Genomic DNA, 108,849 nt, shown 5'->3' with positions numbered 1-108,849 from the left:
CCAGATAGCTCGCTAACAACTGTCTTTATTTTAAAGAAGACGCATCTTTGGCTCGGAATCAATACCACATTCCTTACAGTAAGATCAAAATCTTTGGATTCAAGTAAACTTTTTTTTCAGTGTGGTTGATCTTCACTCCAATTCACACAATTCACAATTCTGCTTGTTTAAGTAGAGCCAACAATTAACTTCGTCACCCAAAACAATTTTTTATACCCACCACCATAGAATGGTGACGGGGGGTAAATAAGTTTGTCATTCCGTTTGTAACACATCGAAATATCGATTTCTGACTATATAAAGTATATATATATTCTTGATCAGGGAGAAATTCTAAGACGATATAACGATGTCCGTCGGTCTGTCTGTCTGTCTGTAGTAATCACGCTATAGTCTTCAATAATGAAGCAATCGTGCTGAAATTTTGCACAAACTCGTCTTTTCTCTGCAGGCAGGTCAAGTTCGAAGATGGGCTATATCGGTCCAGGTTTTGATATACTCCCCATATAAACCGACCTCCCGATTTGGGGTCTTGGGCTTATAGAAATCGAAGTTTTTATCCAATTTGCCTGAAATTTAAAATCTAGAGGTATTTTATGACCATAAAAAGGTGTGTCCATGTTTTGGTATAGCCCCCATATAGACCGATCTCCCGATTTTACTTCTTGGGCTTATAGAAACCGCAGTTTTTATTCAATTTACCTGAAATTAGAAATCTAGAACTATTATAGGACCACAAATACGTGTGCCAAAAATTGTGAGTAGCGGTCCATATTTTGGTATAGCCCCCATATAGACCGATCTCCCGATTTTACTTCTTGGGCTTATAGAAACCGCAGTTTTTATTCAATTTGTCTGAAATTGGAAATCTAGCGGTATTGTAGGACCACAAATACGTGTGCCAAAAATTGTGAGTATAGGTCCATATTTTGGTATGGTCCCCATATAAAACGACCTCCCGATTTGAGGTCTTGGGCTTATAGAAACCGTAGTTTTTATCCAATTTGTCTGAAATTGGAAATCTAGAGGTATTTTAGGACCATAAAGAGGTGTGCCGAAAATGGTGAGTATCGGTCCATATTTTGGTATAGCGCCCATATAGACCGATTTCCCGATTTTACTTCTTGGGCTTCTAGAATCCGAAGTTTTTTTCCTATTTGCCTGAAATTGGAAATCTAGAGGTATTTTCGGGTCATAAAGAGGTGTGCCGAAAACGGTGAGTACCGGTCCATATTTTGGTATAGCCCCCATAAGAACGATCTCCCGATTTAACTCCTTGGGTTTCTACAAACCGTAGTTTTTATATGATTTGCCTGAAATTGTAAATATTCTGGTATTTTAGGCTCACAAAAACGTGTATCGGATTAAGTTTTTATTGCCTCCATATAGTCCGACTTCACTTCTTGAGGGTGTAGAAGGAGCAATGATCATGAAAATTGCTTGAAACTCTATTTAAAATTTCAGATTTTACTTCTACAGATTTAAGATTTCAAATCAAGACGTTATTTTATAATTATACCCTTCACCACTACTGTGGTACAGGGTATAATAAGTTTGTGCATTTGTATGTAACGCCAAGAAGGAAAAGTCTGAGACCCATCGTTTAGTATACCGATCGCCTTAGAATTAAATTCTGAGTCGATTTAGCGATGTCCGTCTGTCTGTCTGTTTGTCTGTCCGTCTGTCTGTCTGTCTGTCTGTCTGTCTGTCTATTGATGTATTTTTGTGTGCAAAGTACAGCTCGCAGTTTTAGTCCGATTGTCCTAAAATTTGGTATGGGGTCCTGTTTCGGCTCAAAGAGGATCCCTATTGATTTTGGAAAAAATCGGTTCAGATTTAGATATAGCTGCCATATATATTTTTCACCGATCTGGTCATAATTGGCGTGTATATCAACCGATCTTCCTCAAATTCCGTACATCCGAATATTTTATGAGTCTCGAAAAACTTGCAAAATATCATCCAAATCGGTTCAGATTTAGATATAGCTCCAATATATAGCTTTCGCCCGATTTACACTCCTTTGTCCACAGAGGCCAATTTTTTGCTCCGATTTAGTTGAAATTTTGCACAGGGAGTAGAATTAGCATTATAGCTATGCGTGTCAAATTTGGTGGAAATCGGTTCAGATTTAGATATAGCTCCCATATATAGCTTTCGCCCGATTTACACTCATATGACCACAGAGGCCAATCTTTTACTCCGATTTAATTGAAATTTTGCACAGGGAGTAGAATGAGCATTGTAGCTATGCGTGCCAAATTTGGTTGAAATCGGTTCAGATTTAGATATAGCTCCCATATATATGTTTTTCTGATTTCGACAAAAATGGTCAAAATACCAACATTTTCCTTGTAAAATCGCCACTGCTTAGTTGAATAGTTGAAAAAATTACTCTAATTTTCTTAAACTTCTAATACATATATATCGAGCGATAAATCATAAATAAACTTTTGAGAAGTTTCCTTAAGATTGCTTCAGATTTAAATGTTTCCCATATTTTTTTACTAGCATTGTGTTCCACCCTAGTCCATTAGCCGACTTAAATTTTGAGTCTATAGATTTTGTAAAAGTCTATCAAATTCTGTCAAAATCGAGTGATATTTAAATGTATGTATTTGTTCGTTAAATAGTAAGCCGATTCATGATTAAATTATAGACCAAACTGACGATATTTGACAGTGAAACAAAACGTTAGTCAGTTGTTTAAAGCAGTGTTGCCAAAAATATGACAGCTAAAAAATCACCCTTTATGTATATGTTAATCCCATACGAGGAGGTATTTTCCAAAAAAAAAAACTTGATTGTGGGTATTTAAGATTGGTCACGGTCGAAATTTCAACCGTATATATTCCTTACCTTTCTCTCTAATATATTCGCCCATAGTAAAAACGAATATTTTTAGACCAAATTAATACTGAAGGTTCATTCACTTAACTGTTTTGCATGAAATTAAAATTCAATATTAATTTTATTACTTCCGATGATGGATTAGGATTAAAAATATACTACTTAAATTCGTAAGGGTATGAAAAAGCAATCCCAAAACCCAATCCCTGCAATTCATTCTTTGTTCACTCTATGCCCCAATTTGTTGTTATTCAATTTATAATTAAGATTTTCATTGAAAAATAACATATTCATAGAATCTTTGAAATAAAACTATGGAAAACTATAAAAACCATCAGAGTTGAGAGAAGGTCGCTAGGCCACAGAGAAATTCATTACCTCACCTTTCGGTTCTCTCCATTCTCCAGTTAAATGGGAAATCTATAGCAGCTACTTTCATCTCTCTGGATTATATTAAGGAGCCAGAAGAGTTTAACAAGAATGTTGAGATATTTGTTAAGACAATACACGTGTATATTCATAGTGAGAACGAATGAGAGGGAGCGAAGTAGAGAGATGTATTCAAGCAAATTCTTTAGAGTAGAAACCAAACCTATTTCTATTATAGACTAGAAGACGCATTAATTTAAGCCACTGTATTCAATGTTAGTATGTGTGTATGTCTACCTCTTGTATAACTGTATATCTGTACCTCCAATATATTTTTAAGAGTTTATATGTATGTACGTAGGCATATTTAAGTTTGAGAGTCAGAGTATATAGTTGTGAGTGTATAGTTAAAGGAAAACCAAAAATTACTATCTTTACATTACCATCTAATACTCAACTATGTCTAAGTGTTTGTGTGTATAGGCTTTTATAAGATTTGCTTGTTTACATAAATACCGATTTTCTTACATTTTATTTACTTTACTTAAATGTGTATTAATGCGGGGTTAAAACCAAAACTGAAATGATTTACTTAGCAATCAGTGTGACCTGATCTAAAAACGTTTTGCAACTAAATCAACATTAAAATAAATTCCAAAAATTTTAATATATTAAAATGTCCGAAAATAAAGCTATTTTATCTTTATATCATATTATCTTAAAAAAAAAATAATTTTATATTTAAATAAATTATATTCAATCCCAAAAAAGGATCCCCAAATTGTGATCCGGAAGTAGTGCAAACTTGGATCACTTCCAATGAATTTTACATGGACTTGTCATAGGACGGATTTACTCCATTTTTGGATTCTTTGCATTGCTTTAGAAGTTATGCTTTGGAAGTTCATTTGGATAAAGAAATTTTAAAAACTAAAACATGTATATACGGCCGTAAGTTCGGCCAGGACGAAGCTTATGTACCCTCCACCATGGATTGCGTAGAAACTTCTACTGAAGACTGTCATCCACAATCGAATTACTTGGGTTGTGGTAACACTTGCCGATGGCAAGGTATCTTAAAACTTCCTAACACCGTAATATATACCACATAGTCCATACGTGGTATATATTAAACTAAAAAAAAGCCGATTAAATACGCATATAATTAAGTTTAAAGTTTCTATAGAAATAAAATTTTGACAAAATAAAATTTAACAAAATTTTATGTAGAAATAAAAATTTGACAAAATTTTCTGTAGAAATAAAATTTTGACAAAATTTTTTATAGAAATAAAATTTTGACAAAATTTTCTATAGAAATAAAATTTTGACAAAATTTTCTATAGAAATAAAATTTTGACAACATTTTCTGTAGAAATAAAATTTTGACAACATTTTCTGTAGAAATATCATTTTGACAATGTTTTCTATAAAAATAAAATTTTGGTAGATTATTTTTGGCTCGAGTGGCAACCATGATTATGAACCGATATGGACCAATTTTTGTGTGATTGGGGATCGGCTATATATAACTATAGACCGATATGGACCAATTTTGGCATGGTGTTATTATACTAACACCACGTTGCAAATTTCAACAGGATCGGATGAATTTTGCTCCTCTAAGAGGCTCCGGAGGTCAGATCTGGGGATCGGCTTATATGGAGGCTATATATAATAATGGACCGATATTGACCAATTTTGGCATGGTTGTTAGAGAACATATAACAACACCATTTACCAAATTTCAGCCGGATCGGATGAAATTTGCTTCTCTTAGAGGCTCCGCAAGCCAAATCAGGGGATCGGCTTATATGGAGGCTATATATAATTATGGACCGATATAGACCAATTTTGGCATGGTTGTTAGAGAACATATAACAACACCATGTACCAAATTTCAGCCGGATCGGATGAAATTTGCTTCTCTTAGAGGCTCCGCAAGCCAAATCAGGGGATCGGTTTATATGGGGGCTATATATAATTATGGACCGATGTGGACCAATTTTTGCGTGGTTGTTAGGGACCATACACTAACACCATGTACCAAATTTCAGCCGGATCGGATGAAATTTGGTTCTCTTAGAGGCACCGCAAGCCAAGTCGGGGGATCGGTTTATATGGGGGCTATATGTAATTATGGACCGATATGGACCAATTTTTGCGTTGTTGTTAGAGACCATATACTAACACCATGTACCAAATTTCAGCCGGATCGGATGAAATTTGCTTCTCTTAGAGCAATCGCAAGCCAAATTTGGGGGTCCGTTTATATGGGGGCTACACGTAAAAGTGGACCGATATGGCCCATTTGCAATACCATCCGACCTACATCAATAACAACTACTAGTGCCAAGTTTCAAATCGATAGTTTGTTTCGTTCGGAAGTTAGCGTGATTTCAACAGACGGAACGATATGCTCAGATCGACTCAGAATTGCACCACGACCCAGAATATATATATATACTTTATGGGGTCTTAGAGCAATATTTCGATGTTTTACAAACGGAATGACAAAGTTAATATACCCCCATCTTATGGTGGAGGGTATAAAAACAATTTGTTTTCCAATTTCACTTATTATTTTTTTCAGTAGTTTTGTTACCTTTAATTTTCTTATTACCTAATTTTTACAAATTAAAAAAACTTCTTCGCTTTCACCGGGGGTTGAACCTGGGTCCGTTGGAACCATAACAAAACGCCTTAGCACACTCAGCCACAAACGCTATTGAAAACGATGCATCAAAACGTCTATTCAAATGTTTGTGATGTGAACCTAATATGACACCACGGCATGACATTCTAACTACTTCCTGAGATGTTCTTTATTATTATGAATGAAAAAATAAAGAACTCTTGTTCACAGCTCACCAACGGCAATTTTTTTTATTAAATATTTTTCTAAAAAAAATATTTTTTTAATATTATACATCGTTTTTATTTTGTTTTTTCTCAAAAGAACTTCCATGGAAGTTAAAAATTCAAACGGCACAGGTTCAAATCCCAGTGGGGATATTTTTTTAATTATTTTGTACTTTTTAGTGATTTTTCTATTCTTTATTGCGAAAGTTAAAACTTAAATTTTCACTTAAAACGGCCTAATTCCCTACTTTCTAAGACTTATTCAAAAGGACTACATCGGAAGTGAAAAAAAACCGATAGGAGATCCTGGGATGATCTTTAAAAGAATTGTTTGTGGACCTGCCCAAAAGGACTGCAAGTCCAAGGAAGTGGAAAACACTTGATGGAGGATTCCGGGATGCACTTTAAAAGAAATGTTTGTGGAACAACTTCCATTTTTTTTTTTGCTGGAATATTATTGTTTTATACGTTTTTGAAGAATAAAACAATATCATATAATAATTCAACTTTTTAATAATTTAAGCTACGTAACCTGGCCCACTTTAATACACATTTAAAACTAATTAAACTATGTTATGCTGTAGACAATCTCCACCACATCACTTGTACATTTACTGTAATTAAAAAGTTTTGTTTCAAACACACAAAATATCCAATGAAAACTCATTAGATAATGATTGTGTCTGTCTGTTAGTCTGTTACTTACTAAATATTTAAGAATGAAATTAGTTAAGAAAGAATTCATGGAAAAGAATATCAACAATATACAATATCTTCTAAAGATATTTCTATAAGAATAACAACAGCAACCATCAACTATAACTATTAAGTATAAATGTTATATATATGTAACTCGACAACAAAATTATATTGCTACCATTGATGAAAATGGAGATATATTCCCTTTTTTTGGAAAACTTTTGTAAATATAGCAACCTTTAACCAGTTATTGTAAGCAATAGGATAAAATGGAATATCGGTGATTGTTGAACTTATAGTTGATTGCGTGAAAATGATTTACATCTGACTTAAATAAATACCCTAAGGGAAGTTGCGGTATTTATTTAAGTCACGACTGTAACCAATGCTCTAGATTATCATAATTTAAAAAAAAAATTAAAAAAGTTATGAGCGCCCATTTTGACTTCGTATAGCACTAATGCAAAATTAAATAAAATTAAAATTAAATTAGACATAATAAGCGTTTGCAATACTGTTTAGTTAAAATTTTCTAAAAATAATCTAAATTTTCTAAAATAAACCAAATTTTTCTTCCCGTGTGAGTGTTGCCGGATTTTACGTTTAGTTCAAAGAGCCTCTTTTTCCGAGTCCGCACGGCATTCCACATTGTAGTGAACCCACTTAGAGAAACTTTGAACCACTGACATTTCTCAGTGTTTCTAAGAGGTGACAACCAGCAACTGAAAACTTTTTGGGGTTTCGCCGAAAATGGGATTGAACCCATAGCCCTTTGTATGCAAGACGGATATGAAACCATTGCACCACGGTGGCTCCCCGTGTCTAGACATGTATCGGTTCTGGGCCTGATATATTTCCCATAGGGTATTTCCAAAGGTTCTTTAAGTCATATTTCAATCTGTCATTTTTAACACATTTAGTTTAGATGGTCAATTCATTTCCGAAAATAATTTATCTCCTCTCAGTAAAGCTGGAGACATATAAGAAAACTTCAAAGCTTCTCGAAGTGGTTGCATATCAGAAAACTTCACATATCAGAAAACTTCAAAGCTTCTCGAATACATAATTTGGCAAGTCACACACACACACCCAAAAAAATACTTTCTTCCGGAATGACATTTTTGACAAAGCATTTTGTTCAAGCGTAAAAACAAACTTAGTTTGTCTCTTCTTTCAGTGCACCTCATCTTCGCTTTTTGTCGTTAATTGACATTCTGTTTGTCGATCTATTCTGCTGTCGTTTGTTATCGACTAAGTTCCGCATTCCTCGTGACGTTTTTCGTCGTCAATACCTCGTCCCCGTGTTGAGTTTTCCAACCACGGCTTTGGTGATAAATTTTTTAAGAACTTTTTTAGTTCGAGAAAAAAATAAAAAATAATGGAAACTCGGGTGGCAGTGACTAATGCTCTACCATTTGAAAAAAAAATCTTTGAAAAGCTAAAAATGGATCCGTTAAATAACGGATTTTGTAACAATTCTAAAGATAATAAATTAAGTCCACCTAAAAAACAGAAATATTGAGAATATTTTTTTTATTTTTTTGAAAAATATGTAAACTTACATTATTTCTGTTTCCAAACATTTTATTTAGGAAAGAGACCGACTAAAGTGATTTGTTTTCTTTAAATAAAGTTTCTTTACATCGGCCTGTGTTTGCCCAACACTGTAGTCTGTAAATAGATAATTACGTGCTGATTACAATATGAGCTAAATAGCCCAGTGGATAATGTGTTTGCTTACAAATTTTACAGTCCGCGGTAGATTCTCCCTCTGGACGAAAGGAAATATCCAAAAAATTTTCGAATTCGATTTTTTTTTGTAGAAAATGTGCTGAGAACTAAAAACACCATGTGGATGTGAGAAAAATATGGGGAGGTTATGCAAATAGCCAGAATTGATTTCACATTTCACATTATTGAATTGATTTCACATCCTGTATAACATAAAAGCCAACGTTTTCCAATCAAACTTCCGTACAGCAGAGAGGATTTTGACAATTTTTTTTTTGTCTAAAGGCAATTAATTAGGATCACCTAAAAAGAAGAAATCTTGCGAAATTTTTTGGAAAACAAAATTACAATATTTCTGTTTCCATAAGATTTTTTTTGGGTAAACCGTTTGTAAAAACGAGACCGACTTAAGTCATTTGTTTTCTTCAACTAAAGTTTCTTTTCATGGGTTTGTGTGTGCCCAACACTGTGGTCTATAAATAGATAATTGTGTGTTGAGTACAATATGTGCTAGTTAGCCCAGTGGATAGTGTGTTAGCTTACAAATTGTAGGGTCCGTGGTTAGATTCTCCATCTGGAAAAATTTAAAAAAATCGAAATTTTTCTTCTAAATTATTTGTATGGCAGAAAAGTGCTGAGAACTAAAAACACCATGTGGATGTGAGAAAAAATATGCGGGAATATGCAACTAGCCAGAAGAAAAAAAATTATGTTAGTCTTTATTGAATTGATTATACATCGTGAAATATGTAAAATTACATTATTTCTGTTTCCATTCCATTTAGAAAGAGACCGAATAAAGTATTTACAAAGAGACCGAATAAAGAATGTTTCTAAATATTATTTACATCGGCTTGTGTATGCCCAACACTGTACTTTATAAATAGATAACTGTGAGGTGATGACACTGTTGCTCCTATTTTGATTTTGGAATTCACTCTTCAGTTGTCAAAATGCCGTCCAAGCAAGAAGAGCAGCGTATCAAAATTTTGCTCGCGCATCGCGAAAATCCGAGCTACTCGTACGCAAAGCTGGCAAAATCGCTAAAAGTTGCCAAATCAACCGTTACAAATGTAATTAAAGTGTTTGGGGAACGTTTGTCGACAGCCAGGATCGGGGGGAAATCGAAAACCGGAAGCCGCTGAGACGACAAAGAGAGTTGCCGGTAGTTTCAAGCGAAACCCTAACCTCTCTCTCCGAGATGCCGCAAATAAGCTGGGTGTATCGTCTACAACCGAGCATCGAGCCAAAAAAAGGGCCGGAATATCGACTTACAAGAAGGTAGTGACTCCAAATCGCGATGATAAACAAAATACGACGGCCAAAGCGCGATCCCGAAGGCTGTACACGACGATGCTGACGAAGTTTGACTGCGTGGTAATGGACGACGAAACCTACGTCAAAGCCGACTACAAACAGCTTCCGGGACAGGAGTTTTATACGGCAAAAGGAAGGGGAAAGGTAGCAGATATTTTCAAGCACATAAAACTGTCAAAGTTCGCAAAGAAATATCTGGTTTGGCAAGCCATCTGTACCTGTGGCTTGAAGATCAGCATTTTCATAGCTTCCGGGACTGTCAACCAAGAAATTTACGTGAAAGAGTGTTTGAATAAACGTCTGCTGCCTTTCCTGAAGAAACATGGTTGTTCCGTACTGTTTTGGCGGGATTTGGCATCTTGCCATTACGGTAAAAAGGCCATGGAGTGGTACGCCGCCAACAATGTGCAGGTGGTTCCCAAGGACGCCAGAGCTCCGCCCAATTGAGAAATACTGGGCTATTGTCAAGCGGAACCTAAAGAAGTCCAAAAAAACTGCTAAGGGCGAGCAGCAGTTCAAGGCAAACTGGCTTTCTGCGGCGAAGAAGGTGGACAAGGTGGCTGTACAAAATCAGATGGTAGGTGTCAAGCGTGAGGCCCGGCAATTCGGATTTGGAAAAGCGAAAGCCTAACTGAATATTTTCCTGAATTTTATACTAATTGAACTTGAAAAAGAAATTTAATTTGATTTTTGAAATAAACGATTTCACCGATTTACACGCGTTTTCCCTTGACCAAATTTTGACCGTATCACCCTTTACTGTACAAAAGTCAAGGTTTTCCAATCAAACTTCCTTGCAGCAAAAAGCAAATGATAAACGATGCTTGTTTAAAATTTCGTTTATGAGGAAAGAATTACTTATTTGGGTGAAGGTTTAATATCATAACATTTTTATTTTTATTTTAAAAAGTTTTTAGATTTAACTTTTTTGGGGCTCAGTATTTTTTTTTAAGTACGATTTGCATTTTATTTTAATTTATTTTAATTTAATTTATTTTAATTTATTTAAAATAGTTCCATACTATTGCCTAACACGAGTTCTATTTTTAGACTACTTTTATATTCATTTATAGTTTAATTATATTTACAATTAATTATAAAAATAATTGTAAGTTTTGACTGCTAAGGTCTAATGACTACCTAAACAATAACCGGGAACTTTTAATGAGCTTATAATAATCTTAAATTTCGTCAATGGTAGCAATATCTAATTTAGACTCTTAGAAAAACTTCTTAGATTTAAAAACAAGTTAGAAGAATCCCATTTTCCTCTTATCCAAATTCAATCAAGAAGCCAAGAACTATTAATTAATTTCATAAAAGACCACCCACACAGTCAAAGAGATATCATCGGAAAGATTTTCTTTGAAAGTCTTTGACTGTTGGAAAGTTAGCAACTCAGCAAACAGTTCTTGTCATTAGGAAATTAATTATTTTGATTTATGTTTTTTTTTTGCTTTTTATACAAACGTAAGAAAATCTATAAATACACACATGTGTGGGTGTATATATCTCGGATTACTTTAATTCATCTCTTATCATAGGTTTGAATGTATCTATGTGTGTATGTGTAATTCTCAAGAATTATTCACATTCAATTGACTGTATGTAAAATGAAGTACCATATCACCTCCTCGCATAGCAACTACCACCACCACCACCACAACCAGTAACCCAATTTTATTGGATTTCCATTTCTTTTGAAATGGAAAACTATTTATCTCTAAGATTATCTTTAGTTTTAGTTTTCTCTTCCTATTAAATAAGATTGATTTATTTATGGCATTAATATAAAACAAAAAGGAAACTGTTGCAATAATATTGTTATCATTTCTATATTTTACACAAAAGACAAAAAACAAAAACAAACCAAGAAAAGCGAAAAAATTTAGTATAAGTTATACAAATGTTCTAGTTTTTAAATGTTGACAACAAATTATTGTTTATATTAGAATTTACTGATGAAAATGTAAAAAACACAACAGAAAGTGAAAAAATTATTAAAAAAAATGAAAATAAAATCGATTGTAAAATAAAAAGAGCTGTTTTACTTTTTGGAGGGAAATATTTTTCACAGCAAATAAGTCTGCTTTTGGTGGGAAAGTAGACAAGTGTGGTTTGCAAAAACTGCCAAAAAAAGGATAAACATTTTTGGAAAAGTAAGGATAAATCAATTCTTCAATTTTTTAATGCGTCAGAAAAATACGTTTCCTCTAAACCTGTAAAATAGGCCTTCATGGCGATGACTGATATTTATTCGCAGCATTATTTCCCTGAATATAAATTTTCATTTCGTCAGAGTATTCACAAATACCACTGTAAAAGATTTATTTTATTTTTTATACCCACCACCATGGAATGGTGATGGGGGTATAATAAGTTTGTCATTCCGTTTGTAACACATCGAAATATTGATTTCCTCGTCTTTTATCTGCAGGCAGATGGGCAATATAGTCCCCATATAAACCGATATAGTCCCCATATAAACCGACCTCCCTATTTGGGGTTTTGGGCTTATAGAAACCTTAGTTTTTATGGAATTTCCCTGAAATTTTAAAACTAGATATATTTTAGAACCATAAAAAGGTGTGCCTCAAAATGGTGTCTATCGGTCTATGTTTTGGTATAGCCCCCATATAGACCGATCTCCCGATTTTACTTCTTGGGCTTCTAGAATCCGCAGTTTTTATCTAATTTGCCTGAAATTAGAAATCTAGAGGTATTTGAAGATCATAAAGAGGTGTGCCAAAAATCGTGAGTATCGGTCCATGGTTTGGTATAGCCCCCATATAGACCGATCTCCCGATTTTAATTATTGGGCTTCTAGAATCCGCAGTTTTTATCCAATTTGCCTGAAATTGGAAATCTAGAGGTATTTTAGGACCATAAAGAGGTGTACCGAAAAAGGTGATTATCGGTCCATGTTTTAGTATAGCCCCCATAGAGACCGATCTCCCGATTTTACTTCTTGGGCTTCTTGAATCCGCAGTTTTTATCAAATTTGCCTGAAATTGGAAATCTAGAGGTAAATTAGAACCACAAATACGTGTACCGAAAATGGCGTGTTTCGGTCCATGTTTTGGTATAGCCCCCATATAGGCCGATCTCGCGATTTTACTTTTTAGGCTTCTAGAATCCGTAGTTGTTATCCAATTTGCCTGACATTGGAAATCTAGAGTTATGTTAGGACCATAAAGAGGTGTGCCAATAATGGTGAGTATCGGTCCATGTTTTGGTATAGCCCCCATATAGACCGATCTTCCGATTTTACTTCTTGGGCTTCTAGAATACGCAGTATGTATCCAATTTGACTGAAATTGGAAATCTAGAGGTATTTTAGGACCATAAATGGGTGTACCGAAAAAGGTGATTATCGGTCCATGTTTTAGTATAGCCCCCATATAGACCGATCTCCCGATTTTACTTCTTGGGCTTCTAGAAACCGTAGTTTTATCCAATTTTCCTGAAATTTGAAATCTAGAGGTATTTTAGGACCATGTGCCGAAAATGGTGATTATCGGTCCATGTTTTGGTATAGCCCCCATATAGGCCGATCTCCCGATTTTACTCTTTAGGCTTCTAGAATCCGTAGTTGTTATCCAATTTGCCTGAAATTGGAAATCTAGAGTTATGTTAGGACCATAAGGAGGTGTGCCGAGAAAGGTGATTATCGGTCCATGTTTTAGTATCGATTTTACTTCTTGAGTTTCTAGAATTTGTAGTTTTTATCCGATTTGCCTAAAATTGTAAATCAAGAGGTATTTTAGGACCACAAATACGTATACCGAAAATGGCGTGTATCGGTCCATGTTTTGATATAGCCCCCAGATAGACCGATCTCCCGCTTTTACTTCTTGTGCTTCTAGAAACCATAGATTTTATCTAATTTGCATGAAATTGAAAATCTGGATGTTTTTTAGGACTATAAATAGGTGTGCTGAATATATTGTGTATCGGTACGGGTTTTATATAGGCCCCTTATAAACCGGCCCTCCGATTTGGGGTCTAGATTCTGGAACCTCCATATAGACCAATTTCACTCTTTAGGATATAGAAGGCGCATGGATCATGAAAATTGCTTGAAACTGAATGAAAAATTTCCAGATTGTACTTCTCGTAATCATTTAAATAATGGGAAGTAAACATCTACAGATTTTAGATTAAGGTGTTGTTTAATCATTATCTTGCACACTTATACGAGATGATTATGATTCCTCTAAAACTCAAACAAAACTAGTTCTTATAAATCCAGAATCTGATCTACACGCAAAAAAATAATTCTTTCCTCCCAAACGAAATTTTAGACAAACAAAGTTCGTTTCTCATTTGCTTTTCGGAAAAGGAAGTCTATTTGGAAGAAAAGTATATACTTTTTGTGATAAACGTTTATTCTTTTCCAGGATGTAAAAACAATTTCATAAGGACCAACTCCAAAAAAAAACATTGTTTTCTTTCTAATTGCATTTTCCCTCACATCTTTCTCATATCCACGAGCTTTTTTAGTTCTTAACACCTTTTCCTGTAATACCAACAATGTAGAAGAAATTATACGATTTTATAAATTTTTAAAATTTGTTTACCTTTCGCCTGGACGGAGAATCGATCCGCGGATCATGCACTTTGTAAGCCAACACACTAACACTGAGCTATGTACGTGTTGTGGTCATCAATAGATAAATATCCATATAAGTTATATTGATATAGCATAGCTTGCGGCGCCCACGAACCGAATAAACAAAGTTTATTAAACAGAAACAAACATTTAGTTTGGCACCGTGGAGCAGTGGTTGCTACGTCCGACTTGCATGCCAAGGGTCGTGGGTTCGATCCCTGCTTCGACCAAAGTTTTTTTTTTGTTTTTTTTTACATATATTCCAGATATGTCCGGAAGATTCTGAAAAAATGTTCAACATTACATTGTAGTATATTAAATTTTGAACTGTAGAATGTGTCTTATTAAAGACCTAAAGTCAGAAAAGAACAGTGTTTGATATAAACGAAATGGATTGTGTTGTTGTTTCAAAAATAACTGTTTTTATTGAAAAAAATAAAAATTTTGTAACAAACGAATTTTTTTTGGTGATAAAAGTTTAAAATTTTCGAAGCAATTCAAAAAACTCTAACAAAAGAAAAACGTTTTCGGTACACGTTTTCCAAACGTTCTTTTTCTTTGCGTGTAGTCCTCATAGGTAGAATTTTTAAATGTATCTTCGGGAAGCGTACTGCTTGATGTATCTTCGGGAAGCGTACTGCTTGGTTGCTACGTCCGACTTGCATGCCAAGGGTCGTGGGTTCGATCCCTGCTTCGACCAAAGTTTTTTTTTTTTTTACATATATTCCAGATATGGTCGGAAGATTCCGAAAAAAATTTCAACATTACATTCTACTATATTAAATTTTTACTACGAACTGTAAATAAATGTAAATGTGTCTTATTAAAAACCTAAAGTCAGAAAAGAACAGTGTTTGATATAAACGAAATGGACTGTGTTGTTGGTTCAAAAATAACTTTTTTTATTAAAAAAATAAACATTTTGTAACAAACGATTTTTTTTGGTGATAAAAGTGTATACTTTTCGAAGCAATTCAAAAAAACTCTAACAAAAGAAAAACGTTTTCGGTACACATTAAATTAAAAACGACCGATACGTATTTAGTATATAATTCAGTTTGACAAAATGTTCTATAAAAATTAAATTTTAACATTATTTTCTATAGAAATAAAATTTTGGTAGATTATTTGGTAGATTTCGAGTGGCAACCATGATTATGAACCGATATGGACCAATTTTTGTGTGATTGGGTATCGGCTATATATAACTATAGACCGATTTGGACCAATTTTGGAATAGTTGTTAGCGGCCATGTATTAACACCACGTTCCAAATTTGAACCGGATCGGATGTTAGAGACCATTGTTAACACCATGTTCCAAATTGCAACCGTATCGGATGAAATTGGTTTCGCTTAGAGACTCCGCAAGCCAAATCTGGGGATCGGTTTATATGGGGGCTATATATAATTACAAAACCTATGTGGACCAATTTTTGCAAGGATGTCAGAGACCATATACTAACAACACGTTCCAGATTTGAACCGGATCGGATGAATTTTCCTCCTCCAAGAGGCTCCGGAGGTCAAATCTGGAGAATGGTTTATATGGGGGTTGTATATAATTATGGACCGATATGGACCAATTCTGGCACGGTTGTTAGAGACAACACCATGTTCCAAATTTCAACCGGATCGGATGAAATTTGCTTCTATTAGAGGCTCCGCAAGCCAAATCTGGGGATCGGTTTATATGGGGGTTATACTCGTCTATAATTATGAACCGATGTGGACCAAATTTTGCATGGTTGTCAGAGACCATATACCAACATCATACACCAAGTTTCAGCCGGATCGGATGAAATTTGCTTCTCTTTGAGGCTCCGCAAGCCAAATCTGGGGATCGGTTTATGGGTTGTATATATAATTATGGACCGACGTGGACCAATTTTTGCATAGTTTTTAGATACCATATACCAAAACCATGTACCAAATTTCAGCCGGATCGGATGAAATTTGCTCCTCTAAGAGGAGTGGAGGGTATAAAAATTGACCAAAAATAGCCCATCACAAAGAATTAAAAACTTAAATATTACATTGGTCATGAAAATATTATATTTGATTCATGGTGGTGGGTATTTAAGATTCGGCCCGTTTTTAATTCATAGAAAAATTCCCTGCATAAATCCGGCATACTTGTGACATTATCTTTCGGAATGTTTTCTTCACTACTAGGTTAGGTTATGGAGGATGACACGAATCCGAGCTAAGCGGACTTGTGTCCCCTTAGACCATAGTTGGTCCATTGCGCTTCCTCAAACTTCTTTCCGTCTTCCTCTTCGTGTCTGTCTCACTCCGGCCGGAATGAGTCCATCCTATGACAATGCGTCCTTCGGATGCCCCTATGTCCTCCACCCCGATGCCTTGATGAAAGCGAAAATACTCCTCAGGCTGCATTCTCGCAAGTCGGTCATAGTCTGAAAGAAATAAGAGCCCACTATCTTGTTTCTTCTCAAAGATAGTTCTGGACACTGGCACAGAAAGTCAAATGAATCTTCCGTAGCCTCGGGGTCCAGACACCACCTACAGATATCATCATTCGTTAGACCGATCCTTACCATATCTTTTCCCAGAGTGTTGTGTCAATTTATGATACCTATTATCGGCCTCACCTCCTCTCTTTGCAGTGACATCAGGATTTCAGAGTTCCTAATTTTATTATTCGACCTCATGTTTGTATTGCCCGGGGCCTGACTATCGATGAAAATGTTGATATCGCATCTAAATAACGGCCTCATCGATAGAAGTTCTGCAGCTTTTGCAATATCAAATATCTCCGCTTGAAAAATGCTGCATCCATCGTCCATCCTAAAGGATTCCTTAAGCTCCAACTCCTTGCAGTATATTCCGCTGCCTGTACCCTAGGCCAGTTTCGGGCCATCAGTATATATGTTGAGATTACCGAAGTGTATCTTATTTTCGTCCCAGTCCTTTCTGCTCGGGATAATTGAGTCCTGGTTATTCTCATACATATGCTGTGTCACCGTCCTATTTATTCTGTCCAATCTCAGTATATGATTGTGGTGGTTTGTGATTCTGCTGGTCTTATCACAGCTGTACAAAGCCAGTTGCAAAAAGAGACGGTTTCATTCCCCAACGTTCTCCAACCAGCTTCTGACATGCGTATAATGCAACATAGGTCTTCTTCATACGATCCGCCATATTCTCGAGCCAATTCAATTCTGAGTCCAGGACAATCCCCAGGTAATGTGCTGAGAGCTTGAGAGTGTCAATTTTGTCCCCTGGAAATCCGGATCTTTGTATCCATCCAGTCTCATTTTCCTGTTAAAAAGCACTAAACCCGTTTTCCTAGGATTTACTCCTAATCCACCACCACTGGCCCATTCCGATAGAGATTTCAGTGACTCACTCATCACGTCCGAGATCGAAACCATTATGACAATGTCATCCGTATACGCCGCCACTTTTATACCCCTATTACTCAGGACGCTAAGAATCTCATCCACTATCACTAGCCAGAGCACAGGTCATATTACCCCTCCCTGAGGAAGTCCTCTCGTCGTAGTCGCATGTCGCTTGGAATCTGTCAATTCCGCTTTGACGCTCCTATGGCGTAGCATTCCCTCAATCCAGTCCGTTACGATCTCGCTCACACCATTCCTCTCTAGTGCAAGTAATACTTTCTCGATCTTTGTGTAATTGAAGGCGGCTTCAATATCCAGAAATGCCGCCAATGTGTATTCTCCGCACGCTATGGATTTCTCAAAGTAATGCACTACATACTGTAGTAAAGATTCCACAGATTTACCCTTTAAATAAGCATGTTGGCAGTTTGATAGCTTCGTATCCAATTTATTCCTTAAATGGTTATCCAAGACTCTCTCTAATGTCTTCAACAAGAAGGACGTTAGGCTGATAGGTCTGAAGTCCTTGTTATCATTTCACTATTACACGTACCCAAGAAATTGCCAGGATAACAATTTTTATTGAAGATTGTTTTGGCCATATAAACACATTCATTACGAAAATTACTATAATTAACATATAATTAAACAATTATATGTTTATTCTTGTGAAAAGATTATTCCCCCAACAGTCATAAATGGTCAAAACAATTGTGAACATGCCTTACAAACTTGAACAATAGAAGACAAAAACAATTTGCTGTTGAAAAAAAAAAGCAAAAACACGTTCCGCTCCCATTCCACGGTGGAGGGTATGAAATGTAATTTCAATTCGATTCATATAGACATGGATACATATTTTATGGAATGAAGACAACTTCCAGTAGACCATTCATTGCCTTTCAAATTTTTATAAGTTAACAAGGCAAACTAAAATAAATAAAACCCATAAAAAAATAAAAACACCACTTTAAATTCTGTAATATAATTCCCATATTTATATATAGAACAAAACTTATTCTCTATTTTCCTACAGTCATTTGTTCTTTTTCCAATATATCATTATGGGATCATATAAATACATTGACTTTTTTGTATGTGTACATGATTAATTATGTCTATTATATATACTTTATAATGTATATTTTCACATAATTATTATTATTATATAAATAAAATAAAAAATACAAATGGAAAATAGTTAAGAACACTGAATATTGTAAAATGTGAAAGTATGTGTTGATAAATTGATTGGTGGTTTAAATTATAAAAAAAATCACTTGTTTCTTTCTTGCATTACTATGGTTCAAATAGGACTTGTCCTTCAGTTTTATATTGGAAATTATGGAAACATTATTTAGAATTACTTAGATTTTAATTTAAAAAAATTAATTGACTTTAAGAATCCACTGTATAGGTAAACACGGATCCTTTACATTTTTAATTTCTTCTTATTTGTATGTTTTCCTTCCTTATCACTGTGTACCAGTTTGGTAAGTATCGCGAAAACGTTTCTGTATCAATTGGTAGGCATTGTAGACTCTGAAAATATAGAGAAGAAATGGGAGGGATTAATTATAAATTAAAAAATAAATAAAAAAAAATTAAATATATTAATTTTTAGTTTAGCGCCTAAATGCATGCTTCAGTTTTAATCTACTAGTAAGCGAAGCTACATTAACGGAATCTCATTAAATACTGTAGTAACGACCTCTAAACTACGTATTTACACTAAGTTTAAAATGTCACAGCGACGAACAGATTGAACTTGAAATACATATTTCAACCGGTTTTTTAAGAATAAAAAACAAAGAACCTAAGTATAAAACAAGTATATATGGCCGTAAGTTCGGCCTGGCCGAAGTTTATGTACCCTCCACTATGGATTGCGTAGAATCTTCTTCTAAACACTGCCATCCACAATCGAAGTACTCAAGTTGCGGTAACGCTTGCCGATGGCAATGTATCTTAAAACCTCCTAACACCGTGGTGCAATGGTTAGCATGCCCGCCTTGTATACACAAGGTCGTGGGTTCGATTCCTGCTTCGACCGAACACCAAAAAGTTTTTCAGCGGTGGATTATCCCACCTCAGTAATGCTGGTGACATCTCTGAGGGTTTCAAAGCTTCTCTAAGTGGTTTCACTGTAATGTGAAACGCCGTTCGGACTCGACTATAAAAAGGAGGTCCCTTGTCCTTGAGCTTAACATGGAATCGGGCAGCACTCAGTGATAAGAGAGAAGTTCACCAATGTGGTATCACAATGGACTGAATAGTCTAAGTGAGCCTGATACATCGGGCTGCCACCTAACCTAACCTAACCTAACCGTTTTCTAAATTGTAAGTAAGTCCATAGTGGTATATATTAAATCAAAAAAGACCGATTAAATACGTATATAATTCAGTTTGACAAAATTTTCTATAGAAATAAAATTTTAACAAAATTTTCTATAGAAATAAAATTTTAACAAAATTTTCTATATAAATATAGTTATGACAAAATTTTCTACAGAAATTAAATTTTTACAACATTTTCTATAGAAATAAAATTTTAACAAAATTTTCTATAGAAATAAAAATTGTACAAAATTTTCTATAGAGATAAAATTTTGGTAGATTATTTTTGGTTCGAGTGACAACCATGATTATGAACCGATATGGACCAATTTTTGTGTGATTGGAGATCGGCTATTTATAACTATAGACCGATATGGACCGATTTTGGTATGGTTGAGGCCATATACTAACACCACGTTCCAAATTTGAACCGTACCGGATGAATTTTGCTCCTCCAAGAGGCTCCGGAGGTCAAATATGGGGGCTATATATAGTTATGGACCGATATGGACCAATTCTGGCACGGTTGTTAGAGACCATATACTAACACCATGTTCCAAATTTCAACGGGATCGGATGAAATTTGCTTCTCTTAGAGCCTCCGCAAGCCAAATCTGGGGATCGATTTATATGGAGGCTATATATAATTATGAACCAATGTGTACCAATTTATGCATGGTTGTTAGAGACCATATACCAACATCATGTACCAAATTTCAGCCGGATCGGATGAAATTTGCTTCTCTTTGAGGCTCCGCAAGCCAAATCTGAGGGTCCGTTTATATGGGGGCTATATATAATTATAGACCGATGTGGACCAGTCAGCTCCATTTGAAATCTCAAACCAAAAAACTTTCTTTTTTGATTGAGTTCCAAATGTATACTAACAGCCTGTTTCTGTATGTCGAACGGTCGCTATCGAAGGACTGAAATGCATGGAAACAGCTGATTTTTTGTTATAAATGCAGCTGTTTTTCTTTAAATCAGTCGATCGATAGAGCTCGTTCGACATACCGAAACAGGCTGTAATTTCTTTATTGAATAAAAACTTACATCTAGAATATTGAAAATCTTAACCTAGAATGGGTGGTTCATTGTGATCGTTTATCTTATCTTTACAAGTGGAAAGAGAAAGAAAATGCTAGCGATTATTGATAGGACGTATTTGTGCCACATGCAATAGTTTTGATTAGAATCCCTCAGAGATCCCACCCTGAAGGAAGACTGGGGTCTAGTGTCTCAAAGACACCACTTTTGTCAACTATTATGGTGACATAGTCAACAAATTGTCTACACTTGGTAGACATTTTTGACAGCTGTAAAAAAATAATATGAGCAAAAGAAATTTAAAAAGACTAGTGAAAAAACAATCGTATATAAATATCGCAAAAAAAAACTTCGGAGAGGACAGTGAGCCTGTGCAGAGTTCGGAGGACATTTTATTGCGTCTTTGATGGATAGGACGAACAGAAATTAGAATTTTCGAGTTAAAATAGTGGTTAATCGAAACAGCATCAACCAGAAATTGGCCAGAGGAACTACTGGTTAATTTAAAGAAGGAAAACCTAGATATTTGCGGCAACGTATTATATTATATAAGCAACGTATTATATTATATATTGTTAATTTTTCTATTTTCAGTCGTTATATCTAGTTGTGCAGAATTGTCAGATAAATGTCACAAAATAAGAAAGCTGGAAGCGATGACAACTTGATCTATTTATTGAACTAGCTATAGGACCCATGTGTGATTTGATTTTATTGTATGTTAATCTTTTGCAAATACACAACATAAAAAATATAAATTAAATCAAAAAAGGAAACTTACTTTTACAAAAAAAAAAACAAAAGTGTTGACTAAAGTAACGATAAAGTACTACTGACTCATTAGTTCCAATGTCTCCATATGGTCCCATAAGTACCATCTAGTCAGTAGTTCTATTGTCAGTAGTGGATTTTCAATGACAAGCATATGTTAAATGTCTATAGAAAAATATATTGTGTGGGGTATACTTTGTCAGTAGTACTGGTGACATAGACAATAGTGATTCACTACAGTTTCACTATTAACATTTCCTACAGGGTCACTACAGTTTCACTATTAACATTTCCTACAGGGCATGTGCAAAGCATATTTGTTTTGAGCACTCAGCCCATTCGCAATATTAAAAGAGTACTATTAAGGGGATCTTCTTGATTCTGAAACATAGATTATACGTCCATCTCGTATTAGCACATTGAAAAAACATGACCGGTTCTAAAGATTTTCTCTTTACACAAATATTTTTTGGTATTGATTCCGTGCCAAAGAAGCGGAAAATTGAAGTAAGGAAAATCTTTACTCAGGCACGGCACTTGTGTAGGGACTCACGATAAGATACACTAACTTTTAAATGCTCATGTACGACTCAGGACTAAGAAGAATTGTCCTGAATAACAAGTATGTTCAAACCATGGCAGAGTAAAAGTTTGAAAATAGCAAAACCGTCAGAAAATGTTTCATCCGCTTTTTCTCGGCATCATTTAAAAAACTAAAAGTGCGAAACGCTGTCCAGACTCTTTTATCATTTTGCTAAACATGCAATAAGATAAGGGAAAGGTTCATAATCCACTATATCAAAGCAGCCGCGAAAGCAAAGCTTGTCGGCAATACAGTGCGCGTGGGTGCAATTTCACTCACGCGAAGGTGAAGATTTGTACTCACATCTCCGGTAGGAACTCACTCAAAGAGCTGTACTATAGCAGCCTCACGCACAGACGTGTTTTAAAGTCTCATACACTACTTAGGACAATTCTCGTGACCAACACCAGTTCTTGGTAGTCCTGAATCACGAACACTTTCAAACCATGGGAGAGTAAAAATAATGTCAGCTAAATAAATTCGTATGCATTTTTGGAAAAAAAACTTGTAAACATTATTTTTCTAAATTTATCCAATAATGATTGTATCTGCATTTAATCGAAAAACGTTTGCGGAAATAGCAAGTTTTGGTAAAGTAACCCGATCTACCTACTATAGAAAATTTTCTTAGCATACTTTCAGGCGGTACTCGTGTCCACATACTCGTAGTGTAAACTCGGTTATTTGAGAAGATACCGAATAAAAGGAATTAGTTGTTATAAATTGACAAAAATGTGACACACAAATTCAAAAATGTGGCAAATGCGCCACTAAAGTGACACCACCGTATACTAGTTCCATATTCAAAAAAATGGGCGCAATTAGCATTATGCGTGAGCCTGATTTTGTAGAAATTTTCTTAACACACATTTGCGAGCAAATTTTATATTTTATACATGTTCACGCACGGCTTTTTTTGCCAGAAATATCAATGAACATCGACCACCAATTGTGTCGCCGTTGGATCTCACATAAAATTGCCGCAGTAGTACGGATTTGGTGCCAATGATCTTTAAATTTCTCGGAATTATAAAACTCGACTGATTAGCAAGTTTAGCAATTATCATACAATTTCAATGTCCATAAGATTGGAGAAATCCGTAGGTAATCCTGATATTGAGTTCACGATAACGAAAAAAAACTAATCGGGCAGCGCACGTTTCGAATTAAAGAAGGTCACCCCCCTGCGGTAAAAAAGTAAACGAAAGCCAGACATAACCGAAATTCATACTACCTAGGCTAACCTAGCCCAAAATATTTCATATTGATCTAAAATTTCTAAATAGGTTTCATTATTCATAAAACTTACTTTTCTTTAGCTGCCTTAAATGATTTTTTGCGGGGCTTTTTATTGATGGCATCTTGATTTTCGGCGGGTAGAGGTAAATCATTTGGAGATATCATTGTTAAATTATCTGTTAATTAAAAACGTGATGCATATCAATAACGAACAATAATTTATTTTATTTTTTTATTATTTCACACCCTACCTGGATGGCAGAAGAAAGCTATTGAATGACGTCCGCGGGCACGTAAATGCTCTTGTTCGGGTACAACAACACGATGTGGCTAAAAGTGCAAAACCAAAAAATAAGCAACTCTTTCTTCTTGGTTTTTTTTTTGTCATCCAAGCAAACTTACCAAAGCTGGATATTTACTTTGTGTCCATATGGATAGAATCTCCCCACAATTAACTAATATTGCTCCTGGTAAATGTCCTACTCTATGCCATTTATCACTACCCGGTAATTGCACCTCCAGACCACCTTCTGAGTCTTGTGAGAGTAATGTGAATGTACCATAATCGGTATGGGCGCCACAACGTATGACCGCTCCATTGGGCAATTGCCTTTCTGTAGTCTCTGTATTTTTTGTACTATCGCCATCCAATTCATTGTATTCATCACGTGGATTATATTCAGGGCGGAAGTCTGGTTGATTCGAGACACAACGTTGATAACTGTATTTACAACGACCTTTGACAAAACTATTTTTACTCCCCTCATCATCTTCCACTATGGGTGGATAGTAGAGAAGACGTAATGTGGTCTCATTATCATGATCTCCCGATAGCATATGTGAATGTTTTTCTAGGAAAAATGTTTGTGGTATATCCAGTGAAATGGCCAAGGCTTGCAAAACGAAACGGGCCAAAGCTTTGAAGTCTTCTGCCAACACCGATATATGATCGGCAAAACCGGGTAATGGTTCTTCGGGGAGATTCTTGGCATTCAGTGTGCAGATGTTGAAAGCATGGCGGAGTTCTGGAGTTTTTCCATCGAATTTTTCTACACCGGGACTTACATAACCATGATTGTCATCGCCAGAGCGTATGTAATGTTCTTTAATATCGGTGGGTAAATCGACAAAATCATCTAAATGGTCCCAGGCAGTTTTTAACTGTATGCAAGAGAGAGAGAGAGAGAGAGAAATTGATTAAATTTTGCAAATATGGGTTTGGGGTGACAATGACTAACCTTTTCATCGCAAATACCATGGTTGACCAATAGAGCCAGTCCTTTTTCTGTGAGTGCTTTGTGTAACTGATGACCAACACGAGTGACCACCGATTTTACTGGACATTCTTCGATACCTGTAATAGACAAAAAACAAATGAAAAACAAATCAATTAAAGCGCGACAAGTAATGCAATATGGAGACAGGGCCAAAAATAATCTACCAACATTTTACCAAAAAGCTACCAAACGAAAAAAATCTTATTTTGTCAAAATTTTGTTTCTATAGAAAATTTCGTCAAAATTTTATTTCTATAAAAATTTCGCCATAATTTTATCTCTATAGAAAATTTTGTCAAAATTTTATTTCGATAGAAAATTTTATTTCTATAGAAATTTTTGCCAACATTTTATTTCTATAGAAATTTTTGCCAAAATTTTATTTCTATAGAAAATTTTGTTAAAATTTTATTTCTATAGAAAATTTTGTCAAAATTTTATTTTTATATGGAAAATTTCGTCAACATTTTATTTTGTCAAAATTTTTTTCTATAGAAAATTTTGTCAAACATTTAGTTTTATAGAAAATTTTGTGAAATTTTTATTTTTATAGAAAATTTGTCAAAATTTTATTTTTATAGAAAATTTTGTCAAAATTTTATTTTTATAGAAAATTTTGTCAAAATTTTATTTCTATAAAAATTTCGCCATAATTTTATCTCTATAGAAAATTTTGTCAAAATTTTATTTCGATAGAAAATTTTGTCTACATTTTATTTCTATAGAAATTTTTGCCAACATTTTATTTCTATAGAAATTTTTGCCAAAATTTTATTTCTATAGAAAATTTTGTTAAAATTTTATTTCTATAGAAAATTTTGTTAAAATTTTATTTTTATATGGAAAATTTCGTCAACATTTTATTTTGTCAAAATTTTTTTCTATAGAAAATTTTGTCAAACATTTAGTTTTATAGAAAATTTTGTGAAAATTTTATTTTTATAGAAAATTTGTCAAAATTTTATTTTTATAGAAAATTTTGTCAAAATTTTATTTTTATAGAAAATTTTGTCAAAATTTTATTTTTAAAGAAAATTTTGTCAAAATTTTATTTTTATAGAAAATTTTGTCAAAATTTTATTTTTATAGAAAATTTTGTCAAAATTTTATTTCTATAGAAACTTTTGTCAAAATTTTATATTTATAGAAAATTTATTTCTACTAAAAAATATGTATTTCTATACAAAATTTTGCCAACAATTTTATTTCTATAGAAACTTTTGTTAAAATTTTATTTCCATAAAAATTTTTTCAAAATTGTCTTTCTATAAAATTTTGTCAAAATTTTATTTTTTTGAAAATTTTGTCAAAATTTTATTTCTATAGAAAACTTCGTCACAATTTTATTTCTATATAAAATTTTGTCAAAATTTTATTCTTATACAAAATTTTAACTAATTTTGCCAAAATTTTATTTTTATAGAAAATTTTATAAAAATTTTAGTTTTATAGAAAATATTATAAAAATTTTATTTTTATAGAAAATTTTGTCAAAATTTTAGTTTTCTAGAAAATTTTGTGAAAATTTTATTTCTGTAGAAAATTTTGTGAAAATTTTATTTCTATAGAAAATTTTGTCAAAATTTTATTTCTATAGAAAATTTTGTCAAAATTGTATTTCTATACAAAATTTTTCCAAAAATTTCACTTCTATAGAAATTTTATTTTTATAGAAGATTTTTTCAAAATTTTATTTCTATAGAAACTTTTGTCAAAATTGTATTTCTATAGAAAATTTTGCCAAAAATTGTATTTCTATAGAAAATTTTGTCAAAATTTTATTTCTACAGAAAATTTTATTTCTATAGAAAATTTTGCCAAAATTTTAGTTTCATAGAAAATTTTGTGAAAATTTAATTTTTATCGAAAATTTTGTCACAATTTCAGTTTTATAGAAAATTTTGTGAAAATTTTATTTCTATAGAAAATTTTGTGAAAATTTTATTATTATAGAAAATTTTTTCAACATTTTTTTCTATAGATAATTTTGTCAAAATTTTATTTCTATAGAAAATTTCGTCAAAATGTTATTTTTATAGAAAATTTTGTCAACATTTAATTTTTATAGAAAATTTTGTCAAAATTTTAGTTTTATAGAAAATTTTGTTAAAATTTTATTTCTATAAACAATTTTTTCAAAATTTTCTTTCTATAAAATTTTGTCAAAATTTTATTTCTATAGAAAATTTCGTCAAAACTTTATTTCTATAGAAAAGTTTGTCAAAATTTTATTTTTATACAAAATTTTGTCAAAATTTTAACTATTTTTATAGAAAATTTTGTCAAAATTTTATTTTTATAGAAAATTTTGTCAAAATTTTATTTTTATAGAAAATGTTGTCAAAATTTTATTTCTTTAGAAAATTTTGTCAAAATTTTAGTTTTAAAGAAAATTTTGTAAAAATTTTATTTTTATCGAAAATTTTGTCAAAATTTTAGTTTTATAGAAAATTTTGTGAACATTTTATTTCTATAGAAAATTTTGTGAAAATTTTATTTCTATACAAAATTTTGTCAAAATTTTATTTCAATAGAAAATTTTGTCAAAATTGTATTTTTATAGAAAATTTTGTCAAAATTGTATTTCTATACAAAATTTTTCCAAAAATTTTACTTCTATAGAAATTTTTTTAAAATTTTATTTCTATAGAACATTTTGTCAAAATTTTATTTTTATAGAAAATTTTGTAAAAAATTTATTTCTATAGAAAAATTTGTCAAAATGTTATTTCTATACAAAATGTTGGCTACATTTTATTTCTATAGAGAATTATTACCTCTTGGTTGGAGGGGAATTTTTTGCAAAATCTTCCAAAACATCATGAATTCTACCAATCTACCAAACAATAAAAAATCTACCATTTTTGGTAGAATTCTACTATTAGTGGCAACCGTGAAAGGATTGTATTATACAATGAAAAATCCCATAAGTTCCATCATCATTTATAGAGAAAAACTTTTCAGTTCAAAAACCAATGTAATTAAATATCTTGTTTTTAACGAATGTAGACAACAACAAAAAAAACATAATTAAATTATAATAACTCAATATTGTGATTTATACATTTTTTCATAGGAAATGGAAAAAACAATGTACGTTGCAAAAATGCAAACAACAACACCTCGACAATTAAAACCATTTTTGCGGTTGAGATCTGTGGCAGTAGTTTCTCAGTTTTTTTTTTTCACAATGGCTCATAACGATTGTCAATTGCAATACATGCACTTCTAGTTTGAAATTCATTCATAAAAAAAACATGTCCGATTGCAATGCGTTCTCTAGAGGTTAAGAGTAAACGAGTGAGTAACAACGAGAACACCAAAGCAAAAATAACAAAAGTAAAAAAAGCTACAACCCCACAACATGCTTGGAAACATGACCACTATGAGCCAGTTGTATAATAATAACAATAATAATAATATCATCATTGAAATGTTTTTAAATACTGCTACTACTTCTACTACACAGAAAAACAAAAATACATTTTGGTAGAAAAATTATTACAAGCTTTTATATGACAAAAAAAAAAATAAATAAATAAATAAATGGCCAGATCAATAATGAAAGCTACAGTGAACAAGTATTACCATGATATGAAAAGATTGTGGAACCTGAATTTTAGGACACTCAATATACACAATATTAAGGACAAATTTCCTTAAAAAATAGAAATTATAATTAAAAGAAGATTTTAATCTTTTACAAACAAAACAAACTTTCATTAAATTTAGGGCACAAATTTTTGAAACCTGCGTCGTATGTCATTGAAGTAAGGCACATTTTCCTTGAAGTAAAGAAAACCATTTTTTGATTGAAAGCAATAATCTTTAAATTAATCGAAATATTAAATCTTTGGATCAAGGATAAATTTTGGGGTTTATTTTCATAATGCAAAGGACCCCAAAACTAAAATGAAGTTGGAGTCATACGAATACTCATGGCTGCCACTCGTGCCAAAAATAATCTACCAAAATTTGCGGAAAATTTTTACCACTAATCTACCAAACAAAATTATTTCTATAGAAAATGTCCAAATTTTATTTGCAAAGAAAATTTTTGCATAATTTTATTTCTGTGGAAAATGTTTGCAAAATTTTATTTCTGTGGAAAATTTTTCCATAAGTAAAATTAAAATAAAGAAAAACATTTTTGATTTAATGAAATCGTCTTTAAAATAATTGAAATATTGAATCTTTAGATTTAAGATAAAATATCTTGAAGGAGTTTGTATATTTGTTTTTTTTTTTTTTTTTTTTTTGAATTAAGAAAATATTTTTGAAGTATCTAATATAATTTGAATTTTTATACTGGCATTTGTTTTGTCAACATTTTAGTGTTATAGAAAATTTTGTCAAAATTTTATTTTTATAGAAAATTTTGTCAAAATTTTATTTTTATAGAAAATTTGTCAAAATTTTAATTTGGTTAAAATGTTATTTTTATAGAAAATTTTGTCAAAATTTTATTTTTATAGAAAATTTTGTCAACAATTTAGTGTTATAGAAAATTTTGTCAAAATTTTATTTTTATAGAAAATTTTGTTAAAATTTTAGTTTTATAGAAAATTTTGCCAAAATTTTATTGTTGTAGAACATTTTATCAAAATTTTATTTTTATAGAAAATTTTTTTAAAATTTTATTTTTATAGAACTTTTTTTTCAAAATTTTATTTTTATAGAAAATTTTGTCAACCTTTTTAGTGTTATAGAAAATTTTGTCAAAATTTTATTATTATGGAAAATTTTATTTTTATAGAAAATTCTGTCAAAATTTTATTTTTATAGAAAATTTTGTCAAAATTTTATTTTTATAAAAAATTCTGTCAAAATTTTATTTTTATAGAATATTTTGTCAAAATTTAGTTTTTATAGAAAATTTTGTCAAAATTATATTTTTATAGAAAATTTTGTCAAAATTTTATTTTTATAGAAAATTTTATTTTTATAGAAAATTCTGTCAAAATTTTATTTTTATAAAAAATTTTGACAACATTTTAGTGTTATAGAAAATTTTGTCAAAATTTAGTTTTTATAGAAAATTTTGTCAAAATTTTATTTTTATAGAAAATTTTGTTTTTATAGAAAATTCTGTCAAAATTTTATTTTTATAGAAAATTTTGTCAAAATTTTATTTTTATAAAAAATTCTGTCAAAATTTTATTTTTATAAAAAATTCTGTCAAAATTTTATTTTTATAGAATATTTTGTCATCATTTTATTTTTTAGAAAATGTTGTCAAAAATTTATTTTTAAAGAAAATTTTTTCAACATTTTGGTGTTATAGAAAATTTTGTCAACATTTTATTTTTAAAGAAAATTTTGTCAAAATTGTATTTTTATAGAAAATTTTATTTTTATAGAAAATTTTTTGAAAATTTTATTTTTATAGAAAATCTGTCAAAATTTTATTTTCATAGAAAATTCAATGAAAATTTTATTTTTAAAGAAAATTTGTCAATTTTTTTTTAAATTTTTTTTATATAAAATTTTGTCAAAACTTTATTTTTATAGAAAATTTTGTCCAAATTTTATTTTTATAGAAAATTTTGTCCACATTTTATTGTTGTAGAAAATTTTGTCAAAATTTTATTTTTATAGAAAATTTTGTCAAAATTTTATTTTTATAGAAAATTTTTTCAAAACTTTATTTTTACAGAAAATTTTGTCAAAATTTTATTTTTAGAGAACATTTTTGTCAACATTTTATTTTTATAGGAAATTTTGTCAACTTTTTAGTGTTATAGAAAATTTTGTCAAAATTTTATTTTTAGAAAATTTTGTCAAAAATTTATTTTTAAAGAAAATTTTGTCAAAACTCTATTTTTATAGAAAATTTTGTCAAAATTGTATTTTTATAGAAAACTTTTTCAAAATTTTATTTTTATAGAAAATTTTGTCAAAAATTCATTTTTATAGAAATTTTTGACAAAATTTTAATTTTATAGAAAATTTTGTCACAATTTTATTTTTATGGGAAAATTTTTCAAAATTTTATTTTTATAGAAAATTTTGTCAAATATAATTTTTATAGAAAATTTTGTCGAAATAATATTTTTATAGAAAATTTTATCAAGATTAAATTTTTATAGAAAATTTTGTCAAAATTATATTTTTATAAAAAATTTTGTCAATATTAAATTTTTATAGAATTTTTTTTTCAAAATTTTATTTTTATAGAAAATGTTGCCAAAATTTTATTTTTATAGAAAATTTTGTCAAAATTTTATTTTTATAGAAAATTTTGTCAAAATTGTATTTTTATAGAAAATTTTGTCAAAATGTTATTTTGATAGAAAATTTTGTGAAAATTTTATTTTTATAGAAAATCTACCAAAACATGAAGAATTCTACCAATCTACCAAACAGTAACAAATCTACCTTTTTTGGTAGAATTCTATCAACTGTGCCAACCGTGGACTGGTATCCTAATTTTAATTTTATTTATCCTAGATTGAAAGCTAGATGGGTCCCTAAAAATGTCTTTATTTTAAAGAAGCCGCTTCTTTGACTCGAAATCAATACCAAAATCCTTAAGGGAAGGTCAAAATCTTTGGGCCCAAGTAAGCCTTTTTGAGTGCACTTTGGACTTGAAAGCGAATCGCAATCCAATCCAAAATCAAAATCAGGAAAAATGTTGGGTTTCCTTTAAAATATTACGGTTTATTTCATAATAAAGGAAGCCACAGTGGTGCAACGGTTAGCATGTCCGCCTTGCATACACAAGTCCGTGGGTTCGATTCCTGCTTCGACTGAATACCAAAAAGTTTTTCAGCGGTGGATTATCTCACCTCAGTAATGCTGGTGACATTTCTGAGGGTTTCAAAGCTTCTCAAAGTTGCTGCACTGCAATTTGGAACGCAGTTCGGACTCGGCTATAAAAAGGAGGTCCCTTGTCATTGAGCTTAACATGGAATCGGGCAGCACTCAGAGATATGAGAGAAGTTCACCAATGTGGTATCACAATAGACTGAATAGTCTAAGTGAGCGTGATACATCGGGCTGCCATGACATGAACATTTGGTGTTGTTATAATTTTTTGGGGTCATGCTTCATTTTGGTTTTGAAGCTCATTTTTATAGTACAACACTATCTGAAGTAAAGTTGGGGATCGGCCTATATAGAAACTTCAACAATTGAACGACATAATTCATAATCCCTGAAATATATTTATTGATACAATAAAACTCTGTTCTTCAAATGTTTCACAAATCAAAGCTCAAAAAAGTGGATGGAATAATGGACCGAAACAATGTATCTATAATAAACGCATATTATAAATTTAAGACATAACAAATTGCTACTTTCAGATCCTAAAAAAAGTTAAATAGTGGCATCTACTAATGTCCTTAATATAAAGAAACCATTAAACGATCTAAGTCCTAAGCTTTCGATCATCTAATAGTTTTACATTTTTTTCTATTCGCTAAATATTTGTTTAGTGTACCATACACTAGTTTATCTTTTGTAAGCATGAATATAATAAAAAATTTATAATATTACAAATGATATTCGCACGTACAAGGGGAACAAAGTAAAACTCGTGGAATTAACAAAATTTCAAAAAAAAAAAAACAATATTTGTTCACCAAGTAATTACCCGATGGCAGGCAACAATTTTAATGAACTTTAAATTGAAAATAAAAATTAACTCAAATGCATTATTATGCAATTTTAGTTAGAAATCTAATAAAGGAATATATTTTTCATTATTTATGAATGTCAACAACAACAACAACGACAAAATAAAACACATTACCAAGTTGAATAAAAATTGCTTGCATCTACTAAATAAAACTACTTGGCATGTTTATTCTATTTTTTTTATACATTTGATGGAACAGGGGATTAGAGAGTAAATGAGGAAAGCTAAAATATTACGGTCGATTACAGCAGTTAATATAGACTTTACTTGTGGCATTAGAGGTAAACAAAACAAAAAGTATTTGCTAAAATAAAGATATAAAATCTAGATTATATAAAATTAATATTAGGAGCTCCAATTTTTTTAAGACATATCACGCAGAAAAGGAATATGATCACCCCAAACATGTTTCAAGAGCAAAATGTTATTTTTGGACTGTGAACATGGAACATTGTTGTCGCAAAATGTTTATTTTCTCGGTAAACATATACATGGTTGCCGAAATCAGACACATAATTTTCTAGAAAATAACAAAAACATGTTCCATCTTTATCGTCCAAAAATAACATTTTGCTCTTAAAATATGTTTGGGGTGATCATATTGCTTCTCCGGGTGTATTAAAGAATTTATTCATAAGTGAATAAATTTACAATATTCACATCAAAAAAAAAGCATGCCCGTATTAAGAACCGAGCATTTGGTATTGATTCCGAGCCAAAGAAGCGGAGAATTGAAGTGAGGATACCTTTAAGACACAATTCTAGGAAACAAATATTAATTTATTGGTTTTTGTACCCTCCACCATAGGATGGGGGTATATTAACTTTGTCATTCCGTTTGTAACACATCGAAATATTGCTCTAAGACCCGATAAAGTATATATATTCTGGGTCGTGGTGAAATTCTGAGTCGATCTGAGCATGTCCGTCCGTCTGTTGAAATCACGCTAACTTCCGAACGAAACAAGCTATCGACTTGAAACTTGGCACAAGTAGTTGTTATTGATGTAGGTCGGATGGTATTGCAAAATGGGCCATATCGGCCCACTTTTACGTGTAGCGCCCATATAAACGGACCCCCAAATTTGGCTTGCGATTGCTCTAAGAGAAGCAAATTTCATCCGATCCGGCTGAAATTTGGTACATGGTGTAAGTATATGGTCCCTTACAACCATGCAAAAATTGGTACATATCGGTCCACTTTTACGTATAGCCCCCATATAAACGGACCCCCAAATTTGGCTTGGGATTGCTCTAAGAGAAGCAAATTTCATCCGATCCGGCTGAAATTTGGTACATGGTGTTAGTATATGGTCTCTAACAACCATGCAAAAATTGGTTCATATCGGTCCATTATTACATATAGCCCCCATATAAACCGATCCCCCGATTTGGCTTACGGAGCCTCTAAGAGAACCACATTTCATCCGATCCGGCTGAAATTTGGTACATGGTGTTAGTATATGGCCTGAAACGCCCATGCAAAAATTGGTCCATATCGGTCCATTATTACATATAGCCCCCATATAAACCGATCCCCCGATTTGGCTTACGGAGCCTCTAAGAGAAGAAAATTTCATCCGATCCGGTTGAAATTTGGTACATGGTGTTGGTATATGTTCTCTAATGACCATGCAAAAATTGGTCCACATCGGCCCACAATTATATATAGCCCCCATATAAACCGATCCCCAGATTTGACTTTTTTTTTTATTATTAGTATTCATTCATATAATAATTATATACAATGTATTTCTATGCCTCAGCGCCACTCGGGCATAGTTGAGGCTAGCTGGCATTTTACTACACTCTTATGATATGTAACTACAATTTTACCAAGCCTCTTAGATGAGCAAAAGTTATCCGATCCGATTTAAATTTGGTACGTGGTGTTAGTATATTGTCTCTAACAACCATGCCAAAATTGGTCCATATCGGTCTATAGTTATATATAGCCGATCCCCAATCACACAAAAATTGGTCCATATCGGTTCATAATCATGGTTGCCACTCGAGCCAAAAATAATCTACTAAAATTTTATTTCTATAGAAAATTTTGTCAAAATTTTATTTCGATAGACAATTTTGTCAAAATTTTATTTCTATAGAAAATTTTGTCAAAATTTTATTTCTATAGAAAGCTTTTTCCAAATTTGATTTCTATAGAATTTTTTTTTTCAAAATTTTACTTCTATAGAAAATGTTGTCAAAATTTTATTTTTATAGAAACTTTAAACTTAATTATATACGTATTTAATCTGTGGTATATATTACGGTGTTAGGAAGTTTTAAGATACCTTGCCATCGGCAAGTGTTACCGCAACCCAAGTAATTCGATTGTGGATGACAGTCTTCAGTAGAAGTTTCTACGCGATCCATGGTGGAAGGTAAATAAGCTTCGGCCTGGCCGAAGCTTATGTACCTTATATACTTGTTCTATTTATTTCTTCATGTGCTATCAAAGTCCTTTAAAAACGTGTTACCGACAACTTAAATTTTTAAATTCAGACTCGAATTCAAGTAGATATTATTCTGGGTTTAAAGTAAAAATGTCTTTAAAATAAATTGTTCAAAAAATCTCTTATAACTGAACGCTTTTTTGCTTTGTTGTGAAGATATAAAAAATCAACAAACTTAAAGACGATTTCCTTAGTTTTAAAGAATTTTTCAAAATCATTAGAGTCAAGTTGACTTTAATTAAATTAAATTTACTCTCATGTTAAGATACCCATTTTTAAGGCGAATAACTATAAGGACAAAACGACTTCAATGAAAAGTTTATTGACTTTTGGACAAAGAAAAAAAAAACTTTATATCAAAGAAATGCGTCTTCTATGCTTAGCAAAATTCGCATTCGTTTTTTAATGACATGAAATCTTTGGCCTCACGACAATAGTTTTTCTAATGTTATTTTAAAACTTTAATAAGTTTTTCAAGCTACTAAAGATACTTATAATCTCCCCTTCAAACATCAGCAATTAACTTCAAAAGTGTAGTACACTATTATTCAATGTCATTTTAATTGTCATAACAAAGCCAAAGCACCTTAAGAATTCAAAGAGAAATGCAAAGCAGGGTTGCCAATATTGGAGATTTCCCTCCAAGTTGGCGACATTTTTTCGTGGATGGGGACACATTTTTCGATTTAGCGACTTGGGGATTTTGTGGGCTATTTTTTGAAATTTGGGGATTTTTGTGGGAGTTTTTCGAAATCTGTTCAGTATAATATATTAGATTAGAATAATATTTTACATAAAATACTGTTATTCTGCATTCTTAAAAAATGGTTTAAAGAAGTACGGTGAATCCTAAAAATATAAAAAAAAACTTTTTATATCTTTGCTACACGGCACATATATGGTACAAATGAACCATTTGGAGAAACAAATGCAGGCTATTTTTTAGGGGGGTTCAAGCGCTAATTTGGATTTTACTCTGCTTTGCTAAGACATTTATATACCAGATATGAATACTATGGTTCATAGGCCCATTTGTAATAACGCCTTCAAAGCAGGCCTATTACCTTTTTTTTCATAAAAAATTTTCCAACATTTATTGGGGATTTTCCCAAAGAATTTCAATATACATTTTTTTGAGGACAAAAGTTAGGTTAGGTGGTAGACTGATATTTTAGGCTCACTTAAACTATTCATTGTTATACCACATTGGGGACAAAAGTCAGTAAAATGTTGGCAACATTGGATGCCAATACCAAATAAACAATAGAAACAAGAGAGAGAGAGTGTGAGTGTGAGTGAGAAAAATTACCAATTTAAAAGTTTCGCTAGTGGAGCATAACTAACTCAATAATTCAGTACCAGCAAGTAGACCACATCCAAGAAAATGACATGAATAGCCGCCACTGTTTAGCTAAGTGACTGACTGGTAATGGGTTAGCATAGCAACAAAACAATTAAAATTCACTAACGTATAGACAGTGCGCTCACATTTATACATTTACAAGTCATGTTTTTGATCAAATAGAAATATTTAGTGCCCTGGTAAGTTCAATTTTTTTAGTCTATAGTCTTTTCTTTTTGGGATGTACATACTAACAATGCTGGTTATGAATAGATAAATATCTATCTGAAAATCCAAATTATAGCACAAACTTTAACTTAAAAATTATTTTAAATGGAGGTTGCAACATATACACAATAAATCGTATATTTTAAGCTCTTTTTATACCCTCCACCATAGGATGGGGGTATATTAACTTTGTCATTCCGTTTGTAACACATCGAAATATTGCTCTAAGACCCCATGAAGTATATATATTCGACGTCGTGGTGAAATTTTGAGTCGATCTATGCATGTCCGTCCGTCTGTTGAAATCACGCTAACTTCGGAACGAAACAAGCTATCGACTTGAAACTTGGCACAAGTAGTTGTTATTGATATAGGTCGGATGGTATTGCAAATGGGCTACAACGGTACACTTTTACGTATAGCCCCCATATAAACGGACCCCCAGATTTGGCTTGCGGAGCCTCTAAGCGAAGCAAATTTCATCCGATCCGGCTGAAATTTGGTACATGGTGTAAGTATATGGTCTCTAACAACTATGTAAAAATTGGTCCACATCGGTCCATAATTATATATAGCCCCCATGTAAACCAATCCCCCGATTTGGACAAGGAAAACAACTTTATATCAGAGAATGCGTCTTGTATGCTCTCCAACTAAGAGATACTTTTCTATAGTAATAAAATTTTGCGGAAATTTCTATAGAAATAAAATTTTGGAAAAATTTGCAATAGAAATAAAGTTTTGAGGAAACTTGCTATAGAATTAGGAAAAATATTCTATAGAAATAAAATTTTAGTTATTGTTATTTATTTGGAAAAAAATTTTTAGAAACAGAATTTAGACAAAATTTTCAATAGAAATTATTATTATTTTTTTTTTTTTTTTGGTAGATTTGTGGTAAATTTTTCTTAAAATTTTGGTAAATTATTTTTGACAAGTGTGTCTATCACCGTTTTTAATTTTTTCCAAATTATCTTAATTAAAAAATAAATTATAAATACAAACACGTCTATTGTCACTGCCAGACAATCTGATGCGAGTGCAATGAGTTAGCAACCTTTCAAAATACACAGCATGTCAAACTAGAAAAAAAATTCTGTAGATGGAAAAGTTAATGATCATTAAGATCACTGCATAATTGCTAATAATGAAGTTATTATTCGAAGAATGACTTTTACTCGTATTCACTTCCACAGATAAGATAGCCAATTTTTTCAAGAAAATAAAATCAAAATGGGCATAACAAAGAGGCCAAGATTATCTGGGAGATAATTTAAGATAACAACAAAGGAGAATTGGCTACCTTAGACATACTACTTAGATATCAGCCTAATAAAGGGATTTTTTGGTTTACTTTTGTTTTCTAGAAATTGTTTCGAATGCATGATTTTGTTTTCTTTTCTAGAAAACCGGTCACATGTTTTGTTATTCAAAATTTTTGATGACAAAAATATTTGAGTTTGTTTATATATCTTGTTTATTTGGATAATTTTTAAGATAAACAAATCATATTTTGACAGATTCACGTGCATGCCTTTTAGGGTTTGTTTTTTTTTATGTAAATTTTCCCAGTATTTTAAGCAATAAAATATGTGATATCACTTGAATTCCACCCTATTGTTCTACCCTTTATTATATACATAACAATAAATTGGCGAAATTGAAAATAAAGAGTCATATAATTTAGTCTACAGTCCATTTTTTTTATATGGAAGTGTTTATAAACAATTTTGTTTTTCATTGATAAATTAATTGTCTTTTTACTGCTATTTAACTGAAATGTTTTATTACCAATGGAATGTACTACAAGTACATATTTATTATAAATATGATTATAGATTCGAAGAATTCCGTTTTATAGGACATTAACACGCAATATGGATATTTATTGTAGCCAATTTTTTGAAGGCCTTATATTGGGTAAAAAAAATCGAATTGAACAGTAGCCTCATTGGCGACCATATATATTAGGGTGGTCCATGAATAGTACGTTTTTATTACGGTTCTGCGTGGACCGGTTATATAAGACTTCTTACAGATCTATATACTAATATTTTCTTAAATGTCCCCCCGTCTAGTACCCTTCGAACCTCATTTAATTCAAATAAATTTGAGATTCTTGAGAGAAAATTCGTTTACTATGAAGAAAAAATTAAATAATAGCGCAAAAATTTTATAAAAAAACTTACGTTATATTTTACTGTATATTCATTACTTTTAAAGTACTTCCAAAAATGCTCTTCTAGAGATGGACTTAATTTTCAAGAAGGTGGTTGGTTCATTTGAAGTGATATATAAAAATTCTTTAATTTTCACAGTTTTCGCAATAAATTTAAAATTTTTCATTTTTACTGTGTATGAAACACAATTAGGATAAATAAAATAATAAAAATTTCAACAACAAAAATATTTGAAAAGTGTACCCATTCATTTCTCATCAGATGTAAAATTTACTATAAAATATGTGCAAGTATTGTTCAAAACGTTTTTACTTAGAAATAGAAAAAGAAAAAGTTAAGAAAAATTTTAGTTTTTTAAGTTTATCCTTTTTTTGTAACGAAATCGAAAATACAGAAATAGCATCACATCTGAAGAACTGATGCAAAATCAAAGAGGCGGATGCTTAAAAACTTGACTTCCGCCGTATGACAAGCCAATGTAAAATGCATCACTTCAATTTTTCCGCCATTCCCAGATCCAAAAAGAACATTTTCATTCCTTTTTTGGCTAATTACTACTGCGTGAGAAGGCTGTCATGATGGCAAATGTTCGATGGGAGAATTGTAAGGGTTGTAACGACACCAAGCAAATATGGCCCCATTTAAACTTAAACCGCACACTAGATATGTTAGTGTTCTCGAGACGCCAGATATCACTCCTGATATCTGCTATAACGGGTCGCTGCCTGATAGGCGATTTTGCAAAAACTATTGGTGCGAAGTATAATGACTATTGTATGAGCTGTCATGATGCGGAGGAAAAGGAATCAATAAAACACCTCTTGTGTGAGTGTCCTGCATTTTGTGTAAGGCGTAAGCAAATTTTAGGGGCATATAGCTTCAGATTACTGGCGGACCTGGAAAACGTTAACTTAAGCAGTCTGCTAATGTTTTTGGAACAATCTGGTTGGTTCAACAGAAGAAAATAATCGAGAAGGTCCAACGGTTAAAACTAGAAGTGTCCATATGTAATAGGTACTTTTAGTTAATGTGGTATCACAATGGACTGAATAGTCTAAGTGAGCCTGAATCTTAATCGGGCTGCCACTTTAACCTAACCTAACCTAACCTAATTAGGGAATTGAAGATTGTTGCGCAACTAATCTACCTATTGGTCTACTTCGATTGAATCCTATTTTCTCCCTGTAATGTTGATGGTATTGAGTGCCTCTATTTGCCTTTCCTTGGGACTGCGGACCTAAAAGAAAGCTACGAGTGTGCTCCGATTATTACATAACCTTACGGTCTGATGAGAGTATCGGAACAGCTTTACCATGGAGAATATAGAATAAATTAATATTATTGTCAGTAATTTAAGTCGGTCTCTTGCCGTGAAAGTTCCCCCCAATGATACTCAAACTGCATTAAAACCCGTTTCATTTGAAACTAAATCCCACCACACTTCCTCCACTATGCTTTTTATTCACCTCAATTCGTTATAGAAAATAAAATACTATTATTGACCTTGACTTGAATCGGTTTCTTGATGTGAATCTTATTCCATTAATTTTCAAACTGCTCCCAGCATTAAAAGCCATTTGATTTGATGCCAAATTTCAGCACACTCCCCCTACTATGCTTTTTATTCTTCTCAATCAGTTATATAAAATAAAACTATATTATTGTCAGGGATTTAACTCTCAGTCTCTAGCCGTGAATGTTCTTCTAATGATTCTAAAACTGTTTCCAGCATTCATTTTATCCCACCACACTCCGCTTCCTATGCTTTGTGTTCCTCTCAATCAGCTATATAAAATCGAATCCTTTATTGTCAGTGATTTAACTCAAACTCTGGCTGTGAAAGGTCCCCCAATGATTCTCAAACTGTTCTTACAATTAAAAGCCATTTCATTTGATCTTAAATCCCACCACACTCCCCCTTTAGTTATTTAAAATAAAAAAATACTATTGTCAGTGTTTCCTGCTATGAATATTATCTAATGTTTTTCAAACTGCTCTCAATATTGAAAGACGTTTTAGTTGATCCTAAATCGCACCACACTCCCTCAACTATGTTTTTTAATGCTCGCACTCAGTTATATAGAATATATTAATATTACTGTCAGTGATTTAGCTCAGTCTATTGATGCGAAATGTCCCCAATGATTCTAAAACTGTCTCCAGCATTTTAAAGCAATTTTATTTGATCCCAAATCCCACCACACTCCGCCTCCTATATTTTTTATTCTTCTCAATCAGTTATATAAAATAAAATTCTATTATTGTCAATGATTTAACTCAGTTTCTTGATGAGAAAGTTCCCCCGATGATACTCAAACTGTTCCCAGTATTAAATGCCTTTTTATTTGATCCCAAATCCCACCACACTTCCCTTCTATCCTTTATATTCCTCTCAACGAGTTATATAAAATAAAATACTATTGTCAGTGATTTAACTCCGTTTCCTGCTATGAATATTACGCCAATGATTTTCAAACTGTTCTCAGTATTGAAAGACATTTCAGTTGATCCTAACTCGCACCACACTCCCTCAACTATGTTTTTTGTTGCTCGCACTCAGTTATATAGAATATATTAATATTACTGTCAGTGATTTAGCTCAGTCTATTGATGCGAAATGTCCCCAATGATTCTAAAACTGTTCCCAGCATTTTAAAGCCATTTCATTTGATCCCAAATTCCACCACACTCCGCCTCCTATGCTTTTTATTCTTCTCAATTAGTTATATAAAATAAAATTCTATTATTGTCAATGGGAGCCACCGTGTTGCAATGGTTAGCATGCCCGCCTTGCATACACAAGGTCGTGGGTTCGATTCCTGCTACGACCGAACACCAAAAAGTTTTTCAGCGGTGGATTATCCCACCTCAGTAATGCTGGTGACATTTCTGAGGGTTTCAAAGCTTCTCTAAGTGGTTTCACTGCAATGTGGAATGCCGTTCGGACTCGGCTATAAAAAGGAGGTCCCTTGTCATTGAGTTTAACATGGAATCGGGCAGCACTCAGTGAAGTTCACCACTGTGGTATCACAATGGACTGAATAGAATAGCCTGATACATCGGGCTGCCACATAACCTAACCTAACCTAACCTATTATTGTCAATGATTTAACTCAGTTTCTTGATGAGAAAGTTCCCCCGATGATACTCAAACTGTTCCCAGCATTAAAAGCCTTTTTATTTGATGCTAATCTGACCACACTCCTCCTACTATGCTTTATATTCCTCTCAATCAGTTATATAAAATAGAATCAGTGATTTAACTCCGTTTCCTGCTATGAATATTACGCCAATGATTTTCAAACTGTTCTCAGTATTGAATGACGTTTCAGTTGATCCTAAATCGCACCAAACTCCCTCAACTATGTTTTTTTTTTTTGCTCGCATTCAATTATATAGAATATATTAATATTACTGTCAGTGATTTAACTCAGTTTCTTTATGAGAAATTTCTCCCAATGATACTCAAACTGTTCCCAGCATTAAAAGTCTTTTTATTTGATCCTAAATATCACCTCATTGCCCCAGCTATGCTTTATATTCCTCTCAATCAGTTATATAATATAGAATCCTGTTTTTGTCAGTGATTTAACACATTGTTTTGCTGTGAATGTTCTTTCAATGATTCACAAACTGTTGCCAGCATTAAAAGCCATTTCATTTAATCCCAAGTTCCACCACCATACTGCCTTTCCTATGACTTTTATTCTTCTCATTCAGCTATACATAATATATTCATTATTACTCATTATTGTCGGTGATTTAACTAAGACTTTTGGTGTCAATGTTATCCAAATGATTTTCAAACTGGTTCTAGCATTGAAAGCCGTTTCATTTGAATCAAAATTCACCACACTCTCCCTCAAATACTTTTTCCTCGCAGAATGTTATATGAAATACTTTCATATTATTGTCAATGATATCTCTCAATGGCTCTCAAACTGTTCACAGCATTAAAAGACATTTGAATTGAACCCAAATCCCACCACCATGTTTTTATTCCTCTCATTTATATATGTAAAATACGTACTTTTTATTGTCTGTGATTTAATTCGGTCTCTTGCTGTGAATGATCTAAAAAAATGTCTTAAATGAAAACATAACAACGTACTACAGAAATTCAAAGTAAGGGCGTTTTCGCAAAAATATGTTGCCTTGGTGTTACACTACTTTTTCCCTAATTGACATTTCGCCCATATGATAGTGTAATTCTAAAGTTATTGTTAATTGTGAGGTATAAAGGATCCAAAATCTATGACAGTGTCCTTGATATGTTGCAATCAATTTCGAGAATGTTGCACCTTTTTTCCCAATTGAAATCAAATACTACAATACCAGCATCGAAATCAAATACTACAATACCAGCATTATTATTACAATTTTCTCATCTATATTTTTTATTAAAAATAAAAATATTAAGCCTATCTTCGGAAAATTTCGTTTCGATTAATATGAAATTAAATGAAGTGAAAATATAACCCGAAAAAATCTTCCGCTAAATCACAACATGCATCCAAAAAAACTTCTGTGGACTATTTCTCATTTTCAAATTTTTCAGGAGAGCTGAATTAATTCCAATAATATTGTATTTTCATTTAAGAAAATGTTAAATTTCAATATTAATATTTCTTTATGCTCTATCTGCTGATATTTTCAAAACAAATAACTTATTGATTTCTGCGATTTTTTTTTTAGAAAATATGAAATGTGTTATGTCAAATGAATTATTCGCGCACGACTTAAAATCGGAGTTTGCAATTTACACGTTTGACAAAAGAACATGTTTCGACATATGTCGATATAAAATGTTTTTTTCTAATGTTTATTGCATTTTTTTAATTTCATAATTTTTTACAAATGTGCAATATATAGTTTTTTTCGAATGCAAATAACAAAAAAAATTGACTTATATTCATAGAAAGACACTGACTAGATCAAAAGATGCGCTTTCAAATTATGATAAAATATATATTTACTCTCGGTGTGCATTGTTTTTATCAAAATTCCACTGGTATATAACAGTAAGACTTCCTGCATTTCGCGCAAAAATATTAAACCAGTTGTCAATGGAAAATTAGTCATTTTTTCATGCGATTCTTGGGAAACCTCTCGGCTCGGTGGTCACATTTGTTATTAAATAAAATGACTTAAAACTATAAATAAAACTGTTAAATTCCTTAAAAGGCCCACAATCTCATTGAAATACTAGGGAATTGTAATTCATTTTAATGTGGGGCTTTTTTTGTCTTTTTTGACTACAAACCAGCGAAAAACGGCAAAGCAAGTGGAACACGATACGAGCACATGCTCACTCATAAGCGGGCTGTTGCTGACGACGACGAATCTTCAATTCAGGGCGAAACCAAAAAATATATAAAAAAAAACACTTAAAAAATTATCAATGAAATAATATTAGTCATCGACACATTACAGGGGGGAAGGCGAAGAGAAGAGCCGGAATTCACCATAGACACAAGCTAAGCAGACGTCATAAAACCCACCCGCTTCGAGACAAGGCATGGAGGAGAAACAGAGCTTCTTGCTAATATTTAAACGGCGATAAAAAAAATAATTTTTAAAAAAAAAAAGCGATCACTTAAAAATTCAGAATTAGGTGCCATATAGAAGAGAATGTTTAGATAGTTAATCGCAGTAGACATGCATTTGAAATTGGCTACAAGTGTAACATACAGCTGCTAGGCGTTGTTGTTTTCCTCTTCCTCTTCAAAGCGTCTCTGAAACTATACGTCTTTTGTTTATTGATACTATTATATGACAAAATGCATTAGAATAATACACAAAAAAAATGTAAATAGTATAGTATTTCATAGTAAATATTATTGGAAACGCCAAAATGACGTTTCATCGCGATTCATCAACAACAATCCGTCTATTATGGGATTAAAGTCTATTTTACAGTGCGCAGCAAAACAATGTAAGTGAGAATTTAATCTGCCATCATATACGATGTCTGAGTACTAAGGAACTAAGTACCGATAATTAAGTACGGGTATTTACTTCTTGAAAAATGTATGCGTAATTTGATAAAAATAAATAATAATGGTATTATTATAGTATTGTGAACCCGCAACAAAAAAAAACGCTTTTATATATTGATATGGGGAGTAATACGTCATCCCACATGGGGCAAAATGTCTTCCGATTTTAGAAAAACTTGGCGGGTACTTTGTGCCAATACATACGCAAAACGTAATACGTACTTTTGGAAATTTTTCTATAGAAATAAAATTTTGATAACATTTTTTATAGAAATAACATTTTGACAAAATTTGCTTTAGAAATAAACTATTGACAAAATTGTGTATGGAAATAAAATTTTGACAAAATTTTGTAGAGAAATTAAATTTTTGACAAAATTTTCTATAGGAATAAAATTTTTACCACATTTTCTATAGAAATAAAATGTTGGCAACATTTTCTAAAAAATAGAATTTTGAGAAAAATTTTGACAAAATTTTCTATAGAAATAAAAATTTGACAAAATTTTCTATAAAACAAAATTTTGACAATGTGTTCTATAGACAAAAAATTTGATAAAATTTTCTATAGGAATAAATGTTGACAAAACTTTCTATAGAAATAAAATTATAACAAAATATTCTATAGAAATAAAATGTTGACAAAATTTTCTATAGAAATAAAATTTTTAACAAAATTTTCTATACAAATAAAATTTTGACAAAATTGTTTATGGAAATTAAATTTTGACAAAATTTTCCATAAAAATTACATTTTGACAAAATATTCTATAGAAATAAAATTTTGACAAAATTTTCTTTAGAAATAAAATTTTGACAAAATTTTCTATAGAAATAAAATTTTGACAAAATTTTCTATAGAAATAAAATTTTGACAAAATTTTCTATAGAAATAAAATTTTGACAAAATTTTCTATAGAAATAAAATTTGGACAAAATTTTCTATAGAAATAAAATGTTGACAAAATTTTCTATAGAAATAAAATTTTGACGAAATTTTCTATAGAAACTTAGAAAATTTTGTCAAAACTTTATTTAGAAATACAATTTTGTCAAAAATTGCATAGAAATATAATTTTGATAACATTGTCTATGGAAATAAAATTTTTGCAAAATTTTCTATAGGAATAACATTTTGACAAAAGTTTCTATAGAAATAAAATTTTGACAAAATATTCTATAGAAATAAAATTTTGACAAAATTTGTATAGAAATAAAATTTTGACAAAATTTTCTATAGAAATAAAATTTTGACGAAATTTTCTATAGAAATAAAATTTTTACAAAATTTTCTATAGAAATAAAATTTTGACAAAATTTTCTATAGAAATAAAATTTTGACCAAATTTTCTATAGACATAAAATGTTGACAACATTTTCTATAAAAATAACATTTTGCAAAAAAAAATCTATAGAAAGAAAATTTTGAAAAAAAAAAAATCAATAAAAATAAAATTTTGACAAAATTTTCTATAGAAATAAAAATTTGACAAAATTTTCTATAGAAATAAAATTTTTAACAAAATTGTCTATACAAATAAAATTTTGACAAAATTTTTTATAGAAATTAAATTTTGACAAAATTTTCTATAGAAATTAAATTTTGACAAAATTTTTCATAGAAATAAAATGTTGAAAAAATTGTCTATAGGAATTAAATTTTGACAAAATTTTCCATAGAAATAAAATTTTGAAAAAATTTTCTATAGAAATAAAATTTTGACTAAATTTTCTATAGAAATAAAAGTTTTATAAAATATTCTATAGTAAAAAAATGTTAAATAAAATTTTGACAAAATTGTGTATAGAAATACAATTTTGACATTTTCTATAGAAATAATTTTTTGACAAAATTTTCTTTAGAAAGAAAATTTTAACCAAATTCTCTATAGATATAAAATTTCGCCAAAATTTCCTATTGACATAAAATTTTGACAAAATTTTCTATAGAAACAAAATGTTAACAAAATTTTCTATGAAATAAAATTTTGACAAAATTTTCTATAGAAATAAAATTTTGACAAAATTTTCTATGGAAATAAAATTTCAACACAATTTTCTATAGAAATAACATTTTGACAAAATTTTCTATAGAAATAAAATTTTGACAAACTTTTCTATAGCAATAAAATGTTGACAAAATTTTCTATAGAAATAACATTTTGCAAAATATATTTTGTGTCTGGGGGTCTTTTGATAAAATTTTTTCCAAATTTTGGTAGATTATTTATGACTCGAGTGGCAACCGTCATTAAAGTTATAGGAAAATTTGAGTCATTTTACAAGTTTTCAACTTAACAGTTTTACAAGGAAAATGTGGGTATTTTGGCCATATTTTCCCATACAGGGAGAACATGTTTGAGTCGATTTAGACCAAATTTGACATACGTTGCCAAAATAATACATGTACTCCCTGTTTAAAATTTTCTGAGTGAAATCTTGTCTTCCGTTATCATATGAATCCAAATCGGGCGAAAGATATATATGGGAGCTATATGTAAATCTAAACCGATTTTGATGAAATTTGGCATGCGTAGCTAATCTGTGCCAAATTTAAAGTAAATCGGAGTGAAATTTTGATCTTCGGTGGATATATAAATTTAAATCGGGCGAAGACATATATCTAAATCTGAACCGATTGCAACCGAATTCCGCACGCTTTACGACAACATCAGATGTACTTTAAAGCAAATCTGGCTTCTGGGTACTTATATACATATGGGGCGAAAGATATATATGGGAGCTATATCTAAATCTGAACCAATCGACTCAAGGACCGGCCAAGAACATTATTGCTCAGGGTCGGCCCTGTAAGTGTGCAGAGCAGCCTTTCGCTTTAGAACTGTGTAGGAACTTCATCTCCTTTCTTCAAGAAAAGTGTCTTTCCTTACCGCTTCCTTACGAAACCAAAGCAGCCGCCCCAACTAACATAACAAAATAAACTGATAAGAAAAAAAAAAAAACAAACTGGTCAAACAAATCAACAAATCCAGAATAATACTCTAAAAAATCTTTATCAATATTTAAAATCTAAATTTGTTATATATTTAGACCACCATTAAGGCGAATTAACGCCTGGAGGGTTATCACTCAGGTCAATATACAGTCAGCTAAGAATAGCAAAATCTAAATAATTTTTGTTTACATTCAAAATGAATTTCGCTTACCGTGCACAAGCATTTCGCATCTGTCATTTACAATTAATGGTGACTTTTTTACTGACAAGCGGTTGTAAACAAGTACATACGTATTAACAAACGATTTAATAACTACAAATTAATCCATAAATTTGTTATTAAATATTGTCGCCTGTAAACGAGTGTATGCCGCACGTAAACGAGTCCATGTGGAAATTATGGACAAAATGTATCATTTTTTTTTGTAATCAAGAAAATCTATGTGTATGAGTTGTATGGGTAGCCATAGAGACACTCATAATAATTTATGACTGAACATGTTTCGGTTGACTAAATTCAGAAAAAAAGGTTTGCCATATTTTTCGTATTCTGTTTTGATTATCTAGGGTTATATTATATATTGGGAGCCACCGTGATGCAATGGTTAGCATGCCCGCCTTGCATACACAAGGTCGTGGGTTCGATTCCTGCTACGACCGAACACCAAACAGTTTTTCAGCGGTGGATTATCCCACCTCAGTAATGCTGGTGACATTTCTGAGGGTTTCAAAGCTTCTCTAAGTGGTTTCACTGCAATGTGGAACGCCGTTCGGACTCGGCTATAAAAAGGAGGTCCCTTGTCATTGAGCTTAACATGGAATCGGGCAGCACTCAGTGATAAGAGAGAAGTTCACCACTGTGGTATCACAATGGACTGAATAGTCTAAGTGAGCCTGATACATCGGGCTGCCACATAACCTAACCTAACCTAACCTAGGGTTATATTGAAATTTTGATTATCGTTATAGGAACTCCCCTTATATATTGAGGTAAAGTAAGGTTGTTTTTTAAGATGGCGACCCCTAATAGTTATCTATGCCTCACCCAATTTTGAAAACATTTTGTCAAAACTTTATTTCTAAAGAAAATTTTGTCTAAAATTTGTTTCTATGGAAAATTTTGTCAAAATTTCATGTCTATAGAAAATTTTGTCACAATTTTATTTCTATAGAAAATTTTGTCAAACTTTTATTTCTATAGAAAATTTTGTCAAAATTTTATTTCTATACAAAAATTTGTCACAATTTTATTTCTGTAGAAAATTTTGTCAAAATTTTATTTCTATACAAAATTTTGTCAAAATTTAATGTCTACAGAAAATTTTGTCAAAATTTAATTTCTATAGAAAATTTTGTCAAAATTTTATTTCTATAGAAACTTTTGTCAAAATTTTATTTCTATAGAAAATTTTGTTAAAATTGTATTTCTATAGAAAATTTTGTTAAAATTGTATTTCTGTAGTAAATTTGTCAAAATTTTATTTCTATAAAAAATTTTTTCAAATCTTTATTTCTATCAATCAAAATGTAATGTCTACAGAAATTTTTTTCAAAATTTAATTTCTATAGAAAATTTTGTCAAAATTTTATTTCTATAGAAAATTTTGTCAAAATTTTAATTTGTATGGAAAATTTAGTCAAAATTTTATTTCTATAGAAAATTTTGTCAAAATTTTATTTCTATAAAAAATTTTGTCAATTTTTTTTCTATGGAAAATTTTGTCAATTTTTTTCTATGGAAAATTTTGTCAAAATTTTTTTTCTGTAGAAAATTTTGTCAAGATTTTATTTCTATAGAAAATTTTGTCAAAATTGAATTTCTATAGTAAATTTTGTCAGAATTTTATTTCTATAGAAAATTTTGTCAAAATTTTATTTCTATAGAAAATTTTGTTAAATTTATAGAAAATTTTGTCAAAATTTAATTTTTTAATTTTTTTTTTAATTTCTACAGAAAATTTTGTCAACATTTTATTTCTATAAAAAATTTTGTCAAAATTTAATTTCTATAGAAAATTTTTTCAAAATGTTATGTCTATAGAAACTCAAAATTTTATTTCTATAGAAAAGTTTGTTAAAATTGTATTTCTATAGAAAATTTTGTTAAAATTGTATTTCTGTAGTAAATTTGTCAAAATTTTATTTCTATAAAAAATTTTTTCAAATCTTTATTTCTATCAATCAAAATGTAATGTCTACAGAAATTTTTTTCAAAATTTAATTTCTATAGAAAATTTTATTTCTATAGAAAATTTTGTCAAAATTTTATTTCTATAGAAAATTTGGTCAAAATTTTATTCCTATAGAAAATTTTGTCAAAATTGAATTTCTATAGTAAATTTTGTCACAAATTTATTTCTATAGAAAATTTTGTCAAAATTTTATTTCTATAGAAAATTTTGTTAAATTTGTATTCCTATAGAAAATTTTGTCAAAATTTAATTTTTTAATTTTTTTTAATTTCTACAGAAAATTTTGTCAACATTTTATTTCTTTCTTAAAATTGTATTTTTATAGAAAATTTTGTCAAATCTTTATATCTATGGAAAATGTTGTCAAAATTTTATTTCTATAGAAAATTTTGTCAAAATTTTATTTCTATAGAAAATTTTGTCAAAATTTTATTTCTATAGAAAATTTTGTCAAAATTTTATTTCTATAGAAAATTTTGTCAAAATTTTATTTCTATAGAAAATTTGGTCATAATTTAATTTTTTTAAAACTTTTTTTAATTTCTACAGAAAATTTTGTCAAAATTTTATTTCTGTAGAAAATTCTCTTAAAATTGTATTTCTATAGAAAATTTTGTCAAATCTTTATTTCTATGGAAAATTTAGTCAAAATTTTTTTTTCTATAGAAAATTTTGTCAAATTTTTATTTCTATAAAAAATTTTGTCAAAATTTTATTTTTATAGAAAATTATTTCAAAATTTTATTTCTAGAGAGTCTAAAGCATCTTATGCAGGTTTAAATATATCTATCGTCATTAGTACTGGGAACAGTTTGAGAATCCTTAGCAATGAATCAGAATCAATTCGTAAACTAAGAAGAATATGAATTTTAAATGTCGTATTCTCATTTATACCCACAAAGAAAATTTCATTTAAATTGAGTCAAAAATGTTTTTATTAAGACAATGAAAATATTCATTTATAGTATGAAATGTTTCATAATTTGATATAAAATTATTTCAATAACGAACATTTTTTTTTTATTTACGAAATTGTTTCATAGACCCAATTTTAATTTCAATGTTTCATTATTTAATGGAAAAATTATGGGGGTTGCCTTTTATAACTAAAAATTTGATGAAAAAATATTTTATTTTGTGTATCAATCTAACCTAAAACTATTCTATATAAATCGTCCTTTGGTGATTCGATTTCAAACAACTACTTTCAATCTGGCAACTCTGTGTGTTCGTATACTTGTGTGCGTGTTTGTGAATCTTCTTAAGTAGTTGAGGTCAATAGCAATTTGCGTACAGTTGTTATCGTTTTCACAATTCAATTTCATGTATTGCTCCAGTTCTTTCCATATATGACTATAGCTCTAGACTCTATGATGGTCCTCTCAACACGACTTGCTTCTCTCTCTCAGCAATGGCCTTTAGCCATGGCATAAACAGTTCAGTTATTGACTCAACTTAGGGGCAATACATACAATCTCCAAGCCATAGTAATTGAACACATAATCATATCTCATGAAGCTATAGGCTATTATGCCAACTGGATGCTAGGCCATGGATTGGAGCGGAATTGTCTCGGCCTGATATATGTATGCGAGTGTGTGTGTGTGTGTGCGTATATTGTTCCGATTCATTTTGTAGGAAATTAGCAATTCTCGAATAATTTTCAATTACACAAAACAAAAATTAAATTTGTCAATCACTTCACATAACATTGATGGAGATAATGATGCTGATAATGATTCGGTTTTTTTGTTGTTGTTGTCGATATCAATGTGGTTTAATGCTGTTGTCGATATTCTGATGTGTAGTACACCATCAATTCTTGTCATATTTGGACCGGTGATACGTGTTTTTCGATTTTTATTTAGCTAATGATCGCTAATTATTTTTTCCGTTCAATCAAATGAATAATTGAAAGTACCTATTTGTTTATTATGATAGTAGATGTATGATACATACATATGTGTGTGTATTAAATTGAATATATTCGTAAATAAAGATGTTTTCTTTTTCCCAACGATTTCAAAATATTTATAAGAGCGATTACGCAAATATCACAGAAAATAATTAGGAATTTAAGGTAGAATAAATCATGAAAACAATAATTGTAGAAAATACTTAATGTTCACGAAATTTCTATTTATTTCACATAGAAATGAAATTTTGACAAAACTCCCTTAGCAAAGAAATTTTGACAAAATTTTCTATAGCAAAGAAATTCTTGACAAAACTTCCTATAGCAAATAAATTTTGACAAAATTTCTTACAGCATAAAAATGTTGACAAAATTGCATATAGAAAAGAAATTTTGACAAAATTTTCTTTACCAAAGAACTTTTAACAAAATTTAATATAGGTAAGAAATTTTGAGAACATTTCCTATAGCAAAGGAATTTTGAGAAAATTTCCTATAGCAAAGAAATTTTGACAAAATTTCCTATAGCAACGAAATTTTGACAAAATTGCCTGTAGGAAAGAAATTTTGACAAAATTTCCTATAGCAAAGCAATCTTGACAAAACTTCATATAGCAAATAAAATTTGACAAAATTTCCTACAGCATAGAAATGTTGACAAAATTGCCTATAGAAACGAAATTTTGACAAAATTTTCTTTACCAAAGAAATTTTAACAAAATTTGCTATAGGTAAGAAATTTTGAGAAAATTTCCTATAGCAAAGAAATTTTGAGAAAATTTCCTATAGCAAAGAAATTTTGGGAAAATTTTCTATAACAACGAAATTTTGACAAAATTGTCTATATGAAAGAATTTTTGACAAAATTTCCTATAGCAAAGAAATTTTGACAAAACTTCTTATAGAAAAGAAATTTTAACCAAATTAACTATAGCAACGAAATTTTGACAAAATTTCCTATAGCAACGAAATTTTGACAAAGTTTTCTATAGCAAAGAAATTTTGACAATATTTTCTACAGCAAAGAAATCTTACCACAGTTCCTATAGTAAAAAAAAAAACAAATTTGACAAAATTTCCTTTAGCAAAGAAAATTTAGATAAAATTTCCCATAGCAAAAAAAAATAACAAAATTTCCTATAGCAAAGAAATTTCGAGGAAATTTTGTATAGCAAAGAAATTTTGACAAAATTTCATATAGCAACGAAATTTTGACAAAATTGTCTGTAGGAAAGACATTTAGACTAAATTTCCTATAGCAAAGCAATTCTTGACAAAACTTCATATAGCAAATAAAATTTGACAAAATTTCCTACAGCATAGAAATGTTGACCAAATTGCCTATAGAAAAGAAATTTTGACAAAATTTTCTTTACCAAAGAAATTTTAACAAAATTTACTATAGGTAAGAAATTTTGAGAAAATTTCCTATAGCAAAGAAATTTTGAGAAAAATTCCTATAGCAAAGAAATTTTGGGAAAATTTTCTATAACAACGAAATTTTGACAAAATTGTCTATATGAAAGAATTTTTTACAAAATTTCCTATAGCAAAGAAATTTTGACAAAACTTCTTATAGAAAAGAAATTTTAACCAAATTAACTATAACACGAAATTTTGACAAAATTTCCTATAGCAACGAAATTTTGACAAAGTTTTCTATAGCAACGAAATTTTGACAATATTTTCTACAGCAAAGAAATCTTACCACAGTTACTATAGTAAAAAAAAAACAAATTTGACAAAATTTCCTTTAGCAAAGAAAATTTAGATAAAATTTCCCATAGCAAAAAAAAAAAATAACAAAATTTCCTTAGCAAAAACTTTTGACAAAATTTCCTATAGCAAAGAAATTTTGACACTATTTCCGATAGCAAAGAAATTTTGAGGAAATTTTCTATAGCAAAGAAATTTTGACAAAATTTCATATAGCAACGAAATTTTGACAAAATTGTCTGTAGGAAAGAAATTTAGATAAAATTTCCTATAGCAAAGCAATTCTTGACAAAACTTCATATAGCAAATAAAATTTGACAAAATTTCCTACAGCATAGAAATGTTGACAAAATTGCCTATAGAAAAGAAATGTTGACAAAATTTTCTTTACCAAAGAAATTTTAACAAAATTTACTATAGGTAAGAAATTTTGAGAAAATTTCCTATAGCAAAGAAATTTTGAGAAAATTTCCTATAGCAAAGAAATTTTGGGAAAATTTTCTATAACAACGAAATTTTGACAAAATTGTCTATATGAAAGAATTTTTGACAAAATTTCCTATAGCAAAGAAATTTTGACAAAACTTCTTATAGAAAAGAAATTTTAACCAAATTAACTATAGCAACGAAATTTTGACAAAATTTCCTATAGCAACGAAATTTTGACAAAGTTTTCTATAGCAAAGAAATTTTGACAATATTTTCTACAGCAAAGAAATCTTACCACAGTTCCTATAGTAAAAAAAAAACAAATTTGACAAAATTTCCTTTAGCAAAGAAAATTTAGATAAAATTTCCCATAGCAAAAAAAAATAACAAAATTTCCTATAGCAAAAAAATTTTGAGGAAATTTTGTATAGCAAAGAAATTTTGACAAAATTTCATATAGCAACGAAATTTTGACAAAATTGTCTGTAGGAAAGACATTTAGACTAAATTTCCTATAGCAAAGCAATTCTTGACAAAACTTCATATAGCAAATAAAATTTGACAAAATTTCCTACAGCATAGAAATGTTGACCAAATTGCCTATAGAAAAGAAATTTTGACAAAATTTTCTTTACCAAAGAAATTTTAACAAAATTTACTATAGGTAAGAAATTTTGAGAAAATTTCCTATAGCAAAGAAATTTTGAGAAAAATTCCTATAGCAAAGAAATTTTGGGAAAATTTTCTATAACAACGAAATTTTGACAAAATTGTCTACATGAAAGAATTTTTTACAAAATTTCCTATAGCAAAGAAATTTTGACAAAACTTCTTATAGAAAAGAAATTTTAACCAAATTAACTATAACACGAAATTTTGACAAAATTTCCTATAGCAACGAAATTTTGACAAAGTTTTCTATAGCAACGAAATTTTGACAATATTTTCTACAGCAAAGAAATCTTACCACAGTTACTATAGTAAAAAAAAAACAAATTTGACAAAATTTCCTTTAGCAAAGAAAATTTAGATAAAATTTCCCATAGCAAAAAAAAAAAATAACAAAATTTCCTTAGCAAAAACTTTTGACAAAATTTCCTATAGCAAAGAAATTTTGACACTATTTCCGATAGCAAAGAAATTTTGAGGAAATTTTCTATAGCAAAGAAATTTTGACAAAATTTCATATAGCAACGAAATTTTGACAAAATTGTCTGTAGGAAAGAAATTTAGATAAAATTTCCTATAGCAAAGCAATTCTTGACAAAACTTCATATAGCAAATAAAATTTGACAAAATTTCCTACAGCATAGAAATGTTGACAAAATTGCCTATAGAAAAGAAATGTTGACAAAATTTTCTTTACCAAAGAAATTTTAACAAAATTTACTATAGGTAAGAAATTTTGAGAAAATTTCCTATAGCAAAGAAATTTTGAAAAAATTTCCTATAGCAAAGAAATTTTGAGAAAATTGTCGATAGGAAAGAATTTTTGACAAAATTTCCTATAGCAAAGAAATTTTGACAAAATTTCTTATAGCAAGGAAATTTTGACAAAATTTCTTATAGCAAAGAAATTCTTGACAAAACTTCATATAGCAAATAAATTTTGACAAAATTTCCTACAGCATAGAAATGTTGACAAAATTGCCTATAGAAAAGAAATTTTGACAAAATTTTCTTTACCAAAGAAATGTTAACAAAATTTACTATAGGTAAGAAATTTTGAGAAAATTTCCTATAGCAAAATTTTGAGAAAATTTCCTATAGCAAAGAAATTTTGGGAAAATTTTCTATAACAACGAAATTTTGACAAGTTTGTCGATAGGAAAGAATTTTTGACAAAATTTCCTATAACAAAGAAATGTTGACAAAACTTCTTATAGAAAAGAAATTTTAACCAAATTTACTATAGCAACGAAATTTTGACAAAATTTCCTATAGCAACGAAATTTTGACAATATTTTCTACAGCAAAGAAATCTTACCAAAGTTCCTATAGTAAAAAAAAAACAAATTTGACAAAATTTCCTTTAGCAAAGAAAATTTAGATAAAATTTCCTATAGCAAAAAAAAAATAACAAAATTTCCTATAGCAAAAACTTTTGACAAAATTTCCTATAGCAAAGAAATTTTGACACTATTTCCGATAGCAAAGAAATTTTGAGGAAATTTTCTATAGGAAAGAAATTTTAAGAAAATTTCCTACAGAATTTTTTGACAAACTTTCCCATAGCGAAGAAATTTTGACAAAATTTCCTACAGCAAAGAAATGTGGATAAAATTTCCTATAGCAAAAAATATTTTAACAAAATTTCCTACAGCAAAGAAATTTGAACAAAACTTCATACAACAAAGAAATTTTGACAACATTTTCTACAGCAAAGAAATGTTACCAAAGTTCCTATAGTAACAAAATTGACAAAATTTTGATAAAATTGCCTATAGCAAAGAAAATTTTACAACATTCCCTATAGCAAAGAAATGTTTGCAAAATTTCCTATAGAAAAGAAGTTTTAACCAAATTTACTATAGCAAAGAAATTTTTTACAAAATTACTTATAAGAAACAAATTTTGTCAAAATTTCCTATAGCAAAGAAATTTTGATAAAAATTTCTATAGCAAAGAAAATGTATCAAAATTTCCTATAGCAAAAAAAAATTGACAAAATTAACTATAACAAAGAAATTTTTACAAAATTTCTTATAGCAAAGCAATTTTGACAAAATATCCTATAGCAAAGAAATTTTGACAAAATTTCCTATAGCAAAGAAATTTTGTCGAAATTCCCTATAGAAAAAAAAATTTTGACAAAATTACCCATAAGAGAGAAATTTTGTCAAAATTTTCTATAGCAAAGAAATTTTAACACAATTTCCTATAACAAAGAAATTTTTACAAAATTTCCTATAGGAAAGAAATTTTGAAAAAATTTCCTATAAAAAAGAAATTTTGTCAAAATTTCCTATAGGAAAGAAATTTTGATAAAATTTCCTATAGCAAAAACATTTTTTTTACAAAATTTCCTATAGCAAGGAAATTTTGGCGAAAATTTCTATAGAAATAAAATTTTGACAAAATTTCCTGTAGAAATAAAATTTTGACAAAATTTCCTACAGAAATGAAATTTTTACAAACGTTCCCCCATTTTATTTTTTATGCCTTTTTTTGTTGAAGCTCCTACATGTTCCTTTTGAGCCACAGATTATATTCTGGGGATAAGGTTTATCGACTAATGTTTTGTTTAACATCTAAGCTTAACTAAATGAGACTAGAAAATGAATTCTTTGAATTTAAAAATGAGTTTTATTTTGATTTTCAACTGTCTTCCTTTAGTCATAAAATTTTTCTGCGGCAGAGTATATGGACTTCAACCCAGATGAACTTCAGAGCCGTTCTTATTTGTTGATTATTCACTTTTTTTTTGCCATACACCAAGATCTTAATTGACAACAGTATGTGCATGAGCACAAGACCACATTTGTTTCAATATTAATTCAAGTCAATATTTTACTATTTTTCAATTTGTTTAAGTAAATGTTTGATGTGTTTGTAGACGAGCCTTTTGAACGACTCGAAGTAGTTCTACATCTATAGGTAAGAAATTTTGAGAAAATTTCCTATAGCAAAGAAATTTTGAGAAAATTTCCTATAGCAAAGAAATTTTGGGAAAATTTTCTATAACAACGAAATTTTGACAAAATTGTCTATATGAAAGAATTTTTGACAAAATTTCCTATAGCAAAGAAATTTTGACAAAACTTCTTATAGAAAAGAAATTTTAACCAAATTAACTATAGCAACGAAATTTTGACAAAATTTCCTATAGCAACGAAATTTTGACAAAGTTTTCTATAGCAAAGAAATTTTGACAATATTTTCTACAGCAAAGAAATCTTACCACAGTTCCTATAGTAAAAAAAAAAACAAATTTGACAAAATTTCCTTTAGCAAAGAAAATTTAGATAAAATTTCCCATAGCAAAAAAAAATAACAAAATTTCCTATAGCAAAGAAATTTTGAGGAAATTTTGTATAGCAAAGAAATTTTGACAAAATTTCATATAGCAACGAAATTTTGACAAAATTGTCTGTAGGAAAGACATTTAGACTAAATTTCCTATAGCAAAGCAATTCTTGACAAAACTTCATATAGCAAATAAAATTTGACAAAATTTCCTACAGCATAGAAATGTTGACCAAATTGCCTATAGAAAAGAAATTTTGACAAAATTTTCTTTACCAAAGAAATTTTAACAAAATTTACTATAGGTAAGAAATTTTGAGAAAATTTCCTATAGCAAAGAAATTTTGAGAAAAATTCCTATAGCAAAGAAATTTTGGGAAAATTTTCTATAACAACGAAATTTTGACAAAATTGTCTATATGAAAGAATTTTTTACAAAATTTCCTATAGCAAAGAAATTTTGACAAAACTTCTTATAGAAAAGAAATTTTAACCAAATTAACTATAACACGAAATTTTGACAAAATTTCCTATAGCAACGAAATTTTGACAAAGTTTTCTATAGCAACGAAATTTTGACAATATTTTCTACAGCAAAGAAATCTTACCACAGTTACTATAGTAAAAAAAAAACAAATTTGACAAAATTTCCTTTAGCAAAGAAAATTTAGATAAAATTTCCCATAGCAAAAAAAAAAAATAACAAAATTTCCTTAGCAAAAACTTTTGACAAAATTTCCTATAGCAAAGAAATTTTGACACTATTTCCGATAGCAAAGAAATTTTGAGGAAATTTTCTATAGCAAAGAAATTTTGACAAAATTTCATATAGCAACGAAATTTTGACAAAATTGTCTGTAGGAAAGAAATTTAGATAAAATTTCCTATAGCAAAGCAATTCTTGACAAAACTTCATATAGCAAATAAAATTTGACAAAATTTCCTACAGCATAGAAATGTTGACAAAATTGCCTATAGAAAAGAAATGTTGACAAAATTTTCTTTACCAAAGAAATTTTAACAAAATTTACTATAGGTAAGAAATTTTGAGAAAATTTCCTATAGCAAAGAAATTTTGAAAAAATTTCCTATAGCAAAGAAATTTTGAGAAAATTGTCGATAGGAAAGAATTTTTGACAAAATTTCCTATAGCAAAGAAATTTTGACAAAATTTCTTATAGCAAGGAAATTTTGACAAAATTTCTTATAGCAAAGAAATTCTTGACAAAACTTCATATAGCAAATAAATTTTGACAAAATTTCCTACAGCATAGAAATGTTGACAAAATTGCCTATAGAAAAGAAATTTTGACAAAATTTTCTTTACCAAAGAAATGTTAACAAAATTTACTATAGGTAAGAAATTTTGAGAAAATTTCCTATAGCAAAATTTTGAGAAAATTTCCTATAGCAAAGAAATTTTGGGAAAATTTTCTATAACAACGAAATTTTGACAAGTTTGTCGATAGGAAAGAATTTTTGACAAAATTTCCTATAACAAAGAAATGTTGACAAAACTTCTTATAGAAAAGAAATTTTAACCAAATTTACTATAGCAACGAAATTTTGACAAAATTTCCTATAGCAACGAAATTTTGACAATATTTTCTACAGCAAAGAAATCTTACCAAAGTTCCTATAGTAAAAAAAAAACAAATTTGACAAAATTTCCTTTAGCAAAGAAAATTTAGATAAAATTTCCTATAGCAAAAAAAAAATAACAAAATTTCCTATAGCAAAAACTTTTGACAAAATTTCCTATAGCAAAGAAATTTTGACACTATTTCCGATAGCAAAGAAATTTTGAGGAAATTTTCTATAGGAAAGAAATTTTAAGAAAATTTCCTACAGAATTTTTTGACAAACTTTCCCATAGCGAAGAAATTTTGACAAAATTTCCTACAGCAAAGAAATGTGGATAAAATTTCCTATAGCAAAAAATATTTTAACAAAATTTCCTACAGCAAAGAAATTTGAACAAAACTTCATATAACAAAGAAATTTTGACAACATTTTCTACAGCAAAGAAATGTTACCAAAGTTCCTATAGTAACAAAATTGACAAAATTTTGATAAAATTGCCTATAGCAAAGAAAATTTTACAACATTCCCTATAGCAAAGAAATGTTTGCAAAATTTCCTATAGAAAAGAAGTTTTAACCAAATTTACTATAGCAAAGAAATTTTTTACAAAATTACTTATAAGAAACAAATTTTGTCAAAATTTCCTATAGCAAAGAAATTTTGATAAAAATTTCTATAGCAAAGAAAATGTATCAAAATTTCCTATAGCAAAAAAAAATTGACAAAATTAACTATAACAAAGAAATTTTTACAAAATTTCTTATAGCAAAGCAATTTTGACAAAATATCCTATAGCAAAGAAATTTTGACAAAATTTCCTATAGCAAAGAAATTTTGTCGAAATTCCCTATAGAAAAAAAAATTTTGACAAAATTACCCATAAGAGAGAAATTTTGTCAAAATTTTCTATAGCAAAGAAATTTTAACACAATTTCCTATAACAAAGAAATTTTTACAAAATTTCCTATAGGAAAGAAATTTTGAAAAAATTTCCTATAAAAAAGAAATTTTGTCAAAATTTCCTATAGGAAAGAAATTTTGATAAAATTTCCTATAGCAAAAACATTTTTTTTACAAAATTTCCTATAGCAAGGAAATTTTGGCGAAAATTTCTATAGAAATAAAATTTTGACAAAATTTCCTGTAGAAATAAAATTTTGACAAAATTTCCTACAGAAATGAAATTTTTACAAACGTTCCCCCATTTTATTTTTTATGCCTTTTTTTGTTGAAGCTCCTACATGTTCCTTTTGAGCCACAGATTATATTCTGGGGATAAGGTTTATCGACTAATGTTTTGTTTAACATCTAAGCTTAACTAAATGAGACTAGAAAATGAATTCTTTGAATTTAAAAATGAGTTTTATTTTGATTTTCAACTGTCTTCCTTTAGTCATAAAATTTTTCTGCGGCAGAGTATATGGACTTCAACCCAGATGAACTTCAGAGCCGTTCTTATTTGTTGATTATTCACTTTTTTTTTGCCATACACCAAGATCTTAATTGACAACAGTATGTGCATGAGCACAAGACCACATTTGTTTCAATATTAATTCAAGTCAATATTTTACTATTTTTCAATTTGTTTAAGTAAATGTTTGATGTGTTTGTAGACGAGCCTTTTGAACGACTCGAAGTAGTTCTACATCAATGATCGATGTACACACATTCTGTAATTGAATTAATCAAGCAAATCAATTAATTTAGTCATTTATTGCAATGCCTCTATTGATGATGTTTACAAGATTTTAGCATAAATTTAATTGGAATTTCTACACTTCACATGTGTGTGATGAGGCTGAAAGGAATTTGTTGAGATTTCCAACTGGTTTTAATTGGTATTTCAACAGGTGTTTTATTTAATTTAATTGCAACCAATAATAGAAACTGATTGCAAATCATAGATTTGTTTTCTCTGATTTTACAAAATAAATTTTTAGCTTGTCAAAATGGAATAAATTTATATTTTTGTTTTTGTTTTTTTCTTGTGGTAAATTTTATTTTTTGAAATAATGGCAATAAATAAAATTAATCCAAATTATCTGGAACGAAAAATAAAAGATAACAATTTTATTTTGTGGTTTGGAGTGCAACCAACACCGAAAAGAGTTATAAATATAAATATAGCTTCCCAAACTATATGCCAAAAAATGGCCAAAAATACAATATTTATGTATGGGTACGTGGTGAAAAGTTATTTGCTTTGTGTCAAAGTCTTTGTTTGCATACAAAGGTGGATATTTTAAGATATTTAAGTATTATTTAAGATTATTTATTATAATTAATATTGATGTTAATTAAAGAAATTATTTCAAGTGACAAATATAAATTATCAATGATTTTAATACCTTTATTCGTTAGGGGAACATCTTATATGACTCACACAGAGAAAATATTAGATTATATTATCATTCCAAATGTTAGGGGAACATCTTATATGACGCACAGGGAGAAAATATTAGATTATATTACTATTCTAAAAAGCAAAGATTTTAAGACGAAAGATTTGAATTTCTCAAACCATAATAGGGCTATTCACATTTCCACTTAAACAAACTTAGGAAATTTATTTAGCGTCCCAGCAAAAAAAGTGGAGCCAAAAAAGCAATAAAAATGTTAATTTTTGATCCGGAAGTGGTGCAAGAAAAATGTTTTCTCAATATTTTAGAATTTTAAATAATACTATTTTATCCGAAATTCCACGTCTGCCAAAAAATGTATGGGAACACTTTTCAAAATTTTTATGGAAATTTCCATTATTTTAAATTTACATGAAACCTTTGAGTTTATGACAATATTTTAGCTGTGATTTTAGCGTAGTATTTTCGGCTTCGCCCTATTTTAATATTTTTTTATGTTAGCACCAACAAAAATATTAACATGATATGAACTTAATTTTAAGACAAGCAATTGATACAATATTAAGGAAACATTTCGTTAAAAGAAAATTTAATTACAAGAAAGTTCGTAACATTTACTTGAAAAAAAATTTTGTTTCAAGTTTAAAATGTGAATATTTGAAGTAAGGCGAACCTTCTTAAAGTAAAAATATTTTTGATTTAAGAAAGTGAACCTTAGTATTAAAAATAAAAAAAAAAAACTTAAAATATAGGCCACGAATTATATTGCAAATTATATTTTGCATTTGTTTTTTTTTTTTTTGAAATTAAAAAAAAAAACTTTTTTTGATTTGAGTATCAATTCTAATTTGGATTGTTAAACTTTTTTATATGTGAATAGCGTTTTTTATTTATATGTGATATATCGCAAACGGAGAATGAATAAAAAAGATGTATCTTAACCAAGGATGCCAATTTTTTGTGATTTTTACACAAAAAATAGCAAATGCCAATATTCCAGTTTTACTCCAAAAATGACGATATTAGCTCCGTTCAAAAATTTAGACTAGAAGCAGTTCATTTACACGTTTAGAGTCATCACAAGAGAATTTTATTTCTATAGAAAATTTTGTCAAAATTTTATTTCTATAGAAGATTTTGTTAAAATTTCTTTCTATAGAAGATTTTGTCAAATTTTTATTTCTATGGAAAATTTTGTCAAATTTTTATTTCTACAGAAAAATTTGTCAAAATTTTATTTCTATAAAAAATTGTGTCAAAATATTATTTCTATAGAAAATTTTGTCAAAATTTTATTTCTATAGAAATTTTCCCAAAATTCTATTTCTATAGAAAATTTTGTCAAAATTTTATTTCTATAGAAAATTTTGTCAACATTTTATTTCTATAGAAGATTTTGTTAAAATTTCTTTCTATATAAGATTTTGTTAACATTTTATTTCTATAGAAAATTTTGTCAAAATTTTATTTCTACAGAAAACTTTGTCAAAATTCTATTTCTATAGAAAATTTTGTCAAAATTTTATTTCTATAGAAAATTTTGTCAAAATTTTAGTTCTATAGAAAATTTTGTCAAAATGGTATTTCTATAGAAAATTTTGTCAAAATTTTATTTCTATAGAAAATTGTGTCAAAATTTTATTCTATAGAAAATGTCATTATTTTATATCTATAGAAAAAAATGTATTTCTATAGAAGATTTTGTCAAAATTTTATTTCTATGTAAAATTTTGTCAAAATTTTATTTCTATAGAAAATTTTGTCGAAATTGTATTTCTATAGAAAATTTTGTTAAAATTTTATTTCTATATAAAATTTTGTCAAAATTTTATTTCTATATAAAATTTTGTCAAAATTTTATTTCTATAGAAAATTTTGTAAAAATTTTATTTCTATGTAAAATTTTGTCAAAATGTTATTTCTATAGAAAATTTTGTCAAAATTTTATTTCTATAGAAAATTTTGTCAAAATTTTATTTCTATAGAAAATTTTGTCAAAATTTTATTTCTATAGAAAATTTTGTAAAAATTTTATTTCTATAGAAAATGTTGTCATTATTTTATATCTATAGAAAAAAATTTATTTCTATGGAAAATTTTGTCAACAATTTATTCTATAGAAAATTTTGTCAAAATTTTATTTCTATAGAAAATTTTGTCAAAATTTTATTTCCATAGAAAATTTTGTCAAAATTCTATTGCTATAGAAAAATTTGTCAAAATTTTATTTGTATAAAAAATGTTGTCAAAATTGTATTTCGTTGTTAAATTTTTTCTATAGAAAATGGTACCTCTTAATTGGAGAGTCAATCAATAAGAGTTTTATGGCCAAATTTTGGAAAATCGGACAACACATACGTATTAAAGATCTTTATTTTTATTTTTACTGAATTAACTATATATTAAAAAAAATAATTTTTATGTTATATAGCATAGCGTTGCATAAAAATGTTTCTTATGTTATTTTTATACAAAACTGAGTTCATTATACTTTCGTTGTTGAAATGTGTTTGAATTTTCTGTTCTTTATATGAAATACTTTTGTTTTTAACCAACACACACAAAAAAAATTTTCTGATTCAATCACGAAATTAATTGATCCACTTAATTTTTTAATTGAAATGTCTTCAATCATAGAAATGATAGTATCAATTAAAAAGTTAATTGAAGGTCAAAGCTTAAGACCCTAGCAGTCATAGCTTACAATTATATTTATAATTTTATTGTAAATGTAATTAATTGATAAATAAATAAATTAATTAATTGAAGGTCAATTAAAAAATTAATTGATCCAATTCAAAAATTAATTGATACTATTAATTTTTGTGATTGATTTTTGTTTCAATTAAAAAAATGTTTTAATCAATAAATTTTTAATAGAATATTGTTTAAAACTCAATTAAAATTTGAATTGGAAAAATTTTCATGAAAATTTTTTCTGTGAACATTACTTTGCAGATTTTTTTTGGCGACGATTTTTCTTGAAAATTTATTCGCAGCCCTGATCTTAACCCGTTCACTACCGCTTTAAACCTAATGTTACCAAAAGCATGTAGAAAAATTTGTAATTTTGGGGGTCTACCTCAAATTTATTAATTATTAATAAAATTAAAAAGCTACATGAGCTTATTCTGAAAACTTAATTCGTGAATTTTAACCAAATGGCCCTACGAAAATAAGCCCTTTTGTGTTACAAAATATATCTAAATAATATTAGGTACAGTGTTTACATGAATTTCCATTAACTAGAGACGTACATTAGAAAAATGGTCTCCAAATTTGCGCATTTTTCGTTGATAGTTAAATTAGTTTAGAAATATGCATTTTAAAGCGTATTTACATTACAGACTCCTTTTACCACACAGAAAAAAAAATTCTCAAAATTTTTACCAATTAAAGTCTTAATTGAGTTAAAAAAAATATTCAATTAAAAATGTAATCGATTCAGCAAATTTTTTAATTGAAATAAAAATCAATCACGAAAATTAATTGGATAAATTAATTTTTTAATTGACTTTCAATTAATTTTTTAATTGATACTATCATTTCTGTGATTGAACACATTTCAATTAAAAAACTATTTGGATCAATTAATTTCGTGATTGAACCAGAAAAGTTTTTTGTGCATCGAGAAATAAATCGAAATTAAGTGGAAAGTTAGAGTTTGGTGTCGTTTTCGAATTTAATTTGTAGTGGACATCGGTAGTCAAAGGGTTAATTTTAATTGTAGAGTCAGCGTTGGTATTGATAATTTCGGCAAAGTTCCACAAAAATGCCACTCATCACAAAAATGTGGCAAGTTAATTTTATAAAATTTGCCACTTTTATATACACCAAAAAAAAAAGTTTACAATGATCCAAAAATTTGGCCTTTCCTTAAGGCTTTTGGTATTGATTTCGAGCCATTTTTAGGGCAATATTTTTTTCAGTGCAAGGGAAAGTTAAACTTTTTTGGATCCAAGTAAACCAATAGTCTAACCAATCATTAGTTCAATAATTAACACCATTTAATTCTCATATCTCTTAACCACTTTATGTCTGATTTCCAGTAGTTTAAATAAAAATACAACTTTTTTGGTTTTTGATGAGCATAGAATTCGATATCTTCCAAACAGCACTAAGCACATTGACATCACTCTCAATTGTGTATGCTTTATTTATTTTTTCCAACAAATTCCATTCCAAGGTCGAACATACATAAATCATCAATCAATTACTTTCAAGTTCACAGACATTTTCTCTAATAAATGAATAAACAAATTATTAATTTAAAAAGTAGGCAGAAAAAAATCATTTGTTAAACACAAACTAGGTAGTATTAAAAATAAAAATAATTATAGCTTCAAATTTCACTGTATCCACAAAATTTTAATTGAAGTTAGAAAAAAGAACACAAATGTTTTCCAAAACAAAATTAAATCCTAATAAAATAAAATTGAAATTGCCACAAATATCCACAGCTGTATAATTTGTGTGTTTGAGACATTAATTAAAACAAATAAAATATACCATAGCAACAATAAGTAACACAGAACAGAAACAGTAATAAATTATATATGGATATAAAAAATTTTGCAATGTCAATTGCAAAATTAAAAACAAAAAAAAAATAAGGAACCCTTTTGCAATAATTGTCGGTTTTGAAAATTATTAAAAAATAGATTTTCATGCTGGTGATGCAGGTGAAGTGTATACATCATTGACTTTTGTTTGTATATTTTGTGAGTAATTTATTTTGCTTTTTTTCATTTTAAAAATAATTAGTATCAAGTTTATATATAGCTAGTCACATTGTCAATAACTCTTAATGTGCCACGCAAATGCATTCGCATGATTCAATATAATTGCCAATGCAATTAAGTGTACAATCAACGTATGTAACTCTACTCCGATATAATATAATAGAATATAATAATAAAAATAAATTGAAACACAAACCAATGACAAAGTAATCGATAATGAACCAAGACAATGATGGGCACTACTTCACACCCTGTATTTCATTTCATTATCTTCCAATGGGCATTTTACCCTGAGTAACCCTGAGGCGATAGCAGAGGTACTTTACTTTTTTCCCCTTGGCACATAAATGTTTGATTTTGCATCGTAGCATTTTCAGATTTTAGTTACTTGGTTTGTCTTTAACCATTCTAACCATTAAGAGCCACTGTGTCACATAGATGAGCATGCCCTGCAACTCCTACAAAGTGATTTTTGTCATTTTAAAATTTTTAACTTCCATTTACAAAATTCTTCCTTATCATAGAGTCAAAAATGAACTAAAAGTTAAGCAAAAAATCGTTGGCACCAAATCATTAACCCTTAAATGTGCACTGTATCTTTTAAGATAGAACCAGAAAAAAATTCTTACTTCTTAACATTTTGACCGAATTCTACGAAATCAAGTTTTTTGCATTTAAAACATCATAACGCAGTATTAAAAAATATGTTTTTTTTTCGGAAAATCTATAGTACTTCTGTGTAAACTGAAAAATTTAAAGAAAAAGAAAGAAAAAAAAATTATGCGCGAAAATTCAAAAACCTACAAATTGAAGAATAATTATTTTTTACCAGAAATAAAAGGAATGTTGGTAAAAAAAGTGTGTGTATATTTATTTTCTATGCTCTACTACAATCAAATTGTTTATTTGTAAACAAAAACTTAGTTTAATGCGCACTGTATCTTTTAAGATAAAAGCACTATTTTTGCAAAACAAAAAATAAAATTAAAAAAAAAATGTACTATACAGATGTTCTTTTTACCATTTTGCATATATTTTTTGTTTTAGAGGAATCGACGTTCTTGTGTATTTAAGGATTAACATATCCCAGCAAAAAATGCGTCGCCAAAAAAGTTGTGAAAAAGTTCTTTTTGGATCCGGAAGTGGTGAAAAACTGGCGCAGAAGCGATGAATTTAACATGGTCTTGTCATAGGACGGATGTCCACCATTTTAACAGCCATTGTACTGAATTTGCATTACTTCTTAAGGTGTGATGCGCATTCAGTGTTTTTGTGAATTAAGAAATTTTGTGATATTTTTACAAATAACTAATTTTTAAAAATTTTTTGCATTCTTACGCCTTTGTGGAACGTTTGACGTCAAATATTTTAAAAAATTCGCAATTTTTCTAGAATGGATTTGGCATTTTTTCGACAAAATTTAAATAATTTTTACCATTTGTGTTTATTAATTCTTAATATATTTTTAACCTACTGGAAACAAAAAATTTAAAAATTTCCGCTACAAATATGAAAAAGGTAAGTTATAAAAAAATTGACTCAAAAAAACTTCCTGTGCAGCTAAAATAAAGAACATCTTTGGGAGGACATTTTTGGAAGTGCTTTTAAAGTTATACCTTTAGAAGAACTTCCAAATTTTTTTGCTGGGATATTAACTACGCCGTAGTTCATTCTTACTCTTTTTGAGAAGCGTTATATACTTGATCTTCAGTAAGACCCATTTTCATCACTCAAACATTTTCGAAAGTTGTAAAGCTGGTTTGGTTTGAAAATTCACGGTTCACCGTGAATTTTCAAACCAATAATGCTGCTTCAAATTTTAAATTGTGGCCAACAACCATTGCTAGCAGAAAAATTATCATGTCCCATAGCTTGTCTGCAAAAGTATAGAATGGTGACGGGGGTATAATAAGTTTGTCATTCCGTTTGTAACACATCGAAATATTGATTTGCCACTATATAAAGTATACATATTCTTGATCAGGGAGAAATTCTAAGACGATATAAGCATGTCCGTCTGGCCGTCTTTTGTAATCCCGCTACAGTCATCAATAATGGAGCTATCGTCCTGAAATTTGGCACAGAATCGGGCTTAAAGAAACTGTAATTTTTATCCAATTTGCCTGAAATTGGAAATCTAGAGGTATTTTAGGACCATAAAGAGGTGTCCCGAAAATGGTTAGTATCGGACCATTTTTTGATATAGCTCCCATATAGACCGATCTCCCGATTTTACTTCTAGGGCTTCTAGAATCCGTATTGTTTACCCAATTTGCCTGAAATTTGAAATCTAGAGGTATTCTAGGATCATAAAGAGTTGTGCCGAAAGTTATGATTATCGGACCATGTTTTGATATAGCTCCCATATAGACCGATCTCCCGATTTTACTTCTTGGGCTTCTAGAATCCATAGTTTTTATCCAATTTGCCTGAAATTTGAAATCTAGAGGTATTCTAGGACCATAATGAGGTGTGCCGAATATATTGTGTATCGCTTCAAATTTTTGATATAGCCCCCTTATAAACCGGCCCTCCGATTTGTGGTCTAGATTCTAGAACTTGAATTAGATGTGCTGAGTATTGTGCGTATCCCTCCATGTTTGTGGCATAGCCCTCCAGATTTAAATCCTAGGGTTTCTAGAAATTGTAGTTTTTTATCAGATTTGCCACAAATTGAAACAAGTAAGGAAAGTCTAAAGTCGGGCGGGGCCGACTATATTAAACCCTGCATCACTTTGTAGATCCACATTTTCGTTAGCATATCCAATGTATTGGGCGCTATATATAAAGGTTTATGTTCCCATATACAGTTGTGCTCAAAATAATAGTAGTGCTGTGCTGAATTTTTTTTTTTTCTGCTTCTTCTATTCCTTCCACTAAAGGTTTATTTTATCTTTGTTTTTTACTATATCATTGTTTGGAGTGTGCATAATAAAAAAATACCGTTGGTTTAACTTCTGATGCTATTGTTGTTGTAAAAAAATCGACATAAGAAGAATCCCTTTGCAAGCTCCAAAACAAATAAAAGGGTTATAAGCTAGCTTACAAACAATTAAAAGACGAAAATAATTTAGCTGTCCATAGTCCAAGAAAAGTCACTCTCCTTTCAAAAAAAAACATGTATCGAAAAGAATAAAGTATGCCCAAGAGGATTTCCATTCGTCAGTACAGAAATGGAGGAACATTCCCCAGTACAGAAATGGAGGAACATTGGATGGATGAGTCAAAAATGGTGCTTTATGATTGAAGAGGATCCCGTCTATATATTCGGCAACCTAAAAACATTGATTACAGTACCAATTTTACGACAAAAACTGTAAATCACGATGGTGCTTTAATTTATTTGCTACTACTGTTATTTTGAGCGCAGCTGTACATATATTTAAATCTAACTTGATCTGAACAAAAATTGTTCTACAAAATTTATGGACTTTAAATTTAAGTCGGCTAATGCCCTGGGCTGGAACACGATGTTAGTAAAAAATATGGGAAACATTTAAATATGAACCAATTTTGTGGCAACTTCGCAAACGTGTAATTATGATTTATCGGTCGATATATATATGTATTAGAAGCATATGCAATCTCGTCAATCTGAGTACAACTTTGGCCTCTGTGGTCATAATAGTGCAAATCGACCGAAAGATATATATGGGAGCTATATCGAAATCTGAACCGATTTCAATAAAATTTAGCACACTTGACTACACTATTCCTAGTGAAAATGTTCAACCAAATTGGGGTAAACTCTGGCTTCTGGGGCCATATAAGTTCATATCGGGGGAAAGATATATGGGAGCTATATACAAATCTGAACCGATTTCTTCCAAAATCAATAGGGTTCTACGCTGACCCAAAACTTGTGCCAAATTTTAAGTCGATTAGACTGTACACTTGACTACACTGCCAAGTGCATTGTTTGTGCAAAATTTCACGCACTTCAGAATAAATCTCTGGCTTCTGGGCCCATATACGTGCATATTAGGCAAAAGATATATATCGGAGCTATATCTAAATCTGAACCGATTTCTTCCAAAATCAATAGGGAAAACTTGTGCCAAATTTGAAGTCGATTGGACTAAAACTGCGACCTAGACTTTGATCACAAAAATGTGTTCACAGACAGACGGACATGGCTAGATCTACTCAGGGAGCCACCCTGAGCATTATTGCCAAAGATACCATGTGTCTATCTCGACTCCGTCTGGGTGTTGCAAACATATGCACTAACTTATAATACGCTGTTTCACAGTGTGGCGCTGGGTATAAATATACGGGCATTTTAGACCCACAAAAAAGTGTATATGGTTTAGTTTTTATCGGTCCATTTGGTAAGGCCTCCATATAGACCGATTTCAGATCTTGAGAGTACAGATGGTGCATTGATCATGAAAATTGCTTGAAACTGAATGTAAAATTTCCAGATTTTACTTCTCGTAATTATTTTATCATTTTCTTGCACACTTACAAGAGATATTTATGATTCCTCTAAAACGCAAACGAAAAATGGTTCTCATAAATCCAGAATCTGATATAGTCTTCATAGTTAAAATCTTTACATTTATCTCCGGGAAGCGTACTGATCTGCTTGGGAAAATAGCTGCCATCAAACCCCCCTGAAATTTTCAAAGGAAACTAATATATTTGATTCATGGTGGTGGGTATTTAAGATTCGGCCCGTATTTAAGATACTGCTGTATATACTTCTTTAGTGTTGTTTTAGTTTTCAAAAAAAAAAAAAAACGATAAAATAACAAAAACTTATGCGACAAAAACAAACAAATATTACGGCCCGGTTTACAGAGGAAAAATGTAAAATGTATCCGAAGAATTGAGATGTCCGGACTACTGCATAGTCCGGACATTTCTAGCGGGCTGTCCCCATTATATACTGTATATACTTATTTAATAGATGACATTTAATTTCTTCTCCACTTACCACAATGAGCCAAATCAATGATGGGCACCAAACTCTTGGCCAGCAAGGTGTCTGTTTTGTCGTCATTTGTTTTGTTTCTCAACATTTTTGCGTAACACTTTGCTCTGTTTTTTAATGATTTTCTTTAGATTTAATTTCTCAATATTGATCAATTGGATTGTCGCAAGATTTCTTTTCTTTGTTGTGACTATTGCCGCAGTGATTTAGCAAAATCAATTGTTAATGCAATTGATGAAACACACACAAAATTGCTAAAAGAAAATAGAAAAAACAAAATAAATTATTTTTTTAATTTTGTTTAAGACAGTTTAAAAAAAGAAATATCAAAACAAAAAAAGTAAAGTGGGAAATTTCTTTCTTTTTTAATATAAAAGGTTTTTTACTAGTTTTTAATATATCACGGGAATTACCTAAACTTTTTGAAGATTGTATTCTTAGTTGTTTTAGTAAAGTCTTAATTCCGTATTAAAATCACTTTCAGCTTAGATTTTTCATAATAAAACTTTCTATTTTATATCATAATTTAAATTTTAATATTCTGTTTTATTTTGTGTTTTTATTTTTTACTCTTTCAATTGAACTTTCTTTCAGTTTACACTTTCAATTGATAACAAACAAATTCACTTTTCCTTTTTTTCACTTTTCTTTAAATTATATTTTAAAAAATTATATCCGTTTTCTATAAATTGAAATATAAAATGCAACTTTTTTTATACTGTCGTAGCTGCCTTTAAAATTCAATTCTATAACGTTCAATGTTCCGATGATAACTAAACCTATGGCAGAAAACAACGTTTATAGCAATTGTATTTATTTTTTTACTACAATCATCTGAAATAAGCTCAGAGAAATTAATTGAATACTTTACCCAAGACTCTCTGCAAGAGCCATATCTCAATGCCCCTTATCGCACCCTCTTCGTTTCACACACATACTCATTATTTAGACATAATGTCGTCATAATAAAAGAAAAAAAAAACAACATTAGGAAAAAACCTCAGCTACTCTCTATCTCTTTCCCCTACCGTCCTCTTTATTACTTTGCTCTTCCCCTCTAACCAACAAGTTTTACATTTAGTCATTGTCTGTTTTAAAAACGATTAAGCTTCGCGGTCTTAGTAGCGAATGGGTGAATTTTTTTGTAGACCAGTCAGTCCCCTTTAAGATTGTTGAACCAATTTTGGCAAATACATAGATAATCAAAGGCATTAATCTTATACAGATTTATTTATTTTGATTTTCGATCTCTTTGTTAGTTTAATTCATGATTGCAGTAATAATATTTTCTATGTTGACAAATATGCCAAGACCCTCATACACATAACAATGATCACACAAGGAATGCAAACATTAATGGCACTTGCATAGTAAAGAGAGAGGGAGAGAAAGAAATAGCCAAAATTGTGAGGGAGTATATTTGTTAGGAAAAGAAATAGAAAATTGTTTTAAACTAGCACAGAAGACTCATGAAGTCCTTCCGTTTTAGGCTTTATTAACACAAAGGTAAAATTGCACTTAAAATCTCGAAAGATAGTGGGTTCAATTCCACTTTAGACCGAACACAAATAAGATTTTCAACTCAGTATTTCTGTGACATTTCTGAGCGTTTCAAAACTCTTCTAAGTGGTTTAACTATAATCTCAATAGTGCAAGGGAAAATATGCGTTGAAGGGTAATTGCAGATGAATCAATAAATTGGGCAGATGTTGAGTTTAAAAAAAAATAGCATTTTACTTTCTGATATAATATCCATCCATCGATCTCACGAATTGAGGACATACACTGCTTCGTATGTATCATTAACCACTGGGGTTATACTCTTCGCTACTCTAAACTTAACATACAAGCCATTGAGGGTTAAGCTTTCAGGGGTGATATCCTTAGCCCAATTCTGAATATTCCCTAGGGAATGTGTTCCCTGGGAATTCATTTTCCCCGGGAATAAAATCCTCCTATTCTAAACAGTAGGGGAAGGGAATAACATGGGAGAAATAATTCAGAGTATTCGAAGTCAGCTGTTTTACTTCATCTGTTTTATTTTAATAAATTTTTATACCCTCCATCATAGGATGGGGGAATATTAACTTTGTCATTCCGTTTGTAACACATCGAAATATTGCTCTAAGACCCCGTAAAGTATATATATTCTGGGTCGTGGTGAAATTCTGAGTCGATCTAAGCATGTCCGTCCGTCCGTCCGTCTGTTGAAATCACGCTAACTTCCGAACGAAACAAGCCATCGACTTGAAACTTGGCACAAGTAGTTGTTATCGATGTAGGTCGGATGGTATTGAAAATGGGCCATATCGGTCCACTTTTACGTATAGCCCCCATATAACGGGACCCTCAGATTTGGCTTTTGGAGCCTCTAACAGAAGCATATTTCATCCGATCCGGCTGAAATTTGGTATATGTTGTTGGTATATGGTCTCTAACAACCATGCAAAAATTGGTCCACATCGGTCCATAATTATATATAGCCCCCATATAAACCGATCCCCAGATTTGGCTTGCGGAGCCTAAAAGAGAAGCAAATTTCATCCGATCCGGCTGAAATTTGGTACGTGGTGTTGGTATATGGTCTCTAACAACCATGCAAAAATTGGTTCACATCGGTCCATAATTATATATATATATTTGGCTTGCGGAGCCTCAAAGAGAAGAAAATTTCATCCGATCCGGCTGAAATTTGGTACATGGTGTTGGTATATGGTCTCTAACAATCATGCAAAAATTAGTCCACATCGGTCCATAATTATATATAGCCCCCATACAAACCGATCCCCAGATTTGGCTTGCGGAGCCTCAAAGAGAAGCAAATTTCATCCGATCCGGCTGAAATTTGGTACATGATGTTGGTGTATGGTCTCTAACAACCATGCAAAAATTGGTCCACATCGGTCCATAATTATATATAGACCCCATATAAACCGATCTCCAGATTTGGCTTGCGAAGCCTCAAAGAGGAGCAACTTGCATCCGATCCGGCTGAAATTTGGTACATGTTATTGGTATATGGTCTCTAATAACCATGCAAAAATTGGTTCACATCGCTCCATAATTATATATAGCCCCCATATAAACCGATCCCCCGATTTGGTTTGCGGAGCCTCTAAGAGAAACAAATTTCATCCGATCCGGCTGAAATTTTTTTACATGGTGTTGGTATATGTTCTCTAATGACCATGCAAAAATTGGTCCACATCGGCCCATAATTATATATAGCCCCCATATAAATCGATCCCCAGTTTGACCTCCGGAGCCTCTTAGAGGAGCAAAAGTCATTCGATCCGATTGAAATTTGGTACGTGGTGTTAGTATATTGTCTCTAACAACCATGCCAAAATTGGTCCATATCGGTCCATAATTGTATATAGCCTCCATATAAATCGATCCCCAGATTTGTCCTCCGGAGCCTCTTGGAGGAGCAAAATTCATCCGATCCGGTTGAAATTTGGAAAAAAATGCCTGAGTGAAGACGTATTTTTTGTCGGCGGATCATCTTTTGCTAATTAATCCATATTTCTGCAAAAATTCAATTGCAAACCTTCATATTTTATTCAAACAAGTTCCGGAGTTTTAATTTTGAGTGTTTTTCCCAATATTTTTGGAAACTTTTATGCTGTCAAAAACTTTGCCGGTTGCTGTTACATTGTCACCACCAATCGCCTTTGCTACAGCAAGAATTGGTTTATTTTTTTTATTGGAGTCGAAAACAACTTGAGTCATAACAATAAATAAGCCGGATATATTTGTGCATTTTCCATTGCTGGTATTGTCTTTTCCTGATTACGCGTTTCTATTTGCTACTGTTGACTGGTTGACGAATATTGAGGTTAGGTGTGCAAGATCACTGTCCATACTCATGGCTGATAAACAAAAGAACACTAAAATGCCGTCCAAGTGCATTATTTGCAGTAACAACTTGTGTAAGTCGAAGGGAAGTGTGAAATGCCGTTGCTGTGCTCAGTGGGCACATACAACCTGCACCGATCTCACCAGTGAGCAGCAAGACATTCTAATTGCTAATACGGCTCTTTCTTATGTTTGTCCATCCTGTGGTAAACAAGAAACTAATACAACAATTTCTACGAACGATACATCATTGAGTGATGAAGTCAAGAGTTTAAAGAAGATGATGCAAGATTTCATCACTAGAGCTAATGAGGAGCGCAACAGGGTTGATGAGGCCATGGATGCTATTGTGAGTATGAGGAAAGATATGGATGCTCTCGTTAAGGATATAAAATTTGAAGTTTCTGAATGTCGCAAGGAAATTAGTCATGTGGAGGCTGCTACTTCCAATCAATTTTCCTTAATGCAATTGGAGATTAATTCACTCCAACGAAAACTAAATCGAGGTGATGTCATTATAAGTGGTATGCCGAAAGGATTGACCAATCTAGTTGATCCCATTATTCAACTGGGAGATTTCCTTAACATATCGATCTCCAAGCATGATATCTGCGGTGTGCATTATATCAATGGAATGAAGTCTATCCTAGTTAAATTCAACAACTATTTCATGCGGGATGACGTAATTAAATTCTATTTTCAAGCTATTAAGACTAAACCACTAATGGTATCTCACTTGATAAAGTCGAATGTGGATAGCGTTAACAATAGTGTTGATATACATACGAGGGTATACTTAAATGAACACTTCACACCTGCTGCTGGAAAATTGAATGCACTATGCAAGAAACTTCTAAATAAAAAGTTAATATTCAAGTTCAAGGTACTTAATTATGACAACCCTAAAGCCAAGTTGTTGATGCCGGATGGTAAAGAATTGTATCTGAATGCTTTGGAATGCCAAGACATTCTCAATAAGGATAATGTAGCTTCCAAATAACATCTAGACTAAAACGCTTTCTGATTCCCTTATTAATTTTGAATTTTTGATCTCATGTATAGTTAATTTTTCTTTTTTTCCACTTTGTGGTAAATTCTATATATTTCTATCCGGAAGGAATGATATTATTATATATATATACATAAAAATAGAATTACAATCTGATTAATATTGACTTGTAAATTTGTTTGAATTCAACTTGCTTTTGGTTTCAGCTTTAATATTTAAATGTAAATTGTAATGTTGATGAAACAAACGTAGTGCCTATTCATATACTTATTTAAAGAAGTTACTTCAATATACATCGTTATACTATATATCTTGTTAGGATGATTCGTCGATATAATTATGAGCATAATAATTATTTAATTATCGTTATAATATGCGAATATTATGTATTGATTTTTACAATAGCTTTTTTAACCCCCTTGCCATAACATTATATCCAACTTATGATGTCTTTTAATGATAATTTAGGACCCATAGTAAGCAATTCTAGTCAAATTAAACATATTTTTACCCCTTATCTAACAAAACTCAAAGTAGGACACCTCAATTGTCGGAGTTTAAGGGCTGACTCAAAGTTAAATGAGTTGAGACAAATAGTCGGAACAGGTTTGATTGATATACTTGCGGTATCTGAGACGTGGTTTACTGCCGACACTCTTGACAGTGCTGTTATGATGGCTGGATATAAACTCTGCCGTAATGACAGGTTACTTGGGCGAGGTGGTGGTGTGGCCTTTTATATTTCTAATAATATTACCTTTAGGCCTGTTACGGTTATTTCTAATTCTGAGTGTGAGTCGTTGTTTATTGAATTGCATGTTCAGGATAGGAAAGTCCTTATTGGAGTAGTATACTTGCCTAGGGGTAATCTGGATATTTTTGAGAATTCTCATAGAGACCTTTTACTTTCGTATTCTAGTATCCTCATAGCTGGTGATTTCAACTGCAATCTTTTTAACACAGTTAGATCGAGTTGTCTTCGTTCTTTGTGTTCACGGTTGCACTTGATGGTGACCCATAATTCGAGACCTACACATTTTGATCTTAGAACACGATCAACTTCTTTGATAGATTATTTTCTCTCGAGTGGAATCTCTGTTCTAGACTGTAATCAGACCCAATGTCCATCTATTTCAGACCACTCCCTTATTCTGGCCTCCTTTTCGATTGATGTTCCACATACAGCAGACTTCTTTGAATATAGGGACTTTAGAAATATCAATTGGGATGATTTGCTTACTTATATTGACGACTTTGATTCCTCTACGATTCTTTGTCTTGATGACATTGATTCGAAATGTGATGCTATTTGCAATTTACTTTGTGATCTTTTCTCTTTCGTTCCAATTGTGCGTAAACGTGTGGTATACAAGAATGATGCATGGATGAGGCGTAGCAATATCATTTTAGCTCAATCGTTTAGAGATTTGGCCTATAGAGCCTTTCTAAATGACCGTTCTGAGACCAATTGGAGGACTTACTGCAAACTTCGGAATAGAGCTAAGGGTATTATTCGCAAGGAGAGACGGACATTTTATACGGGTCTTTTTGGCGGCGAGAATTCGGCAAGATTTTGGAATATTTTACGCACGTCTGGCTGTGTTGGTTCGAGTCATAGGGATATTGCGTATGACGCTGATGAAATTAATGAATATTTCGCGGGTAATAACATTGATTTTCAAGACGATCAGGAGTTGGAGTCCTTTCCTGATTCTCTTAATGATTTTTCTTTCCGTTGCGTTTATGAAGATGAGGTTTATGACGCGTTGCGTAAAGTTAGGTCAAAATCATTAGGTGTGGATGGAATTCCGATATATTTTATTAAATTAATATTTCCATACGTTTCTTCTTACATTTTGGATTTATTTAATATGGTTTTTACTAGGTCTGTCTTTCCTTTAGCTTGGAAGACTGGACGTGTGGTCCCAATTCCTAAGGGTAGTCATATTCGAGGACCTGAAGATCTTAGGCCTATTACTATTGTTCCTGCTCTTTCGAAAGTATTCGAGAACCTTATGAAAGATCAGATTTTGGAATCTACTGTGTCGAAGATATATGAGTTGCAACATGCCTTCCGTGCCAATCGTTCTACGACGTCTTTGCTTCTCCAACTAACTGATACTATTCGTGAGAATGTTAATAGTAATATACCCAATGTGCTGGTTTCACTTGACCTTTCTAAGGCATTCAATTCTGTCAACTTTATGTGCATGGTTTCCAAACTGAGACATGAATTTGGTTTTTCATTCCAAGCTTGTAGACTTGTTTTTTCTTACCTCTCCGGTCGGTGCCAATTTGTTGCCCTAAGGGGTTCTCAGTCCGGAGTACTTCCCCTCCATTCTGGTGTCCCTCAGGGTTCCGTTTTAGGGCCCATTTTGTTCCTTTTGTATGTTAATGATCTGGCTCGGATGGTAAACTCACCTATGTGTCAAGCTTTTCTATTTGCCGATGATGTGTTCCTACTTTTTAAATGTGAACGTTCTGATTTATTTAGATTTCAGTATGATATTAGCGACACTTTGACTCGTTTTCTTGAATGGTCTGAACTTAACTCGCTTTGTGTGAATCGATCTAAAACTAAAGCCCTCTCTTTTGGTTTAAATGAGCTGTTTCTTCATGACTTTACAATTTCTTTAGGAAATACTCCAATTGATTTTGTTGATCATCATAGATGTCTTGGTGTTGTTCTTGATACGAGGTTGAACTTTGACCATCATGTCAATTTGGTATCTGGGCGTGTTTGGGCAGCATTGCGACGTATATATGCTGCTAACATATATTTACCTCTTCATGTCAGATTTAGGGTGGCGAAATCTCTCCTAATGAGTCACATAATATATGGCTTGGAGATTGTTTCGGGTTGCGGTTCGAATGTTATGAACAGGATCAGGGTAATTGTTAACACGGTCGTTCGTTTTGTCTATAATGTGGGTAGAAGGGAGCATATCACAAGTCATGTTAAGCGTTTTCTCGGTTGTTCCTTTGCTGATTTTGTGAGATTTAGAAATTTATCTTTTTTCTATAAAATAATCAGGACGGGAGGTCCTCGTTCTCTATGTGGGAAATTTAAATTTTCGAGATCCACGAGGAACCCTCAAATTTTGATTAATAGGGTTGCTAGATCACTCTATGCAAGGGCCTATGTCGTTAGAATTGCACGTAGTTGGAACTGTTTGCCTTACGATCTACGAGTATTTTCTCACTCTAATAACGTGTTTCGCATTAAACTGTTGAATTATTATTTGAATGACATTTGATAACTTTTATTTCAATTTCACGAATATTTGCTTACTATAGGTACCTTATATCTCTAATATTTACTGCTATTTTTTTTCTTTGTTTGTTATGGCTGGGGGTTCTGCTATTCTGCTACTGTTAATTATTATTGTTAATATTAGAATCAATTATTAGTCCGTTGTATACTCAGGTTTAAGAATACTATGTAATATATTTATTGGCCGCGAAGGCTTTTGTATTACATGTCTAATAAATGAAATGAATGTGGTCTCTAACAAATACGCAAGAATTTGTCCATATCGGTCCATAATTATATAAAGCCCCCATATAAACCGTTCCCAGATTTGATCTCCGGAGCCTCTTGGAGGAGCAAAATTCATCCGGTTGAAATTTGCAACGTGGTGTTAGTATAAGGCCGCTAATAACTATGCCAAAATGGGTCCATATCGGTCTATAGTTATATATAGCCGATCCCCAATCACACAAAAATTGGTCCATATCGGTTCTCAATCATGGTTGTCACTCGAGCCAAAAATAATCTACCAAAATTTTATTTTTATAGAAAACATTGTCAAAATGTTATTTCTATAAAAAAAATCTTGTCAAAATTTTATTTCTATAGAAAATTTTGTCAAAATTTTATTTCTATAGAACATGTTGTCAAAATTTTATTTCTATAGAAAATTTTGGCAAAATTTTATTTCTATAGAAAATTTTGTCAACATTTTATTTCTATAGAAAATTTTCTCAAAATTTTTTTTCTACAGAAAATTTTTTCTAAATTTTATTTCTTTAGGAAATGTTTTCCAAATTTTATTTCTATAGAAAAAGTTGTCAAAATTTTATTTCTATAGAAACTTTAAACTTACTTATATACTTATTTAATCGGGCTTTTTTAGTTTAATACGGTGTTAGGAAGTTTTAAGATACCTTGCCATCGGCAAGTGTTACCGCAACCCAAGTAATTCCATTGTGGATGATACTCTGCAGTAGAAGTTTCTACGCAATTCATGGTGGAGGGTACATAAACTTCGGCCTAGTCGAACTTACGGCCGTATATACTTGTTTTTAATTTTATTGTTCAAAAACAAAATATGGTGGAAATAACATTAAATTTTAGAATCCGTTTCAAATGGAAGACAAACCCATAATACTTTGCACAAAAGTGGTTCTGTGGTCTTTGGGACCATTTCCGGTGAAGCGCCATCATGAGTTGATCGACACTTTGATATGCCAAGAGAAAATCTTTGAAACCGGGCAAGAAATATTTAGGACCTCGCCGGATCTATACTAAAGGCTATAGAAATACCAGTTAGCCGTTGGTGAAATATACGTATAGTCAGGCTTGTGCGGATTGGTATCTGGCATTTTCTTTTCAATAACTTAATAATAACAATTCCTTAATCTTCATGTCCAATTAGCTCGTATAAAAGTTGTAATAGTAAGTAGAAAGGAAAAACTTTTGGAATATGCTGAGCAATAGATTATTTTAATAAATGTCTTTCAGTGAATGTGTAGATCTAAACTTGAACATCAATACCAGTCCTGTGATAGATACAAAAGTCCATCGGATTACCCAAAGATTTTGGAGGTCATTATCTTGCGTTAGAAATGAATCGAGGTCACTGCTTGAATGGCTCATGAATAGCTTATGGCTGACTCTGACGCTGAATGCAATAATGCTGACTCCTGAATGTCCATTGTCTGCGGCCGAAAGGTTCTCTGCCCAGCGCGTCAATACTGTCTTTCATTTTCCCGATATTTGGTATTTATTTTAACCCCACAGCCAATGAATACGAGCTGGGAGAGACCATCGATTGCCATATGTAATTTTCCAGCCAAATATAAAGCAATCACCACGAGGGTCACCTTTCATATTTCGGTATTATCATCCAAAATGGTTTTATTGTTTTTCAAAATATTCCCCATCAGCATCTATATACTTTGGCATGCATTTGAACCAATAATCGAAGCCAAGATTGAGCTATCTCCAGAACAAGCATTCTGAACGCATCAACCGCTTCTTCGGCTGTAGAAAAAAATTTACCTCTTTTTGTATTTTTTACGTACGGGACTATACGGCAGATTACTCATCAGATCGTTGTTTTGAGTGCTCAAAAATGCAGTTGGTCGAGCAGATTTGTGGGACCTAGCATTGTCATTTTGAAGAGTGATCCGTTTTCGGCGGTTGGTTTTCCTGATTTCTTGGAAGACCACTGGCAAACAAATGGTTGAGTATCTGTTCAACGTTGTTCCAGTGGTACGAATGCGATATGTGTAATTTTTCCGAAAAATAGGCAAACATTTGCTTGAAAGTGCTTCGTAAGCTAACCATTTTTGTTGGGTTTGGCTCATCTTGAAATACCCATACAGTGGGCTGCTATTTACTTTCGGGCGTAAATTCACGATTTCCATATTTCATAGACGTGTTGTGAAGCACCGGAATTGTATTTTTGAGCATTTCATTCGACCAATCGACACGAGACTTTTCTTAACAATTCACAAATTGTGTGCAAGCTATTTCAAGAGCAAAATGTTATTTTTAGACGTAGAACATGGAATATTTCTGTCGCAAAACTTTTATTTTCTCGCCAAAAGTCTACATGGTTGTCGAAATCAGATACATAATTTCCGAGAAAATAACATGGTTGCGACAAACATGTTACATGTTCCCCGTTTGAGGTGATCATATTTCTTCTCTGTGTGTGGGATCAAAGTTTTTTTTAACCGCCAAATCTTCATGTGTATTGAATGTATGCCTAAGGTTGCCCACTTATGCCTAAGGTTGCCTCAATCTCACGATAGGTCACATTACGATCTTGCAATATCAATTTGGGCACAGCATCAATGGTTTCTGGAACAACAACTGCTTTCGGACGATCTTCACTAAATTCGTATTGGAGTGAGCTACGATATCAGAGTACAAAATTAGATAAAATTCTAAAACCTACAAATCTAATTTACCCCTTATACTTTTGAATAAAGATAGAGAATTCTTTTGATATAATTTTTAAATCTATGATATCCGAACATATCATACCTTGAACCCTAGTTGGCTGTAGGGTACATCTATGGCATTTGCAAAGATAAGAACAAACGATATTTATGACCATTTATACAAGCTAGAAGGAATATGAATATTTAACTTTTAATTATGACCTTATCAGCTTATTTCTCATAATGTTCTGGAAGACTTTGTCAAAAATTTCATTTCGATTTAAAATGTCAAATAATAGATAACAAAGTGAGTAAGCCAGGCGTCAATGCTACCTTTTTTAAGGTGTTATCAGGTATAAATAAAATATCATTTTATTGAAAATCTAATGGGACACCGGAAGCAAGTACGAACTATTATCATAGCGAATGATTCATGGTCTCCTTTAATCACTATGTTAAGTTGGGTTGGGTTAAAGAGGCAGCCCGATTAAGATACAGGCTCACTTACACTATTCAGTCCATTGTGATACCACATTAACTAAAAGTACCTATTACATATGGGCACTTCTAGTTTTAACCGCTGAACCTTCTCGATTATTTTCTTCTGTTGAACCAACCAGATTGTTCCAAAAACATTAGCAGACTGCTTAAGTTTACGTTTTCCAGGTCGGCCAGTAATCAAAGCTATATGCCCCTAAAATTCGCTTACGCCTTACACAAAATGCAGGACTCTCCCACAAAAGGTGTTTAATTGATTAATTTTCCTCCTCATACAGTAGTCATTATATTTTGCGCCAATAGTTTTTGCAAAATCGCCCATCAGGCAGCCACCCGTTATACAAGATATAAGGAGTACAATCTGACGTCTTGAGAACACTAGCATATTAGTATGCGGTTTAAGTTTAAATGGGGCCATATTTGCTTGGTGTCCTTACAACCCTTGCAATTCTCCCATCGAGCATTTGCCATCATAATAGCCTTCTGACGCAGTAAGAGCTTACAGGTATCCAGAAGCATTCCAGCAGATTCTAGTTCCCCTGGAATATGTAAGGTGCCCAGCAAAAAAAGCGTCGCCAAAAAGGTAGTGAAAATGTTCTTTTTGGATCCGGAAGTGGTGCCAAATTGACGCAGAAGCGATTAATTTAACATGGGCTTGTCATAAAGGGTGATACGGTCAAAATTTGGTCAAGGGAAAATGCGTGTAAATCGGTGAAATCGTTTATTTAAAAAATCAAATTAAATTTCTTTTTCAAGTTCAATTAGTATAAAATTCAGGACAAATATTCAGTTAGGCTTTCGCTTTTCCAAATCCGAATTGCCGGGCCTCACGCTTGACACCTGCCATCAGATTTTGTACAGCCACCTTGTCCACCTTCTTCGCCGCAGAAAGCCAGTTTGCCTTGAACTGCTGCTCGTCCTTAGCAGTTTTTTGGTCTTCTTTAGGTTCCGCTTGACAATAGCCCAGTATTTCTCAATTGGGCGGAGCTCTGGCGTGTTGGGAGGGTTCTTGTCCTTGGGAACCACCTGCACGTTGTTGGCGGCATACCACTCCATGGCCTTTTTACCGTAATGGCAAGATGCCAAATCCGGCCAAAACAGTACGGAACAACCGTGTGTGTTTCTTCAGGAAAGGCAGCAGACGTTTATTCAAATACTCTTTCACATAAATTTCTTGGTTGACAGTCCCGGAAGTTATGAAAATGCTGCTTTTCAAGCCACAGGTACAGATGGCTTGCCAAACCAGATATATTCTTTGGGAACTTTGACAGTTGTATGTGCTTGAAAATATCTGCTACCTTTCCCCTTCCTTTTGCCATATAAAACTCCTGTCCCGGAAGCTGCTTGTAGTCGGCTTTGACGTAGGTTTCGTCGTCCATTACCACGCAGTCAAACTTCGTCAGCATCGTCGTGTACAGCCTCCGGGATCGCGCTTTGGCCGTCGTATTTTGTTTATCATCGCGATTTGGAGGCACTACCTTCTTGTAAGTCGATAGTCCGGCTCGTTTTTTGGCTCGATGCACGGTTGTAGACGATACACCCAGCATATTTGCGGCATCTCGGAGAGCCTCTCTCTCCGAGATTAGAGTTTCGCTTGAAACTACCGGCAACTCTCTTTGTCGTCTCAGCGGCTTCCGGTTTTCGATTTCCCCCCGATCCAGACTTCCTGGCTGTCGACAAACGTTCCCCAAACACTTTAATTACATTTGTAACGGTTGATTTGGCAACTTTTAGCGATTTTGCCAGCTTTGCGTGCGAGTAGCTCGGATTTTCGCGATGCGCGAGCAAAATTTTGATACGCTGCTCTTCTTGCTTGTACGGCATTTTGACAACTGAAGAGTGAATTCCAAAATCAAAATAGGAGCAACATTCTACACACACACACCTTCAAAATTAGGGATGTTCAGGTTTTTTTAATGCAAAATTGAAAGAAATACGTCAAGTTTATATTGACCAAATTTTGACCGTATCACCCTTTAATGCCAACATTTGTTGGAACATTACTTCTCAGCCAATTCGCCACCTCTCTTATTGCTAATATTTCAGCCTGAAAAACACTACAGTAATTAGGTAATCTTTTCGCTATTCGAAGTTTCAGGTCTTTATAATGAACTCCGAAACCCACTTGTCCATCCAATTTGGAGCCATAATCAAATCTATATGACGTTTATTCCCTGGGGTCTGTGTGCACCACGCCTCATTGTTGGGAATTAGAGTTTCAAACTTTTTGTCGAATCATTTAATCACTATTTCTAAGGATCTTTTGGATTAACTTCCATACTAAACTTACTTCAGATTATCATTGAAGAAAAAAGGAACCATGAATCGATTATTCGTGAATATGTGGTACTACAACATTCATTGACTACCCTACTTGCCTTCAAATTCGCATACTTGACAAACCAAGTTCGTGTCCATTCACTCTCCATTCACCACCATCTGTCAATGCCGGAGAAAAGTAATCAAATATGTGAATATCACTCAAATATTGCAAAATTGATGTAAATATCAATAACTGGGTGTCATACTGTCAATTGGCAATGTCAACTTAACATAATTTCAATGAACTGTTTACATGGTAATTAGTTTCGATTACCCGATACGTTTGTTCGCACACTGTAATATGATGTAGATTATAAGTAAATAAATTATGACGTAACCATCGATTTCATATCAGCGTTAGGCGGCAATTATACGATTACAGTAAGACAAGAAGGCACGTGTAAACATGAGTTCATATACATAAGTACTATAGTTTTCCATGTGAAAACTATAAACTATGATAAGATCGGCAATGAAGAAGTCTACACACTCTACACTAATAGAACAAATTACGTTAAAAATCTATTACGGGCGGTAACCACATGAAATGGAAGCGTTCACGAAAAATCAAAACGAAATGTTCACGATTTCGTCCATTGGCGTTCATAATTTCATGAACTTCTTACGTTTTTCTTTGGCCATGAAAAGTCTTAAAATATTCGTAAGAGGTTCTTATGGCAACTCCGTCGGTAGTACAATGTGCTAAGGAGCAAACAATCCAGGTTCGATTCACGGAAATTCTTTTTTTATAAACTGTAATCATTGCGATCATTAACGCTAGTTGTGGTTTTGACAACGCATGGTATCATTTTATCGTTGTCTGATTGACACCATCTGTTTTCCGTTTGACACCACATGGGCGTTTATTCGCTTTCACGAACGGATCGTTTTGAAACGTGTATGCCGTTAATGATTTTTTCTATGAGTAGAGGAATACAAAATTTGAAAATTTGGTTAATTGCCACTCTGATTGAGTATCTTCAAAACATCGATTCTGGACGCATCAACTGCTTCTTCAGGGGATGAAAAACGTTCATCGCCACTTTATTTTTTTATGTAAGAGAATAAAACGAAGTCATTTTGTTAGGACCATATGGTGGATTGCCCATCAAAATGATGCTTAAAAATTGCATTTGCTTGACCCGATGTGGATCCGACTTAGGGGGTTGGTTTCCTGATTTCTTGGAAGACGAAAAATGATTGTGTACCATTCAGAATTGCATGTTCTGCGTGGCACGATTGCATGTCCAGTTTTTCCGAAAAAAACAGGCGATAAATTACTTTGAAGTGCTCCGAGCCTGAGCAACTTTCTTTCACCCAGAAAAAAGTGACCCCTTCTTTAAGTTAAAATGAACTCATTGTGAAGAAAGTTAAACTTCGTATAGCGCCAAAGACATTTTTATTTGTTTGAACGATGTGATTTTCGTAGAAATTAGGAATAATGCATTCCATATATTAGTTAACATTTTCCTATATTTACATACCACTATACTACAGAATGAAATAATTTAACTAATTTGAATTCATATATGGAATGATTTTATTGAAATTTTTTCATTCATTTCGACAAATCTTACACATTTGTGGTAAAACTTTTACTTCATAATTAGAACTGCTTACCTTCGTTTTTAAATACAATTTTATTTATTTCTATAAGCAATTTTATCTTCAATAAAAGACATGTTTAGTAATATATTGAATATATTTATTAAGAATCAACAGCATCGAATCTCTTTGAAATATTAGTTTATTATTCCACTATTTCCAATTTCCGTGTGATATTATCAACTGTAAAACGCACGTTTTCTTCTTCTTGTACTTTTCACTTTTAATAAGTTGCTGCCAAACGATTTTGTCCTCCTTTTACAATTTCAATACCTACAAATATAAAAAATCATAAAACATTTTTGTTGCAAAAGGTTAGCGTCACTGAATATTACCTGATAATTGAAGATTCCAAAATGAAGACAAATGAAAGGGTTGTTATTCTGCTGGTGTTTTCTTTCTTTATACACTATCACGAACATTGATAGATTTATTTAAAAAACGAAAATTTTTCTCACTAATTTAAAATAACAAATATTTTATATATTTTATTTGTTATTTATTATATTATTTTACCATATTATTTTTTAACAATCTCTCCGTATACCAAAACAACGCGATTCCAACTAGAAAAAACAACCGACGCGCAAATATATCGATTACACCCACACGCAAACACATCGATTACGATGACAGGTATCGATTACAGGTAGACAATAGAAATTTAGGAAAATTTCCTATATTCTAACAAGTGTGTTTCCTTAACTTTTGAAAGGATTGCATACTTCTTAGTACGAATGAACTAAAATATTTTTCTATGCCAAGTGTTGTTCGTATGTATGAAAAACTTTCTATTATAAAGGAAGTCGCAATTATCATTTTATAAGAAATTTTACTAATTTTGAGGAAACTTGGTTTTAGTTCGGTTTTTGTTTATTTTTACGAATGCTTTGTTATCGGTGAATAAAATTTTCTTTTTCAGTAGTAAATTCTTATACCCAGCGAAGAAAATAGTATGAGTAAAATTTCATGCCTTATTCTAGTTAATGAACTATTCCTAACTGCTTACAGTTTAGGATTTTTTTACTGAAACGAGTAAATTTTATTATTTTTCACAAAAATTTACCTTAATGGAAATAAAATGGATAAACTATATTGATGAAAATTTTTTCCTTTAGTTTCGAAGGCACTTTTTTCTGGGTGTTGCATTTAGCTCATCTTGAAACACCCATACAGACGACTGCTGTTTACTTTCGGGCTCATACGCGTAAATCCATGATTCATCACCTGTCACGATGTCGAAGCACTGCGATTGTATTTTTGGAGCATTTGTTTCGACCAATCGACACGTGCCCCTTTTTGAGCGATTGACAAATTGTGTGGGATCCAACGCGAACAAATGTTGAATCTAATGCCTAGGCAGGTTAGGTTAGGTGGGAGCCCGATGTATCAGGCTCACTTAGACTATTCAGTCCATTGTGATAGCACAGTGGTCAACTTCTCTCTTATCACTGAGTGCCATGTTAACCTCCTTTTTATAGGCTAGTCCGAACGGAGTTCCACATTGCAGTGAAACCACTTAGAGAAGTTTTGAAATAGAGGTGTGCGAAATTTCACTCACGCAAAATTTCACTCACGCGCACACCTCTATTTCATTCACGAAGCCAAATATTTATTCACGCACGATAAGTGTCGTAGCCACTCACACTTACGCACATTCACGAAATGAAGAGAAGTACTCACGCACGCTCACGCACGAACTACTTTTACAGACTCACGCTCACGCACGATTCACAACGATTCACGTGACTCACGACAAATTCACGAGACTCACAACATTTTCCAACCGGGAATGAGAAAAGGTTAGGTGGCAGCCCGAGGTATCAGGTTCACGTAGACTATTCAGTCCATTGTGATACCACATTGGTGAACTCTTATCACTAAGTGCTGCCTGATTCCATGCTAAGCTCAATGACAAGGGACCTCCTTTTTTATAGCCGAGCCCGAACGGCGTTCCACATTGCAGTGAAATCACTTTGAAACACTCACAAATGTCACAGCATTACTGAGGTGGCATTATCCACCGCTGAAAAACTTTTTGGTGTTCGGTCGAAGCAGGAATCGAACCCACGACCTTGTGTATGTAAGGTGGGCATGCTAACCATTGCACCACGGTGGCTCCCCTAATTCCTAAGGTTGTCTCAATCTCACAGTAAGTCACATAACGATCGAGCAAAATCAGTTGGCGCACAGCATCAATGGTTTCTGGAACAAATGATTTTGGACGGCCTTCCCGAGATTCGCCTTGGAGAGAACTACGACCTCGGTTGAATTTGGCATACCAGTGAGCTTCATCGCCAAAAATTTAATCAAATTCATTGATACTCGTACACTTTTGATGAGTTAATCAATGTCAAAATCAAATTTTCCATTAATTACATTTTTTGGGCGAGATGTTTCTTTTAAGTAGCTGTAAACAACACAACTACCCAGCAAAAAAATTTGGAAGTTCTTCCAAAGGCACAATTTTAAAGCACTTCTAGAAGATGCACTCCCAATGATGTTCTTTATTTTAACTATGTTACCCATGAAGTTCTTTTAATTCATTTTTTTATAACCGAAAAATTGTGATTTTTCGAAAATATTTGAGGTCAAACCTTTCCGACAATCGTTAGAATCCATTAAAAATTATAAAAAATTATTTATTTTACAAAATATCGCAGAATTTTTTGATTTACATCCAAAACATTGCATTCGAATCGCACCTAAAAAAGTGATGCAAATTCAGTGCAACGGCTGTTGAAATGGAGAACTTCCGTCCTATGACAAGCCCATGTTAAATTCATCGCCTCTGCGTCAATTTTGCACCACTGCCGGATCAAAAAAGAACATTTTCACTACTTTTTTGGCGACGCTTTTTTTGCTGAGTAGCGCTCCTATATCAAAACGCTCTGAGTACGTCTTGAAGATTGGAACATTAGGGTTGTCCAATACCGAACTATAAAAGGCAACCTCATGTCAATGGATCCATGTTTCGTCGACTGTCACAAAATGGCACAAAACTATGCTCCAGAAATTTGCTATTTTGAATTAGTTCACTTCGGCCATAATCCATGGCGTCACAGCTTTGCTTCTAGATAGAGATCAAATGCCCATAAATTCCCACATTATATTCCGTTATGCTCTCTATTCAGTTTTTTATTACTTTATAATGGTAGTACGTTTTTTTTTTCTCTCTGACTAAAGATTTTGGACCAAGCACACACTCCTTAATATCACCACGCAATTAAATAAAATTTAATAAAAAAATTGTGATAAGCAAATTAGCACTTAAAGTACTCACGATAATATGTGAGATTAAAGCCATATGAGAAACACAAAGAAAGAAATAGAAAACCAGTAAAAAAATAAATAAAAGGAGATTGCAAAAGATTACTATCTAAGGAAGTGTGTTGGAAAGTTCGGAAATTCCCCCTTGTATATACAGGGGTTATGATAGCGGTAGCGAAGAAGAGATAAGCATTTCAATAGGTGGTTGCAAAAGAACTGATTAGGGAAATATTATTTTAGAAAAGGGAATTTAAAATCGGACATATCTGCAAAAGAAATTATTGCCTTGACTTATTTATAATTCAACTTTTATATTCGAAGAAAAAATATTTTATGATTCCCACTTCAATTGTTTCAAGTGTTTGAAAAATGACGATAATCAGTTTTATGACTCTACCGCACTCCGAGGTGTAGATGTCCATATCCCCTTTCACAAAGCTAAATGGGATGGCATTTGCAGATCTACTACCAGAGTGAATTTGTTAAAATATTTGTGCCGCTATACCAAGTCAATACGGACACAATTTAAACAAAATTTTCTAATGTAAAAAACTATTAACTATTTTGTGCGAAATAAAAAAAAAACATGGTGTACTTAATTTGTATACAACGTTTTTCTTCAAAATATGCAACATATAATTGAAATGAAGAAAAATGCTCACTTTGGGGGAAATTTAACTAGAATCAACTAATGTGCATGAGCTAAAATAAGGTTAAGTTAGGAATGCTTGCTATTAGAATAAATGCTTTTATACACAAATAAAATATCAGCAATTAAAAAGTTGACTGAAGTTGATAAGGGTATTACTTAAAAAATTAACTGATACAATTAAATGTTTTCTCGGCAAATTTAAAACGCTTACCGATATCAGATTTATAATGGAGGCAAACATGTTACATGTTCCCCATCCAAAAAAACATTTTGCTCTTAAAACATTTTTGAAGTGATATATTCCTTCTCTGAGTGTTGGCAGCTAATAACTGAAAAATGAAAGAATGCAAATGCAGATTCGCAAACAAGTTTGCCACTCGAGATAAAAATAATCTACCAAAATTTGGGGAAAATTTTTCCAAAAAAAAAAATTATTTTACAAAATTTTATTTCTATAGAAAAATTTTGTCAAAATTTTATGCCTATACAGAATTTTGTCAAAATTGTATTTCTATAGAAAATTTTGTGAAATTTTTACTTCTATAGAGAATTTTGTCAAAATTTTATTTCTATAGAGAATCTTGTCAAAATTTTATTTCCATAGAAAATTTTGTCAAAATTTTATTTCCATAGAAAATTTTCTCAAAATTTTATTTCCATAGAAAATTTGTCAAAATTTTATTTCCATAGAAAATTTTCTCAAAATTTTATTTCTTTAGATTTTGTCAAAATTTCATTTCTATAGGAAATTTTATTTCTATAGAAGATTTTTTTTTCAAAATTTTAGTTCTATACAAAATTTTGTCAACATTTTATGTCTATATGTCTATATAACGATTTTTTTCAAAATTTTATTTATATAAAAAATTTTGTCAAAAATTTATTTCCATAGAAAATTTTGTCAACATTTTATTTCCATATTTTCTTTTTTCTTTAATTTTTCTTTAGGAGATTTTGTCAAAATTTCATTTCTATAGGAAATTTTATGAAAATTTTATTTCTATAGAAGATTTTGTCAAAATTTTATTTCTATAAAAAATTTTGTCATAATTTTATTTCTACAGAAAATTTTGTCAAAATTTTATTTCTATATTTCTATATAACGAATTTTGTCATAATTTTATTTCTCTATGTCTACATAACGATTTTTTTCAAAATTTTATTTATATACAAATTTTTGTCAAAATTTTATTTCCATAGAAAATTTTGTCAACATTTTATTTCTATAGAAAACTTTGTCAAAATTTTATTTCTATAGAGAATTTTGTCATAATTTTATTTCTATAGAAAATTTTGTCAACATTTTATTTCTTTAGGAGATTTTGTCAAAATTTCATTTCTATAGAAAACTTTGTCAAAATTTTATTTCTATAGAATACTTTGTCAAAATTTTATTTCTATAGAAAATTTTGTCATAATTTTATTTCTACCGAAAATTTTGTCAAAATTTTATTTCTATATGTCTATATAACGAATTTTGTCATAATTTTATTTCTATATGTCTATATAACGAATTTTTTCAAAATTTCCATAGAAGATTTTGTCAAAATTTTATTTCTATATAGAACTTTGTCACAATTTTATTTCTATAGAAATTTTTTGTCAAAATTTTATTTCTATAGATAATTTTCTCATAATTTTATTTCTATAGAAAATTTTGTCAAAATTTTATTTCTATAGAAAATTTTGTCAACATTTTATTTATATAAAAAAAATTGCCAAAATTTAATTTATATACAAAATATTGTCATAATTTTATTTCTATAGAAAAATTTTGTCAAAATGTTATTTCTATAGATAATTTTGTCATAATTTTATTTCTATAGAAAATTTTGTCAAAATTTTATTTCAATAGAAAATTTTGTCAAAATTTTATTTCTATAGATAATTTTGTAATAAATTTATTTCTATTGAAAATTTTGTCAAAATATTATTTCTACAGAAAATTTTGCCAAAATTTTATTTCTATAGAGAATTTTGCCAAAACTTTATTTCTATAGAGAATTTTGTCAAAATTTTATTTGTATAGGGAGTTTTGTTAAAATTGCATTTCTATAGAAAATTTTGTTAAAATTGTATTTCTATAGAAAATTGTGAAGCACCTCTTATGGTGTTTTCTTTTCCGAAAAAAGTGCTTTGCCTTCATTTTGTCTGTGCAGAATGCGCATTTTTAAAATGTTGCCAGCAACCTAAAAAATGCTGTCGTTTCAGCGGGCAGAAAAGATTTCAAAAAAGGAAACAGGGCAACCGCAGCACTCTCGTTTGTCGGCGGTGCTGAAAATGCCCGCACTTTGCCTCTATGCGTGGCGCTATTTTAACAAAAGAATTCGAAGCCTTTTCGCACTTTTGCCTGTTTTTTTAGAAAAGAACCTAAAAAGTACATTTTCCGGGCAAAATACAAAAAAAGTGCGCATTTTATACAAGAAAATAAAACGCCATTAGTTGGAGAGGAATAATTTGTAAAATCTACCAAAACATCAAGAATTCTACCAATCTACCAAACAGTACCATTTTTGGTAGAATTGTACCAACTGTGGCAACCGTGGTCATAAACCGTTCAATGTCAATACCGATTGTATGCAAAATCGCCAGTTTCTTGTTGGTCAACCTAATAGTCAGTCGATTTTTAGTGAATGTGTGCTTGCACGACATTTAAACGCAAATAACACTAGTTTACACTGAAAATGTACATGTGATGAGAGGTGTTATGTATTTTGATCTGCTGAATTTGAAAAAAAAAATGGAACAGTTTTTGAGATATCCCGTTATTTTTAATTTTTCGCTCTTTTTTCACTAAACAAATTATATCTCGAGTTAGAAATGTCCACTGCTGAAAGTTCATTACATTTCCGATAGTCACCATGTACTTTTGACTAAGAGAAAACATTTCTGTCGAAACACACAAAAGTTTAAATAGTGGTCGTCTTATTTTAATACGAACAAACATTTTTTCATGAAGTTTATATAAATGATGGCAACCATGTTATTTTTATTAGCACCATGTTCTCTGAGCGAACATATGTAATTGCGGTGAAAAACCTCAATCATATTATTTTGCTCTTTGCATATTACCACCATTATTCATCTTTCTATTTTAGCGAATATACGCACGATTGTTTTAAGGTTTAAATATTTTGTTGAACATAAAACACTAACAAAACAACTACTACTCCGAAAATTTTTATATCAACATTTTCTAGTAGTACAACTAGGAACAGTAGCAGGTAAAAAAGACAAACTAATTTTCAATAATGAATGATCGCTTCCATGGCCCGAATACAACCATAAACTAGCAACCTTCATTATTCGGAGGATATAAATTTACGATATATTTGTTACACTTCTCTGTATAAGATTTAAATATTTTCAACCCCCCACTGTGCCAGTGTATAGCACAATATCACAAAGAAACACACACAATCACACATAACACCTCAGTCGAGCAGATCAACAACCTTTTGTTGAAGATTGGAAAACAATGAAGTAAAAAAAAAAAACAAATGGACGGCAGGTGTTGCATTCATGTTCTTATGTGCATATGAACGTCTGCTATATCTGTAGACGTTTTACGACAAACGGCAAGGATGGCTTGATAGGCAGACATGAACTGTATTTTCAGACTCAACCATCCCTACAACTACAGATGAAGGCAGGCAATCGAATATTATAATTGTATGTGATTGGGTTGCACTTCCCCTGCTCTCTTTCGACATTGATGCATGAAATTCCCGTATCATGTGATATAATGATCATTAAATGTTTTTAGCCAATGAACTTTACTACGAAAGATATTAAAAAAAAAATCCCCAGAAGTTAATACTCATATATTTAGTAAGTGCATGTACATGTATATTGGCAGAACTAATGAATAACGGTATAATGCAGAGTTCCCCAAACTAAACTAAAGTAAAACCTAAGTAAATACAGTAGAATTCATTTATAGCGACCTCGGTTATAACGACCATCCGTTTATAACGACGGATTTTCAAAGCAAGTTTGGTTCTTAATAGTTTGTACATGCGCAAGCATTCGCTTAGAACGACTCCGGTTTTAGCGACCATCTGCTTTTAACGACCAATTTGCACGTCTGCTTTGGAATGGACATTCGGTTATAACGACGATGTAAGTTCTGTGTACTAATTTTTATTTTTTCATTCCATTTTTTGTCGTCAGCCAATACTAAATAAAGAAACATATACTGCGGGGAATCACAGAATTTGTTTTCGACTATCCCAAATAGAGGTGCAAATGACAAAGAAGAAATATTGAAACAAGTTTGGGATGAGTTCGAGTTCAAACCAGGACTGAGATGATTTCGTAAATGTCGATGACAACGTCGTGACATCCTTCATTGAGAGAAATAGTGGAGAACACAAAAGAAAATGATGAAACTCACAGCGATAATGAACCAGATGACGAAGATCAGCCAATCAAAATTCCAACTAGGACAGAAACCTTGAGTGCGGTGCACACTTTAAAATAGTATTTACGATTTGGGGGTTCTGATTTATCAGAGAGTTTATATAGTTCCGTTGAAATTATTGAAAGTAAATTATTAAAAGAAATTCTTGTAAATAGAAAACAAACCACAATACTAAACTATTTCCAATCTCAATAAATATGAATAACATGATGATAAAAAAAACTTAAAAATATTGTGTTATAACGACGTATAATTTCGGTCCCTTGGCGGTCGCTATAACCGAATTCTACTGTAATTTAATCGATCTGTGTATAGAAAATCTTCTGAAAAGAGAAAACAGGATTTTACGTATATTAATATTCCAAATAATCAGTAATTGCCCAAATATTCCAAATAATCAGTAATTGCCCATCAATCCTGAATGAATTTGGACATGCCCTGGATAAACGAGTGTTATGTACTGAAAAAAATATTGTCGTGAGGTCAAAGATTTCATGTCTTTAAAATACGAATGCAAATTTTGCTTAGCATAGAAGACGCATTTCTCTAATATAAAGTTTTTTCCTTGTCCAAAAGTCGATAAACTTTTCAATGAAGTCCTATTGTCCTTATAATTAAGTGATTTGACTTAAAAATGGGTATCATAACATGAAAGAAAATATGTTTGGGCTAAGGTCAACTTGACTTTAATAATTTAAATTTAATGAAATTGTCTTTAAATTTGTTTTGTCAAAGCAAAAAAATCGTTCAAATATAGGACATGTTTTTCAACACTTTATTTTAAAGACGTTTTTTACTTGAAACATAGCATCATAATTACTACTGGAAGTCGAGTCTTAATGTGGAAAATAAAATAAAGTTGTCGTTAACTCGTTTTTAAAAGACTTTGATAGCATAGCTGAAAAAGCGAACAATTAAAAATTGCTTCCTAGAAGCAAGTACACAAAACCCAAATTTGAAAGAGAATTGTGTCTTAAAAGTATCCTTACGAGGACAGTTCGGAAACTTGTTAGCCTAGCACAAAAAGCGCGGTATAAACAGAAAAAAGTTAAGTGTTTTGGAAACTTCCATCTCTGTTATGAACACATGTTAAATTTTGTTTCGATCTGGCAACTCCTTCATATAGAAACAGGTGTTCAAAAAAGGCACATCCGCAATTTTTTTACAATGGATAAATTAGAAATGCGTGCTGTCATTAAATATTTACATAAAAAAGGTTTATCGGGACAAGAAATTCATAATGATATGGTGAATGTGTTAGGTGAAAGTGCTCCTTCATATGCAACAGTAAAAAATTGGGTTGCTGAATTTAAACGTGGTCGTACAAGCATTGAAGATGAACCACGTAGTGGACGTCCAAAAACAGCAACAACAACAGAAATTGTAGCCCAAGTGCATGATATGGTATTAAATTATCGACGAATAAAAGTGCGTGAAATTGCTAATATCATGGGCATCTCAAATAATCTAGTCCATTTAATTTTGCATGAAGAACTACAGATGAAGCTTTCTGCAAGATGGGTGTCGCATTTGTTAACAGTCGATCAAAAACGCATAAGAATGAAAATTTCTCAAGCTTGTTTGGATTGTTTTAAGCGAAATAAAATGGATTTTAAGCGTCGTTTCATAACTGTTGATGAGACATATATCCACCTCTATACTCCAGAGACAAAAGAACAATCCAAACAATGGACTGAAGCTGGAGGAAGTGCCCCAAAGAAGGCAAAAACAATTCAATCGGCTGGTAAGGTTATGGCAACGGTTTTATGGGACTTCAAAGGTATTTTATTGATTGACTATCTGCAAAAGGGTAAAACAATAAATTCAGAGTACTATTGCAACCTTTTGGATCAATTAAATGTAAAAATTCGAGAAAAACGTTCTGGCTTACAACACAAAAAAATATGTTTCATCAAGACAACGCACCAGCGCAGAAGAGTGTTTTAACAATGGCTAAAATCAACGAATTAAAGTACGAGTTGCTTGACCACCCACCTTATTCTCCTGATTTAGCTCCCAGTGATTTTTACTTGCTCCCAAATCTAAAAAATTCCTTGCTGGCAAGCGTTTTACCTCAAATGGAGATGCAATTACAGTTGTAAACCACTATTTTGAAGACCTTGAGGAAAACTATTTTAATCAAGGGATAGAATTGCTAGAAAAGCGTTGGACTAAGTGTATTGAATTTTCAGGAGATTATATTGAAAAATAAAAATATTTTTGAAAAACTAACTATTCTCTTTCATTGATAGACTAAGAAGTTTCCGAACCGCCCTCGTATTTGATTCATGGTGGTGGGTATTTAAGATTCGGCCCGGCCGAACTTACTACTATATATATTTGTTTTAATTATAATTTCATTATTTGAAAGAAAGTTGTCCTTAATATTTGTAAATTGCGCATTCTAAAAGAACATAAGAGTAAATGAAAAAGCAATTTCAAATTGCTATCATACTTAACGAACATTTAGTCCAACTCAACATTATGAAGAAAAGACAAACAAAAATATTATGACGAAAATAAATTAAAAAGCCATTTCATATCGCTATCTTACTCAGGAAGACATTTTAAGGATTAGATTATTAGGCATATTTTCGTACACTTGTGTTAATTCTTTTGTACCTCATTTATTTAAGTAAAAATATCATGGTATCCAAATTTTTATCAGATCAACGCGATCTTGTCATATTTTCGACGGACCTTTTATTATTCATTTTTATTTTATGTGGCACTAATTCGACTTCACATGAACTCATTATTCAAGGGACCTTATCGTTTACTTCGATTTTTGATGAAATGGGTCTGTTTTGTATACCTCATGTATAATAAATTCTTACTCAAGGTGTACCACAATCTGTAGGGTATGAAATCTAAGGGCCGTTTAAACTGAATGAAGACTCCAATTAATTAATAAACAATCCTAAAAAAGCCACAAATTTAGCAAATTGGAATTATTTTTTCGGGATTCAGAAAAATCCCGGGATTCAAGATAAATCCCGTCCCGAAAATCCCAGGATTTCGGGACGGGATTAATACCGGGTGACAGCCCTAATAAACACTCATTGATCTATGATAGGAGTCTCTGAAATTGCATTTGTTTCAGCATTGGAAGATTTTTGGAGTAAATATATCTGAAATAAAGACACATTTGAGTTTCACAAACAGCAATAAAATTATTTTTCTCCAAATACCAATCACATTCTTTGTCGTCATAACACATTGATAGATCGCTAATTGTTTTTTTTTAGGAAATCCTTTTTATAGAAGACCATCGTATATTTAAACTTTCCATGCTTCATTGAGCTGATGTGTTTGAAGCAAGTCAAAAATGTTATAATTGATTTTACCATGACCTTTATGTACAGCTTATAAAGAACAATTGACAACATTATGTTGAAACTTGAATGCGTCAATAGGAGTTAGAGATGTGCAGGGGGAAAATGCTACAGGGCTGCCAACTTGCCACTTGAGTATAACAAAATTTTGTATATATATAAATTGTTGACAAACTTTTTCTATAAGAATAAAATTTTCTATGGAAATAAAATTTTGACAAAATTTTCTATAGGAATAAAATTTTTACAAAATTTTTGCAGAAATAAAATTTTTACAAAATTTTCTGCTGAAATAAATTTTTGGCAAAATTTTTTATAGAAGTAAAATTTTGCAAAATAAGATTTTTTTAGAAAGACTAAAGAAAATTGTCCAAATCGGTCTAGGTTTAAATATACGTATACTTTTACAATATTCTTTAAATTTGATATTATGTAATTTTAGCACCTTTTGGCTTCGAAAAGTACATTTTTAGTACTTTTTCGTCGACATCATTTATCATTCCTGATCTACCTACGAAACAATGAAAAATCTACTACTTATACACTGAAAAAACAGTGAACCCACCAGGAAGAAAACTTTTGATTAATTTTAAAAAAGTTTGAATATATTTAGAAAATTTTAACTAAAGAGTATTACAAGCTCTGACATCACGCCGATATCACAAAAATAAGTAAATATTTTGCGACAAATTCAAGAAAATTTATTAGACATAATTAATTTTTTCACTTGTTAAAGAAAATTTTGTAGTTTGAAGGAAAATGTTGGAGTTAAAAATTGCAAGAATGTCTTTAGTGACATACAAAGTTCATGATGGACGCTTTTGTAGTAAAATTTACAAACTTAAAGAAATAATGAACTATTTTGTGAGAAATACGAATTTAGTAAATCTGTATACTTCGTTTGTGTATAATTTTTTCCGTCTTTTAGTTAATTTAACTAACGTACCCAAAAAATTATTCGATTAAAGGAAACTTTCTCCAAACATAATAATTTAATGAACAAAAATATAGTTAAATTGGCTTTAGTGAAATAGAGAGTTCACTTTTTTTGAGTGTAATATAAAAATAAAATTAATTTTTTTATTTTATTTCTTATTTATCCATGAAAAATCGATTTAAAAAATTTGAGGAAGTTTTAATGTCGGCTTCGACAAAAATTCTTTAGTAGCAGCAAACTCTAGCTCTAAAAAAATCAAACGGCAACTCTAATTGATATCTCATAGATACAATATCGTGAGAGGGATAACATAGAAGAGAGAGGGTGAGATAGAGAAAAAAACAAAAACAACTAAAGAAATAACATAACAAACCAGAACTTGATGTTAAGTAATAACAATTTCAAACAAAGAAATTTATAAAAAAAAAACAAGAACCAGACGGTTGACATCTAAATTCCACAACCTCTACAGAAAAAAATACTTGAATTAGCGAAGTTAATTTAAGATTTTTATTTTAACTGCTACTGTAATGCTCTAAATAAACAAATGAATGTAATTTTTTTATAGTGACAAAGTCGGTGCAAAATAACATGCTCGCCTATTTTGCAATACAACAAAAGCCCACTGGCAAAAATTGAATTTTTATTTAATAGGAACACAGAGTGACGACTCAGTTGCGGCTGCCTTGTCAGCAAATTAAAAAAAATGATTTAATAAATTATTATTTTGGTAAATAAGATTTTTTATTTTCAATAGTTTTACTATGAATATATAAAATAGAGGTGTGCACGTGACACGAAATTGTCGTGACTCACGCTCGTGTCAAAGGCGTGAGTGTGCGTGAGCGTGATTAACAAACCAAAATGGCATGCGTGAGCGTGAGTCACGTAAATAGTATCTTCGTGAGTGTGCGTGAGTAAAGATTTACTCTCACGAAAATAATCACGCGCACCTACATAAAACGCTTAAGAGTTAAATTCATTTACAATTTTAGTGACACCTGGGATGTTAAGAGTGTAATAACGCTCTGGATTTTAATAATGCTCATGTTTTCAGACACGTCGCCAAGATAAATTACTCAAAAAATTGTTCGTGAGTCACGACATTTTTCGTGAGTCACGATATTTTTTGTGAGTCATGGTATTTTTCGTGAGTCACGACATTTTCGTGCGTGAGTACAAATTTTCTTTTCGTGAGTGTGCGTGAGCATGAGTCCTACCAAACAATATTGTGCGTTAGTAAGATTTTTCCGTCGTGAGTGTGCGTGAGCGTGAGTAAACTATTACTCACGTGCACACCTCTAATATAAAATACGTATCTGCTGTAGTGCAACTCTAATTTACTTCCTTTTATCGCGAGTTGGTAACCCTGTCCTTTATCAGAGGCGTCCGCACAAACCCACACACTAAGCCTCACTTTCTTCGTCTGCTGTTTAAATTTGGTTGTTGTTCGTTTTGTTGTTGTTACACAGCACCACAAGCAAAGGAGGTTAGCAACAGTCTGCAATTTCTGTTTGTTTTAAGTCTTTATGGCGATTATGATGTTGATATTTGTATTCGTTTGTCCACAGCCCTATTTCTTGAAGATACACAGATACTTACATATTTCGGTCAACACTTGGTTGCAATATATATTTGTTTTCTTTTTTTAATTTTGCAGAGATATACGTGGCGTTTCAAAACCAATATGAAAATTCAGATATTTGGATAATGGATCACTTTTTTTATACCGAAATTCATTCACATATCACAACAAATAAGAAAAATGTTGGATATTTTTTTTTCTTTGTCATTTTGTTTTTGATCTATACTAAGGTTGCTTATTAATTTTACCAAAGTTTTTTTTTAACTTTCTTTTTAAGTAGCTTACATTTCCTTTTATTGATCAACTACAGCTGACACTTCACAACGGCAATAAAGTCTTTCGGATCTAGATTTGCGGTAATATCTGATGTCGTGAAGGTTTTTAGTTGCAAAATTTGATAAAGCAAAAAAAAAACATCAAAGTCACCAGGCAATTACCGTATCCGCCGACTAACTACGATCTTCTATCTACTTGCGCTAATTCAGACAACAGCGATCGAATGCTGTTTGGTTTGTTTTTATTTTTTTTTTACAACCAAGCAAAACAGCCACCACACTTCACAACATTTCTACAGCACTAACCAATTTGCCATCGATGTTTTTGTTAAATTATATCTTCCACCCATTTTCTCTCGCTCTCTTTGAAACATAAGAGGAGAGTTACCAGACTGTTAAAAGGAAATGATAGTATAGTAATAGATGAAGCTGTTTATTATAAAAAGAGCACCAAAAAAGTCTAAATTCAATTAAGGCGATTATTAAGTTTGGGTTTAGACGATAAAATCCAAAATAAATCTGTAAAAGCAAAATAAAATCAAAAAATTTAAACATTAAAACAAATTTTTCCAAGGGTAATCAAAGGCTTGATAGAATAAGAGAGGTCTCTATTCTACAAAAACAACATTTTCTATTCTCTAAATATCAAAAGCAAGTTGAATTTTATCAAACACTCCAATTAATTTGACTAAAAATTTATAAATCCAGGTATAACATTTATACCAATAAAAACACATTCAACATAATGCTTAAAAAAGGAATTATGTTGATTTATAAGTTGCAATTCTGCTATATTCGGCTGATGCTCCAGCCAAAGATTATAAACTTGAAATGTTGCATTTAGCAGATTAGTTTAATACATGTTTTTAATTTTTTAGTTGTTTTTCGTTTTTATTTTTTAAATGAAAAATTTAATTTTCTTAAAGAAACAATGTTAAATTTTAGGCAACAACAAAAAAAATACATTTTCCTCTTTATGGAAATTTATTTCGTGCACTTAATTTCTTTTTATTTGCATTTTAATGCTATGTCAAACTTGTCGTATACGCGTTTAGTTCGAGTATTAAACTAACTAACCCGGTAAATTGTTCGATCTCCTCAGTAGCTAATTTCTTAACTTCCTGAATCTATAATCTTTGGCTCTTGCGACAATAGTGATGGCAAAATACTTTCATGTACATTTCATACATTTTGATGCGTTTACCCCATCACAATTGGCGATTGTTGTAGTGTCACTTACGAGTCTATGGTAGCGATGATGATGAAATGGACCTTTGAAATGCTAGCAGGGTATCGATATCCATTTATCTATTTTATATTTATTGATCGCCATACATAAAGTTGTGGTAAAGATGAGGACGAAATCTCACTTTCAATTTGAAAATTATCTTAGAAGCCTTTCTATTTGTGGAATACCCTTAATGTAGAGACCACTTTTTGTCGGAAAGGCTTATTTTCCGAGTTATGGAGCCCTAAATGTTTCATTTATATTGGATTTAGTACCCATCGCACTTAATCTCCCTAGCAGTAATATCCCTGCCAACATTTTTTGAATTTGGGTGCGCTTCTGAGAATCCCCACTACGTCGAAAACAGTCATATACGATATCCAAAACTCCTCGGAAAAGCGCCGTCACTATTGAGAAGTTGTACCACGCCAAGTTACTACAAAAAAGTATCGCATGTGTGCAATTATTAGGTGCCCTTCTGGATACATTTAGAAGGACGCCAATAAGAGCCACTTCAAACAATCAGACAAAGTGCATTTTAAGATAGTTGTAAAAGAAACATTGTGTTTATTGATTTTATTAAACATTTATAAATTCTCATAAATATAACATTTATATGACTATCACATCACATTTAACATATTTTTATGCATTAATAAAAGATTGATGTTGAGTTACAAGTTGCAAGTTACATGTTGTAGCGTCTATCAGCCAGTGCTTTTATTTCCAATGGAGGCAGCGTGTCTGGAAAAATATTTGAAAAACTATCACTTTATTCCATTTGGAAAGTCAAAAATTGTTCCCCAATATACCTTTCACAATTTTAAGCGAAATAACTATCTTTTCAGCACTTCATTATCATTTTTATTTAAATAAATTATAAGAAGCTAGATGTGCTTGGTGTTTCACAAAATATAAAATGGCTCTTGTAACAATAGTGATGGCAAAGTACTTTCATGCGAATAGTGATGGCAAAATACTATCACAGTTGGTGATTGTTGCAGTGTCACTTACGAGTCTGTGGTAGCGATGAGGATGAAATGGAACTTTGAAATGCTGGTAGGGATATATGGTATCCAAATAATTTGCAATAAGGTGTATATTTAGAATAGATATAAAAAATTTTACGGGTCCCGGGTCTTTCAAAATGTTGACCCTTTCTCATATAAGCAATATGGTACTGATATTAAAGCTAATTTCGAGAACACAGGGAATCCAATGAAGACAGTGTCATATAGGAAGTCATTAAAGAGAAAAACAACAAGATTAAAATTTTATTCAAAAAAAAAAATCGCGCGATTTTTTTGAAAAAAATTTTGCTGCAACTCTTTTGAAAAATATTTTTAACTCTCTTCCATTTGAAAAGACAAAATGTTATATTTTCATTTGCGGTGCTTTTCTTTATAAAAAAATTGCAAGTTCACTCACTTTCATTTCAAAAGAAAAATTAAAATTCTTTCAAAACAATACCGCGACTTTTTTTTAAAACATTTTGGTTTGCTTCGACGCTTTTCTTTAAAAAACTATTTTCACTCTTTTATTTCAAGAAAAAATTTAGATTTTTCAAAAAAAAAGCGCGTTTTCTATATAATTCAGAAAATCGATAATTAAAATATTTACATAGCCTATATCTCGTAAACTAATCTCAAAATAGCAAAATTTTTGAAATGTTTTTTGATTCTAGACCAACTTACTTTCATAATACTCTTAAATTTATATCAAAATGAGAAGTAACAAGTATATACAGCACTAAGTTCGGCCGGGCCGAATCTTAAATACCCACCACCATGAACCAAATATTAGGGTTTCCTTTGAAATGTCAGGAGGGCTTGAGGACTTGAGGACACTTCCCGAAGATAAATTTAAAGATTTCACCTATGAGGACTATATCAGATTCTGGATTTATAAGAACCATTTTTGTTTGAGTTTTAGAGGAATCATTAACATCTCTTGTAAGTGTGCAAGAAAATTATAAAATAACGTCTTAATTTGAAATCTTAAATCTGTGGAAGTAAAATCTGGAAATTTTACATTGAGTTTCAAGCAATTTTCATGATCAGTGCGCCTTCTACACCGTCAAGAAGTGAAGTCGGTCTATATGGAGGCATTATCAAATGGACCGATAAAAACTTAATCCGCTACACGTTTTTGTGAGCCTAAAATATCAGAATATTTACAAATTCAGGCAAATCAGATAAAAACTACGGTTTCTAGAAACCCAAGGAGTTAAATCGGGAGATCGTTCTTATGGGGGCTATACTAAAATATGGACCGATACTCACCGTTTTCGGCACACCTCTTTATGACCCGAAAATACCTCTAGATTTCCAATTTCAGGCAAATAGAATAAAAACTTCGGATTCTAGAAGCCCAAGAAGTAAAATCGGGATATCGGTCTATATGGGGGCTATACCAAAATATGGACCGATACTCACCATTTTCGGCACACCTCTTATGGTCCTAAAATACCTCTAGATATCCAATTTCAGACAAATTGGATAGAAACTACGGTTTCTATAAGCCCAAGACCCAAAATCGGGAGGTCGTTTTATATGGGGGCTATACCAAAACATGGACCGATACTCACAATTTTTGGCACACGTATTTGTGGTCCTACAATACCTCTAGATTTCCAATTTCAGGTAAATTGAATAAAAACTGCGGTTTCTATAAGCCAAAGAAGTAAAATCGGGAGATAGGTCTATATGGGGGCTATACCAAAATATGGACCGATACTCACAATTTTTGGCACACCTCTTTATGGTCATAAAATACCTCTAGATTTCAAATTTCAGGCAAATTGGATAAAAACTACGATTTCTATAAGCCCAAGACCCCAAATCGGGAGGTCGTTTTATATGGGACCATACCAAAACATGGACCGATACTCACAATTTTTGGCGCACGTATTTGTGGTCCTACAATACCTCTAGATTTCCAATTTCAAGTAAATTGAATAAAAACTGCGGTTTCTATAAGCCCAAGAAATAAAATCGGGAGATCGGTCTATATGGGGGCTATACCAAAACATGGACCGATACTCACCATTTTTGGCACACCTCTTTATGGTCATAAAATACCTCTAGATTTCCAATTTCAGGCAAATTGGATAAAAACTACGATTTCTATAAGCCCAAGACCCCAAATCGGGAGGTCGATTTATATGGGGACTATATCAAAACCTGGACCGATATAGCCCATCTTCGAACTTGACCTGCCTGCAGACAAAAGACGAGTTTGTGCAAAATTTCAGCACGATTGCTTCATTATTGAAGACTGTAGCGTGATTACAACAGACAGACAGACAGACAGACAGACAGACAGACAGACGGACAGACGGACATCGTTATATCGTCTTAGAATTTCTCCCTGATCAAGAATATATATACTTTATATAGTCGGAAATCGATATTTCGATGTGTTACAAACGGAATGACAAACTTATTATACCCCCATCACCATTCTATGGTGGTGGGTATAAAAAAGGAGAAAAGAATCGGCGGCCGATATATCGAAAACTAGACGCTTTCAGCAAAATTGTTACAAAATATTTCCTCTTCAAAATACACCATTTATACTAAATGTTGTATAATTTTTTTTAAATTATTTTAAAAAATACAACCATATTTACCCAAATACTAATTTTCATGGGCTTAAATCTACTTTACTACAAGTGGTCTGATTGGTCCAATTTTTGGATAGCGTGTACTTTTCGGTATCTTGACAAATTGTTTACTAAATATATTCTCTTTAAAATATATCTTTTTTACCAAAAACGCAAAAAAATGCAATTTCATTCATTTCATGAAAATTTGCTGACAGAATTAACAAAAATATAAAGGATGATACCTATGTGGATATTTCGAAAACTAGGCTTTTCCGACAAATTTTTTACTTACATTTTCGCTTTAAGATCCCTTCTCCTCAGGCTCGATATCTTGAAAACGTTACATTAACTCCGTTCGAGAATCCGATAACTTTTGATAATTTTTACTGGAAGTCGTTCGTTTACACCAAAAACCCAGCCAGCATTTCAAAGTTCCATTTCATCCTCATCGCTACCACAGACTCGTAAGTGACACTACAACAATCGCCAACTGTGATAGTATTTTGCCATCACTATTCGCATGGAAGTATTTTGCCATCACTATTGTTACAAGAGCCATTTTATATTTTGTGAAACACCAAGCACAACTAGCTTCTTATAATTTATTTAAATAAAAACGATAATGAAGTGCTGAAAAGATAGTAATTTCGCTTAAAATTGTGAAAGGTATATTGGTGAACAATTTTTGACTTTCCAAATGGAATAAAGTGATAGTTTTTCAAATATTTTTCCAGACACGCTGCCTCCATTGGGAATAAAAGCACTGGCTGATAGACGCTACAACATGTAACTTGCAATTTGTAACTCAACATCAATCTTTTATTAATGCATACAAATATGTTAAATGTGATAATCGTATAAATGTTATATTTATGAGTATTTATAAATGTTTAATAAAATTAATAAACATCTAAACATTCGTGTTTTACTTGACTACAATGATTCTTTTACAACTAACTTAAAATGCACTTTGTCTGATTGTTTGAAGGGGCTCTTATTGGTGTCCTTCTAAATGTAATTGCACTCATGCAATACTTTTTTGTAAAGGGTGATTCTTTTGAGGTTAGGATTTTCATGCATTAGTATTTGACAGATCACGTGGGATTTCAGACATGGTGTCAAAGAGAAAGATGCTCAGTATGCTTTGACATTTCATCATGAATAGACTTACTAACGAGCAACGCTTGCAAATCATTGAATTTTATTACCAAAATCAGTGTTCGGTTCGAAATGTGTTTATCGACAAATTTTGTTCAGCGATGAGGCTCATTTCTGGTTGAATGGCTACGTAAATAAGCAAAATTGCCGCATTTGGAGTGAAGAGCAACCAGAAGCCGTTCAAGAACTGCCCATGCATCCCGAAAAATGCACTGTTTGGTGTGGTTTGTACGCTGGTGGAATCATTGGACCGTATTTTTTCAAAGATGCTGTTGGACGCAACGTTACGGTGAATGGCGATCGCTATCGTTCGATGCTAACAAACTTTTTGTTGCCAAAAATGGAAGAACTGAACTTGGTTGACATGTGGTTTCAACAAGATGGCGCTACATGCCACACAGCTCGCGATTCTATGGCCATTTTGAGGGAAAACTTCGGAGAACAATTCATCTCAAGAAATGGGCCGGTAAGTTGGCCACCAAGATCATGCGATTTGACGCCTTTAGACTATTTTTTGTGGGGCTACGTCAAGTCTAAAGTCTACAGAAATAAGCCAGCAACTATTCCAGCTTTGGAAGACAACATTTCCGAAGAAATTCGGGCTATTCCGGCCGAAATGCTCGAAAAAGTTGCCCAAAATTGGACTTTCCGAATGGACCACCTAAGACGCAGCCGCGGTCAACATTTAAATGAAATTATCTTCAAAAAGTAAATGTCATGGACCAATCTAACGTTTCAAATAAAGAACCGATGAGATTTTGCAAATTTTATGCGTTTTAAAAAAAAAAAAAGTTATCAAGCTCTTAACAAATCACCCTTTAGTAAATTGGCGTGGTACAACTTCTCAATAGTGGCGGCGCTTTTCCGAAGAGTTTTGGATATCGTATACGACTTTTTTCGACGTAGTGGGGATTCTCAGAAGCGCCCTAAAATTCAAAAAATGTTGGCAGGGAAGCCAGCAAAAGAGGGCCGGAGAGAGACTATATTTGCTTGTTTTTACTGGATATTTTTTACGGGAAAAGTACGCGAACAGACCTATTATCACTTTAATTTTTTTAACAACTTTAGGCCGGTATGCACCGCTAGCGAAAAATTTCATTCCCAAAAGAAATGCATTGCTATTTATGCTAACGAAATTTTCGGTAGCGTTCAATTTCGTAAGCTGGTACGCACCTCTAATGAAAATAACAGGGTTGTCAAAAGCATATT

The 108,849-nt window shown here is 31.2% G+C and overlaps 1 protein-coding gene across 3 annotated transcripts; it reads right to left on the bottom strand.

Annotated features, from left to right (window-relative positions):
* Nucleotides 1-18,779: 18,779 nt before the first annotated feature.
* Nucleotides 18,780-101,949, bottom strand: LOC142222592 (uncharacterized). 3 transcript variants are annotated; one of them, XM_075292806.1, is made up of 7 exons: nt 101,658-101,949; nt 71,708-71,958; nt 25,020-25,135; nt 24,184-24,942; nt 24,033-24,111; nt 23,852-23,957; nt 18,780-19,346 (listed from the first exon to the last, which is right to left on the bottom strand). In XM_075292806.1, the coding sequence occupies exons 2-7, from the start codon at nt 71,790-71,792 to the stop codon at nt 19,280-19,282; spliced, it is 1,212 nt and encodes a 403-aa protein (XP_075148921.1). In that variant the 5' UTR covers nt 71,793-71,958; nt 101,658-101,949; the 3' UTR covers nt 18,780-19,279. The 3 variants fall into 3 exon arrangements, with proteins under 3 accessions (XP_075148921.1, XP_075148925.1, XP_075148922.1); XM_075292810.1 differs by lacking the exon at nt 101,658-101,949 and adding an exon at nt 101,390-101,533; XM_075292807.1 differs by lacking the exon at nt 101,658-101,949 and adding an exon at nt 72,118-72,463.
* Nucleotides 101,950-108,849: the final 6,900 nt, after the last annotated feature.

The sequence above is a fragment of the Haematobia irritans genome, chromosome 1, assembly GCF_050003625.1.
Source record: "Haematobia irritans isolate KBUSLIRL chromosome 1, ASM5000362v1, whole genome shotgun sequence".
NCBI classification, from domain to species: Eukaryota; Metazoa; Arthropoda; class Insecta; order Diptera; family Muscidae; genus Haematobia; species Haematobia irritans.
The sequence above is the reverse complement of the archived record's forward strand: the minus strand, read 5'-3'. Positions and strand labels throughout refer to the sequence as shown.

Excerpts from the sequence above, each read along its gene's own strand:
- LOC142222592 (XM_075292806.1), bottom strand. The coding sequence starts at position 71,792 with ATGTTGAGAAACAAAACAAATGACGACAAAACAGACACCTTGCTGGCC. Across the intron at positions 23,958-24,032 it reads AGCTTTCTTCTGCCATCCAG|ATAATTTAACAATGATATCT; the intron begins GTAGGGTGTGAA and ends TTTAATTAACAG. Across the intron at positions 19,347-23,851 it reads TTTAAGGCAGCTAAAGAAAA|AGTCTACAATGCCTACCAAT; the intron begins GTAAGTTTTATG and ends CTATATTTTCAG.